At 32.2% G+C, this 140,862-nt stretch overlaps 18 protein-coding genes, 2 long non-coding RNA genes and 2 pseudogenes across 32 annotated transcripts; 11 read left to right on the forward strand and 11 right to left on the reverse strand.

Annotated features, from left to right (window-relative positions):
* Nucleotides 1-1,982: 1,982 nt before the first annotated feature.
* Nucleotides 1,983-3,952, reverse strand: LOC100777152 (pre-mRNA-splicing factor SPF27 homolog). The gene is made up of 5 exons (XM_003530895.5): nt 3,605-3,952; nt 3,236-3,495; nt 2,458-2,527; nt 2,239-2,372; nt 1,983-2,159 (listed from the first exon to the last, which is right to left on the reverse strand). The coding sequence occupies exons 1-5, from the start codon at nt 3,839-3,841 to the stop codon at nt 2,102-2,104; spliced, it is 759 nt and encodes a 252-aa protein (XP_003530943.2). The 5' UTR covers nt 3,842-3,952; the 3' UTR covers nt 1,983-2,101.
* A 2,133-nt stretch (nt 3,953-6,085) lies between these two features.
* On the reverse strand, nt 6,086-10,854 carry LOC100778748 (peroxisome biogenesis protein 3-2). Its single transcript, XM_003530898.4, has 7 exons — nt 10,462-10,854; nt 10,010-10,171; nt 9,661-9,857; nt 9,446-9,576; nt 7,891-8,018; nt 7,069-7,290; nt 6,086-6,653 (listed from the first exon to the last, which is right to left on the reverse strand). Exons 1-7 carry the CDS (start codon nt 10,473-10,475, stop codon nt 6,398-6,400), a joined length of 1,110 nt encoding a protein of 369 aa, XP_003530946.1. The 5' UTR covers nt 10,476-10,854; the 3' UTR covers nt 6,086-6,397.
* A 1,245-nt stretch (nt 10,855-12,099) lies between these two features.
* On the forward strand, nt 12,100-13,928 carry LOC100778205 (guanine nucleotide-binding protein subunit beta-like protein-like). Its single transcript, NM_001254526.2, has 2 exons — nt 12,100-13,064; nt 13,648-13,928. The coding sequence occupies exons 1-2, from the start codon at nt 12,189-12,191 to the stop codon at nt 13,747-13,749; spliced, it is 978 nt and encodes a 325-aa protein (NP_001241455.1). The 5' UTR covers nt 12,100-12,188; the 3' UTR covers nt 13,750-13,928.
* A 6,376-nt stretch (nt 13,929-20,304) lies between these two features.
* On the forward strand, nt 20,305-24,645 carry LOC100777672 (alpha-dioxygenase 2-like; annotated as a pseudogene).
* A 265-nt stretch (nt 24,646-24,910) lies between these two features.
* On the reverse strand, nt 24,911-26,963 carry LOC100794175 (trihelix transcription factor ASIL2). The gene has a single exon (XM_003532487.5). It carries the CDS (start codon nt 26,022-26,024, stop codon nt 25,047-25,049), a length of 978 nt encoding a protein of 325 aa, XP_003532535.1. The 5' UTR covers nt 26,025-26,963; the 3' UTR covers nt 24,911-25,046.
* A 774-nt stretch (nt 26,964-27,737) lies between these two features.
* Nucleotides 27,738-32,626, reverse strand: LOC100794702 (actin-interacting protein 1-2). Its single transcript, XM_003532488.5, has 6 exons — nt 32,123-32,626; nt 31,874-32,035; nt 31,315-31,501; nt 30,156-30,578; nt 28,714-29,121; nt 27,738-28,560 (listed from the first exon to the last, which is right to left on the reverse strand). Exons 1-6 carry the CDS (start codon nt 32,515-32,517, stop codon nt 28,303-28,305), a joined length of 1,833 nt encoding a protein of 610 aa, XP_003532536.1. The 5' UTR covers nt 32,518-32,626; the 3' UTR covers nt 27,738-28,302.
* Nucleotides 32,627-36,627: 4,001 nt separating this feature from the next.
* Nucleotides 36,628-38,089, reverse strand: LOC100779274 (protein MOTHER of FT and TFL1). Its single transcript, XM_041017948.1, is given in 5 exon segments — nt 36,628-37,238; nt 37,717-37,737; nt 37,740-37,756; nt 37,856-37,900; nt 37,902-38,089. Coding segments are annotated over 5 exon segments (492 nt in total). The 3' UTR covers nt 36,628-37,017.
* A 12,005-nt stretch (nt 38,090-50,094) lies between these two features.
* Nucleotides 50,095-52,827, forward strand: LOC100779809 (uncharacterized GPI-anchored protein At4g28100). Its single transcript, XM_014778705.3, has 2 exons — nt 50,095-51,003; nt 52,345-52,827. The coding sequence occupies exons 1-2, from the start codon at nt 50,347-50,349 to the stop codon at nt 52,669-52,671; spliced, it is 984 nt and encodes a 327-aa protein (XP_014634191.1). The 5' UTR covers nt 50,095-50,346; the 3' UTR covers nt 52,672-52,827.
* Nucleotides 52,828-53,723: 896 nt separating this feature from the next.
* LOC121175273 (uncharacterized) lies at nt 53,724-55,589 on the forward strand. The gene is made up of 2 exons (XR_005892518.1): nt 53,724-54,742; nt 55,208-55,589. It is a non-coding gene; the product is annotated as an uncharacterized lncRNA (long non-coding RNA).
* A 1,249-nt stretch (nt 55,590-56,838) lies between these two features.
* LOC100780345 (glutaredoxin domain-containing protein) lies at nt 56,839-57,965 on the reverse strand. The gene has a single exon (NM_001253014.2). The coding sequence runs from the start codon at nt 57,903-57,905 to the stop codon at nt 57,093-57,095; it is 813 nt and encodes a 270-aa protein (NP_001239943.1). The 5' UTR covers nt 57,906-57,965; the 3' UTR covers nt 56,839-57,092.
* Nucleotides 57,966-62,379: 4,414 nt separating this feature from the next.
* LOC100795230 (pentatricopeptide repeat-containing protein At4g02750-like) lies at nt 62,380-63,453 on the forward strand (annotated as a pseudogene).
* A 798-nt stretch (nt 63,454-64,251) lies between these two features.
* On the reverse strand, nt 64,252-68,991 carry LOC100795768 (mitogen-activated protein kinase 9). The gene is made up of 11 exons (XM_006584833.4): nt 68,432-68,991; nt 67,344-67,752; nt 67,138-67,265; nt 66,932-66,991; nt 66,667-66,816; nt 66,308-66,463; nt 66,085-66,222; nt 65,926-65,999; nt 65,448-65,552; nt 64,976-65,189; nt 64,252-64,705 (listed from the first exon to the last, which is right to left on the reverse strand). The coding sequence occupies exons 1-11, from the start codon at nt 68,690-68,692 to the stop codon at nt 64,631-64,633; spliced, it is 1,770 nt and encodes a 589-aa protein (XP_006584896.1). The 5' UTR covers nt 68,693-68,991; the 3' UTR covers nt 64,252-64,630.
* Nucleotides 68,992-75,531: 6,540 nt separating this feature from the next.
* On the forward strand, nt 75,532-78,474 carry AT-1SNBP (HMG I/Y like protein). The gene is made up of 3 exons (NM_001249331.1): nt 75,532-76,522; nt 77,728-77,799; nt 77,898-78,474. The coding sequence occupies exons 1-3, from the start codon at nt 75,596-75,598 to the stop codon at nt 78,138-78,140; spliced, it is 1,242 nt and encodes a 413-aa protein (NP_001236260.1). The 5' UTR covers nt 75,532-75,595; the 3' UTR covers nt 78,141-78,474.
* A 9,595-nt stretch (nt 78,475-88,069) lies between these two features.
* Nucleotides 88,070-96,624, forward strand: LOC100780884 (probable serine/threonine-protein kinase SIS8). 3 transcript variants are annotated; one of them, XM_006584834.4, is made up of 13 exons: nt 88,070-89,561; nt 90,463-90,900; nt 91,129-91,232; nt 91,554-92,797; nt 92,944-92,984; nt 93,215-93,283; nt 93,666-93,766; nt 94,325-94,403; nt 94,509-94,607; nt 94,704-94,772; nt 95,125-95,174; nt 95,485-95,661; nt 96,053-96,624. In XM_006584834.4, exons 1-13 carry the CDS (start codon nt 89,112-89,114, stop codon nt 96,183-96,185), a joined length of 3,054 nt encoding a protein of 1,017 aa, XP_006584897.1. In that variant the 5' UTR covers nt 88,070-89,111; the 3' UTR covers nt 96,186-96,624. The 3 variants fall into 3 exon arrangements, with proteins under 3 accessions (XP_006584897.1, XP_014634192.1, XP_006584898.1); XM_014778706.2 differs by having other exon boundaries at nt 89,425-89,561; nt 90,444-90,900; XM_006584835.3 differs by having other exon boundaries at nt 89,425-89,561; nt 90,500-90,900.
* Nucleotides 96,625-97,465: 841 nt separating this feature from the next.
* On the forward strand, nt 97,466-98,541 carry LOC100781416 (probable FKBP-type peptidyl-prolyl cis-trans isomerase 5, chloroplastic-like). The gene is made up of 3 exons (NM_001253264.2): nt 97,466-97,837; nt 97,936-97,980; nt 98,077-98,541. The coding sequence occupies exons 1-3, from the start codon at nt 97,470-97,472 to the stop codon at nt 98,435-98,437; spliced, it is 774 nt and encodes a 257-aa protein (NP_001240193.1). The 5' UTR covers nt 97,466-97,469; the 3' UTR covers nt 98,438-98,541.
* A 2,099-nt stretch (nt 98,542-100,640) lies between these two features.
* LOC100781967 (eukaryotic translation initiation factor 3 subunit C) lies at nt 100,641-104,527 on the forward strand. Of its 2 annotated transcripts, none has more exons than XM_003530904.5 (4): nt 100,641-100,826; nt 101,211-101,258; nt 101,360-103,156; nt 103,423-104,527. In XM_003530904.5, exons 2-4 carry the CDS (start codon nt 101,235-101,237, stop codon nt 104,380-104,382), a joined length of 2,781 nt encoding a protein of 926 aa, XP_003530952.1. In that variant the 5' UTR covers nt 100,641-100,826; nt 101,211-101,234; the 3' UTR covers nt 104,383-104,527. The 2 variants fall into 2 exon arrangements, with proteins under 2 accessions (XP_003530952.1, XP_025985308.1); XM_026129523.2 differs by lacking the exon at nt 100,641-100,826 and adding an exon at nt 100,842-101,085.
* A 1,757-nt stretch (nt 104,528-106,284) lies between these two features.
* Nucleotides 106,285-112,150, forward strand: LOC100782499 (uncharacterized). 3 transcript variants are annotated; one of them, XM_003530905.5, is made up of 10 exons: nt 106,285-106,513; nt 106,605-106,674; nt 106,757-106,824; nt 106,903-106,964; nt 109,570-109,651; nt 109,767-110,000; nt 110,956-111,084; nt 111,165-111,226; nt 111,363-111,476; nt 111,834-112,150. In XM_003530905.5, exons 1-10 carry the CDS (start codon nt 106,463-106,465, stop codon nt 111,835-111,837), a joined length of 876 nt encoding a protein of 291 aa, XP_003530953.1. In that variant the 5' UTR covers nt 106,285-106,462; the 3' UTR covers nt 111,838-112,150. The 3 variants fall into 3 exon arrangements, with proteins under 3 accessions (XP_003530953.1, XP_006584899.1, XP_006584900.1); XM_006584836.4 differs by having other exon boundaries at nt 106,306-106,513; nt 111,870-112,150; XM_006584837.4 differs by having other exon boundaries at nt 106,306-106,513; nt 111,876-112,150.
* A 724-nt stretch (nt 112,151-112,874) lies between these two features.
* Nucleotides 112,875-117,174, reverse strand: LOC100783041 (putative pentatricopeptide repeat-containing protein At1g12700, mitochondrial). 5 transcript variants are annotated; one of them, XM_041017950.1, is made up of 5 exons: nt 115,256-117,173; nt 114,794-115,057; nt 113,806-114,069; nt 113,575-113,649; nt 112,875-113,476 (listed from the first exon to the last, which is right to left on the reverse strand). In XM_041017950.1, exons 1-2 carry the CDS (start codon nt 116,890-116,892, stop codon nt 115,027-115,029), a joined length of 1,668 nt encoding a protein of 555 aa, XP_040873884.1. In that variant the 5' UTR covers nt 116,893-117,173; the 3' UTR covers nt 112,875-113,476; nt 113,575-113,649; nt 113,806-114,069; nt 114,794-115,026. The 5 variants fall into 5 exon arrangements, with proteins under 5 accessions (XP_040873884.1, XP_040873886.1, XP_040873885.1 ...); XM_041017952.1 differs by lacking the exon at nt 114,794-115,057; XM_041017951.1 differs by lacking the exon at nt 113,575-113,649 and having other exon boundaries at nt 114,938-115,057.
* Nucleotides 117,175-117,722: 548 nt separating this feature from the next.
* LOC102663362 (uncharacterized) lies at nt 117,723-119,023 on the forward strand. Of its 2 annotated transcripts, XR_005892519.1 has the most exons (3): nt 117,723-117,825; nt 117,915-118,393; nt 118,529-119,023. It is a non-coding gene; the product is annotated as an uncharacterized lncRNA (long non-coding RNA). The 2 variants fall into 2 exon arrangements; XR_415396.4 differs by lacking the exon at nt 117,723-117,825 and having other exon boundaries at nt 117,832-118,393.
* Nucleotides 119,024-119,136: 113 nt separating this feature from the next.
* On the reverse strand, nt 119,137-125,910 carry LOC100796823 (golgin candidate 2). The gene is made up of 10 exons (XM_006584839.4): nt 125,621-125,910; nt 124,339-125,433; nt 123,695-123,805; nt 123,486-123,545; nt 122,908-122,965; nt 122,266-122,318; nt 121,977-122,066; nt 120,554-120,679; nt 120,163-120,210; nt 119,137-120,080 (listed from the first exon to the last, which is right to left on the reverse strand). Exons 1-10 carry the CDS (start codon nt 125,672-125,674, stop codon nt 119,706-119,708), a joined length of 2,070 nt encoding a protein of 689 aa, XP_006584902.1. The 5' UTR covers nt 125,675-125,910; the 3' UTR covers nt 119,137-119,705.
* A 1,543-nt stretch (nt 125,911-127,453) lies between these two features.
* On the reverse strand, nt 127,454-130,606 carry LOC100784107 (ras-related protein RABA6b). Of its 2 annotated transcripts, none has more exons than XM_041017954.1 (2): nt 129,198-129,995; nt 127,454-128,134 (listed from the first exon to the last, which is right to left on the reverse strand). In XM_041017954.1, exons 1-2 carry the CDS (start codon nt 129,308-129,310, stop codon nt 127,696-127,698), a joined length of 552 nt encoding a protein of 183 aa, XP_040873888.1. In that variant the 5' UTR covers nt 129,311-129,995; the 3' UTR covers nt 127,454-127,695. The 2 variants fall into 2 exon arrangements, with proteins under 2 accessions (XP_040873888.1, XP_006584903.1); XM_006584840.4 differs by lacking the exon at nt 129,198-129,995 and adding an exon at nt 130,070-130,606 and having other exon boundaries at nt 127,459-128,134.
* Nucleotides 130,607-136,453: 5,847 nt separating this feature from the next.
* Nucleotides 136,454-137,699, reverse strand: LOC100783572 (calcium-binding allergen Ole e 8). Of its 2 annotated transcripts, none has more exons than XM_003530907.5 (2): nt 136,987-137,699; nt 136,454-136,835 (listed from the first exon to the last, which is right to left on the reverse strand). In XM_003530907.5, exon 1 carries the CDS (start codon nt 137,598-137,600, stop codon nt 137,058-137,060), a length of 543 nt encoding a protein of 180 aa, XP_003530955.1. In that variant the 5' UTR covers nt 137,601-137,699; the 3' UTR covers nt 136,454-136,835; nt 136,987-137,057. The 2 variants fall into 2 exon arrangements, with proteins under 2 accessions (XP_003530955.1, XP_014634193.1); XM_014778707.3 differs by having other exon boundaries at nt 136,454-136,877.
* Nucleotides 137,700-140,862: the final 3,163 nt, after the last annotated feature.

Here is a 140,862-nt window from a genome sequence, read left to right on the forward strand (position 1 = left end):
TAATTATCCAGAAATCATGTCATGGTTATATAAAAAATTAGTTACACAAATTGGTCCAAATTTAGTTCACACACCTTTAAACAGTTGTTTTTACTTTATTCTATAATTTATGGCTAAATTATAATTTTGGTTTTTTTATAATTTTAAATATGTGATTTCGGTCCCCTATTTTTAAATCAAAACACTTAGTTCTCTTGTTTTAGAAAATAAACAATTTTGGTTCTTCTATCATCCAAAATCAAACATTGACTTTAATGTAACATATTGATAATAAAACTTATGTAGGGAATTGACATGACACTTATGTGAAGAAAAAAAATGAAATGAAAAATAAAAAAGTGCCTTAAAATGAGTTGAACTCGTGAACATTTTTTTATACAAACAAGACAAAAAACCATTGACACATTTATTTTAGTTAGTTAACTACCTTAAAATTATTTTCTATGTACATTAGTAAAGAGTTATTATTTTTATTTTCAAATTATCAAAATTTATAATTAAAATATATTTAATATATAAACCTTTTTAATTTAATTTTATATCATTTTATATGCTTTTATTTGAATAGTTTACATATTTTTATTTTTATTTCTATTTTATCAATTTATAATTAAATTTCATAAATAAATATGCAAATTATTTTAATTTTTTAAATTAATTTAAATATACAAATTATTTTTGCTCTAATTATTAATGTAAAATTAAAAAATATTTATATATTGCATATTTTTTAATTTATAAATTTTGATAATTTGAAAAAAATGAATAACTCTTGTCTAATAATACATAGAAAAAATGTTAATATAATTAACTAACAAAACATATATCTTAATGATTTATTGTTTTGTCTAAAAATAAAAGATTATGAATTTAATTTCTATTAAGACACTTTTTTATTTTTTTACTTTATTTTTTCTTTTATCATATAAAAATCATGTCAATTACCAACATAAGTTCCATATTAGCATCAATATATTACATCACAAAGTCAACCTATGACTTTGGATGATAAAATGATGGAAGGACCACAATTGTTTATTTTTTAAAATAAGAAAATTAAATATCTTGATTTAAAAATAAGAAAACCAAAATTACAGATTTAAAATTATAAAGGGACCAACATTGTAATTTAGCCACAATTTTTTTATTTTGTAATTTTAAAACTTTTTATTTGTTATCCAATTTCATTATTAAAAAAACACTATACTTTGTCATTCAATTTCTTAATAAAAAATACTTTTTTTTTTATTTTGTTTCCTTTAATGATGTTATACTCAATCCTGGCTATGACACAACTCACACAAGCACTGAGCTACACTTTGTTGATATTTACTTTGACACGGTGAGAAACATATATCCAGAATGGGAAGCTTGGGAGTTAAAAGTTCGTGTGATCAGAATATGGTCAGTCCCAAGCTTCTCATGATCCATCAAATCCATCAAAACCAACTTCATTAGAATGGTACTAAGTTGATTAATTAATGAAACCTACACTATTTTTTCTATTTACGTGTTTTGTTAAAAAAAAAATGAGATGGCATGTGTACCCATATGGCCATATATAGTCTTAGAACTTCTTTTTCTTGCTTATATATATATTTGTTTTCGTTTGATTGGTTAAAGTTAAACAGTACTAAGAGATGATATTAGACAACAATTGCCTGAATGCCAAATATAAAATGCAGCAACTACACAAAAAGTTTTTTCACTTTTTGAAATTTCGTTTACAATGCCTCGAAAATGAATTCTAACCTAACGCAGTGTGGACTTGCTTCACCTACAGAACCATCCCATGTTGAATTGCCGATGGAATCAAGTTCGTATATCACCGAAACAAACAGGTATCTTGATCTGCTAATGCATTAGGGGGGGAAGATGGGAAAGTACTAATTTCAATAAGGATTGAATAACTAGATGCAGCCCCTCCCCTCTTTTTTGAACCGGTTTTCTCTATAAAAAAAACATCATATTTGTTCCGAGGGTGAGCAAATGGATAACTTTTTCATGATATTGTACTAAACATCTCAGGTACAATAGCAAATCTAGTTTTAAGCAGAACAAATTCATTACAGATACAAAACTAGATGAGAACATACGAATCTCATAATTCGGAATTTGCCAATTGGTCATTTTCTGTTACAGCTCCCAAGTTCCAGCCTCTGAAAAAAAAAAAACAAACTAACAACACCAAAACTAGAGGAAATCAGCCGAGAAAACCAAACTATGCGTAGTAGTCACCTTTCTGCTGCTTCTCTTTTCAGTTCATTTATGCGATTTTCAACTGAAGCACAGGCAGCACTGATGTCTATATTCTTCTGACAAAGCTCCTTCCATTGCATGGACAACGCATTAAGCTCATATGCAGTGTTTTGCTGACAATAGTTTTTAAGAAAAGGGTAAAAGGTCAGCAGAAATTTAACAGAGCAAAGGGAGAGAAGTGTGGTAAGTAATAATCACCTGATGATATTTCCTTTCACGGTTTACTTTTTCAATCTTTTCATTTTGTTCCTGAGCTAATTTCTGCATTCTAAAAATAGATAACACAATTATAACAAATGCCATATAGAACATGAATTATGCAGGCAAACAACATGTGTTATTAAGCTCAGCTGCTCAGGCACATCTTTTTGATTTATTATTTACAATGGTAAAATTAATGTGAATTGTGTGTGTTTAGGGACAACTGTAGAGTCAGACTACTAAATTTTAGATCAAATTAGCCCTCTAATTTATTTTTAAAATTCAATTTGATCGTAAAATTTTTTAAATTGATTCAATTTAATCATTCAGTTCAAATGGTAAGAATCAAACTTTGTGACGGTTCAAAACCATCACTAAGCATTTTAAAAAACTAGAGGACCAAATTGAATCGGTCTTAAAAATTAGAGACCAATTGAACATAAATAATAAATTAAAAGAGTAAAAAACTAATTTAACCTAAATTTTACAAGAAAGATTAAGATAGATTTTTTTGCTTAATCATGTATTAAATATTGATTAGTCAAGATTAACTCCCCAACCCTCGCTTGCATCCCCATATGTGTGCCCGTGTCAGCGTATAAATTGACACATAACAATCTAAAGAACTCACCGGTCCAAATTAAAGTTAATGAACAAAGATGATGATGATGATGACTCTTGCAGATCAAGTTGAACAAAGATGATGAAAGCATAAATTAATTGCCTAAAGGAACTTAGGGGGAAAACAAAATCTAAATTAATTGAATGAAGAAACCTTGACAAGTATACTTCCAATCTCTGGTTGTGCTGTTTCCAGGTATCGGGACCATATTTTAACATCAAGTCCAAATTTTCCATCCTGATGATCTGATATTGCAGCAGGCGTTGAGCTCTATGAAGAGCTTGCTTCCAAGCAGTTTCGTCGTTCCTTTTATTGGGCGGCGGCATTTCCAAATCGTAGCGCGATCTATCAAGAGCAACGGGAGGCCTTCCAGCTCTCACACGTTCGTACTCTCTGGCAATCATTGGGTAGTTCTGCAATTCACACACACTCAACTAGGGCAAGACAATAGCAACTAAAAAAGAAACATGAATTAGGTTAAATTGTAGAATAGACAGTGAGAATGAAAGTCATGAAAAGAACCTGGAAAATGGAGTTGGGAAGAGGAGGGAAATCATTGAGGAAATCGGTGGGCTTCTTGGTGCTGCGACGCATCTCATCCTCCACGAGACGGTCAACCTCCAGTTTGACTCTGGGGTCTGCGTAGTCGTCGTCGATATAAGGCAATGCGTCGATTATTTCCGCGTCGGAATCGCTAGACCTACCGTAAGACGCTGGGGCTTCCAGCATTAGAATTTCCCCGCTGCTTCCATCCGCCATGGTCAGAGACTGAAGCTTTTCCTCTACGCTTAAAGAGGAAGGTTAAAGAAAGACTGTGTTGGTGTTGTTGGGCTATTTTATGAAGCCCAAACCCCGTGTCATATTTTATGATTAAAAGTAATTATAAAGAAAACTCATATCTGATATCATATCATTGGGCTATTTCATGATTAATAGAAGCTTTTTTTTTCTTTTTGATAATTTTACTTTTTATAACCAAAAAAATATATCATATAATTAAAATAAATATATAGTCTTTTTCATAAAATTTAATGATTTTATTTGTAGAACATTAAATATATCTAAATATAATAAATCAACATAATTAAAATTCCCACTATAAAAAACATAATTAAAATTCAAGAATAATCATCTTTGCCTTAAAAAGTATATTTCAATACCTAATTAATATGTTCCAGATTAAAAAATATATCAAAATTACATTAAAATATGTTTAGTTTTGTGGAGAGAAGAAGAGATAAGCCAAAAGAATATATGAGAAGAGAAATAAGTATGAAATAAAATAAAAAAAATTAAGTAATTTGGTTTAAGAGAAATAAAGGATAACATAAAATAAGTATTTAAATTAAGGTGATTTAACGGGTATAAAAGAAATAGAAAAGATAATGAATATTTAATAAAAAAATATACTTTTATCATTTATTAAAGTTTTTCTACCCATCACAACTCACTTGGAGCCTCACGGATAAGTTTGATGAACAGTCCAAATTTCATCTCCAATGATTTTTTGTAAAGAAATATGCGCACCTCTTTCCAACCAAATCACTAAGATGTGCAAACTTCTGATCTCTTCCGCGCATCTCCTTCCACTCCTCACATATTTGACCCAACCAAATTGTCACTAAATGACTATTTTAATCTTTAATTTTGTATCTCATTGTTACATTAGTATCTAAAATTAAGAAAATTCAAATAAATTTCTGGATTTTTCTAGGATTTTATTTAAGTCATTAAAAATTAATGCATTTTTTCTCATTTTGATTCCTAAACTTATAATAATAATAATAATAATAATAATAATAATAATAATAATAATAATAATAATAATAATAATAATAATAATATTACCATTTAAGTCCTCAAATTTGGGACCAAAATGCAAAAAAGGTAATTTCATGAACTTAAATGAACCTCTACCAAACTTTAGAGACTTATTTGATGCTTTTTTTTTTTTTAATTTTAGGGACTACAATCACAATAAAATATAAATTTAGGGACTAAATTGGTCATTTGCTAAAAAAAATTTAATAAATTAAATAAATTTTATTGTCTTTTAGATTGTTTTGATGTAGAACAAATGTGAACCTAAATAATGATACAATAGGTCAATTTGAACTTAAATAATTTAAAAATTAATTGGAACCAAATATTCTCAAATAAAAAAAACAAATTTGGTATATTGTATATAATTTAAATTACTTTTACTAAAACGTTTATATACAAAAAGGGTGATAACCACTACACCATAGAACCAGGTATGTTATAAATTTTGTGATATATTTATATATTGAACTATTAAGTAGACAATAGACAAAATAAGTAAAGCATTACGTCAAAAGGCAAATAAATATTGTCAATTCTCATACTTGTTCTCATGTGACACTAACAGTTCAATGTCTCTTTTTTTTACCCTTGTTTTTTTTTTTTACAAAAGAGAACTTCATCACTTTTTGTTTCGATACATTGTTTATTACTAACCAAAAATAGATGTAAAAGTTAGGTCATGTTTGCTGTGCACTTTTTTTTAACATCTCGACTCACTAGTTATTGTCACGTTCTTACAAGACATTATTTATAACTTTAAATATATTCATTTCCACCCTTTAAATATATAATTATGATCAATTTTGGTTTCTTCATCAATTAATGCACCTAAATAACCATTTAATGGCCATTGTTAAAATCAATTTTATTATTAAAAATTGTAGAATAGAAAATGACTTAAATCAGGTTAAGTTTACTTTTACTCAACTTGATTCAATAAGATGCGTAAAAAAAAAAACTTAATTCAATAAGAATTAGTTACAGTGGTGTTGTTAAAACAAGATTGGTCAGTTTGATTTCCTTTGCATTTTCCCTCAAATATTACGATTGTCCATTTATCCTACTCCTCCCACTTTTAACTTCATCTATCTTCGTAATTAATTCATTCACTTTCAACCCCCAAATAATTATATGATGGTGACTATAGTTTGCATTGTTAGAACATTTGAAAAGCCAATCTGACAAGCACTGCACGAATAAAGTAAATAGATGAGATGAAAAAGTCATTTCCGTGTACAGCACTGATCATAAAGCAAACTATAGTCCTAAAAAAAACCCGGTTCCTCCAAATGCCACGTTTGAGCCAAAGGGGGAGCACTATGCATCACTAATCACTAATTACAACAAATGGGAAATGTCATATTGAAAAGATGAAAGCTAACAATTTAGCACCTATATCTCTTTTGAACCTCGTCTAATTTTTTGTACACTGCCCGATGCCTTTCATGCAATAAATGTAATCTCTTTGGTTTAAAACATAAATATTAATCACTATGCATGTGGCATATTTGCATAGAGGAGTGTGAAAAAAAGTTCAACCTCCTGTATATTTTTAATGATTTGGATGAACTGATTTTTTCTGGGTTCTTCAAGGAGCAAAGGACACATCTGTGCAACTTGAGGCAACACTCTGGCCAGAGGCAGGCCCCCGGCTACACTTCCTCCACTAAATTTAGTCCCCATGAGCTCCACCAGTGTATCCACCACTGCTTTCAGAGATATCTCTACAATGCTTCCAAATTCAGCACTGCAAAACAAAGGAAAAATAGTATGTTGTTAGTGCTCTTCTAATTTCAAATAAGGAATGCTATATATAGAAAAAATTTATACAAAATTGCTTCACAGAAACGCTTGTTTAATTGAATGGGACCAGGAATTACATTACATCAAATGGGGATCCTAACCATATAAAAGACTTTATGTGATTCATTAATGTAATATTGTAAGGTAGATCCTGTTTTTTTTTATATAAATTCAAGTAAAATTTCCTGTACACTTAAGATTTCCTTTCAAATATTTTTTCAGCAATTCAACTAGCACATCAGTCATCCCTCACATTACAGGCAAAGATTGTTCGTGGACACAGTAGTCACAAATCTATTGAGTTTCCAGGAAGATGTAATTAATCAATGCATCAAAAAGACAAAAAACAAAATATTTACCTTGATAATACTGCCCATGCTTCCATCATAAGTTGTTCAAATTCAGTCATGTCAAATGGCACTGGGTCATCACTACCATAGGTTGTGGAATATGGTCTAACATCTTCAGGTATCATATACTTTATCCAGGAATTTGGAGTCCCCATGCTCATGAAGGAGTTGAGTATCTGCATGATAGTTTCATGAAGTGTTGTGCTGTTGAAGAAAGTACTCAACTGCTTTCTGCACATCGAAATTATCTATAACCAATTTAAAACAAGTCTTGATCATTAATCTATAATATATCTATAGATTCAATAATGTCAATACTTCCAAGTTCCAACTCAATGATTAGCTCTAATGGTTGCCGGCCCTCTCTATTCACACATACAAATGAGATTAAGTGAGGCACAATTTTTGGTGAATTATTTGATTATATATTAACTGGTAACTTCTACACTAGGCTGCCTAAGGATTGCATTAATGTGTTAATGTTGCTAAGCTTTGATTTTCACCAAGTTTATTAATTATTCAGGTAGGTATTTAATAACAATGCAGATGGTTAAACTGAAAACTCCGGGTCTCAATTCAGAAACTTAATCAAGAACAGAATCAAAGCTTGAGAAGTTTTAAAACATAGACTTGGCTGCAGACAATTCGTATGTCTGTTGATAGAAAAATAAATTCCTATCCTACAGCCTCAACTACTCACAGTTAAGATTGTTCTATATCTTATAGAAAAAAGTTAAAAATTAATGTTTATATATCTGAGACAAGATTTTAAATAATTGATAGAATCAATTCACAAATTGTTGATCATCAAATTAATGAAAGAAACATCACCCTTTGAGAACTTCTTTTGTTGCTGCCTCCATATCAGAAATCAAGGCAGGCATACCATGCTGAGAGAGAAAATCAATATTATCTAGAAATTTCTTTTGGTCTTCCCTATCAACCACATCTCCACTTTCCTGTGTATACACAAACAGAGAAGAAAAGAAAATTACTCTCAGTTTCAATGAGGCATTCCATATGTCAATTTAGTGAAAAGTATGTATTTAAATAGAAGTTAAATTATGGCTCTTTTGCTGTGATTAAAAGTTTATCATAAAGACAATAAACACATTCCCCAAAGAATTTGACAGGAAAGATTTGAAATTCTGATTTACCCTAAGATTTGACCGATGTGTACTGTTGTTTCAATCAAATGAGCAAAAGCCTCAATTTTGACAACAGAATCTCTGTCCAAAAAATAAACAGAACCTAGTTCCAAATCCTCTCTTCCCCCTTTGTCCCAGAAATAAGTTCATCATTAAAATACAATCTTAAGGTAACAAAAGAAAACCTCATCACAAAAAGAAAATGAAAATAAACAACAATAGATAAGATCCTATGAGGCAGGGAAACTGGATTTGACATCAACACAAACACTTCGACACAACTATTGTAAAAAATATAGAAAACTATATATTTATATCAAATGAAGGTAAATGTAATTATACATGCAACATAACAAAAGATGTCAAATAATAATTAAAATTTGTATGTTCTTGTATATGCACATTCCTATGAATATGACAATGAGGCTCACAAAAGCACACCAAGAGTCCTTATTTTTTAATATTTTATACTACATTTTAAACTGACTTTTTTCAATGTTAAAAAAATATAAATATTTTTTTATAGTACTAGTGTACCTAAGGTAACCACCCATATGGAGGTGTTGGCTCAAGTATCCAAGCCATATGAAAGTGTCAGCTCAAGTGTCTGAACCAAAACATTATTTTAAGCAAACACTGAATGGAAAGTATCCAACATGTGTCCTATAAGTGTTGGGGGGGGAGGTGTCCATGCTAGAAACGTGCCTAACACTCCCACACCTCAAGTTATAGAAGTGTCTATGCTTCATATACTGTTCAATATATTCAGTAATAATTGGTTTCTATAGCTCTGCTGCCTAAACATTTTTTTAGTCACTGAACTGTGATTAATTCTAAGCACAAGTTCCACAAATAGTAAACAAAACATACTACCTGATACTCACAAAAGTGTCACTAAGCATGTTAACTCAATTTTGGATAAGAGAAACTGGTAATAATGTGTTGTGTCGTAAATTCTTTTCATTTCTCACTCATTCTCTTAGCAAACAGACAGACAGAAATCAATTCCATCACGACAAACCCCTCTGGAAATCCAAAATGCCCCAAGGTCAGGCCTTCTGTTGGATAACATCTAGATATTATCGGTGATGCCACAGATCCTTTAACCGATAATGATATGGGTTCCTTCATACTACTTATATGCCAAAAGAATCCAAACAACAGCCAACAGCAATCTTCAGAAAAAGCCATGAAACACATCATGTACAAAAAGAAACAAAAAAGGCAGTTGTTCTTACCACTGAATCAGAGATTCCGAGACTACGTGCTGTATCAATGTATAAATGCCTTCCTAGAATATTGACTTGAACTTTTGTATATAAGCTAAGCATTGTTGTAGCCCATACTGACAATGTCATTCTTGTAAAACCTATGGAAAAAGAAATTGCACAGGTTAATTAATTCCACAAAGATATAGGTATAATAAATGTGGAATCCAAGACCAGATTCATACTCAGAATTTTGAGTCTACTCCATAGATCTAGTTTCTCTGATTGAGTCAAGGTGTTTGGCTGACCCTTTCCTTGAATTAGCCTTTCAAGAAGGTGAGAAAGATCCAACTCTTCTGTGATCCGACAACTTAACTCGTGCATAGCATGCGGCAATGTTACATCAGACATCTTCTGAATATTCTCAAAGTGAGCTTGCATCCTAACATCATCAATTAAAAATAAGAAACATGCCATCAGCATTTCTTTACTATAAATAGGAGGTTAGAAATTCATGATCACAGAAAAACATATTTATCTATCTATCTAATCTATATAAAAAATGAAACACTTAAGGTAGGTATTTCACTCAACTGAGCCTTCATAAGGTCCTCAGTTTCCCTCTGAACTGCGAGTTCTCTTTCAAGTTCCTGAACCCCATGTCTCTGAGCACCGTAGAGCTTATACAAAAGATACCCACTTCCTAAAACACCAACAGTGACGAAAACCTTCCTCCTATGCCGCCTCCAAAAATCCCTAAAGCACAGAAATCAAAATTGTTAACAAACAAGCCCTCAAAATAATGCAGGAACGCATACAGGACAATAACGAAGATGCAACCAATTAAAGACAACATTTTGATCAACATTGAATAGCAAAAAAAAAAAAAACACCCATGCCACAAAATCGACCCAAGTTTACAAATTTCAGTCACAATAATCAAATTGTGCATCAAACATTAAGCAAGGAGCTAGAAATGTTGTTGAGGGAAAGGAATTGAAGAGACAGACCCAGATAAAGGATTGCATCAAAGTCAGATACTTTACCTCACAGAAAGCATTCTGAAGATACCAGGAAGAGCGAAAATCTGAGAGAATCTATGGCAAGGTCCAAAACTCAGGGTAGAGAGGGAGCAATGGAATTGAGAAAGTGATTAAGAAGCATGGGATTAGAATACAGAGGACAAAGAAGGATAAAAAAAAATGCAGAAAAGCAAGTGGGGTTGGGGCACAGATACTGAGAAAAAGAAAGGGTTGGAGGAAGTGACTTGGGCGCGGGTGCTAGGTAGCTAGCTCGGCCTCGAGCACTCAGAAATGAAATGAATGAATCAATGGAATAATAGGGTGTGGGTTTCTCCGAATTGGTGCCGGAAACAAATATCAAATGGGGTTAGTTTTAGTATTAGGGGAAAATATAAAAAGGAAACTAGAAGCAAAAGGTGAATAAAATGATTAGTCTGTGATATGATTATTTTTTCCACTTAGTCACACGTAATTTTCATCGTTTCTCCCCAAATATGATATGATATTGTTATTGATACAAGGAAAAAAATAATTGAACATGTTTTTTTAAGGTACATATAAAATATTCTTAAAAAAAGTACATACAAAATATGTTTTTATCTTCTAAACATATTTTTATTTGTATTTTAAATTGTGTATTGTACAAGATAAATACTTAATTTTGTGCAATTAAAATTATAACAAAAATATATTGTGATATATAGATTATATTTTAAATTTACAACAATAATTTAAATTATGATATAAAAATTAATTTTAACTACTTAAAAATTATGTAAAATAATATTAAAATTAAATTTAGAGATAAAATTATTTTATGGTTAGTCTCTCTTTCATTCGAGTCTGGATTTGTCCTGGTTACGATTTATTTAATTTAACATCTTTTAAAAAAAATTCAATGGTTCATAAGATTTAAAAAAGAAAGAAAAAAACTATCCATAGACAATGTTACACATCCATTGGGAATTTTTATTTCCACTCCCCTTCATTGCTAAAACACTCCCTCTTTATTTTTCCCTTCCTAACCCTCTATGGAGAATGCTTCTCCACCACTTTTGTCGACTGTGGCGTGAGCAAAGGTTTAGGGGAGACGAGATGACTATGCTCAACCATCAATCTTTCATGGCCTGATGGGCGGCTATGGGAAAAAAAGAGACTATAGAGCAGAAACTCAAAAATGATAACAAGATGACATAATATTTAAACTGATTTTTCAAAGAAAAAATTAATTTCAACTAATTACATATACTTAATACATTGTCAATGTAACCACAAATTATTATCATTATAATATAATACATATAAATATTTTCAATAAATCATGATAATAAACAAAGTTACCATAATTAAAAGACTGAATTGATTTGAAATTTAGAAGATATTTTTATCTTGTATCAATTTGAAACATTGTAAAGAATAAACACAAGAAAACCACAAAATTGGGCTTAATTTTTTGATCTCATTGTTGGACCCGTTGGAAGAAGTATCCGATTCATTACAAGATTGGGCCTGATAAACGACACAACTCTTGAGAGAGAAAAAATAAAGAAACAACTCATCTACATACTACTAGTTGTTTGTTACCCACCCGTCCCCAAAACCCTAATCGAGGTTCTCTCCTCCTCACTATATATTGCTTGTGTCGCTGGAGTCCATCGCTTAGAAACCAAAAGGCTCTCTCACGCAGTCGCAGTGAGTGAAAAGGAAAACCCTAATTGCGGTATTCTCAGTGCCTTCGAGAGAAAGAAAAAATGGCAGATAATCTTGTTCTCCGTGGCACCATGCGCGCCCACACCGACGTTGTGACGGCGATTGCCACTCCCATCGACAACTCCGACATGATCGTCACCGCCTCACGCGACAAATCCATCATCCTCTGGCATCTTACCAAGGAGGACAAGACTTACGGTGTCCCCCGCCGCCGCCTCACCGGCCATTCTCATTTTGTCCAGGACGTCGTCCTCTCTTCTGACGGCCAGTTTGCCCTATCCGGCTCCTGGGACGGCGAGCTCCGCCTCTGGGACCTTGCTGCTGGCACCTCCGCTCGCCGCTTTGTGGGCCACACCAAGGACGTGCTCTCCGTGGCCTTTTCCATTGACAACCGTCAGATCGTGTCTGCCTCTCGTGACCGCACGATCAAGCTGTGGAACACCCTGGGAGAGTGTAAGTACACAATCCAAGACGGCGATGCGCATTCTGATTGGGTAAGCTGCGTCCGTTTCAGCCCTAGCACCCTTCAGCCCACTATTGTTTCTGCCTCGTGGGACCGCACCGTTAAGGTTTGGAACCTGACAAACTGCAAGTTGAGGAACACGCTTGCTGGACACAATGGTTATGTGAACACTGTTGCTGTTTCCCCTGATGGCTCTCTGTGTGCCAGTGGTGGCAAAGATGGGGTTATTCTTCTGTGGGATTTGGCTGAGGGTAAGCGTCTTTACTCCCTCGATGCTGGTTCTATCATACATGCGCTCTGCTTCAGCCCCAACAGGTACTGGCTTTGCGCCGCCACTGAACAGAGCATCAAGATCTGGGATTTGGAGAGCAAGAGTATCGTTGAAGATTTGAAGGTTGACCTAAAGACTGAGGCTGATGCCACCACCGGTGGTGGTAACCCCAACAAGAAGAAGGTATATTTTGTTTTGTTCAATTGTTTTCATTTATCAATTAATTATTGATTGAAATTTCATTGACTCAAAATTTTTACAATTGCTAGGTTTTATAATTTATATGGCATTGTGAATTGTTCTCGTGGATTGAATTGAAGTTTCCTCACTATGAACTTACGGTTCTCTTGATTTTTTTTATGTGTATTTCATCTACATTTGCTTGCTCTTTCAATCTGTAGTAATCTGAAAATTATTTGATTTTTTGTCTAAGGATTTAGCCACTTGTTTAGGTCTTGTTGAATTATGAGTTGAATCTGGTTGAATGTTTGCTTTGTAGTTTAACAGAGTTATCTATGTGGCAAATCTTGTTTGAGACTTTGCTATTTTTGTTGCAAGTGGAGGAAGTATATGCAAAGAAAATGAAAATATTTTCCCCAATTTTTCACTTACATGAATCATTGTATCATTTTATTTGTATATTGGATATGTTTTGTCATCATTTTTAAAGGATTTACAATACTTTATATGATAAGATATGTTGATCGTTCTAGTGCTTGACTTTTGTGTTGTGTTTCTCTGCTATCACTTTATTTGTATATTGTAGGTTATCTACTGCACAAGTTTGAACTGGAGTTCGGATGGAAGCACTTTGTTTAGTGGCTATACCGATGGCGTGGTCAGAGTTTGGGGTATTGGTCGTTATTAGGTTAAGCTGTTTAGTGCTTTCAGATGCGAATCTGTTTTGAGTTTTGGGACAAGTTAGTTACTGCTTTACTGTAGAATTGATTTTTATGTTGAAGACCGTGGCATGAGGCCTTTTATTTATTTTTAAAACGTTCGTTTTGGTTATTACTTGTTACATGGATATCTTAACATCTTGGTTTTTCTCCGGTCACCAATATTATCTTTACTTCGGAATATCAGATAGTCTCGATTTAGAGAGTGGCTCAGTTGTTTATTCTGTTTCTCTTTTAAGGTTGACATGACAAATTTACCCTTAAATCAGGTTGTCATTCGTAACATGTTTTTCTTTCTTAACTTTTTAATTTTTTTTCCTATCAAGTATGCGTATTGACCTTCTTTCTCAATCTCTAATTTCAAGCAACGTTGTTAATAAAACTGAGATCAATCTTAAGTTAGTGTATCTGTAGCCTTCTGTTTCTCAAGATTATGGTTGTGCTTTACTGTTATTTCAGTGTCTATGGCTGTGCAGCGTGCTTATGTTTATTTTCTATAATTAGATTCATTATAGATTCCTTATGCTAATTAAGAAGCAAATCTCATCTTAATTTTTTTTAAAAGCACTTTTTAAGAATTTTAACAAACTAACAAAATACATGAATTTTGCTTTCGTTTCACTTAGAATTGCCAAGTTTAATGAAAGGGTTACCAATGATAGGTGCGTTTAGTGCATTAACTTGGTATTTGTTCTGGATTGTCGTTTTAAAAAAAGTGCCAAATACCCTCGTGTATTTGTGTCAACGTTGTAAGTTAGTTTTGTTGTTCATCCAATTAGTGTGTTGCGAACCACCGTTATTGTATTCAATGTTTTCTTAACAACAAAGTGATTTTGATTTGCACTGAATGTAATTTTCTGTAACAACAGATTTTCATACTGGTTTTAATGTGATTAAGGATCTTTGAACGTGTAGCCAAACTGAATCAATCCCGCCGGTGAAGATAGCTCGACACGATGAAGCCTAGTCATTCTACAGAAGAGGTATTAATAGATATCCGAATTGAGTAGAACCTCAACTTTACTTCCACCGGAAACAAATTCTACTTTGAATTTGAATCCATGCGGCCTCCTATTAATAACTATACCTCCCATTTAGCCTCATACTTTACGGGTTTTTTTTTTTTTTTTTATGTAAACGATAATATCTGTACAGATGAATCTGTACCTCCGTATGAGGCTTACGATTATCTATAGGATTTCTTTTTATTTTCAAAAATATAATTTATGAATTTATTTTTATTTTCAAAAATATTTTTATTTTACCAGTTTTTTTATATTTTTATTAGCTTAACATTCTAATTAACTGAGCTAATAAATCAATTATGCTATAAAATAATTAATGTTATTATATATAATACTAAAAATTTTAATGTAAATTTACATAATTAATTTTTATCTAATAATTAATTTGTTTACATATATAAATTGTACATAAAAATTATAGGTTTGATAAAAATTTACAAATGTAAAAATTTATCAAATTTATTTAATTATCAAGTGTTGTAATAAACATCTAAATACATAATTTAATTAAATATCATATTTATTTAATTTTCAATCGTTGTAATAAATATTTAAATACATTATTCAATTAAATATTAAATTTATTTAACTATTAATTATTGCAATAAACATCTAAATACAACATCCAAGTTAAATATCATTTGGTTTAATTATCAAATTTTGTAAATAAATTAAATGTATAAAAAAATTATAATTTTAAAAAAATCAAAACATATGAATTGCCAATACTAAAATCTATCAAGAAACTACTAAAAAAAACTTATTTATCGAATAGATAAATAAATTTTTTAACTAATAAAAAAACTAGAAACTAATTGAAATATTTTATGGAAGATGGCTTAATCTTAAAAATCCAAAGTTAGAAGCTTAAAATGATCTCAACCCTATTCAACTACTATGTGTGTCAGGTCAAGGGAAGGTCTTTGCTATAGAAGCTCAACCTCCCTTGATAACATTAAATTAAGAAATGTTGCTCTTATTATGAAATCTCATTTTATCGATTGATTTATGAGTGTTGCACTTAGGTATTTATTGTTCTTATCAAAATTCAAACACCATAACACGTCAGAATTGACGTGGTTGAGAATGGTTTCGAACTTCACATATTGGCTTGGAGAGGTACATTTGACAAGAGGGAAGACCTGTAAGATAAAAGACTCTGACGTTCCAATAAAAATATGAGTGAGAAAAAATAAGCAAATATATGTGTGAGTAAAGCTCGTATGAGCTAGAGAGAGGGAGACACACACTTGTTGCCATGTGATGAGTGTGTATTCAGATCATTGTTTGTGATCATGTGAAAGGATTCGATGAAACCTGTATTTATATTAGTTGAGTGTAATTGTTGGTCCTTGTCTATAGAGGCTGTTGTAACTTTATAAATAATTCTCGATGTGTAGATAATAATCGAAAGCTTATAGATAATGTTAGAAATAAATATTTGCTTATAGATAGAAGGTAGAAGATAAGATAATGTGTGACATTATAGATAATTTAATATTTGTCAATAGATAAAATATTTAAATACATTTTAATATTAATAGATTAGGGATAACTTGTTTATTGAAGAGCCTGACTGCTAAAGGTCAAACATATGTGCTCCTATAACATTACGATATCACATAGATTTTATGGATCTAAATAATACATTTATTTATTTATTTATTAGAAATCATATAAGAATATAAGAATGCAGACTTCATGCAAAGAAAGGGTCCAATAGCTGATAATGGGTATTTCCTTCACCGGTTGAAGTTTTTACGATCCTTTCTCTATAAAAAAAATCAATTAACTCGTTGACAAAACTTATACTTTATTTCTTAATTTTGTACAAAGCTATTTATTTTAGTCACTTTTACTTTATTTTATATTATTGTTTTGTCTGAAAATGGATTGAAGAAATAGCTATATAAACTTAAGTATTATATAAAATTAGGGATTAAAATTAATTATTGAAGTTTTCAAAATTTGAAACTAAATGGAAAGATTATAGTAGAGGTATTACCACACAAAAAAAAAGCTCATACTAGAACATTGACTTTATTTTTTATGTTATATTATTAATTATTAATATAAACATTGAGAAAATAGTATATATTACCGTGTCACTGCAAAGTAATAAAAGATTTTTATGAATGATTATTTTGTTCATTTTTACAACAAAAATTACTTAATATAATTTGTGATTAATAGATGATATAAAATTATTTTATACTATACAAAACAAGTGAAAGAATGCAAAAGAAATTAATAATAATAATGAATGATATAATAAAATAAAATGATGGGATATTTAGAAAAATTAAGGAGTAAAAAAATCATAACTAAAACGAATGTTCACACATTATCGTCAAGATAAAAGAATATCAGTATAATATCATAATTAATTACAATCCGGTTAGTTATGGATGTACCTCACTCTAATAACTTAGCAATGATACGTCATGCGCACCGTTACAAAAGTCATGTGCCATGTGCATATATCAGATAATGTCCTATGATGATATTTTTTCTGTTTTTGGTAATAACTGACTAACCATGAATACATATTTACTTTAACCCTTGCTCACTCCCTTCATCGTTGATAATACGTTAGAAATAATTATTTAGTCTACATGAATGTATCAAACACATCGCTTAATTTTAGCATGAGATGGGGATATATATAATATCAATTCTGATCACGTGACTATAACTGTGTGTTAGGATGCGTCAAAAGAAGTAAAAAAAGAAAGATAATTAAGTTGTTTAAGAATTTTATAAGATGGTTTTAAAATATTAAAACTATTTGTCTTTTAATGTTATTTGTTAATTATCTAAAAATACTAGATGATAACATATATAGGATTGTCATTCATTAGATTTGCTATTTACTATAAGAAAAATTGATATTGAAAAGTTTCATGAATTTATCACCCATTAGTTTAAAATTTTAAAAAAAATTACAAATCTAAAAATAAAATTAAAAAAATTAAGTCTGCTTTGCTAGTTTACTATTATATACTATGTTTTCATTTTCAAATAAAGCTTATTATTATTTTTAGTCTTCAGTGGTGTGTTAAATTATTTTTCATCAAATGTAAATATTTTAGGAAAATTATTAAAAATAATATGAGTGTCAACTAACCTGAAATTGTTTCAGTTTAATTAGAGATATTGGGTTCAAATTTTAAATAAGTAAATATATTAAATAATTGTAAAGAATTTTTTTTTATCTATAATAATCTCACTTAACTCAAATAAGATTAAATCCAATAAAAAATAAACATGGATCAATCAACCATCACTATAACATATTATGACTAAAATAATTAACTTTATAAAAGGAGTTGAAATGTAATTGTATAATAATCAACATTCAGGTGAAATACCTGACAATTAAGAGTATTTGAAGAAAAAAATATTACTTTCTTAATTTTCTAAGACGGTAAATATTTTAAAATAAACTGAAACGCTTGAAATGATAAATAACGTAATAGAAGGATTAATAAATTTTTGGTTAAATTCGGGATTTAGTGTCTAGATTTTTTACACTTATTTTTAAATTTAATGATATAATTTAGTCTTTAGATATGTAATCTTATATTAATATTTTTGAAAGACTACTGTAAACTATAGCAGGGCTAGCCTATTTTTACCCATGAGGATCGGGTTGGTTGACTGAGTCATTTACGTAAAGTCTTAGTTTAAATCTCATTGTCATTATTATATTAAAAAAAAGGCTAGCCTATTTCTATCAAAGTGACAAAAAACGTAAAAGAAAAATCCAAGAAAAATTTGTTGTCTTATCTTATTGTAATTGTAAAATTTTAGAAGTATGGCTATAACTGGTTTATATATTTAGATCGAGTTTCAATAATTACTTTATATGTTGATGGTACTACTATCATTTTATATAGATAATAACATGTAGACTTTTCCTCCCAATACCAAAAAAATAGGATAACATGTGGAGGAATTTTATGTCTAAGGTTTCGATTAAAGAGAGTATATTAAAAGCATTAAAAATTCTTAAAGTGACGAAATATAGATCAAATTAATATTAATATAAGAAATTATTTTTTCATTAAGTGTCGAACTATAAGTCAATTTTTTTACTTAAAGAAGTATGTACATTAGTTATTATGGTCTAAGGGTTGTTCAAATAAGTTTGAGTGAAAAATATTTATAGTATATTTAATTTTTCAATGATATAGACAATTTTTTGAAAAAAAATTCCTATTAGTTATATCAAAACATTTTTTCCTGCATCATTATTATGTGTAAATAAAATCTGTTTTAAACAGTAATAGAGCTGCAATTGCAAAGCGTGCTGATTAGACACGTCTTGCAGTTCAAAAATTTTAAAATTTCTTTGAGAATTTCAGTATCCCAAAGACCATTACACCTCCCACGGTCCCAGTATTTATTTCATTCAGTTAGGGAGTAAAATTTTCTTGACATTTATGTTCTTCATTCACAAAATTTAAATACGAACCGAACTTCTTATCTCCTTTTTTTTATGGAACTTCTTATCTCTTAAACTGTTAAACCAATAAATACTCACATTCAAAAAAGTTCAAGAGTATTGCACTTCAACATTTTAGACATTTCATTTATAGTCCTCATCAATCTACATACCTATTATATCCATCACTTCTCTTTATTATTTCCTTATTTCTAGGTGTAAATTAACATATATGGTGTTGCTGAAGAAATATTTTCCAAATTATAAATAAATTGAAATAACATTGAAATTAAAATTTAATGTTTATGTATTAACGGTGTAAAATAATTTTACACCATCATTCAATAATAAATTATTATTTAAATTATTTTAAAATAATTATCTCAAAAGTCAATAAACTTACCGCACATAATAAATTATAATTGGATAACTGAATAATAATAGATTATGATTGAATAATTGGATAAAGCCTTTTACACTATCATTATATAACATTTTTCATGTTGGAATTAATATTTGTGTGTACAGCATTGAGTGAAACCTGCCAACATGTATATATTTACTAGTAGAGTGTGAAGAGAAAGAAACAAGTCAAACAACACCATTGGTTCCCTCAGTCTATTGGGCGATGCTCATGTGAAACACTAGCTACTAGTAAATTAGACAATTAATAATTTGGTTTTGTTCAACTGTTCAAGGAATATGTGATCTTGTGGTTCCAAAGTATACCACAGTCTAGAAACATTATAGTGAAGTTAGTCTCTCCCTTTATTATAGTTGTATAACTTTAACTTAAAGACTTTTATATCTGGACAATTTTTAATTTTAATTTTAACACTAAGAAATTATTTGTTTAAATTTCTACACATCTACTTAACTCGTTTTAGTCTACATACATATATTTCTTAATCTGTTTTAGTTCTTAGAATTTTGATTGACAAGAACTAAATTGGATAAAAAAATAAATATGTAAAGATTAAAATGAGTAATTTTTAAGCACGGGGAATAAAACCTAAAGGTTATGTAGATATAGAAACTAAATGAAATGAGTAATTAAACCTATAACTTTTTTATTTTCCTCCAGCATTTCTAAGCATCCTGGATTACAGACGTTAGTTTGCTTCCCTTTCTGTGTTTCGGCCTTTCGGCCCTTCTAATCATCAAAAAAGAAGAAGAAAAAAAACATGAAAAATGTAATTTAGACATTTAGTGTAATACAGAAGTTACCATGAATTACAAACTGGGGATAACGATTGCTCAAGTATTAAAAAAAAATAAAATTCTAGAAAGTGTCAGTCATAGACGTACGAAAGGGATACCATTGAAGTATTGAATGAATTGAGAGAGGCAGGTTTACGTTAACATCATCACATATTTGTCCTCGTTATATATCTCGGGATGAGCTCGCAGCTCAATCATCCAAAGTGCGAAAACACATTCTTTTCACTGCATGAAAAAACAGTTACAATTAAAGCACTTAAAAGTGCTCGATCTCTAAGAAATTCAGACAAATAATACTAAGCTCCCCAAAGAAGTCATGGTGTTTTCTGTTTTCTCTGCACCCTATGTTCATCCCGAACTCCACCCTATTGTAGCCAAAATGACCCTTTTTGACACCATACTCTTCTATGTTAGTACTAGTAGCACCCCATACCCTTTTTTATATATATAGTATAAGTATGTACTACATGTTTCATGTTTGTGTCTTTTATGTGCCATAATTTATTTATGTAGGTGATACATTTTGTGGACAAGCTTGAGTTGTGGCAAAGGCTGCCAGTGTTGTTGGGGTTAGCATACTTGGGAATTAGAAGGCACTTGCATTATCGTTACAATTTGTTGCATGCTGGAGGAGTCAATGGCCACAAGTATGATACACAAGAGTATGCCTATACGACACCGGATGGTATGTGCAACCACCCTGCTGACCATTTGATCAGCAGTCAGGGGACGTCTTTTGGCCGGAACATGCCTCCGACGACCTTAGATTATGGGTTGGACTTGAAATTTTGTATGATTTGTAGATGTTCTTGTTCCTTTTAGTACCAACATCCAACTACTTTTTCTCATGTTAATAAAGGTAATTTGACTTGTATGTATGTCATTGTGTGCAGTTACTGGACCCTCACCCAACCGTGGTAGCCTCAAAGCTCCTAGAAAGAAAAAATTTCAAAGAGGCAGGGAAGCAATTCAACATGATAGCTTGCTCATGGATGCAGCTCATGATTCATGATTGGATTGACCATTTAGAGGATACTGAACAGGTGAGGAGTATTAGAGAGATTCTGACACAACAGAAAATGGCAGTTTTATAAAAATGATTGAAACTAAGTCGCAGAACCATGTGAAGAGCTATTGAGTCTACCTTGAATATTATAACCTAAGAGTTTGACCAAAATTAAACGTTAAGGAAAAAAATTAATCTTATCGTGTAATTTTGCCAATCAATTGAACCTCGGTTGTTTTTTTAGTTGGGATCTTAGCAAAGTCCCTAATGCATATTTCGTATACAATTCTTGGAACAGGTGGAAATTAGAGCTCCTGATGGTTATTCAAGTGGATGTCCTTTAAAATCTTTCATGTATTTCAAGACTAAGAAGTTCAAAACAGACGCTTCATGTATGAAGTTTGGCTTCCAAAACATCAGGACTCCTTGGTGGTAAGTAAGACCTTGACACGGAATCTTATATCTTCATTACCGATGAAGGATAAACTCATTAAATTTTGGAATGAAATCACCTTTTTTGATGATCCCACAAAGTGGACTTTTTTATTGATAGAAGAAATTATGCACAAACAGGACTTTTGTAAGAACATCTTCGGTTTAATGTATTGGTGTAGTCTACAATTTCACTCATCAACGGGTTTTTCTTTATTTACTTATTTGTCCTCCAAATTTCTCCAAATGTTGAACCTACATCATAAAGTGACTGATTGTAAAGGTTCTTTAGAATTTTTTAGAGCTTGATTTTTCTTTTTCTTTTGGGGTGCATGGATTAGGGATGGAAGTGTCATATATGGGAATAACGAGAAGGGCATGAAAAGAGCGAGGACGTTCAAAGATGGAAAGCTGAAGATCTCAGAAGATGGGCTTCTTGAGCATGATGAGAAAGGTATTCCTATATCTGGTGATGTTAGAAATTGCTGGGCTGGCTTTTCCCTTTTGCAGGCCTTGTTTGTCAAAGAGCACAATGCCCTATGTGATATGCTAAAAGTAAGACAACTTCCTACCATCTCTTGCATACCTTTTCTCCACTTACTGGATTGCATTAACCTGGCCTCGAAGGATAATGCATGGGATTTTTCTTTGCTTGTAGGTGCACTATCCTGATTTTGATGATGAGCAGCTCTATAGAATGCAAGATTGGTGACTTCAGCAATCATTGCAAAAGTTCACACAATTGATTGGACTGTAGAACTCCTAAAGACTGATACTCTTCTGGCAGGGATGAGAATAAACGGGTAAGTCTAAATAGATGTAATTTTGGAGATAAGCTACTTTATACAATAGCAGTTTTCTATGCAACTGTTGGAGAAACTTAATTATTTGTTTTTTTTTTCCTAACAGATGTGAATTTCTGGGGAAGAAATTTAAAGATTTATTTGGAAACATTTGTGGACCCTTACTTAGTGGATTAGTTGGTCTTAGGAAGCCAGGAGATCATGGAGTTCCCTAATCACTTACTGAAGAATTTGTCAGTGTTTACAGAATGCATTCACTGCTACCTGATGAAATTGTCCTTCGAGATATCAAGCCTACAAGAGGAGAATATAAATGCCCTCCAATACTTGAAAAGTATATTGCTCTCCCTCTCTCTCATTCTACTTTTAAAACTCAGATTTCAAATTTCATTTTAACTTTTTTATGGTTCTTTTGAGAGGGCACATCTAGATACACAGATAAATTGAACACTTATTCAATAAATTCTTATTAGAGAAAGCTTATTCATAAACTTACCTGTGAAACTTACTGAAATAAGTTACAAAGAGCATATAGAAGCTAAAAATAGCTTATTTCACTTAGTTTTTCCGCGATACTTATTGAAATTAACGAAAAGTTATAAAAAAAAGTTAAAAGCCACTTCCATATGTGGGAAATGAGGTCTTCAAAAACACCACTAAAGCCAATTTGTATGTTGGGAGTTACTTCCTTTTACCTGCAATCTCTTCCTGCATTTTCACTAAAAAACTTCCTGCTTTGGTGTATAGCAAACATGAAAACCCTTTTCGGAGTGTTTAGTTTTGTTATTTTTGAAATGAGAAGGGCTTCCATGTTTAACTGCCAAAATGCATTTCAGGGAACCTATGAAGGAACTGTTGGGAAAAGAAGGGGAAAGAAGGCTATCAAACTTAGGAATGGAGCAGATGCTAGTATCCATGGGTCATCAATCAAGTGGTGCAGTTGACTTGTGGAACTATCCAACATGGTTAGGGAACCTCATTGCCCATGATATTAATGGAGAAGATATACCTGATCCTGTTGACATGGCTACCATGGAAGGTAATCCCCTTCACACTTCTTTTAATACAGTGTCCTTTTCTAGCATTCATTTGTAATCTTGTATAACTAATTTGATCTAAAATGAAGAAAATGTTGCACCAGTTTATAGAGATAGGGAAAGGGGAGTTGCAAGGTATAATGAATTCAGAAGAAACTTACTAATGATCCCTATTAGCAAGTGGGAGGATTTAACAGATGATGAAGAGGTCATTGAAGCTCTTAGAGATGTATATGAAGATGATGCTGAAAAGCTGGACTTGATAGTGGGTCTCCATGCAGAGAAGAGGATAAGAGGCTTTGCTATCAGTGAGACTGCTTTCTTTATATTCTTAATCATGGCTTGGAGTTAAGTCCTGCACAGCACTATACTATGCAACAAATCACAAAGCCAAAATTGATCATTGTATTGAAGTATTGTGTATTTCTTTGTTAACTGTGATGTTTAGGAGGCTAGAAGCTGATCGTTTCTTCACAACGAATTTCAACTCCAAAACATACACAGATAAAGGGCTTGAATGGGTAAACAAAACAGAGACTTTGAAGGATGTGATTGACAGACACTTTCCTGAAATGACTAAAAACTGGATGAGGTCCTCAAGGGCATTCTGTGTTTGGGATTCAATGCCAGATCCCACAAACTACATACCTCTATATTTGAGATCAGCCCCATAATAAGAACGGGAAAACACCCCAATACTACCCTATAAGGCACCAATTGACATGCAAAAGCAGACAGTAAAATCCCACCTTGTAATGATGCTCTTGTGCATGTACAAATTGGTTGAGTTTATGATATACTAAGCAGAAACCCACCCAGTAATAATGCTCTTGTGCATGGAAAGATTGGTGGAGACTATGATTATCCTAAATAATGCAATAATTTCTTCTTCAAGTATGATTTAGTCACCTATTTGTCTGTTCCAATCTACTGTCAAATATAAGTCCTTTTTTTAACTGTCAATATATATATATATATATATATATATATATATATATATATATATATATAACCCAGTTAGTTAAGCAATTGTTAATGTTTCCATTTAGTGAGTTGAATAGAACACGCAGGGGAGAAAATTTGGACCTTACATCATCAGCGGATTATAAGAAAGAAGAAACATATTGGGTAGAAAAAATGAAGTCACAACAGCGTTAGATTTAAAAGAGCAAAGAAAGTACGAAGCTGATGAAGTAATAGATAATGATAAACGTTACATATTAAAGAGATTTAGCCAATTGTACATGGAAACTGATAGAAGTTGAAGTGCAGCTGGGCCAAAGGACCACTGAACCTCAACCAGAGGCTGATGGCACAGTCTTGGGCTTCTTCTTCCTGTTCTTTTCCGAAACGGCCTTGGCAAATGCCTCGACAATCCGCTGTTGCGATTCTAGAATCATCTCAGTGCGCTTCATTTCCATCTCCATCCGCATGGTCTCGATCTCCCTGGCCATCTCCATCTTCATCTGTTCCATTCTCACAAACCCATCTCCCAATACCTTAATCGCAGCCACCACTTCACCCACGGGGTCTCTCTCCCTCTTCTTCCCAAGATTAGGGTTAGGGTTTTGATTCAAATTGGGGCTGAATCTCTGATTCCCAACCTTCCCAAACACCTTGGAAGCAGATCCAGGATGCTGCTGCTGCGGCGCGCTCAACCCAGTGGGAATTCGAATCCTAAACCCACCGGCACCACCACCGGAACCTGGAAAGCCGTTCCTATAGAGCTTGTTCAAGCTTCTGGTGTGGCCGTTGTGGTTGATCTGGTGGTGGTAGAGATCTTGACCAGCATCATCGTCATCGTCATCGTTATCAGTATTATTATGATCGGAATCGTTGATATCGGGTTTAACAGGGGAGGGGCCTTTTTCCATGGAGTCCATGAGCTTGAAGTGGGCCCAGGAGGAGTTGAATCGGGAAACGGGGAGGGAGCGAGCGCGTTGGATCTCGGTGCGGTAGCGCTTGCGCAGCTTCTCCATTTTGTGGCGGCACTGGACAGGAGTTTTGGGAGGGGAGGCGTTGGGGCAGCGGCTAGAGACAGCGTCGGCGACCTCCTGCCAGTGGGTGGCCTTGAGGTTGCCGCGGCCGAGGGAGTACCACTTGTCGCGGTAGGCGTCGATGAGGGCGAGGGTTTCATCGGGGGACCAGCAGGGAGGGGGGAGGCGGCGAGTGGAGGAGGGTGGGGCGGGGAGGGGGACGAGGGAGAGGGGGACGGCGGAGGGGGGATCGGGAGGGGGAGGAGGAGGAGGGGGAGAGGAGGAGGCGTCGTCCATGGGGGAATGAGAATGAGAGCGAGAAAGAGGGTTCGGTGGTGGAAGTGGTGTTTGGTAACATAGTGGGTGGGGTGGTGGTGTGCGGCTGGCTGGTTTTGAGATGTGGACAGGATAGGACGAGGGAGGGCACCACCAATTTGGTGGGGGAAGTGGCTAACGTGCGCCGCGTTCACACCTGGACGCTGCTCATTGGCTGACCACTTACCATACCATTAGGTCTAAGGTAAGGTCCTTCACACATTACATTAGGTTAGTTGTAGTTATGGATTCCTGCTTTTCATCTTTCATTCACTCTAATTTACCTCAACTACTGTTTAGTTTTAATCAATTGAATCGTAAATAATATCTAGAGGGAGCACACCATTGATGCATCATTTTAAGTTTGGTGCTCACTAAAACCTCTCTCAAAAGTCAAAACCCACATTGGACTTGGGCCTCTCTCCTCACACTTTCATAACATTTGGGTAAGTTGAACGCTATTTTTTTTCTCACTTGTTGAAGGCTATTTGGTCCTTAAAGAAAATTAGTTAAGGGCTATTTTATAAATACCTTTGATAAAAACTATTCAGTTAATTTTGTTTAGTTATATAATATAACATTATTATCTAAAAGCTTTATTATATTTTAATATTATATATTATACATTAATGTGTCTCAAACGGGACAACGAATTTTGATTAAACTTTAATTGAAATTGACTAAGATGAATTCTTGTTGACTAAAGTTTGAGATCTCTTGATGGTTGTTGTATAAGGCATTACAAAGCAGGTCAATACTGATTTTATTAGAGTGACAACATATAATAAATGTTTATTTACCACAATGACTTTAGTTGTATTTGTAAGAGTTTGAGATATGCTTAATTCTTTACTGGGGAACCTAAGGCCTCCAAAAAGTAACATTACTTTGTTTTGCTATAGTGATAAGGTGACTTAACTTTGGTTAGGTATGATTTGTTGTTCACATGCGTTGTAAGAGTTATGTGTCTAGTCATTGACTTTTATCGACACATACAACTTGAGTTGAATTAGGCTCCCGCTCAAGATCGATCACTATACAAATTCAACTTTAAGTCCAATATGAAATAATTGCCCCCAACTCAAAGGTTGAGTGTATTGAGTTGCGGAATCAATCATGAGATCCTTACTTGAATGAATAAATAAAAAGTTAGATTATAATTTTAAAATTTTTAATTTATCAAATTCAGGACTTTGATTTCCGAATTTTTAATTGTAAGTTGTAACATTTTGTCCCTCAATTTTACAGATTAACGATTTTAATTAATCTGTCAGATTATTAACTAATAATGGTTATTAGTAAAATTATTAAGCTAATTATAAATTAATTATTTTGACCAAAGTTAATTATAAATTAACTAAAAACCATTAATTATTAAAAAAAATATTGGCAACTAAAGCTCAAAGATAAAGCAAATCTTGAGATAAATTTCAACATAAACCCAGATCAAAACCTAACTAATAACTAGATAGCAATCGAATCAACATTACAAATTCAAATATATCATAAATCCAAAATGAAAGAATAATAGTTTCCATGAATTCTTTCTGTTTTTAAAAATATTTTTAACTCTTTTTCTTGATTCGTGGCACTTACTCGTCATATATAAAGATAACTTATTTGTGAAAATGTATGTAGATCCCAGAGATCTTCCTTAATTCTTGAAAATTTTCTTTGTGAATCACATTGAATAAATTAAAAAACAACAAACACATAACTGCATTCGAACTACAAACAAACATTACAATCAATCTGGCCTCAAACAGGGGCAGCTGATTAAGTGTATCCTCTAAAGAGGTGGGGCTTTGGGTGGGGAGAACTCATTGTCTGTGTTCTCTAATCTATCAACACTTTTAACACAAAAACTCTCAATATCCATATTGATCCCCTGTAATGTACACAAGGTCCTTTTGACAATTGGCACAACTATTAAAAATCTTTGGTATCATAAATTGCTTTTAGATTCCAGAGCAAACCAAGACAAATAGTGATGTACACCGGTACCAACATAGTCTAGATATCAAAACTCACAAAAATCAGCTACTTATAAAAGGCAACAAGAAAATGGCCCCAACTTTATACCACCAATGTCAAGAGTGACCACCAAACGAGGCTTGAAATTTGCAATAGGATTGTGTATGACCAACTTATGGTGATAAGCACATCATCATCAGTCTTGACTTCTATAAGCCCTCTAAAGGAAGAAATTTGAAATCCAACAAATATTTCCCAAATTCACTTCCAAACTGACCTTGATCAGTCAAGGAGGGGTTATCCTCCAAACACGGATAAAAGCATCCTCACCTGAGCTAACCAAACTATATTCATCAGTAAATGCTAACCCATAAACCCCACCTAAATGAGCACCCTTTATGGTAATTCTACTAGATGCAGGCTGATCAACTTCATATATGATGACACATGTGTCGAGTGATCCTGTAGCAATCCTATGGCTATCAGGGGACCACGCTAGGCAGTTTATCCTAGCAGTATGGTACAACATGTTCTTCAGCTTCACCTGCAAAAGAGGGTGGTGTCAATGATTACACAGGTAATCACACAAATTTTTTCTTACTTTCAACCGCAAACACATCCAAAAGCACAATAAGCACATTAGAGAGAAATCATTAAACATAATACTGTGGCTATCAATGCTCATAGTTCTACTTACCTCTCGGGAGGCACGGTCCCACACTACAGCTTCTCGATTGACATCCCCTGATGCAAACATCGAAACGTCTGGGGAATAACGTATGACACTAATAGCACCCCTATGTTTCTCAAGGACTACCTCTTCTACAAGAGTATCACCAGAAACAGAATATATGTGCAATTTACCATCCTGTCCACCGATAATGGCTTCACTTCCATCAGGTGAGACAGCAGATGCTGTCACAATAAACCCAAGATTTATGGTTGACACAATTTTGGTACCACGCAACATGACAACTCCTGAATCAATTGAAACTAGAGCAAGTTCAGGAGAAAGAAGTGCAACACTCAAGTCCTTTGGTTGACTTCCTATATCAATGGCTTCAGTATCTCCACACTGATCCCTATGTAAAGAAACTCGCCTTATCTGGTTGACAAAAAAGAAAGGAAGTGGAAGGATAAGAGAAAGAAACCAACATTTCTCCATAGTATTCATTTACCGCAGAAGCCTTGGAATTTGCTAGCCCTCCCCCCACCCCCCCAAGTAAAAAAAAACTAATTTGCCCATATCTTTGCATAAAAAATCACTGAATGAAGATCTATGTCACAATTGCGGAATGGCTTTCTGACAACACTACAATATGCATGAGAATAAAGCATAAACAATTATTTCTTAAGTATCTTTCTAGGAACAATAGACAGCATAAAAGATGCTGATCAGTAGGCAAAATCAATCTTTCCAGGTAATACCAAGACAGATAAAGTAAGATCACAAGAATATTAATTGGCAAACTATAATATCTCCCAGTAAAGCAATTTTTAATGTTGCCATTTAGTGAGTTCAATAGATTTAGCCAATTGTATCATGGAAATTTCTATGAAACTGATAGGACACGAGGAGCAAGAACTGGTGTATAAGTATTGTTCATTCAAGAGCAGCTGGGCCAAAGCTCTTACAAAGGAACTCAACCAGAGCCTCAGGCTCCTTAGAGAAGCTATTCTACATAAACTAACGTGATTACCCAGGCATGCCTCTCACGCCCTCCTCTTCCTCCCTATATTTCAGCTACTTGGTCCTAACCAATTTGCAAAGTTAGCATAACTAATTCTCCTCCCTATTCCCTTTTGCTGCCTCCTGGAATAAACTTTCCAGATCTTAGGCTTGTTTGTGCTTGGGTCCAAATCCAACAATTGATCCAAGTCCTGTTCCACCTTATTTTCTAATCCAGCCCCATACCCAAGTGCCCTGTCAAAAACTTTACTGTCAATATACTTTATACTTTATATGGATAATACCACATGAAAATTTTATTTCATCACATAAAAAATATATTATTTAAATGCAAATGACAAGTATCACTGATTTTTTTTTTATCCAATAGAAGAGATGGAAATTGGGTAAACGTAGTGTAATGATTATCATTCTCATATAAGCCAAAGGAATATAAGCAAAACATTCACCTTATTATCAAATCCAGATGTAACAATCTCTTCTTCTACAGCTGCTAAGCATTTGATTTGAGAATTTTCCTTCCTGTGTAGTTTTCCACTATATCCAATCCCTTGAATCCACTTAACTATTAAGCCATCATAACTGCTAGACAATAGCACCCTAGGGTTACTTCTAAGAATAGTTAAGGAGGAAACATTTTTCATATGTCCAGAAAATGTTGTCGGGGCTTTATCAAGATCAGTTGCTAAAAATATAGATATTGTCCCACCAAGAGAAACAGTGACAAGATAATCATTCAACCATAGGCACCCCACTAGCATGTCTTCAACTCCACCAGAGCCAGCACAAGTCAATGTTTTCTTCACCTTTCCGTTATTGCCCTCAGTAATGTCCCATACTTTTGCAGACTTGTCGGCAGATACAGTCAGCACCTAAAGACACCATTACAACTGTAGATCAGATTGTCATTACTCAAAATGTGTGTTGCAGTCTTACAGTGAAAGGGAACAAAGAGACTTGCACAAAAGATACAAGTAAAAAAGCAATGGAGGAAAAAACTAATAATCAAGCAAATAGAGCAGTTTGTTTAACTACATACACAAAAGTTAACTAGAAGGAGATTTAACTATGCAAACTATATCTATCATGCCTAAGATATCTAGTAACCAAGCAATCAACACATGTATGACAACATCAAGAAGTAAAATTGCAAACACCTATTGCATATATATATATATCCTTCTAAACTAGATAGAAAATTTTCCTAAAATAAACTATAACCAAAAAGTTAAAACGTGCATGGAAAGCATCAGTTCCAGAGTAGCATCAGGAGAAAGTAAAATGTATGTCTGGCTACCAAAAGAAGTAAAACAAAAATTTACTTCATGTGTTTTACTTTACAGAATGTTTATTAATTTATTGGTAATATTAAAAGAAAAGAAAATGATCAATCATTATGTATTAGAGAGAAGAGGGAAGGAGAAATAGACAGGGGAGGTAAAGAAGTTATCTTGTTATTTGTGAGAGAATTGGGAGGTAATGCAGCCTTCTATCTTTGTAATTGGGGTTTACCCTTATTTCTTCTTAATATTTAATAAGATACCAGGTTAGGTTTCCATCACAGTACATCTGAGGATGAGAGTGTTTGCCATAAATACGTAAACTCACCTGCTTTCCATCAGGACTCCAGCTAACAGCATAAATACTACCAGTATGCCCACCTTCAGAAGACAGCTCACCAATCTTTTCTGCACTCTTTCCATCGAATATGACACCCTTCTTGTCAGAACTTACACTTATAAATTTACTGCCATCTGGAGAATATCTTACACAATTCACAAAATTTGAATGATCCCTGCACATAACCAAATTATCACGACGTCAGTTATCTACCAAGACTAGCGCAATACACACAAAGGGTCAACCAAAGGCAAGAACAAACCAAAACAGATGTACCATGAATCTCACAAAAAAAATATAAAAATCCTCAGAGACACTATTATTCAGGTCTTAAACGATCACAAATTCATAAGTTTATAGCAATACGCAACAGTTTGGATTCCATTCCACCTAAATATCCTCTAATGTAAAAGTGTACATGGCATACGTTTGAGAGAAATACTGTTGTCAGGTGTATAAAAAAGAAAGATGTTTTTCTTTCTGCCTCACAAATGCACATTTTGTAAAGTTGATTTTCTGACACTGATACGTAAGAGATTACACATACCTGTGAGATAGCTTAAATCTAAAGGGAGGTCCCTCATAAAAGTTAACCAGAAAATCCTCTCCACAAGTGACAACGCGAAAAGGCCTCGTGGGTTTATAGGCGCAACTCAAAACCCGGCGAGAGTGACCATCGAATTCACCAACATTAGTCCCCGAATCCCACCTTCATCAATATGATCAGAGAGTAACGAAAGAGATCTTAAAGTCAAAGGAAGTCAAAGAAAAGAATAGATGAGTTAGGAGAACTTACATAAAAGCGCGGACGAAGGACTTCCCTTTGCCTTCGCCGCAGGCAACGATTCTGAGACCATCGGGAGACCACTGAAGGTCGTCGATGCGAGCGGAGAGGACTCTGAACTCCTTCTTCAAAACGAAGTCGTTTCGCGTGCCCCAGATCCTGACGGTGCCGGAGGCGTCGGCGGAGGCCACCCACTCGCCGTTGGGGGAAAAGCGGGCCACGGTGGCGGGGTAGGCGTGGTCCCCGTAAACGGACACGTGGAGGGGGTTCTGGAGGTTCATCATGACCACCGATCTGCCGTTGGTGTAGACGACTGAGTTGGACTTGGCATCGCCGGAGATCAGAATCCCGCGGCCGCGCTCCGTCGTGGGCATGCAGGCGTAGGTCTCTAACAGCTCGTGACTCATCTTGCTGAATGCTCAGAGTGAGTGAGTGAGAGAGAAAAAGAGAGGTGCAGACTGCAGAGCACGATGGTAACCGACCAAGCTCTATTAGACAGCACAAGACACCACACTGGCTCGCACCTTTAACATCTTATGTTAATAATTACAGCAACTATTTTTTTTTTTTTTGTAATAAAACTTAAATTTTAAGATAATTTTTGTAATAGTTATTTTAAAAAAATATATTTAACTGTTAAAATTATTTTAACAATTAAATATTTAATTTTTTAATCACTTAAAAAATTTATAGTAAAAAACTATGAAAATTAGTGATTAATAAATTTAATTATATTGTCATTTTTCTAATTTGTAATTTGTATAATTTTGTTTGTTTAAAAAAAAATTTCTAGTCAATTAATCTATCATTTTTTACATAAAACTCTCAAATTCTATTTTTTTTCAATAAAATAAATCAATTAAAACATACTCCATTACATTGCTAATATTTTTTTTCAAGAATATATATATATCCTGCTAAAAGCTAATATTTATTTTCCATTACATTGCTTGTTCCACAAAAAAATTAGGGCAATTATCTTGCATCATTTTTCCTTTATCTTATTTTCTTAATACATGAGAGAGAATCTTCTTAAGCTTTGAGCTGGTTTTTTAATATATTTTTTCTTCCATAACTGAGAAAGAACACTACCAATAATTACCGTAAATAGATATCGCAGATCTATATAGGATAATCAAATAATATATTATACAAAAATATTTTGTATTAAATATCCAATGTAATACTACAATAAAATTATTAGCATAAACTTATTCTAAGGCTAGCTCAGTATTTATTTTTTTTGAGTTAATAAATGATATAATTTTTTGTAATGTAAAAAAAATTACATACATATATAATTATTTTCATGTATAAGTTTTCGTAAAAATGAATAAAACAAATAATTGTACGTCTGCACTTTTAATGTGAGGTAAAAACATATATAGACTTGTTTGTTTGACAAGGTTTAGCATGAAAATCTATTGCTCTCAGCATCCATCTATATCAATCTATATACATATATATAAACTTCAACTTGAAGTTGTTGAAATTATTTAAAATTTTATTTTAATAATCATTGATTTTATTTAATTATGTAATTTTTACTTTTAACATTGTTTAATCATCAGATTAAAACTTTAATTTTATAACAATCGTTAATATGATTTAATGTGATAAGAATTTAATGAAAATTTATTAATTTTTAAAAACAATAATTTACTATTATTATAATTATCTTCTTTTATATATTTATTTTATATTCTCAATTTGAACAACGGTTGATTTAACAGCTAACAATCCTAGACTCCCAATGTATTCACAAAAGTATAATATGATCATTTTGTCTGATGAACCTTGAAAGTCTACTCTACTTTATCAAATATATATTATACAGCTTATGCAAGTTGAAGAACCCTGGTGCATGTCAGAGTATACTTCAATCTAAACATTCTTTCTCTAATACATAATATAGTATAAAATAGCCTTTACATACTTTTTTTTGTTTTTTTAGTTTAATTAGAAGTTACTTTAAAGTTCAAATTTTAAGTTGGAAGTAAAAAATTTAAATTTAAAAGTTATTTATTATTTGAAAAATTTAAAATTACTTTTATGCTAACTCTTGAATAAGTTTTATTAAATTTTGGAATTAAAATATGTTGAGTCATTGTACACTCCAAATTCAAGGTAAATGAGTGTATGGTAGGGAAATATAGAAGAAGAAAAAATTAAAATAGAGATAACAGTGACAAAAACAATATAATCAATCTTATCACACTAGGAAAAAATTTAATAAATTTAATGATTATTGTAATAAAAAAATATAAGAAAAATAAAATTTTAAATCTTTTAGGTATCTAAAAGCTCTGTATGTACAAATGCTTGCAATTTAGTATCAAATGATATTGTCATCTTGCAAACATGACTGTTATGACATCAATTGTTGTCCTGATTGGTTAGAAAAATAATTGTTGTCAGATTTGTAGGTATAATTTTTTTTAGTGTCTCCAAGTTCTTCTTCAATTCAATTAATCTTGGTTTGAAAGAATCATGCACCTTCTGTTGTGACATCAAGTTCTTGTGATTAATATGTTACAGTTAATTAGAATAAGGTCTATCTTTTTTGCTACCATCTGTCTATTTTCATTATGATATGTTAGACTCTAAGGCTAAATTCATATATGAAAGTTTGACCAAATTCATTTGAAGAATGATTCTTTTATTTTATTTTTTAGTGACTGCTTGCATATGCACTTGCAATTAATGTTGTCATGCCTACTATTTTCAATATATATATCTGTATCAACTTGTTTTTGAAGTTTGTTTTAGCATGTTAAGGAATATAAAGAATTCATAGACATTTGATATATAATTTAACTATGTAAACCATTTTCAGCTCTACATCTAAAACATGACTAGTAGAACTACCATTAGTTATGAGTATCATTGAGAGAATCACCTAAACATATAAACAATATTAGTGATATAAATGAATTTAGTTATTTATAAATTATTTATACTAACTTGTTAAATATTTGACAAACTTATTTGTTTAATTACACAAACTAAATTAAGCTTATTTAAATGAATCAAAATCAAATTTTATAGGTTCTATATTAATTAATGACTCATGAATAATTTATTTACGCACGCACGCAGATGCACGTATACGTATACATGTATATGATAAAAAAATAAACTTAGATAAATATTATTATTTGCATGAAAATACTTATAGTACTTTTGATGAAGATTTAAAAAAAATATTTTTTAATTACAAATTTTTTGCCAATGGTTAAAGTTTAAAGAGGAAAAAAATATTAAAAGAAGATAAATCTTCTTTTTTGCAAGTAAATATAAGTATAAAAAATTATGAACAAAAGAATTACTAACAATAATAAGTTAAGTTAAATTACAAATAATTAAACTCATTTTTTCACAAGTCAAGAGCCTAAGCTTTAATTGACTGGCTTGACTCCACTTGTTTATACCTAAATTATATGAAAGATGGTTGTGTTTCCCTTTTAAAGTGATTTTGAGTGATAAGAAAAGAAAAATAAAAAGTAATAAATAAAATAAAATAGAAAAGCGCGCACATATATATATATATATATATATATATATATATATATATAATACTTGATGACTCTGATCTTTATCCTTTTATTTTATTTTTTATTTTTCTAATAAATAAATCTAAAAGATAAATATTTAGATTGAAAATATTAATTATATTATAGAACAATATATATTTGTAATAATTTTTACAATTCATTTTATTTTATTTCCATTGCATTAATAATTATTCAAATTTATCTCATACTTTGTCTCATTTTTTAATTTATTTTTTTCTTCAAAAAAATTATATAAAATATTTTCAAATATCATTTCTCGTCTAATCGATAATTCAGGTAAAGAATAGTTACTATGAAAAGTTTAATTTTCTTATTATTATTTTTCTTATGAGATTCAATCTTTCTAAATCATAATAAATATCCTTTATAAATACTTTTTAAAATTCAATTACTTTTTATGTTTCTTCGTATATTTATATTTATTAGTTTGTCTCTAGTTTTTCGCATTTTTATATCACTATGTCTTGAAACAGACTTGCACAATCCATGACAATAAATTTTTATTCTATATATAGATGTTTTTATTATCAAGAGATATTCATGTTTTCATTCATATTAATATATAAAGTAATATATAAAGTGATAACCTGATGAATAAAATTGCGCAAACACATCAACAATTAGGATAGATTAATTAACTTATGTATTTGAAAAATTGAAAGAGAGAGACACACACACACACACACATATATATATATATATATATATATATATATATATATATATATATATATATATATATAAGTTATCAAAGCCACTGAAGTGGTCTGCACCACTCAAACCTTAACCAACTATATAACTATACGCACACCATTTCCTCTCATTATTAATTACTCATTAGTCATATATATTTTATATAGTTTTGATATCTTACATATATTCCAATCATGTATATCTCAAAAGAGAGAATCACTTATAGCTATGATATAAGTGGGACTTGCACAACCCATAACAATACTTTTTCATTCTATATATAAATATAGATGTTTTTATTATATTAAGAGATATTTATCTTTTATTCATATTAATATATAAAGTGATAATTTGATGAATAAAATTACATAAAGACATTCATATACACAAGAACACCAACAATTAATGTAGATTAACTTTATATATTTGATAAACTGAAGGAGAGACTAAAATGGTTTGTCACTCAAACCCTAGCCAACCCTATATATAACTATACACACACCCTTTCCTCCTATTATTAATTACTCACTAGTGATATATATTATATTTTATATAGTTTTGATATCTTGCATATATTCCAACCATGCATATTTCAAAAGAGAGATTCGCTTATAGCTACGATATAGATATAGCTAGGATTCAACGCCTCTTGGCAGCGGGCTCTTTCTGAGAGTTGAAGTAGACGGTGGCCACTGGAAGGCCCAAGTCCAATTGTCGGACAAAATAGCGAGTATTGAAACTTGCGCGAGTTGGTGGCTGCTCCACAAGACCCAAAGGCACTTTCTGTTGAAACAATAGAAATATGTAACGATGTATTCCAATAGGTGGCCTTGGTCCCAGGTATGGAACAATCTCTTTTCCTGCATACAAGACAATTTACTTGATTAATTATTAGATTCCTTTGTTTTAACAGAAAAAAATTATAATTATTGAAAGTAGGAGAAATTAATCTAATATCCTGTAGACTATGCGTGAAGCTTATATTTTAGCTATGGCAGGAAAAAAAAGTGATATTTCTGAATATTTTTTTCTTTGGAGTAGAAGGAATGTTTCGTGTTTGACACATTTGTGATGAAATTCTGAAATGTGTTAACATGCAAGCCATGGGGGCACATGTGATGATCTCATTACAAGAGATTCCCTAGCTAATGCATGTTTCTGAAATCGAGGGTAGGATGGAGCTGTGATCTCAGTGCATGAGATGAAGTTTTATGACACTAGAAAATAAAAAAAGTAAAACTGGACCCACCAGTACTCATGCATGCAACATCATGAAACTTTTATAGAAGAAAATAAAAATATTATATATGAATTAGATCGAAAGATTTCTTTTACTACCACGAAATGGGTTTGTTCCTCAAGTATGTCAACTACGATCCTGGAAATTAAGTGGAAACAGAAAGATCATGAGTTAAAATATATGGATTTGGAAACTAAGAAAGAGAATTATCGGAATAACTAAAACAAATTGACTAACCAATGTATCCACTCACGCATACTTGGTTCACTGGGGCTAGGTGCTTATGGCCATGGATGGCTTAATGTCATAGCCATTTGTGACATGCTCCGACCCAAAGTAAACGAACATGTTGAAGGAAGGAATGAACATATCTACCACATCACCTATCACGCGACCAACCAATAGGGGATCCCCGGATGCAGCCATGACCGCGCACAAGAGAAAAATAGTACTCAGGAAAATAGAACGCATGCATAAGCAATAGAAATAAAGCTAGAGAGAGTTTGTGGGTCACAATATAGGGTTTATATAGTATGAAAAGAAAAACTGAAGGGTAAAATATCAGGGACCTCTATTTTGTAATTTTGTGGTCATGCATGGACCATCGCAAAATTAGTGACATGCAATGGATGACACGTTGGCGGAGTCACAACACCTTCTATTTCTTTGTGACAAATCGCGATTCTTGCACTAACTGCATTAGAAAATTAAACAGTAAATGACATTCTTGCACTAGATAAAGAAAAGGGTGTAATCAAGGTGGAAATGTGTGCTTGTGGAGTCCTCAAGGAGGATTAGTGGTAGAGAGTGCAGATTGCAATTTGGTAAAGTGATTGGATGTAAGCTTTGACAGAGAGATATTATCCTCAGGCCTCAACTTTTCCAAATAAAAGAACTATTATTTTACCTCCCAAAATATTATTATTTTAAGTGGATCAGTAATTATTGTCTATCATTCCATACATTTAAAAAAATTATATTCACACACAAAATATATAATTTATTTATTAAGAAAATAAAAGATAAAAAAATATTATTTTATATGCATATTATTGTTTTTCATTCCATATACTTCTAGACAAATTATATCCCCACAAAAAGATATATAATCCATATAAATAAGAAAGAGAAAAGATAAAATAAATGTTATTTTGTCTTAAGAATTATTATTTTAAGTGGATATTTATTGCCTTTCATTCAATGTATTTTTGGACGAATTATTGTTGACCAATTGACAAGTGCACCAATTCGCACAAGTAATATAATACGGTAAGACCGAGTATCGTATTCTCAGGAATTTGTTTCACCTAGACCATGTACATTCAGTATGTAAACATTTATAAGGATTAAAACAAGGCAAATGTTGAGTTCTGTACTATAAAATATATTTGAACATAAACAAAATATCTAAAGCTATAAAAAGTGAAAACTATCAAGTTAAGAGCGTTAGGGAGTGTCCTACTGAATTTCTCTTTATGTATAAAATGTATTTTTCTCTATTTAATGTTATCGTAGTGCTCTTACACTGAGAAATTACTCAAACCATGATTTCTCACATGAATGAGCCTAACTCTCTTTAGACTTTGTCCTTAATCCCTCAACAAACTTGTTCTAAAAGAGTTGCACTAAGTCTAGTGTAAAATGAACTAGATCACTGCACTTCATTCCTAGACATATAGATTTCTAGCTTGCTCTATCAAGTTTTAAGGTTTTAAAGCATTTTTCAATACTAAAAAGCCTAACTACACATACAAATGGACGATCAAGTCACAAGCATATAAAATAAGCATAGATAGAAGTAATGAACACAAAGAAATAATAGTAAATAGATAGTGAGAATATTACATCAAGATTGAACAGTAGTACTCTCCAACAAAGAGGCTTAGCCTTCCATTACAAGCAAAGCTTCAAAACTATAAGAAATAAACTATTTTTGGTGAAAGAAATTGGAAGAAGATGATGAAGGATGTCTCCTCCAGCCTCTAAACCTTAAATCTTTTTGTTTTCCTGAACTAAGCTCTTTTTGTTGCTCAAAACTCATCTCCTTTTTTAAACTTCGCCAACTTCAGTGTTTTAAAGGCTCTTGGACTCTTTAGCTTCCGAAAACTTGCTTAGCGAGCCATGTTAGTGAATTTTCGCTTAGCGAGAGTGGGTGCGCTGAACGCGAAAAGAGACAACATCCTCGTTGGGCGGGCTGACTGGGCGCGCAGATCTCTGACTTATCCTCTTCTAGGGTTTGTCATCCGCTAAGCGAGCTGGATGCCTCACTAAGCGGATGCATCTCGCTGAGTGGATCTACCTCAGTAAGCGAGTCATCAACTGCTTAAACTTTCTCTTTTTTGGCCTGAAACTGAGTTGGATTCAACATTAAGTCATAAAATGGAGTTTCTACTCTATAAAATCACACAGTAAAGAAAAATATGTACGACTCTTACAAAAAGAACCATAAATTGGAGGCACAGTACTATTTCCTTGCAAATACTCAATATCAAACTAACTTATGAATAACAACTAATAATTATACTAGCACAAAAAAATGTAAAATGGGTGATGTAATATTATATAAAGTATTATATTCTTTTATTGTATATTTAATACATTTAATCTTATGATTTTTTAAATACTTACTATTTTATACAATATACAATAGTAAATAATTTCATAATTATATAATATAAAAGTAAGACATCTCTTTAAAATAGGGATGCAATTCTTATTATGCAAACTTGTTTAGATTAACATAGTATGACATTGTTAATAGATAATTTTGTGTTTTAAACATTTGATCAAGATTCGATCTCAGGTTCATATGTATAAAGAAATATTTATGAGAGGAAGTCATTCCCTTAAATTGATTTTAATATCTCCAATAATTAATCAGTTTACTAATAGATACCTTAGTGGGCAAAAAAATTATGCATACACAGATGAATCAAATGATTTATTTTCAATAGTCCACCATATTCATTGTGAATTTATCCTATGGTTTTCTCACATACAAAGTTACTTATATACAACTAAAAATAAAAACTAAAAATTCATAAGGCACAACAATAGAGAACTTGCGGGAAGATGATCGTAACCTGGGTTTGGCTAATAGGGACCCAAATCAAAGTAATTAAGGCTGGGCCTATTATTTAAAGGCCCAAGAGGAGGGTTTAGTCCACAGACTAAAGGGGGAGGAAACATGAGAGTCTATTAATTGTTATAGCCAGAGAAATGATATACAAGGTAGAATATAGGAGGTATAATCTGAAAGAGGGTCTAATCTGAAGTTCATTTTTTGAAGGTTTACCTTAGGGCCTAGGGAATTATCTCTGGTTGGGAGCAATACTGCTCTTACGTTTTTGTACTCTTTTTTCTTTCTTTCTATTTCCATAGTTAAGAATTACTTGCAACAAGAACTTAAGTTAAGAAAATAAAAATTGAAAGCTTCTTTTTATTGAGACACACTTTTTTTTTTTGTCAGCATTGAGATACACCCTTAATAATTTCTAATATAATTTCCAACACATTTTTTTAAAAAAAATTATTTATTGATTTTTTTAACTAATAATTTTAGAGTTTTAGTTAACAAAATCTTAATTCAATTGTATTTTTCATCATATAGGTATTAATATGGATAGATACAAGACATAGCATGTCAGACTCTGACGGACCTAACCTACAATATTATTACTAAGTATAAATCTGGTCTATTTATATGTTACATAATTTTTTTTTAAACCTTAGCTTGATTTGACTTAAAGATTTGTTTACGTGATCTATTTTATAGTACCTATATACAAGCCAATAAACCTATAAGCTTAATTAGGACAACAAGTCTTAAAAAAATCAATGAAACTTATTCATTACATGTATTATTTTTATTATAATACTTATTATTAATATTAATAATTATATATATTAAATATAAATGTTATATATATTTATGTAATATAAATATTATGCATATTATTATATAAACATACTCACCTATAGGCTTAGTAAGCATCTTTTAGAGCCTAAAGGCTGATTTTTTTCATTAAAAAATATTTTTTTTTAAATTTAAGTCTAATCTATTTAATAAATAGATCAGATTAGACTTTTACAATCTAAACTATAATTTTTCAACAGAAAATTAATAATATCACATTTTGGTTTGAAGGTGGATACTTCTGGGAACTTTTTAAAAATTATTTGAATTAGATTTCTTTGTCCAAATTCTTTAGGAATAACTCGCAAACTAAAAGTAAAATACCATAACAATATGTTTTCTGATCTCTTTTATGTGGATGTGAAAAGAGTACCAATAAACTGCTGTTTCTATTCTACGAGGAAAATAAAAAGAAAAATCAAATGGCAAACACAACACATGAAAAATAATACCAATACAACCAATGTAGAGTCCATTCTAATGTAGTTGTTGTATGCAATTTGCATACGTTAATATTCTCTCACAAAACCATTCAAGACATGACAAAATAAGTGAGTCATCTTTATCTTTATGTCGAAAGGTTTTCTAATGTACCAAGGAGTCTATCTAATGATACTTTGTCGAGATCTATGATGCGTGTAAGTCCAAAAGAGCGAAAGTATCTGTAAAAGACACTCTGACGCTAAATAAAGATTCGGTTCATAACTGTTAATGATATCTAATGAATATTCAATAATGAATCAATTCTATTACCTAGAGATCCTTTTCTTTATATACTGACCTTATTGGACCTTAGGTCTATGGGCCTACATGTTTTGATTACTAGTTAGCTAATACATCCTTAATCTCGCTTTACTACTTAAGTGTTTCTAACAAAGTAATTATCTTTAAATGGATTTATTGACGATAACCATAGTTAAACAGTACTCATCACTTGTATATGTTGATGGTCGAAATATTATACAAAATATGTGGATATATGACTAAGAGGGTACTCAACTTTATAGAATATATTGCATCAAATCTCTTTTTCTCCTAACCGAATATTTCCCTTATATCATGTTTATAGATCATATTTTCATTTCATTGATGAATGATTACCGGGGTTTATGATTAGTCTCACAAACAAATTTATTATTGCAATCTTTTTTAAAAAAAAAACCATGCTTATGATTTCCCAAAAAGATGTTAAGCTAAAACGTAACTATAGTCGAGAATGAAAAGTCAGGGGATTACAATAGCATTCCACCACAGTAAAGGCAAAAAGCAATAAATAAATTTATAAATAAAAAGATAGACAAGTAGTGCAAATAGGAATGATTAAAAGACGCTAAATTGAAGCATCATTATTGCTAATTTGAAAATCAAGTGTGATTACACTACCACGGTAGCGAAAAAAGTTACTTGCATTCTATTCATCAACTGAATTAATACTTCTCTTTAAACACAAATTTGGTAGTTGACCCAAAAACCGGTTGTTGATCCTTTGATCAATATATTAAAATTTTGACACCCATTCACTTATCATAATTCATATTGCTGAAGAGTAGTCCATGGAGCACAATGGAATGATTATATGGGAGTTTGGATTGAGACAGCCCATTCATTCCTTTTTCACTCATCCCCTTTTAAGTTGCTCTCAAGATCTCTGTATTGGGGTTAAATTGTTCTGACAACCACAGTAATGCGGTAGGTTTGTTGGTTTTAGGAAAATTATTCAGGAACCATTTTTCAAACTTATTTGATGTCATTGGAAAGTAAGAAAAAGGAAAAGGGAAATACCATGAGAAACAATAACTCACTGCTATGCCTATGGCCTATCAAGTTTCTGGTACATTGCACTCTCTGTTCATCATATATTTTTTATTCTACAAAAATATATTTTCCCATGTTAAAGTTTCACATGATCATATCATTTGAAAATTTTGTGTCTATCTTTCTCTTCTTAAATATACACATTTTAATATAATCTCATCTATTTAATTTGTATAAAGAGCTATGAAGCACATATCTCAAACGGACACCGCACACAGACACATAAGCATCAAAAAATTATATTAGGTAGTATCATTATCATTTAAAAGAAAATTTCACAAGGTAAAAACTTTATCTTTTTAAAAAATAATCTAAAAACAAACTTGTTAATATATTCAATAAAGAGTCTCGTTTAAAAAAGTACCAAGATAAATCTTCATGATTGAAAAGATAAATAAAAAACTGTTAATCCTAATCTATGTAAGTTCTTTCTCTTCCTTCTTGATCATCATCATTAAAAAAACACAACTTTTAATTCTGGTTCATCAAGGGATAAATTAGCAACTTCAAGAATTTCATTTTCACCAAGTGATCCAAACTCATATCCTGCAATGTCTCACATTTTAATTTCTTCTTGATGATATCATGGAAAATTTCTTGAAAGAAGACAAAGATTATTATGAACAAATATTAGATCATCTGTTCAATGAAGTGTCATCTTGTTTCTTTTAATTGAATGAATGAAAAAATAAATACTCTAGTTTCTTTCACAACATGATGATGAACAAAGTTGCCCTAATAACTTAAGAGCAATCTTTTAAAGTGTTGGTGCATGAGCACCATAAACTAGCCACCAAGACTTTGCCTCCATTAGACCTCTATCCCTTATGGAGTTAATATCACCAAAGCCTTCTCTTCCACCAGAAAAGTTTACAAACTCTACATTCACTTGTCTTCTTTCATTATCATCATCAAAATATCTTTTGAAGCATTTCAATCTTTCACGAGTAAGTTCTCCATCTTGGTGTGGAGGAATTCTATTTGAATCTCCACTTAATCGTTCATGACTATAATAAAATAGAAGTACTCATCTCTACAATTAATCAATATAATAAAATAAAAAAATAAGAACACAATGACCAATTTAAAAAAAAACTATGAATGGTTAAATGTTATATTTAAAAACTATTATCAAAATAGGATATAAAATTAAAAATCAGAAAGTATTAAATGTAATAGTAGGTAAGAAGATAAAGAAAAAAAATATTAAACTAAAAATTATTACAAGCCTACGAAAGATGAAGAAAAAATTATAAAAATTGAAAAGTAAAGAAAAAATTTCAAAGATGTAAACCTTACAAAGTTACAATGCATCCAACCAGAACCATAACATAAGTCATAGGTTAGCAACCACAAACACAACAAACAACAAGTCTATTGAGCCAACAACCATAAATGCTACAAAGGTCATAAGTTGAATGAAGGGTGACAACAATAAACTCAAACTAGTAATGAATAGACATGAACGACGAAACTAATGAAAACGTACGTGAATAAAGGAGTGACATTACTGACGTGAAGAGAAAGCGTTTGTTATTCTAATTTGATTTAATCTAAATTTTAATATGTTATTATAATTTAAAATATAATATTTTATCTTTAAGATTAAAAAATAAATAGAAAACATAAATGACGTGAAGAGTAAGTGTTAAGAGGAAATAATAAAAAATTTAATCTATTATTATAATTTAAAATATAATATTTTATCTTTTAAGATTTAAAAAAAATATGATTTTAAAAAAAAAGATAAATGTATGTCCGTGTTCGTGTCGTCCGCATGTCGGAAACAGAGACACCGCTATTTGGGACCCTGTTGGTGCTTCACAGATAAAGAGAGATCGAAAGAGTCACGAACTAAAAAATTTACATGATATGGTCGTGTGAAAATTCAAGGATCAATTGCCCTTACTCTATATACTACTTTCTCCCGTATAGGTATGTTGCAAAAGTAGCAAATATGTCTAAAATTGCCACCAACTAGTAACTATACCACTTCAGCTGCTGGATTCATAAGCCAACAAAAAAGTTAATCTTTCATCAAACTTCTGCAGCGAAGACAGCAATTTTGCTACAAAGAATGGTATGAGTTTTCCAAGAGGGACACTCATATATATTCCTTTCTGTTTGGTGGTTCAGGCTTTCAGCCCAACATTAATTGTCGTGTTTCGCGCTATGGGTGGTATCTTTCATATTTTGGAACAAATTAGATAGATATTCAGAAAATATCTTCACATTACATGAATGCTTTTATCATATATATTCTTAATGTTACTTATCATCGTGGAGGAGCTGCAATCATTCAGAAAAGGTAAAACTGTGATCAAACTGTTTTGGACTTCAAACAAACTATGTAGTACATACCTTTAATCACTTGCGTTTGTATTGATCACGAAGTGTCAACAACCGGCCGACCCGAAAATATAAATGAACTTTTAAGATAAAAGAAAAGGTGACATATACTAGCACTAGTAATAACAACAGCAAAAAAGTTTCTTTTGTGCCGAATACGCAGTAAAGGGTTTCTTAATTTCACATGGCAAAACCTCTATCTGGTAATTGGTGAAATAAAAGTTTCATAATGAGAAAGAGAGCGAGGCCTTTTGCTTTGGCACCATGAGTCTCCTTAGCAGCTTTAGACTGCAAAGCGTGCGACAGGCAAATAGAATTAAATACAAAACAAAACAAAAATAATTTCACCGAGAAATAGTGGGGTTAGCATGCATGGAGAAGAATACTAAGGTTTTCGCAGCACACCTTATGACTTATGTTGCACAGATTCTATCTTATAAATGTTACATCATTGCGAAGTTGAATTCAGTAGCAACAGGCATCCCTTTGCAGTTTATATTGTTGAAAAATCCTTCTTCTTTCGTTATATTTTTTTCTTTTTTTTTTTTCCTTCAATTTTAGCACATCTAATTTGACATGTAACAAAAGAAGTGATATTAGATAGTCATATTGACATATAACATTTGTTTCTTTTGCTAAAATAAATATATGATAAATTGACAAGACAAACACATAAAAACAAAAACAAAACAAAATCTTCATGGAGATTATTTAGATTTTTATAAGATCAAAGGGAGAAACCAGTAGACCCAAGAAAAAACAAAAAGCTCAAGGCAATGCCCATAATGGATATAAGATAACAATCTAATGGCAACAGCTGGTTTTTCTTTCTGTCACTTTTTGGTTGTGCATATTATTATAGAGGGGAAAGGCACGTTTCTATTCATGAAAAAATGGCCAAACAGAGGTTTGAGCCACGGATCGAGAAAACAGTCAAAAACACTTTCTTCTTTTTAAAGTTACAGATGTTATATATTTTACAGGTTGTGTGGGTGGGGACACAATTATGCATCATCTCATGAGAAACCCAACAGCATAAAATATTTTTTAAGCCAGACGCACATTGTACTAAATTGGAATCTAAGAATCAATAGAACTATAGAAATGATTATTTACCTGCTTTGAAAACGGAGCCATTCAATCTAAGCCTTACGGTTTCACGGACATTGGAAATTCTCAGGATCTCATGCTTCAACTTCGTGATTTAAATTAGCTCGAACACAACTTTTAGTGAATAATTCTTACAGTATTCAGATTCATTTAAGGCGGGTAAATATATATAATTTACTAATGATTTGCTTAATATTAATCTGACTTTTCTAAAAATTTATCATATTACTAATTAAGTCTCATATTTAAATACCAAAACTCGCGAATATATATGATATCTACTTATTTAAAATTAATTAATAAAATCAAGTAATTATCATCATAAAAAAATACATAGTCGTGCATTGCACGGTGCAAAAATCTAGTTTCTATATAATTATGATTTGCCATTCTTCCATGGGTTTCCTTGACTTGGTTGATTAGGAAGGTTAACAACAATTTTTGTTTTACCATTTCAAGGGTTTAGGGAAAGGTGCTGCTTGCCACCAACTAGACAGAGGTTCGTGGATAAACATCCTTTGCAAAAAGTAAAATGAAGCTTAAAATATATAATACAAATTTAAGGAGCTTTTACTAAGTAAAATCTTTTTCCTATTTTTGAAAATCGTGTTTTTAAAAACTATATTTTCTAATAATTATAATTTTTAGAAGCATTATAAATATGTTTTCTGATAAATGTAATATTTTATGCGTTTAAAAGAATCCTTAAAATGTTATTAAGAGTATGGCTAAAACTTTCATGAATCTTGGATTTTCACTCTCACTTATAAAGATCTTTTATTAGGAACGGTAATTAAAAAATATTGTTGAGAATGTTATAGTGTCGTGAAAATGGTTTTAAAAATTCATACCAAATATGATGAGAATATGATATATTTTTAACTTTGGATACTCAAGAAACTTGTTTTTTAAAAAAATACTTAAGAAACTCAAAAAAATTATCTTGCTAAAATACATGAAGAAATCACAATAAGCTAAGTGTAATCATCACAAACATATCATATTTTAACTCATGTAAAACTTAAAATATACATTTTAAGATTTGAATGGTCTAATCTTTATTTTATGGTGCAGATTTACGACAGCGTGAATATGAATGCACCAAATCCAGTTCTATATAATGAGCAAATGACGGAAAAAAAGTGGTATGAGATGAAAATATCAAAAAACCCTTATTTTTTAATTTGTATACACTTCTTTTTTATCATGGATATTTATGTTATTTTATATACATATGTTTTTTGTTTTTTTCCTACCTTGTACACCACTAAACTAATCTTTCCTTTTATTTTCTTTCTTACCAATCAACTTACAAAATTAAGTCATTTTTTGTTTTTTCTTTTCTTTTCATTCTTTTCACTTTCTCTACTAAACCAAACAAATAATTTGAAAATTACCTTGAATTCGATACAATAAAATTCAAAAGGAGTATATGAAAATTCGCAACTGAAATTTCCTTGTTACATTTTCGATATGCATAAACATGCAAACAGGAGACAACCTTGACTCTTTTTTTTGTTTGTTTAAAGATATTGTTGGTCTTATTGACAAGAGTGGAGCACAATTTAGATTAAAAATAAAACTCAGCAATATAAAATACGTGTTGAGCACATGTGATGTGATATGCTACCACGGCCACAATTTTGTCCCAAGACATATCAGTGAGGAAAAAAAGAGAAAAGGCCTATTGCTCTGGCTTTTGAGTTGGGAACTGGTGGTGCCTAGGGTGAAAACAGGTCAAGGTAGGCCGGATTTTGGTGGGTTTAAATTTGTTCTATATCATTATTATCAAGTCTGAGCTTAATCAATAATTACTTGTTACAATTTTTTTATTTATTTAAGTCTCACATATTTAAAAGTTTGACTTATTGGAAAACTTGTTTACATTACCTTTTTCATAAAAGACATATAAACAAGTCAATACATCTAACTAGACTAATAAGTCTAAAAAAGCCAACAAACCTTATTTATTACGTACATTATTTTTATTATAAAACTTATTATTAATATTAACAATTGTATATTAAATATAAATATTATATATTATTATATAAATAGATTGGTTTACCAGGTTTAATATGTTTTTTTAAACATAAAGTCTGACCTTTTTATTTAAAAATATAAATCTAACATTTTTAATGAATAGATTAGGCCTTTGACGGATCAGGCCATAGATTTCCGATATATTTATTGATCTATTTTTACCTCTACTTGCCTCCCTTCATCAATATGAAGAGAAATTTTTATGGTTACCATGATAAATCTAAGGATTAACCAAATTATGTTTAATGAACATTTATAATGAAAAAATAAATCACATTAAAAATAAGTGGGTGATGAAGTTAAAAACTAGTATTTTTTTCGCTAGACTAATTATCCATCTCAAGAACATATAACTCCATCTCTTTTGTAAACTCTTTTCCAAATTTAAACTCAAATGTTAGAATAAAAATAGTTTTTGAGTTCTAATTTAAACTCAAGACTTATCCCTTAGGATTCTATTTTTGAAATAATTCCAAAGGAATACTTCATTAGTTCATCAGTAATCATCTAATCCCAGCAGCGAAAAGAAAATTATTTAACTTTGCCGTATATTATTTAACTTTGTCCCCTTCAATAATTTGTCACAAGGAAACACAAGTTGTTGTCAAGACTTGGAGAACAGAACACTGCTATCGACACATAATAAAATTCCAAAATTTGCCTCCAGCTCCTACATACTAACAAGAAATTAAATGGGTAGATCCGCAGATGGTAGTCAACCAGTCATGGCACATAATTCATCTCCATAATTAGGCGAAGGACTTTAAACAAAGATTAAGAAATACTTAGAATATTACAACAACTGCTGGCGGAAATAATTAAACCATGGGCAGTTCTGTGTTACTCTCTCCTTCAGACACAATGTCATGTATTACCTTCATATTTATGTTTATACATAATCATAGTAAAATACCGGAAAACAACAAATATGATACATTCTAAACTACCCTACCGAGTAAATATAGTTGTTTAAGTTTAATTACTAGTCTTCAATTTGAGTTGCTAGAGTTTATAGTAGTCTTACTCTTACCTCCGGTTGAATTACCTCGTGCATGCATATCGTCCACGTCCAATGAAAATGATAGATGTAGAAACTGACAAAGTAGAAAATTAGCAGAGTAAAAATTCTAAAAAGATGGAACACAATCAAGTTCATTTATCCCATGAATGAAGGTATTTATTTGCTAATCCCTGTACGAAACTTTATAGAGGTAAAATGAGCGTACTAAGTTACTCTTAGATTAGATCTAAATGAAATGAGGTAGCATTAGCATAGTGCCAAACTTAGCTGAACCCCACCAGGCCACCAGCCTTTATTTCTCTTTCCCTTTCCTGGCTTGTGAGTTCTGAGTTCTGACCCAACAGAGGCCAGGCCACCACGCCCATACCATCCCAATATTCTCTTCAGAAGAGAAACAAGACCACATCTATCCACATTCATACCCACCTTAATTTCCCCTTTTCCTTGGACTAAAGAGTGTATCTTAAAGTCACTATGACACTGACACTACTGCCTCCTCCAAAATCACCATTCTTGAAGACCCTTTTGTTCCTGTGCAGCACTAGTCTCCTCCTCCCTGATGCTGATGCGGTTCAGCCAATCATCCCAAACCCCTCCTCATCTTCAACAACAGGAACAATCCCTGCTTTCCCAGAACAAGCTGAAGCTGCAGGCTGCCCTCTCAACCTCTCAGATGACCACTATGAAGCCATAAAGAGTGCATGTGGCTCCAACAAACCTGATGATGATGACCTCCACCGTAGCAGATGCTGTCCTGTGCTCGCAGCGTGGCTCTATTCTGCATACTCAGCCACTGCTCTTAGTGCCTCACAGGGCCATACCACATCCTATGACATGCCCTTGTTGCCTGATGACTCAGAAACATGTGTGAGTGACTTGGGGAAGGCCTTGAAAGTTAGAGGAATCCAGCTTTTTCAGCCCAATGAGACTTGTGATGTGGTCTATTGCTACTGTGGCATTAGGCTTCACCCTTTGACATGTCCTGAGTCATTCTCAGTTACTCCAAGTGGAAGTCTTGTTGTCAATCAAAGTGTCAAAAGATTGGCGAGGGATTGCTCGAGTAGCAGCACCAATGTCAACAAGTTTCCCGGCCTGGGTGGATGCTCCAAGTGCTTGCATAGTCTCTATTCGGTAACTTTTTTATTTTCAGCATTCTTTCTTCATATTTTGTTTTGGTGCTCTCTTCTATTTAGCATTGTTTTTTTGGTATTTGATGGATATGGATCTTGTTCATTCCAATATGATCAAGCTGAGCGAGGCTTCATCTTGATTAAATCTTCAATCTTCATGCTTGGTGATTTGGAAAGTTATTTTTTGCCTTCCTTTACTTTGGGATACTGGTTAGTTACTGCTGATTTTTTGCTTGGCACTCTCCTTTACGCGCCTTTGGATTTGTGTAGCTCACGAACGTTAACAGAATAATTAGTGGCACCCTTCAGTAATTTGAAAATTAGTGAAATGAACTTCAGTCAAATGATTCGAATGTCCTCAAATCATGTGTGCCTATAATAGATTAAGCACGTGCAATGTCCCTATACTGTCTTCAACATAAATAGAAATTTTTAGATTCTTGGTGTTAAGCCATTTTTATCAGCACATAGCAGTAGTCCTACACTCCCACCTCCCTCTTTTGATAACTTTGGTTGTGACGTGTAATGTAAAACGAGATGTTGTTTACGAGAAGAGTTTTATTTCTTAAATTAAATTAAATGCATAAAACATTACAAACGATTTTAACGCTCTAACTTACAAGACGGTGTTCTTGTTCTTAGCCAGCCTTGGCCACATTAGTGATGGTTTAATTGTAGAGACTAGAGACATAGTTGTACTTTTAATCCATTAATTTTTGTCTGTCACGTGCTGCTACCTAGTAAATTGACTGCGAAGCAGTAAAACTGAGATCTGATTGTCCCTCTGATTCTTCTGAAGTATTCGCATATTGCCTGACACATTTCCTGCTTAACTTCTGTAGTTCTTGGCATTAGATGCTATAATATCTGTGGCCATATTGGGATTTATCGTTCCTGCTTCCGATTTGATTTAACAGTCTGCAAAAATGCTGTCTCTTGTGCCTATTTTTTCCGCGTATAAAAATCCATGCATTGTTTCAGAATCTTAAATTTATTTATTATTTAAAAAAATGTTGGACTTCATTCAAGATGTTCCAAATGTTGTTCGGGGTTGTTGCTTCACAAAAAATAAATTAATCATAACACGATGTCTCATTATTATAATTTGTACAACACCACCACCCATTTTCTAAGCCGAATAATTAGTTGGTTGATATTTCTCCTATGTGTAGTATTTTGGTAATAGAGATGGCATTGATGTGCAGCTTTGATCATTTTTCTATGAGTGAATGTTACACCAATCAAGACTGTAATATAACAAACCTCTTTTTGCCCAATGGTGTGGCATTTGTGTTAAATCTATACTCTAAATTTAATTGAAAGAGATATTGCTTCTATGCAGCTTAGAAAGAAGTCTTCAAATTCAAGCAAGTCAGAAGAAGATAGGACCAGCAAGATCCATAACAAAGACTGTGAACTCATGGGCTTAACATGGCTTCTGGCTAAGAATAGAACAGCTTACATTCACACAGTTTCGGGGGTTCTTCGAGCTTTGATGTTGAGCAGGGAAGGCTCTGACCCACAATCATGCACTCTAAACAGTGATGGAATGCCTCTTGCCGTTGATTCCTCTGAAATGTCAGATGAATCTTCAGCCACCAACCTACAAGCACCAATTTTCCTCTCTCTGTTATTTCTACATTATTATTTCAATGTATTATCCACCTAACTGCAAAAAAGATTGATCCCCATTCCCCAACATGGCATTTGTAAATTTGAATCTATGCTTTGGTGCTTAGGAGTGTAATTTTTTTATTTTCTTTCTTGGGTGTTAATTGAAATTGGTTTATTTTGATTGATAGAAAATTCATAATGGTTTTAATTATTTTGGTGGGCCTCCATTGCCATGTGCTAATAGCGACCAGTGCTCCGTTTAGGAGGGACAAAATTGGATTACATTGAGTCGTTGTGGTGACATTATTTATAGACAGTTGTATGTTTCACGGGCAATTTATCATTTAGGGAACGTTTACGTCTCCATCACAATCCTGATATCTCTGATTCAGTGTCTGAATTATATCAAGGATATCGATGTATCACGAGTTCAACATGGAGTTAATATGACATGGGAAACGGGCAGTAAAAGATAATATAATGATTTAGCATATATTTAAAATAATAACCGTATTTTTTTAGATAATTTTTTTCAAACATGTTATAGAAAATATTTTTTTAATTACAAAATATCATATTAATGATATTATATTTACTTTCTTTTTTATTTTAAAATTTAAAATGTTTGTATAACAAATTGTAAAAACTAAACCACATAAAGTAATATTTTTTCAGTTGATTCAGCAAAGCAGTGAATTTGGACATTTGGAATCCTATAAAACTCTATAATCCATGCTCTGGAAGATCGAGAAGGAATATTAGTATACATATTAAGTTACAATTAATTTTAAAAATACAAAATTTATTATTATTTGATATAAAATAATTAATATCATTACTTGATTTTTTATAATAATTTTTAATTTGAAATAAAAATAATAATTAATTGTAATTATAGAAACAAAGCGCCAATATACAAAGTAGTTCATAATTTTGATCAACTTTTATTAAATTAATTTACATATGTTGAATTGGTCAAGAAACAGTTGACGTGCTGATTCCAGATCTAATAATTTTTTTTTCTATGATGGTTAAAAAAAATTAACATTTTTATTCTTTCAAGAACGAAAAGATATTTTTTTATTTATTATTAAAAGATGAGTTTTAAATTGTTACTATCATCCTAAACATCTCATTTACCACCAAAGTAGTCTGGTTGGATGAGCATGAATGTGAATATTATAAATCTCCTTTTATCATGTTGAATTCTTACAAATATAAAAAATTAATTAAAAAAATCATCTTAAAATAAAAAATTCACTCTAAATAACCAAAGACCTTGATCAAGGTGATTAAAAAAAACTAAAATTTCAACCAAAAAAAAAAAAGATATTTTTTATCATTAGAAGACGAGTTTAAAATTGTTGTTATCATTTTAAAAAATCCCATTCTGAAGATTCCTTTGCGTATAGACGAAAAGGTTAGTGGTCGTTATGGTCCAGTTCTCCCTCAGGAACTCGTCCTGGAAATCCTGTCATGGCTTCCAGTGATCGTTCTGATGCGAAGTCTTGGAATTCGTTATTCTTGGATCCTTCTTTTGTGAAGCTGTTCTTGAGTCGCATCAGAACCATGTTCCATACACTGCTGCTCCATAGTTGATTATTGTGGCTCCCCATTCAAGTTGAATGGATTGGTCTGTTTGAGACCTATTTCTCATTAACAGGGAGACTGCGTCCTATTATGTAATTTATTCATTTGATTTGAGGATTGAAACACACAGATGTTTGTTACTGCCTGCTTGGTCGATCTAGGGGCTGCTTATGCCTCTGTCTTTCTCATTATCACCACGGAAATCATTATTTCTCTGTTTGGCAAATGAAGGAGTCTTGCTGAATGTTAATTGTGATCATGTTCAAATCTTTAATTCTCAACGTTCATATCACTTCCCATTGTGCATGTCTGAAAACAGCCATGTTTTGTTGCTGTCAACCAATGAAGATTTTTAAACTTATTACGTATAACCGGAGAGATGACTCTTGACAGAGTAGAGAATATTGTTGAGTGTTGACATTAGCTCTAAAAAAAGTTTGGTTGCAATCTACTGATTATGTTGAAAGCATAGTTTTCCTTATTGTAACTGAGCTCCTCCGCAATGATTGGCTTATCTGAATTTATGTGACTGTCAAGTAAGTGGTTTTGAAACCTTGTCATTTCATATATGGGTAATACGTATAGTGTGAATATTTTTTGTGGTTCTGTAAATGGACTAATTTGTTGGTTAATTGTTATAATGGTTGTATCAAAATCTTTGGATTGGATGAGGTTATTATAATTTTTCTGTTTTTTATAAATGACTATTTTGCTGGCTTTCTCAGTTGAAAGCCTTTTCTTTTCTACGCCTGACATTCTTGTATACTTTGAATTAGCACCGAAGGTAATTTATGTATTTGTTTACTGAGGGATTTGGATTTGGCTATACGGTTAGCAATAGCAATGCATGCGTTTATTCTTTTTGTGTTTCTGTTTTGGCTTTTACTGCATTTTCTGTTCTCGGTTGAAACCTTATTCTGATTCCTTTAACTCCTTCACTTTCTCTTGTAGAATCTTGTGTAAGGGGATTGTACCTGTCTGATTGGTTGTTCTTTTTGTAGTTGGCAATCTAGGTACACGTGTATGGATTTGCAAAACATTGCAGTGATGTTGAAACTTCAAAGAATGTCAAGGGAAATTCTACAGAAGTCTAAAGACACAGGGGTTCTATGGAAAATAGATTTAAGGCTCAGTCAACCAGAAAATTTCAAGACATTATATGTTGTGTTTTTTGTGGACTATTTCAAAAGTTTCAAATCCTGCATTGAGTAGTTTAGCTTTTCTCAAAGGGTATATATATCTGCATGAGATAAGATGGGTTAAACTAGATAGCGAGACAAAGGTGTTGTGCACATGAGATTGGGCCAAATGGTTTGATGTAGTACAAATTGTCTGCACATGCAAAAGAGGGAATGTTGGAATATTTTACGAAATGTTTTAATTTTTTGTGGTTTTCGCTTTTACTCTCTCTAGCCGCACTATGTGAAAAAATCCTTAAGAACAGTGTGTCTAACACACACGTCTCAGAGTCTGTCATTGGTTTGCTCTTGCCTCGACGATTCCGCCCTGATCAGCAACCATGACCAATATTTTGATGGAACCTTTATTATTATGGATTCATTTTTTATTTTGTCTTTCTGAGGCTTAGTGGCAATGATAGTTATTAGTTAAAAGACCAACTATGCTGGGAATCTCAATATGTTGAACGATTATGATGGCTAAAAGCTGTTTTACGAGAAAATCCAATTTTAAAGCTAGTTTTGTTTCTAAAAAAATCAATTTTGAACATTGAACTGGCTTTAATAAAACCTATTTCTAAATCAGCTTTTGCATTCAAAACAAGTTTGCAACTCGTATATGATTCAGAAATGTTTCTAAAACCAGTTTTGAAATCAAACTAGTTTTAAAACGGATTTCAAACTGGTTCACATAAAATCCTAACCACTTTTGTTGAAAAATATCGTTTGATTTGAATGTAGTTTAATTTTTTAAAAATCTAAACCATGCCCACCCCAACCATAATGGTTGGAGCAAAATCTTTGCATTGAATGATGTTATTTTATGTTTATGTTAATTATAAGCCAGGGCATGATTTTCCAAAGGGGAAATTGATCCTCTCCCGAATATTCAGTTATCTGCTTGGACGTGAGATTTTAGAAAGCTTTAAACATGATGCAGAAGAAGAAGAAAAACAGTTACGTAAGTTATGTTCAAAGCTTGGTTTTGCTATGTAGTAAACTAGTAATTAACCTATTGTTTATCTGAATTGTTGTTAAATCAAGTGATTTTGCAGCCTTGCCATTTCATGTGCGGACAGTACAGAGAGTATGAATATATTTTTTGGTGGTTCCTTAGTTGAATATATTTTGGGTGAATGATTCTATTGGTTATTGCTAATGGTTAGATTCATAAATTGGACCTGGAAATTAAGTTATACATGCGTTACCGAAGCTAAAGCAAACACGCACTTAAACATGTGCAATTCGTGCAGTTTAGCAAGTTATTCGATACACTTGTGTTGTTGTGAACAATGGGCTACACATTTTAACAAATACCTAGTTTCATTTTCCTTTTTACCCTCTAATCTCTATCATGAGTGAATGGCACATTTCACAATCAACACAGACTCATCCTGTGATTCTTTCAACAAATATTTAAGGTCTAGTTTGTCAATGTAACTTGACTGAGTGAGTCCAACAAATTCTAAGCTTTAATATTACGATAAATAAGTTATAGGCTATATGCTACAGCCTACACGCCACACAAGAGTGATGATACTAATGAAAATCCATTGATAAATACTAATGTGCGCAATTGCAGGCTCTGTAACAATGAAGGCTGATTTGAAAATGGTGAATCGGGATACAAGATCACCAAGAGAAGAGAGGAGGAATACAGGTTAATATGAACAGTGAAGAGAGTGATGACATGATTGTGAAAAAGTAATCAAGTACAAAGCGGGCACAAGACTAAGCCATTTTCGTTACAATGGGTACACTTAACCACAACCGTCCTCCCCTGTTCCTTAACAAGAGTCTTACAGCTCCCATTGCAGTTGAAGCAAGGCAAGAACCTCAAGTCCCCACAACCCACACAAACAGCCCCAACCTTCTTTCTAGGCAAGCCATCAAGCAAGTCTCCAAGGAGACCCTCTTCGGCGACCTTAAGCATTTCATCGGCGCCACCGATGTAGAGCCCCTTCACGAACACTCTCGGAGGCACCATCACCTGCTTCCCCTTCAATAGAGTCCTGAGCTCCTCTCTGAAGCCGCTGTGCATGGACACGTCACGCTCGCAGATCACCACCCCGAATCCCTCCAAGGCGGCGCGAACCGCGTTGCAGGCCTCGAAAGTCGTCCGCACGCCCCGCAACGACGTCGTATAGATCACCACGCGCTTCTCACCGTTGGGGGGGCATATTTTCTCGAACCGGTCCGCCAGAGTTGGGGTTAATAAGAGTTTGGAACCGGTTGGGGGAGTGAGGCGGTTTTCTTTGGGTTTGGGTAAAGGTAAAGGAGAGAAGCGGAAGCTGTCGGTGTCGAGGCCGGACATGAGCTCCCATGAGTTGATGACCTCTGGTTCGGAGGGGAAGAGAGATCCAAGGGTAAAGCGGGAAGGAGGCGTGGAAGGAGGGTCGAGGGTGAGGAGGCCGTAGGTGGTGGAGGTGAGGGACACGATGTGGTGGCCCAGTGCGGAGGAGCCAAGTTGGGTGCTGAAGTCTTCGTCTTGGTTCAGCAAATTCGAAGACACGCACCCCATGCCGAGAGATTTTTGAATTTTGGTGGAACTGAAACTGATGGAAAGGAAACCTCCTTCATTAGGTTACTAATAATTCTTTATTCTTTTTAGCATTTCATTTTGGGTGCTTTTCTTCAATTTGATTTGCTCCTTTGTCCGATTCAATTTTCAAACGCTGCAGGGCCCACCCAACTCGACCGCTAAAAAATTAATGACATGCCAAGGCAGCTTATTTAAACTCCCCATTCCCTCCAACGCTTCTCTCTCTCTCTCTTTATTCTTGTGATGTTGGGCCTCATATTGAATGAATACTGCGCTCCTGGTCTGGTACACACTACACACGCACCGGGAATTGCTTTGTGCACCCAGTCATTTTTCGAAATTCCTAAATTACCCCTCTGCTTATTTCTTCTTCACTTAACATTTCATCTTGTTTTTGGCTGCTTCTCTCGTGAGAGTTCAGTTCAAGATGGTACGTGATTTTTTATCAAGCTCATTGGTTATTGTGGTTCGCTGGCAAGTGCTGGTGGTTGGTGTGATTGTTAACCGTAGAAGAGGCGGAGGTACGTATGTTTTTTCTACAACTCCAAGTATGTGTGTTATACAGATTTGCAATCCTTATAAAACATATAGATTGGTAATCCATAAGTTATAATTTTTTTTAATTTTTTATGATAAAAAAATTATTGTTTTTTGTAATATAATTAGTTTTATTATTTAAAATGTTTTTAAATACGTATAGTTTGATAATTCATTTGTATGTTTTAGTTTTTATAGTATGAAAGTTATATTTATTTTTAAATAATTTAGACTTTTATTTTAAATTTATTTTTTAGTCCTTGTAATTTTATGAATTACAATTAACTACACGAATTTAGCAACACATTCATACGTAATTACAATTACCTTTAAATTAATTGCACGCCTCTTGCTCATTTTATGCATTGGGCTTCATTTGCATCACACTAACTTTTATCCCTAAGGTTCTTCCTATAACCGTGTCTAAAGTCCGATGCAATTATATGATTCTAACCATAATATGCACATTTAAACAATAATAACAATTGATGTCATAATTCAAATAACAGTTTGGTTTCATAAACTAACTAACAAACAAATTCACTGATAAATAAATTTAATTAAAAATATTGAATAAATTAGTATTTAATAATTCATAAATAAATATTTAATTATTTTTTAATACTTTTATATATTCATAAATCAATATAGAAATTGTTTTTAAATATTTATAGACTTTACAACACTAATTCTAGTAAACTTAAATATATGATAAAAATCTAAGTACAATTTTGTTTTTTTATTTCTAATAAATGAGTATTTCATTTTTTAACAAATTAGTATTTGAATACTTTAAATTTTTTATAAAAAAAAATGAACAAGTCTTGATTTTATACTTTCAAAGACTATTTATATAAATATTTATTACTATTAGTGTAATAATATTTATATCATTATATCAATAAAAATAAATTATTCATTTACAAATTTATATTTTCTTGTTAAACTAATTTCTACAATATATACTTACAAAAATTTGGAATTAATTATATTTAAAAATTTATAAATAACTATTTCAATATCAAATATAATTAAATTTCTTATATTTTTTTTTAAAAAATAGCAATTATACATTCATTTTTAAATTAAAAAATTATAAATTAATTATATGTTGAATTAATTAATTATTAAAAGTCAACTTCAAAAAACAAATATAATTAATTAAATAAATACAACAATATTTATTTATTAAATAAATATTGTAACAACAAAATAGTAATTTATTTCTAAATAATAATAATTTATTCAATTATTATTTTATTAATTAGTAAATTAAAAAATAATTATACAAATTGTTAATCCGTATGCATTATACAAATTTTGAATCTATATAATGACTACGCAATCTCATTAAAAATTATCGAGTGGAAAAGAGGAATTTACTGCAAAGGCGAATGCAATGACAATGACAGAGACTAGCATCAAGGTGCAATGGGAGGCAAGAACAAAGACGGTGCGGTGAGAAGAAGCAAAGAAGGAAGGGTAACAGCAATGCGTACAAAGAGGGAGACCTTTTTAAAATTTTAAATAAAGGATAATTTTATTACTTCACTTAAAATGTTAAGTGCACAAAAAATAATGCTGATGCACCTAGCAAAACTCCACCCAATGTCAGTAGGATTAATTTTCATATGTGACCCACTTCAAAATTGCCCGAACATTTATATTATAACGCATAGTCCCTATTTTGTAGCTAACTGAAAGATTGTTGTTTGTATTGCTTAATTGAATGATGTATTTTCATTATGCAATATGAAATTGACACTCACTAAGTAACGGGTGAATTCCTTTATATATATATATAGGATTAACTTCTTTCATTCATAATATGATACGAAATACAGTTTGATATATCATGATGTATATGAAGACTGGCATAGGAAATGGCAGTTGTGACAAGGGAGTGAGCTATCTTATTAACTTGTCTCCTAACAATCTTTACAAAAAAGTTTGGAAAAGATTTCTACCGTCATTAACAATAGCCCCCACCTCTGAAAAATCATTAGAGGACTCAAAAATTCTACCCACTAGACCTTTACAATCCACCTCAAAAATGCCATGGGTTATATCCCAAGCAATAGCCCACCGCAATGCTTGGAACAAAAACGGGTGAATTCCTTCTCTACAACTAATTTACCATATTCAGGTATTCTTAGAAACTATTTAAAATGGAGTTGTTTTCAAACATATTATTAAAGTGAGGTTGTTTTGTTTTTAAAAAAATATTGAACTAAATGTCCACATGTTATCTATATGGGACTCGCTAATGAATAGTGTGTTCAAAATATATCTATTGTACTAGCAAATCCTATGTGAACGCCACTTAGACTATGAAGACTTATGAATGTGTGTCACATGAACAACATGCACAAACTATTGGTGTTTTCAATTAATTTATATAAAAACAAAAATAACATTGAAATGATTTTAAATTTGTTTTATTTTTCTAAGTAGTTTATAAAAGTGTCTCAGATTGATCAACTAGCTCCTCCTCTACTGTTGCTATGTATTTGTGTAATTTTATGGAATAAAGCTTGATAAAACAAATTATATGCAGAATTTAATGTTATGCACTGTTAACAAAGAGTTACTACACACTTACAACCAATCCAAAAAATTTATTGATATGATTTTAAGTTGGTTATTGTAAAGGTAAAAAAAACAATCATATATGATGATTTATAATTAATAGTATAAAATTCATTTACGTTGTCAATGAATATTAATGAATAGACTATTTATTTTTATTTGAATATGGTCATATATATTTTTCTAAAACATCACAATAAATTTGGTGTAAGATTACATTTTTATGAATTTGGTACACATTGTATGGTCCAAATATAGCAATATGAAATGAAGGAAAATATAAGAATAATATGTGCCACAACATGCCATTAGGATCATCAAATATGTAAATTAATTAGTGTAAGGTTGTTTCAACTCAATGAGTAATCATGGATTCAAATATTAAATAACATTAATCTATTCCATCGTATATAACACTAATGTGCTACACATTTACTCATACATAAGCCAATACATTCCATCCAAATATAACACCAATGTGTTGTATACACAAACCTTGCAACCCTAAATAAAGGATATGTTTTTTAAATTAACTTATAAAGACCATTAAATCCTAAACCACGAATGATGCTGTATCCTAAAATCTATCATAAATTTCCTTGAAAACATAACATTCAAATAAGTCATCAATCCTAATCAATTTTAATTCCTAGTTATTTAAAATACAATCACTATTATAACCCATAAGTTCTTGTAGAGTTCTGCTTAAATAATAATAACTTTTATCAACGAAGTATGCAAAAACATGAATGGTTAGATCGAGATACTATTATTATTTTTTAAAAAGAAATGGCTAGAGATACTAGTAAAAACATCAAATTTGCATCTTCTCCCATAAATAATTATTTGCGGGTAAATAATTACGGAAACAAAACCCAAACCCGTTTCAGCGAGAAAAAAAATTAAGTTGTTAAAGTATCTATTATGGGAATAAGCTGTTATATGATCCTATTAAGCGTGCTACCTACAGACATGGAAGAAGCTGGCTCCTAGTCGTAGTAGGTGTAGGTGGGTGTGCATCAAGAAAATACTAGTATAAATAATAGTATTACGTAAAAACGTTGCGCGGGAAGTTTAACCTGAGACGGTTACATAGCAGCAACTTTCAAGTTCAACGACCAACCAATTATCCAAAACCCCATTTCAAAGGCCCACACATTGTGAAACGCACCAAAGCTATCTCTACCCACATGCGCAATGGCCACTGCGACTTGGCTCTCCGTGTCTTCGAAGCCATCCCGCTTCGAAACTCTGTCTCTTACAACGCCATGATATCTGGGTACTTGAGGAACACAAAGCTCTCCCTTGCAAGGGACCTGTTTGACAAAATGCCCCACAACTTACTGGGTATGTCAGGAACGGCAGATTCCGTGATGCCCGCGTGTTGTTTGATTCAATGCCTGAAAATGATGCTGTTTCCTGGAATGCCATGTTGTCTGGGTATGTCTGGAGTGGGCATGTTGACGAGGCAAGGGATGTTTTTGATAGGATGCCTCACAAGTCACAAGAATTCCGGCCATCTCCTGGAATGGGTTACTTGCAGCATATGTTCAGAGTGGGAGACTCAAGGAGGCTCGTCGCTTATTTGAGTCCAAATCAGACTGGGAATTGTTTGATGGGTGGGTATGTGAAGACAAACATGTTAGGTGATGCCAAGCAGCTTTTTGACCAGATGCCTGTCAGGGATGTAATCTCCTGGAACACCATGATTTCAGGTTATGAACAGGATCGAGATTTGTCACAGGCTAGGAGGTGGTTTGAGGAATCTCCAGTGAGGGATGTTTTCACGTGAACAGCGATGGTGTATGCATATGTGCAGGATGGAATGTTGGATGAAGTGAGGAGAGTTTTTTATGAAATGCCATAGAAAAGAGAGATGTCGTACAATGTAATGATTCCTGGTTATGCACAATACAAGAGAATGGACATGGCAAGGGAGTTGTTTGAGGCAATGCCTTTTCCGAATATAGGTTCGTGGAATATCATGATAAGTGGCTATTGTCAGAACGGTGATGTAGCACAAGCTAGGAACTTGTTTGATATGATGCCTCGGCGTGATTCTGTATCTTGGGCAGCTATCATTGCTGGTTATGCTCAGAATGGTCTCTATGAAGAAGCTATGAACAGGTTTGTGGAGATGAAACGAGATGGAGAAAGTTTAAATAGATCTACCTTTTGTTGTGCTTTGAGCGCATGTGCTGATATATCTGCTTTGGAGTTAGGGAAACAAGTTCATGGACAGGTGGTGAAGACGGGGTATGAGAAAGGCTGTTTAGTGGGAAATGTATTGTAAATGTGGCTGCATAGATGAAGCCACATTAAATATTCAGGTGCAATAAATATATATTATAAATTAAAAAAAATAATTTGCAAAACATTTTAAAAAAAATTAAAATGTTGTAATCCAGTTTTATTTTTAAATAAAAATAAAAATGTTTTACAAATTAATGATTTATGTAAGATTTAAACCTATGCCGTTTACGTTATTAACACAATGTTCTAATCAATTGAGTTAATAGATCAATTATGTTATAAAATAATTAATGTCGTTATATATAACACTAAAATTTTTAATGTATATTTAATACACATGTAAATTTACCTAATAAGTTTTGGTGACAATTAATTTTATTCTAATATATTTAATGCACCAAAATTTATTATGTAAATTTACATGTGCATTAAATATACATTATAAATTTTAGTGTTATATATAACTACATTAATTATTTTATAACATAATTTGCCTATTAACTCAATTGGTTTGAGTGTTATTAATAATTTGAAAGTCACATGTTTGAATCTTACATGTATCATTAATTTTAAATAAATTTGTAAAACATTTTTTAATTTTTTTTCAAAATAAATCCTTATGTTAATCAGTAAATTTGTCATGGACAATTTTAGACAAACGAAAAAAAAAACACGGGGTGCAGAAGTAATTTACCTGATGCACAAAGCAATGCCCCTTGCTACTTGACATATTAGCCCAATAAAGTGCAATAGGCCTAAATAATTATGTTGATCATCTTTAACCCACTCTGACTCTCGTTTACATTGACAAATAACTCGTTTTTATTGAAAATTGGTGAGAAATTTTGCTCTATGAAATAACTTAATTGTAATTAAAAAGGCCATAAAGTCTCAACAACTCCATCTTTCTTGAGCATCAACGGATTTGATCCTCTAGAGTTACTCAGAGAACTGCATGAATCCCAATCATTCAATTTATTGCATAACATAATAAATTAATATCTTAAAATCAAATTTAATAAACTTTAACGGTTGAACCTACAACTGCACAACCTGCAGTTTCTTAGCGGAACGTATGGCGTTGTATCCGAGGCCTCCAACGACAGGGGAAGAGCATGTTTTGCTAACATTCTCTCCCTTTTCAGTTTCATAACAAAATATGATGAGTAGTATACATTGCATTTCCGTACACAAAATAAATAATTACAAGAGTAATACAAGATGGCATTTCATGACTAAATGAGTCCTAAAGTAAGCTTCTAGCACTAACAACGAGGAGGATTTGCACGCAGTGCTTCAAACCACCACCACCACCAAAGTTGTAATCAAGCACGGAGGGCCGCAATCTCACCTGTCACTCCATCCACTGCCTCATCATTTGCCTCCGTAATTGGCTCTTGCTAAAGCAAAAAACATAAACGTGACATGAATATTAAGAACACATATTGGATATTGTCATTATTTCAAAACCTCCAGCTAAGGAAAAATTATTAAATGGTCTTAGACCATGTGGTTCCGACCTTTTTTATGTGGCATTATTAACACTATTTTATTAATTGAAAATTGTGATTGCATGGGTTACTATATATTGGTCGGGATCACATGATCTTGACCATATAATAATTTCTCTCAGCTAATAGCCATGCACTTGAAAAGATAGAGTTAGCTACCTCTGGATCTTTTTTTTGTTTCACAACTACACACTTGGAAGCACTAATACTGGCACTCTTCAACAAGCTACGTGCACTGTAGTTTTGTTTGGAGGTTCCATTTTGAGCACCTGTCTCATCAGAACCTGGAGGACTCTGCTGAAGATTTGATCCACTCGGCTTTTCAGAATCATTGTTTTGTTTACTTTCATCCTTGGGAGCACAAACTCGCTCTCTGCAAAAAAGTGAAATTGCATTCGTAAAATGCGTATGACTCACACTACCATAGAAAGGTTAACAGGCTTGTCTGCCAAATTCATCTTTGAATAGACATTAATAATCTGGATGGATGTTTAAAATCCAAATAATAGCAAACTATAAAACAAATTAAATCTCCAAGAGAAAAAGACTAGGGCTGTTTAATGTGCAAGTTGGCAATCCAATATTAGAACAATTTCATCAAGTTTGAACCAAATGTTTAACCAACACTTGCCTAGGTAAGGAGGCATGCTGTCTCTGCAATGGTGGAGTGCTTCGTTCACCTTTGCCATAATGCTCCTCAAGATGTGCAAACTGTCGCTTGAACCGATCGACCCCACTACGCAAAAAGATAATATAGAATTACCAACTAATTACCAAAATGTGTAAAACTTTTAAAATTTCAAAGAACTACACTTTCCATGCTAGAGTTCTTAGATGATATGCGGAATACAAAAAAGAAAATTAGCCATCGGGAATTTTGTATTGAGACAAAAATTTAACTCTATAAGGAATAGCATCAACAAAATTTATATTCATAAGGAATTAAGATTTTAAAAGTATGACAAGTTAAATAAGCATGCCTGTGTTTTGCTAAGAGAGGTTCTAGTTCTGTATGGATATTTGCCAAAAAAAAAATCAACATAGTCTCAGGGCCACAGCAATAAATGCAAGCAGGGGTTCCCGTTAACAGTTATAAAATTAGGTATTACCTTGGATACATGAAGCTAGTTTGATCTCCACCACGAAGATATTCCTGGAGCATTTGGGGATGATACTCCAAAATCTGTTCGATTGAAATATTTAAATAATTCTTACCACAGGAATGACAATAAATTGAAGAAGGAATGACAAATGTACTATAATCATACCTCTCGATAAATCAACTCTCTTACATCATCTTTGGTCAATTTCCTTCTCTCAAATTCAAACTCAAGTTTTGAAATGGGTTGAGTGGATGGTTCGCGGTCCATGTTCGCCAAGCCAGTGAAGTAAGGATCAGATAATGCCTGATATCACAAACATGACAGAAATAATGAAATATACTCTTAGGTAATTATCAATGAAATTATATATAGGTGATAGGAGATCAACCTCTTCAGCTGATGGACGGTCTTTAGGATCAAATGCAAGTAGGCTTTCCAGCAAACGAAGAGCCAATGGATCTGCATTTGGAAATTTTTGGGAGAACGGAATTGGTTGTTTTTTTCTCATGCTATTAAGATACCTTTTAGCCTTTTCATTTCGAATCTGTAAAATTAAGATACAGAATTTATATACTAGAGGATGTGGTATAGATAACAATAAACCATAAGGTGTATCTTGAAAACATAACACAGGAAGAATTTTTAAAAAAAGGAACATTGGAAATTTAGAATTACTCCAATTAAACCATGTCACAAGCCTGCGCAATTGATTTCAGAAAACTTCAAATTAGATTTTGATATACTGACCCTTGCAGTGGACTCAGGAGGAGGTGTGCCAAGCAAATCAGTCATGAGATCCAATTGGTGCACAACATTTTTCCCAGGAAACAATGGCTTCCCAGTGAGCATTTCTGCAAATATGCATCCAATGCTCCAAATATCAATTGCTGGAGTGTACTGCAAAAAGGAAATAAATTTAAAATTACATGCATATTTCAATACACCAAGTATGTTCAATTGCTTAAATTATATTCAACCCAAGAAAAGATGTTAAAAAAAAGAAGAAACTTACTTTTGAGAAAAAAGAACCACATAATTCAGGTGCACGATACCACCGAGTTGCAACATAATCCTTATTCATAGTAGATAAAATAAGTCAGCAACAGGTTTAGGGAGAAACCTAGATGGCTATTTGCAATTTCCCACTCAAAAGCTTAAAAGTCAGAACATAATTGATAAATGTAACAGTTCAACATGGTCACACAATGGTGCACTCACAGTCCAGAATATAGCTGATGGAGCATCATTAAATGAAACTCGAGCAAGCCCAAAATCACATATTTTTAGTTTGCAATCAGCGTTAGCAAGAATATTTTTTGGCTTCAAATCACGATGAAACACGTTTGCTGCAAGAAAAATGATACACTAGTTTAATATCTCTATCTAAAAAAGTCAAGGACCTGGTTATAATAAGGATGCAATACCTGTATGTATATATTTCAGGCCCCTAAGAAGTTGGTACAAGAAAAATTGATGGTGCTCAGGAGTAAGATCATCATTTGCCTTGATTACTTGATGGAGGTCAGATTCCATCAACTCAAACACAACATATATATCCTTGAACTCTCTCCGCGAAGGAGGAAGCATAATATGCTTAATTTCCACAATATCAGGATGTCTAAGCAACCGCAAGAGCTTAATTTCTCTAAGGATCCGTGTGGCATCCGATACATGCTCAAAAACATCATTAATTTTCTTGATTGCAACCTTTTCACCTGTGTGAGTATCAATAGCAGAACCCACGACACCATAACTTCCTTTTCCAACAACCTCTTGGATCTGATATTGACTTGCCTCCCCGTACTCGGTAAAAAACTCTGTCTCTTGTGCACCCTGCTTGATCACCAGAAACCATTAGAAAAATAATTAGAAGACTATAACTTAATTGGATCTCTTCTTTTGACCTACTACAATCTCTATTCAGCATAAAATCCATCAAGAAAGAAAACAAAATGTATCAAATTTGCATAAACTGGCAATGACATTAAATTTGGTACTTTATCTCACAACATGCCATATGTCATATGAGAACACACACAATAGAGCTTTTTTTTTTTGGTTTGTCACAGGTTTCCTCCTTCAAAGGCAATGACATTATGAGACATTAAATATGGACACCTCTGCCTAAATTCAAACCTTGATTCCTAACGATATGAAGGAGGATTAATCAACCTTTGTTAGTAGAAACCAACAAGTTAGTACTTTAAGAAAAGTGCCTAGGAAAGGAATTAATCAAAATCATGCCAGACTACGCCTCATCTCCTTTGCATCAGGTAATTGCTGAATGCTTTGGCGTCTTGTCTTAGAGAGAGAGAAGGATACAACCAAATGGACCCAGTAAACGATAAAATAATCAAACAAAAAAGATAAGGATGTGGGTGTGGAAAAAAACGAAACTTGAGCAGTAGCCAATAAGCGAAAGGATAAAAGAAAAGATAGTGGAGGCAGATCGCATTAAAAAGCAAAGCGGAGATGGGGCGATGAGAAGAAAAAGAAAAAGAAAAAGAAGAACCTTTTTGTGATGATCCATGGAAGAGGGTCTGAAGGGGATTGGTGTGGGAACTTTGATGGGCTTCAAGGTAGAGAAATCGAAATCGGAAACGGGGTCAAGAGTGTTGGGAATTGAAGCCAATTGCGCGCGCAAATCTCTCACTAAAACGCGGCTATTATTGGCATTGACATTGTTGTGGTTGTGATCGTCAGAAGCAGGAGAAGAAGCGCGTCGTTTAAACAAGCGTCGAATCCCTTGCACGAGTGTTCCTCCACCACCCATGTAGATAGCTAGATCATAGATTTACTGCTTCACTCTTTCTTTGCCTTTGACTCAATCCAGCACTGCATAATCATAATCATATTATATGCATTCCTCTCATCCTTTTCTATTAACTATTAACTATTAACTATTAACTATTATTTTTTGTCTTTTTTCTATCTATCACATTCACACCCGAATGGCCAAATATAATGGGCGGATAGAGAGAGAGATCGCAGCTTTTGCTTTAGACAGAGATCAAATTGCATGTTAAGGTGCTAACTGTCTGTAATAATCGTTACTTGGTTTTGAGTACAAGGTTCAATGAGCTGTCAGTGACCATGGATTTCGAACACAAATTGCTCATCTTTTTTAATCACGATTCATGGATAATTTTTTGCCATTTTGGTAAGTAGACTCACTTTTTCTTTTTACCAAAAGTAAGTAGGCTGATTGCAAAATTAATAAAAATATACAATAATGTCAAATGTTATATATTTTAGTAAAGAAATTGTTTTTAATTTCTTAATTATTATCTTAAAGACAAATAATTAACAAAGCCAAATTCTAATACTTTGCAATATTTTTACATTCATTTTTAAGGGTAAGATATTTTTTATGTATTTATTTTTAAATAAATAGTCAATTTTTTAAAAATATAACATTAATCATGTTTATTGATAAATGATAAAAACTCTATTATATGTCTTAAAAAGAATTTAATTATAATGCAATAACAATGTTAATTTTTTATAATTCCATCCGATTACAATTATTTTTTAAGTTCAATTACAAATTAAAATATAGATGGCTTTGTTGGCTTTTCTAGAGTTTGCTTTAAAATTCGTAACTTGAATTAATTTTTATAACTACTTGATAGTATAAAAAAATTACACTAAAACATAAAAAAATAAACTATCATTAAAATATACTTAATCTTTAAATTTGACAAAGAATTCCTTCGCAAGTTTATGTTCGTCAGCAATAGCATTCCATAAATTCTCTTTTTGAAAATTATTAGTTTTTTTCTCTGTCTGTTTTATTACTAAAAATTATGCCATTGCTATATTATTTTCAATTATTCACTTATTTATTTTCTTTAAATAGTGAGGATAATATGAATTTTTTAAAACAATAAATCTGGAAATTATAGTCAAACACACAATAAAACTTAAATAGGAAAAAGAAAATAAGCCGTACATTGCGTGGGCTGTTTGTCAATATATATTTTAAAATTTAATGTAACATGATTGACAGGTAGTGTCAGCTATAAAAATCTTAAATATATAATCTTGCAGCCCTGCGCTGTGTTAGCCTGAAATTCCTTTGCCATAAGCGGACTACAATTATTGAGCGCATTTCTAAAACATCCAATCGGATTTTGAAACGTATCGCTATCGCATTTGCTACGTGAGAAAGATGTATGTCATCTGAAACTCAAAAGTCATAATGATTTTTTTTTTACACAAGTCATCGTGATAATTAATCCATCAAATATTCAAATTACCGGAATATTAGTAACTTATAATAATTCATATATTTTATTTAATTAATTGAGGTCAACTCTTTTATTATTAGATTGGTTTGGTATATAAATTTTGAATTTTTTAAGAAATTCAAATCGTCTTTTATTTTAATTTTGGGTATAAATTAGCTCTAAAGTTAGTTATATTGAAAAATTAATTTATTAAATTAAAGTGTTCAATAAAATAAAATGTTAAAATAGTGTAAAATGAAAAGAAAATCATAATTTGTTTTAAAAGAGTAACAAAGAAAATAAATAAATATGTCAAACATAAAAGTGAAAGAAAATACAAAAAGTTAAAAATTAGAATTTTAAAAAATGCTATTTCAAGTAGTGTTTTAAAATTAAGATTATGTTTGACACGATATTTCAAGTAGCTTCTAACTTTTTTTATTAGTTGAAAAATTCATTTGACTATTTGGCAAATAAGTTTTTTTAGTATCTTCTCTGTAATTCAAATATTTTTTTGAAATGTTAACTTCTAACTTTTTTATATTTTCTTTCACTGTTATCCTTAATATATTTATTGATTGTCTTGTTATCTTTTTTAAAAAAAATTGTGGTATTATTAGTTTTTACCATTTTACACTTTTTCAACTACTTGAACATCTAATTTTATCGATCACTCTTAATTTAATAAATTGTTTTTTTAGCTTTTAACTATCAATTAGTTTTTTTTGTTAATTTTATTGAACAGCCTAACTTTTAGTTTTAAAACTTATGGTTTTTAACTTTTAGATTATGTTTAACAAGACATTTCAGTTAGTGTTTAACTTTTTTACTAGCTAAAAAATTCATTTGTTTATTTGATAAACAAACTTCTTTTAGTAATTTATCGGTGAAATCTAATATTTTTTGAAACTCTACTTGAATGAGTGTTTTTTAAAGCTCTGAGTTATAGCTTATAGCTTTTTTTATATTTTTTTCACTTTTATCCTTAATATATTTATTCATTTTCCTTATTACCTTTTTAGAATAAATCATGGTTTTATTTTTTATTTGTCATTTTATATTTTTCAGTTATTTCAACGATTACGATTAGTTTATTAAACATGTATAATTTGATAAGCCAATGTCATTTTACTACCAACTAAAACTGATGTCATTTTACAAGATCAATGAAACATTACATATTTTTTCATTAAATATACTTAGTTGAGTAATTTTTGGTAATTAATTAAAGACATAAATGATATATTAGGAAAATAAATAATGTCTTTTATGAATTTTAAAATATTAATTACATTTTTAATATATATTTCAAAACCTTAAATGTTATATAATATGAAATAGAGAGAGTATTTTTTATTTAAATTTATAATGATGATAGTATAGTGATAATAATAATAAAGTGAAGATAACAATGATAAGGAGATACAAAAGTTTACAACAAGTCAAAGACAAAAAAAACTTGATATTTATATTTTAACTGTGAAATTTTTACTCTGGTAATATTTGATCATTTCTATGGGTGGGTTTTGAACAAAAGATGTAAAAAGTAATTTAATTAATTAATTCAATTTGTGGGAAAAAATTATGTAGAAATTAGAATTTAAGAGGTTAAAAGAAAATCAATGAATAAACTAACTATATTTATTTTTTAAAATATAAAAAAATGGTTTACTAGAAACGTAGAAGACAAAAATCATTCATATGCTGAGTTAGAGATTGCCTCTCATCTGGGAGAAGTCACACTTATGCACAGACAGGCACTCAGTCGGGTTTCTAGATAGAATGGGTCTATCAATAAGCATCCACGTTAAGTCCTTAGCGTAAGACACTTTTTTAGAATTACTTCTTGCACCCTATTTTATTTTATACACCCCACAAAGACTCGAACGAACAAACATATCCCTCAACCGGCACTCCTGTCTCTACCAAGCAAACTCTAACTCTCAATCCTTCATAAACACCGCACCCCACCTAACACAATCATCCCATGCAAACACCACCACTACAAGTCTACAACCACCCAAACAACATTACTGTGACCCACAATCCTCCATATTGCACCAAACCCACCATTTCGACCCAAAAATGCTTTGTTTGATGAATTTTTTTTGACAAAACCTTAGTTGGGTGAAGAGTGGAAGACTGGTGTGTGTAATTATGTCATTGCTATGAAAAGTGGTGTTCAAAAGAGTATAGGTAATCTAAAAACTTATTCCAAAATAGGAATTTCATATTCTGAAATGCCTATTTTTAATAAAAAATTTCATATTTTAGAATAGATATTTCATATAGTTTTTTTTACTACCTATACACTTCATAGAATACCTATTAAAAAAAGGGTAATATAAGAGTTTTGAAACATTTAAGGTGCAAGAAACAAATAGGGGGGAGAAAGTTACAAGGTGAGCAAATTACCATCTTCAGCCCAAGTTGTTCTCACATCCCAAATTTCTTTTTTTTTTTTACAACAATTTCTTTAAGAAAACATGAATTGATTGTGTATAAGATACATGGTGATAACCTTTTTTTTTGTTGTGTATTGCCAAGTTTACCTTCAACTTCTACTTATAATACAACGAAAATAAGTTTTTATTGTGTATTATACATAGATACATAATGAAAAAATATTTTTATTATATATTTAGGTTTTTTTATATTTTTTATTAAAATTTTAATATTTTTAATTAGTTGATTAATTTTAAATAAAATGATAATTAACATAGTTGTTTTTTACACTTATTTTTTATTTTTAAAAAGTCAAGTTAAGTTAGGATAAGTAACCATGCTTGTATGAAATAAATTTAACGTAACATGAAACAATACAAATACTGAAAATGAAATATTATAAAATATGTGAACATACTCGTATAAAAGAAGTCAACATAATATGGAACAACATTTTTTTTTACCAGTAACATGAAACAATATGGAATAGAAAGTAGTGAAGAGTAAACATAAAAAAAATACAAAATAAAATCCAAAATGTCAATAATGATTCTTCCTCGTTAAAATTGAATTTTAAATAAACCAATCACATTAGTAAGTGTCCATCATTTTGAAAGATTAAGATCCCGAAACAATAAATATTTTTGTGATTGTCGTGTTTTTTAGTTATTATATGTTGTAAATTTCTCTTTAGTATATAGGTGGATAGTGTCGGTACCCTTCTTCCTCTTCGTTAATAAAAGTCTATATTTAATGTTAAAAAATATATACATGCTGCAAATGCAAATGGTTTAATCCTTTTTTTGTGACTTAAACTCATATGTTCTTTCCCTAAACTGCTGGACATATTCAGTATTCATAATCTCTTACCGTGCTAATGAGAAGACAAAAATATAGAAAAATATTAATTTCAAATTCTACTTCTAAGAAGTGATATTACAACTAAACATAAATCATATTTTTCTTTACAATTAAAAAACTATATATAAAATTACATTAGTTTTATATTGAATGATTTTGCACTCTTGCTAATAATTCAACTAACACAAGTTTTTTCTCAAAGGAGATACACACCACATAAATTACAACTCATCAGTGTTGTTTATGTCTTCCTAGAAGTTATGTATGTGATATATTCCTTCTTAAAAAAAAATCATTAGTCAACTATCAAGCAATACTTATTAAAGAATTAACAATGTTCTTGACGTTTCTTCTTGTGACGAGATTATCCAATCCGACAACTATAATTGATAAGAAGATTATAATAAATTGAAGTTTGGTGGAATCAGTTCCGTACTCTGTCTGGCGGGACCATTGGGAGTAACATAAGAGCAGTTATTGACAAATACTGAAATTCCAACGAATGAACCACCGCTAGGTGCTAGTTTTTCAAAAGCGCGGGAGAAAATTGTGTTTGTTTGAAATTTGAAATTTGTTTTTTTGCTGAACTAAAAAATTGAATATTTCAGTGATGTTCCTTTGCCTCCTCTTACTTCATTAATTACTAATAATGGACTGATGATGCATCATTTTTTGAATCAATTTTGTGTTTTATTTTATCTGCAACACCGCGATTTAGAGAAGAGGGGAAAATCTATTCTTTAAATTAATATTCTCGCGTATTATTATAAAAACATGAAAAAAATACAATATAGACTTCATTAAATTATTTATTTATTATTATTATTGCTACTAATTGAAAGAGAAGTACTCCACACCTCTATGAGTACGCACTTTTGAAAATAAAAAAGTGAATAAAAAATAATTAAAGAAAATAGTGACAACTGTTATATTTTAAAAAATCACAAAAAAATAAAAATAAATAAAGTCAATTATATATTAAAGAATAATTTAAAAATAAAAAGTAAATGCATAAAAAAATAATTATTTTTATTAATAATTGTAGGTTATTTTGTCATAATTTAGGGATATATGATGTATGGATTTGATAAATTGATATATTAATAAATATTATGTCAAAATTCATTTGTCCAAACTCATTTTAAGAAACTCATTTTAAGATAATAATCTTGTTTTGTCTAACTGGAATTGAATTTTTTTTTTTATTAGATTGAGATCAAATTTGCATAGTAGATTATTCAATGTCAAATGTAACATAGTTAAAGTCATAAGTTAGATGTAGGATTCCTAAAATATATTTGTAAATAGTAGTAAATTATATCTTAGTCCGAGTAAGATTAACTCATCTCTACATCAAATCAAATTAATACTGTTATAAGGAGGTTTTAGCTTCATGTTTAAAAATTCATCAAATCCTAGATCCCAATAAATACAATAATGACATTAAGATTTTCAAAAACCTCTTGATAGTTTGCAATATAATCATGTTGGCAAAAGCTTGAATAGTTTTGAGTGATGATTTTTATAAGTAAATTTGATAACATAATTTATTAAAAATTTATAGAATAATATTTTATATTACTACTACTTTTAATTAAACTCAATAAAAAAATAATTAAAAAGATCTAACTCAATTTGTTAAATAAGATGAGTGAGATTGAATTCCTATGAATAAAAAGATTCAATAAAATATCAATCACACATATAATCTTAAATATATTGAATATGATTTTAAAAAAATACCTTTTTAGTGTATTTTACATAAACGATATGTCAAAATATAATTTTGTGAGATTATCATTGCATATTTATTATAAATTCATTAGGTACATTTATATTTACTTACAATTACAATATTGGAGCATATATAATAAATGAAAGCAAAGCGGCAGCATGAGGCAATTTAAGTAGGAAGAGAGTTTAGTTAACAGCAAGTGGCAAATGGCATGCATATCCGCAACGGAGGCAGAGATTGAGCGTATGATATGAGAGAGAAGACGGAACAAAATCAAGGGCGGAGAATGCCCCATGGCTGACATCATGTCGGTTAACACTTTATTCAGACAACACTATACTCATTAATCAAAATCAAATGACCTAACCACTCTCTCTTTTTCCCAATTTTCGAATCTCTCTCCTCCATGGACCCAACTTCGATCCCTCCCCCTCCGGCCACCACCGTCCCCTTCACTGTCGAACCCAGCAATCACGTGACCCCCGCCGACAACACCAACACCAACCACCCTCCTTACGATGAGATGATATACACAGCAATCGGGGCTCTGAAGGAGAAAGATGGTTCGAGCAAGCGAGCCATAGGAAAGTACATGGAACAAGTGTACAAGGACCTTCCACCCACCCACTCTGCTTTGTTGACTCACCATCTCAACCGATTGAAATCCGCTGGTCTTCTCATCCTCGTCAAAAAATCCTACAAGCTCCCCGGATCTGATCCTCTTCCCGTGCTCCAGGCCCAAAAGCCCCGCGGTCGCCCCCCAAAGCTCAAATCCCAGCCCAACACTGAGCTCACATGGCCTGCGCTAGCCCTCAACGACAACCCTGCTCTTCAATCCGCAAAAAGAGGCCCGGGTCGTCCCAAAAAGATTGCAGGACCCGTAGGTGTGAGCCCGGGCCCGATGGTGCCGGGCAGAAGGGGTCGTCCACCTGGGACCGGGAGATCTAAGCTGCCCAAGAGGCCTGGCCGTCCTCCCAAGCCCAAATCCGTGTCGGCGATCTCCAGTGGGCTCAAACGACGTCCGGGCCGCCCACCCAAAGCCGAATCCAACGTAAACGTCATCCCCTTCGCAGCCCCTGTTGCTCCCGGCCTGCCCACAGTGCAGCCCATCGTTCCTACTGCTTCCGTGCCCAATGGATCTCCCAGGCCCAGAGGAAGGCCCAAAAAGATTGTTGCCGGTGCGGGGGCTCCGGCGCTCTCTTCCGTTGGTGGTGCACCACGTGGCCGCGGACGGCCCCGTGGGGTCTTGCCGTTGGTGAGGCCGGGCCGCCCTCAGAAGCTCGCCGTTGGAAGGCCCAAGAATCCTGCAAGAAGGCCCGTGGGCCGCCCCAAGGTGATACTTTTTCTGCTTTAATTAATTAATTAATTAATTAATACCATCCTTCGAAGTTCTAACCTTTTATTTATAATTCTATCTGTTTTTCTTATGCTTCCAAGACAAGCTTCGTTGTATTTACGCTAGCTAGCTTCGGAAGTATATTTATAGTACTGCTTTATTTTGGGAAGTTAAACACTTTGGACTACGAACTAGATTGAATGTCTCTCGCTGACTTTTTGAAATGATTCTTTCGTAAACAATTACTCCCGCTAATGAAAATGTTGATTGTATATTTGTATTAGTGTCTAATTTTGCAACAAGTATTCTGGAATATATATATATATATATATATATATATATATATATATATATATATATATATATATATATACTGCTTAAGCAAGCCGAGAGGGAAAAATAATTTGTATTGTTTTGGATTTTGCACCGTTCTTGCCTCACCAATGGGCAATGGACTTATGGACCATTTGAATAACATTTTTTTTATTTGCTTAATTCCTATACGATAATTTTTCTTGTCTGTTTTAGGAAGTGTCTTTAAGATATGCGTGTCCGAAAAAGATAAAAAAGTACATAAACAGGCGAAAGAGTATCAGATGTGGGCATGTTTGTCTTATAACGCGCCTCTTCTAAACTTGTCCTTGTGTTCAATTATACTAATCTTATAACGTGCCTCTTCTAAATTTTGCTGCCACTAGAATCATATGTCTTTGAAGAGAAACTTTGAAGCTTTTTTTACTTCCATCGAAATTGTGTGTCAAAATTGATTTTATTTTATTTTTGAAACAATTTAATTATTCTAGAAAAGTTTTAAAATATTACTATTCCAAATATAATTATATCAATCAATTCTTTCAACAGTAATTTTACTAATATACAAGTCAAATAACCCTTTGTGGGATGAATATATAACATCACAATATCATTCTTCTCTCTTATTTACTATGTTTGGGGGAGGTGGACTTTGTATTGGGGATTAAAGTACATGAAAATATCTTTATGGTAATATCTTCTGAAAGGTTGTGAATTTTATAGGAGTATTTGATTTGAGAGATGACTATGTAGGATGAATATAACATTTGTGACTTTTAAATATATTTTGTTTTCAGTATGCTTAGAAATTATTTGTGTTATGAATTTAAATTACCGTTGTTGAAAATGTTCTCATTTGCATATTGCGGTGCTTTTTTATTGTGAAATAGGGATCGACAGCTGCTGCAATCACAGCACATAAGGCTGCTAATGATGATCTAAGAAGGAAGCTTGAACACTTCGTGAGTTGAAAAATGGTCTTCCATTCAAATGTTTATCATATTTCATAATTCATGAATCATAGGTATTATATTTCATGCCTCCATTGTTTAATTTACAGCAATCAAAAGTGAAGGAGTCTCTTGGCACGCTTAAGCCTTATTTTAACCATGAAAGTCCAGTCACTGCAATTGCGGCAATTCAAGAGTTGGAAGTACTGTCAACTTTGGACCTTAAAGCACCATTGAGGGATGAGACCCATCAACAGCCACAGCCACAGCCACAGGTGTATGAACAGCAATATCCCCAGCCACAGCCACTGCTGCAGCAATTTTTTCAACCACATACATCAGCCCCAAGCTAGGCCTGAACTTGATGAAGGACAACTTGTACAAGTGTTTTTAACAAGACACAAGAGATAAAAGATCTGTAAAGCGGTTAGGAAGTAGTGGTACTGATTTTTCTGAGGGTGAAGTGACTCTGTCTATTTTAGTTTGTTGTTGTGCAACATTTAGTTTGACCCCTGAAGTAATTAGCGGGTACTGTTGATTCTGTTGTTATTTATTTGACTTTTACAGTTTACTTTAGTCACATTAATGTGTATGTTTGGTTCAGCCTCCTTTGTTGTTTTATATTTTTAATGGTTACTGCTTGCTATTTCTCATTTCCCATTAATCATTATTGAGTGGTTGTGTGAACTCTATTTCGTTATTTTGGGTGGTCGCCCCTTAATACCGTTGAATAGGCTTTAGCATTCAAGATTAAATGATCCATTACAAAGATTTTTTTTTTATTATTGTTATTAGTTTTTCCTTTACTTCTGTATAGTATTTCCAACAATTATGTGGTTTCAGCTATTAAAGTTGGTTTGAGGGGTAAATGAGTAGATTATATACAAACTATATGAGGAGTTTGAAAGGTTTTCGTTAAAAGATATTAGCAGATACGTCAACTCCAAAAACTTAGGAGACTTGTTTTTGAGGGTATATTGCTTCCTGTTTCTATACCCTGGTTTGTTTCTTCTTTGTTTGTGAGCTCCGAGAAGTTTTCATATAATGGTTTTTCAAATCATGAATCGAGAGGTTTCATTTTTAAGTTTAACAATTATTATCTTATCTTAAAATATATGGGTGTAACTTAGGAGTGCCGGAGTGCGTTTGCAAACAGTCAAACACCATTTCAAGTGTATTTTAAGATATTGAAAACACCTTCTGTTAAGTGATTTTATGGGCAATTAAGATGGACATAAATTCCAATTTTATTGGTCGTATTACAGTGGCTACACGTTGTCCATCTTGGCACACGACTCACCTTATAACTTGGTTACAGGCCTTTTGGCACGCACTTTATTCATTATTATTTTTCTCATATATGTAGTCTGGAGATGCCTATTAAACCTCAGCCTTGAGCTCCAACTAAAAGAAGGAAGTGCAGCCTGCAGCTCGTTTTCGCGCCAACCCATATACGATTATGATACACACTTGTTAGTCAACGACGACTGCCAGACTAGCGTAGGAAATAATATAAGCCGTTAAAACAAGATGACAAATTGTCTTTGATTTATTCTTCTTTTTGGTTTAAAGTAAAGAAACTAGAAGAAAAAAACAATGCATTGTTATCTGTTTTTTGAATTAAAGAGAGAAAGAAAAAAATATCACTTTTGTTTCTAAAAATTGATTCTTCTCTTTTTTAATCAAACATAAAAAATTGCATTGCTATTTGTTTTATTTTTCCCCTTCTTATTCAAGCATTATAGTCGAGTTATAGTCCTAATCTCCGTGAAGAAAGATGGTTTTGAAAATTGGTTTTTATTACAAAACTGCCGTAAGATTATATAATTAGTCTATAATAGCGAGCCTTAAGATTATACTGAGATTCGCAACATTCTAGCTACCTGTAAACAATTGCTTCATCACTCTCAAAAACATCATGGGTTTTTTTTACTAGAAGACAAATAAATCATGTTGTACATTCCCTTATAAGAATATTACATTTTTTATGTTAGTCATTATGTTTTCAATTATATTCCAACCATTATTGAATCACTCATTATCAATAAAATGATGAGTCTCTTTCTTAAAAAAAAAAAAAACAAAAAAAGTCAGTGCCAGTGAGCCTATCAACACTAACACTAGGTAGGTAGGAAGAGAGTCACTCCAATGTTGGAGGGATTTGGGTTGGTTTATTAAACACCTTTTTATATATATATATATATATATATATATATATATATATATATATATATATATATATATATATATAAGCAGGAAAATTCAAACTCATAATTTTACTGATCATTTCAATTCTTATGTTTCTACTCCAATTATCAAATTACGACTTTCAAGTTTATCCATTGAAATGTATCGGACAAGATCTATCATGTTATTTTATATAACTAAAGTTTATAATAAATATATTTTTCATATATAAATTATATTTTACATTTATAATAAATAAGTTATATTGTAATATAAGGTTACTGTTGATAGTCTTTTTTAAAAATATTATTGAAAATTAATTTTAAAAGAAAGAAATAGTAGACTGAAAGAGATAACCGATTAAGAAAATCAGTAAATAGATAAAGATGGGTACAAATAATGAGATTATTGTTTAGGAACTTTTTATGCAATTAAGTAATATTTCTAAAAGCAATAAAAATTTGAAAAATTAAAAATACTCATTCAAATTTATAATATAAGAATAGAATGTAAAAACAATTATTTCTAACTTTTTTTTGTGTTTTTTCTAATATTAAAAAAACTGATTTTGAAGATAATATTCAAACAAACTCATAGTCATGTCTTTTTTTTTTTGTCACTTACTTGCCGAAAAGAAAAAAAATAAAATCACAGTAATGTGAGAATTTGAATACAGCAGAGAAAGGAAGAGCAGGCACATGTGATTGAATTAGAATAGTTGATGACATTAATGAAACGGTTGAGTTAAGGAGAAGCAACGCCGCCCATGCAGACATAATGGACGGCACTATCTTGTGTTGTGTTGTGCTGTGGATCTTCACCATTCCATTTATTTTGCTAATTCCCGCCCTTTTTGTATTTATTATCATATCATTGCTCTGCCTTTTGCCTTAATATTCTTATCTCTGACTCTTTTTTTAATAAATTTTATATTTGTAATATGCACTATGCAAGCTGTGAGTCTCGTGACATCCCTCGTGGTCTTGTAAAGAAATCCAAATCCAGTAGATTTCTGATTTATTATGTCAATAATCCATAATGGTATATTGGGAATTTATATACTTTCATGTAATGTGATCTCAGATTTTCATAATAATTATGTTTTTATATTTAATTGTTACTATTTTAAGCCATTTAATTAAAGTATTTAACGAGTCTTTTAGATTATTAAAAAATTGTAATATAACTTTAATAAGTGAATTATTGGTCTACTTCGGTGTAGTGAGAATTTTAGTAAAGTTAATAAATAAGCAATCTTAGTTATGGTCTCCACTATATTAATAGAGGTAGACATAAATTAATATCTGTTATATATATTTTTCTTATAGGCTTAATCTGATTTACATAAAATTATGATTTAACCTACAAGTCTGTTAAGAATTTATTTTGTGATAATTTAACATCAAAATAATAATAAAAAAATCACAAATTTTATCATTAAAAATTATTCAATTTCCACTTCACAAAAATTATGCAAACTATGGGAGAAGAATAAGTAACGAAATGACCACAATTATTTATAACCTATAGATTGAGAGGGAAGATAAATAAAGATTTAATTTTTGTGTTTGCTTTTTAAGGTTTATGATAAATAATGATTTGTGTCTGGTGTAAATGTTTCTATCTAAAAAAAATTGAGCCTTTAACTTGCTCTTTCTCAACACTTAATAGACATAGATATATTTTGTTGTCATAATAAAAATATAGATATACATAACACTTTAATCTCATCAATCCTAGCAAACTTTACTACTTATTTTTGGCCTTGTTGTTTGGAACACATATAGACAATAAGAGTGCCATCAAATAAAAAAAAAATTGAGTGAAAAACATGTAAGAGAAAAGTAAATGATTAAACTAAGTTGTGACACACATAACAAAATAATGTTGATATTACAAAAATATATATTAATTGACTCCTTGAAGTATCAACATTACAATTTATATTTCAGTTTTTATATATTATAAACAGACTGTTAAATGATGTATAAAAAATTTGTCTCAAGAAAGATTTTATTTTATTACTTAATATGATTGTTTATATAGGACATGACCCTTGAAAAATAATTAAGATTTATGCTTACAAACTTTTTGAGGGATGTCACTTTATTAATCGCATTAGGAAAGATCCTCCAACAAGACAAGGTTATAGATACCTACAAGGACTCTAATGTTCAAGTCTAATTGGAGAGAATATAAAGATACATATACTTGAGCTACCTCTCAATGTATATTTCTTAATGGGAGAAAAATATATCTCATTAAGATATGACTTAAGTGACCTTTATGAAGATTAACTTTATTTAGGTAATAACTTAAAAAAAATCGTATCATTGATTATTATAGATGAAATTTCATTCAACAATAAATAATGAGATTTGAGAATATGAGTCGTCCAAGACTCAATATGTAACATAATCCCAAAAGCTATGAGTATTTAAATGCAAAATGACTTTAGTAAGCAGTTGGATCAGCCAACAAGATTTTTCTTTAAATTTGTATAATGTTAAAATATGCAATTTTTTGAACTATGTGTTCAGGGTGTGTTTCCGTAAATAATTTAATTAATTATTTAATAGACTCTTATTATATAATAACTTTTATAACAACATTTCAAATGCAATAATGCAATTTAGATTCTTAACTCTCTTTTAGTGAGTTGTTATCGCATAAGATTTAACAATATTCACTCATTTTTACTTTGATGTTAGAATTTATTTAACTTATTTTAGTGTGATAGTGTGTCACATTTGACCTTTTCATTCATACAATAACTCCATCTTAGCATCAAACAAAAAAAAAGAAGAGAAAAACTTCATTATTTTTTTAATGCTTAATCAACCTTGACTGTACTTAAGTAACTTCTATAAGAACTCGGTAAAAACCCACTTGCTCCGATGATATTTTCAAATTGCTTAACTTTAAAAATTGACATAAATAACTGCTTTAGAGTTGCTCTAATAAATTTAACTATAAAACTTATTAAAATAATTATGTTTATTACATACTTCATTACATGACAAAGAAAATAGTATAAAACAAATATTAGAGTTACAGAATAATTTTTTATCACGTGTAATATTTGATTAACACTAGATATTATAAATAAAATAATATAAAATTTATTAAAATATCATTTTTAATATCAATTATCTTATTATACATTACTATTACTGTTACTATATTATTTAATATCCCTGTTTCTTAAATAATATAAAATTTGCTAAAATATATATTTTAATACTAAAACAATCAAAATATATGACATATGATACAGTTGTTATTGTCAATGTTGTTATTAACAGGTAGTACTTGAGAAATTAAAAAGAGATAAACGTGAAACTATATGTATGTTTTTTAAATACTTGTACCTAAAACAAAAATTTATTTGAAGATTTTTTGAATGACAAAAAATTAAGTTTTTCCTTTGTCCTCGTGATTAATTTGTATCGTTTCAAACGTAAAATAAAAATATTTATCCTATTTAGTACCATAAATTTTAATAAATTAAACTGATCCATGGATTATTTTTATGAATCTAGATAAACTCTTTTGAATACTTTCTTATTATAATTATATTTGAATTTTATTTTTTAAGTTGTTAATAAAACCTGTTAATGAGAAAACTTCCAAGAAAAAAATATATGACCAAATGTGCCTTCGAATATTGTTTGAATTTGCTTAAAGTTCGGCACACGTGACCAAATTTGACTTTTCAAGAATTTTAAAATAATTAAATTTATTTGGATTCATTTATATTGGAAGAGGTGTTTTCTCCACGTCATATCCATTTTATACATGAATTAAACTATATATATATATATATATATATATATATATATATATATATATATATATATATATATATATATTCTGATATAAGGTAAGGTAGAGGATGAGAAGTTCCCTAATATCCCTGTTAACCGGGGCACTGCGAGAAGGACAAAGGATCGAAAAGGAAAAGTCTCACTTTCACTCTCATCTCATTCATTTGTGTTATGTATTCGCTTTTCCAACTCACCTTGATTTCGATACCTAATCGGGATCCCGAAATTATTTTTAGCTAGACAAAATATAATCAAATATTTGTTCAAATCAAATTAAATAATTGAATATAATTAATTAATATATTTAAGTTAAAGTTGAATAATTTAGATATTATTTAAGTTTGATTCTTGATGAGAATAATTCTTGACTAAATTTAATTTATTGGTTGAATTCTGGATTAATCATAATTATTTTTAATTAATGGATAGGGGTTAAGACAAAAAATATATTTTCTTAGATGAAAAATAGTATAAACTCTATTAAAAGAGTATTAAAAAAATAAATATAATAAAAACTAAAAAGATAATGTCAATAAAATTAGTACCATTTTGTTTTCAATTTTTTACATTCATCTTTTTAAAATATTTTTCTAATGAAATAACACTTATTTGTTAAGGGAACAAAAAAAAAAAAATTCAATATAGTAAAAAATATCATTTAGTGGGAGTGGGAGCAAATGCTCCCATTACTTTGTACCTAGATCCGTCCGCCGTTAAACCCACAAACAATTAGTTATCAACATTTTGTAAACCAGTTTTAATTGATTCATTTGCGTTAAATATTTAGAACGAAATATCTGTTGATTATAGTAATTTTATTTGGATAAAACAAAACTTTCGTATCCTATATTATATAAAAGAAAAACCTTCAAGATTTCAGTGAACCAGAAATACAAAACGCTTCATGTCCTGTTCCTTTAAGTATATATAGTAGCATTTTTATTTTATTTTTATAGAAGTATATATAATAGAGTTTTGAAATGAGAAAAGAGAACAAGTAAGACAATATTTTGGAATATAACATTTTAAAAAAGTTCGAAGAGAAGAATTAGAAGCAATTAATGTAGATAATTTAGATATGTTTTTAAAAATCATTAACACCGTACTAAGCATATTTCTTTTATTTGCGTTACGGATATTATTTTTCTTAAAAAAAAACTTTTATGTAGAAGTAGGCTTGTAAGTGTATTTACTCTTACTTTTAGTGAATTAATAACTACATGTAGTTTAAAAACATTACATTGGTGAATTCGAAAAAAATGGTGCATACGGAAAAAATTGTATTAAAAAACACTATAATTTCAATCCTTGATTTAATAATTGATGAATGTTATTTAATATTTTATTAACTAAATGCACGTTTTCCATATATAATACTGAAACTCTGGTAAAAACAAAATGGTTAAGCGTTGCTAATTCGTGTTAATTGTTAAGTAAAACATGTAATCAATTAGTGTGGCAATTTTTTTCTTTCAAAATTCCTTATTTTTTATTTTTTAAATTATTATATTTTTTTTTCTAACTATCATATTGGTATTGGTACGAAGTAATTTTACTTTTCAAATTATTGTTTAATTAGGAATATTATTACACATTTAATATTCATAATGTTAAATTTGTAAAAAAAAGCATAGCATGTAACAATATTGCAATAATAATTTTATTCATGAGTTTCTTAAAAATATTTGTTAAGAATATAAATATTTAATATAATAAAATTTGTTTATAAATATAAACACCCATTAACATTTCTGATAAGGCATTGCCCTTCATGAGCTACGACTTTGGGGTATGCATCACAAAAACTTGTGGCCAATATAATCAGTGGTCAACAATAAAGCAGCAATAAATGTTGTATAACAAAGTAGAAGTAGAAGCTTACGTCTGCTTTATGCCTTTTTTCTTCCTACTCTTTAAAATGTATTGTAAAAAATAATTAAATGAGTTTTTTTATTTACAGGAATCAATTATAATACTCACACACATTTATTAAATAGGTTTATTTATTCATTAGTGATTATAATTACACATTTTATAATTTAGTTTCTATACTTAAAACTCTTCAATTTTTATGAATAAATAAAACTCATCCATTTTAGTGCTTATCACTATACATACAACTTTTAATCCCTTTAAGTCATTATAATATTATCTTTATCATTTTTAATCCTTACAATATAAATTCATAGGAACTATAAGAGATTTATATATAAGTAAAATGATCAACTTTTACATTTGATAAAATAAGGTTATAAGCCAGTGTACTTGATAATACTTTTGGAGAATTGTTTATAAATTTTTTTGACTAACTTGTAAGTTACTTTGATAAAAATTAATCTTATTTGACACAAATTTATTTTAGAAACATTTTCACTTATTTTTATATGTTAGTTGAAGTAACTTATGACAATAAGCTAATTTATAAGTTATTATCTTTTTTTTCTCTCTTTTTCAAATTTATTCTCACTAATTTATTAAAATTACCTTTTTTATTCAATTTTTAAAAAACCTTTTACCAAGTTTGGCATTATTACATGCTTACGATGGTTATCTCAGTCAATTGACATCATTACATCATTTGTTAAAGTTAATTTTTTTTTGAATCATATTAATTTTATAATTATTTGGTTGACTTGTATCTAATTATTAAGAAAAATTTAAATATTAAAATTTTGATTTTAAACAATATAAGCTTATTTAATTATTCTTTTAAATTTTTTATTATTTAAGATTGTATTTGTTTATTAAAAAATGATTTTAAACATTATGAGTAAAATCATTAAATCTTTATCATTCTTTTATAATATAAAATATTAAAAAAATATTGTCCTACTCTTTAAAAAGTTATTAGAAATATTAAATATACTCTTCTACATAATTTGATATATATCAACTACTTTATTAATCAATCTTATCAAACACTTTCTAATTAACCAACTTGTAAGTTTTAAACTCTTAACTTATAAACTTTTAATTAACTTGGTTAGCTTATTTACCAGTTTTATCAAACATATCATTGAAAACTTACAAATTAACTTATTAAATTAAAAGTGATTAATAAAATTAATAGATAAATATAAATTTTTATAAAAAAATATATAATTAATTATTTGATTAAAATAGATAAAAAAAGATCTCAAGTAAATTAATAAGGATAAAAATAAAAAGAAAAAAAACTAGTATCTTTCTTTCTAATAAATTAAAACAATTTTATCCAGGGCTAGAATGGGAGACCAGTCAACTTCAGTTGATAGAACTATATATTTTAGCAGAGATAAGATATATTTTCACGAGGAACAATTTTAATTAAATAAAGTGAGTATTTAATGCAATCATATTTAAAATTTCTGTTTAAATTAGGTTAAATTATTATTTGATCCCTATATTTTTATGATTTATACCTTTTTATTTTCTATAGTTTGCCAATAATTTTTTTAGTCATATAGTTTATATTTTAATTCTCTTTTAGTTCTTGAAGTTTAAAAATGATTTTTTTAATTCTTATATTTTTTTTAATTTTAATTCTCTTTTACTCTCTATAATTTGAAAGTGATTTTTTTAGTCCCAATAATTTATATTTTAATTATCTTTTAGTCCTTATTAAAAAAATATATAAAAATAATTAGTTACAAATTAGTTATAAATTATTAACTATTTTTTATTATAAATTATCTTGCTATAAATTAGTTACGAATTACTGGTTAATATTTTTATAATTAATTGTAATTGACAATATAAGATGTTAAAGATTAAAAAGAATTAAAATATAAAATATAAGAATTAAAAAGACTAATTTTAAAATATAGAGAGTAAAAGAGAATTTAGATACAAAAGATTAAAAAAATCACTTTCAAACAATATGGATTAAAATATAAACGATTTTTAAGATAAACGATGAGGATTAAAAAAAAATCAATTTTAAACTATAAAAACAAAACAAAAAATACTAATCCGGAAATTATAGAATCATGAGTAATTAAACCTTTAAATTATAACAAACTCTGTTCAGTTCATCTTCTTATCTTCCTATCTGGTAGTTATGAAACAATTTGTAATTCCACCATATATAATGGAAATAGACAAATAAAAGGAAAATGATATCCTGCAAAAGTGTTAATGGTGGCTAATAGCTAAAGCTTAAATAGACAAATAGTACGAAGTCTAGTCGACTCTCCACCATATATTATCGACAATGCTGTCATGCAATTTTGAAACCTATCATTTTTTGTAGCAATAGCAGTGTATAGCACACATATTTTGTTGAAAAAGGAAAAAGAAAAGGGTAATAATAATGGGTGCCGTTATCCGCGAGCAGTATTGAACTGAATTGAATAGAATAGGAGCATTAAAAGGTGGAGCAGAGTGCGGGCTACTCAAGTCAAGTGGTAGAGATGAGATGAGGCTGCACATGAATGAAATGAAAGTGAGTTTTTTTTGCCACTTCAATTTCAAAGCCCTTTGCTTTGCATATCACTAAGGACAAATATTGGGTTTGCTTGAAATAGCAAAAGTTGGAGACTCAAAGCAACCATATTATTTTTTTCCAACTTGTTCATTCTATATGCCATTTCTGAGCAGTTCACCACAAGCACCAGCACCACTTCTATTTGGAACTTCTCAAAACACACACAAGCAAAACATAACATTGAGATAAGGATTGAGGAGGGAGGAGGAGGAAGAAGAAAGAGAAATCAAGTTGGTTGTCTTCCAACTCCCACCACCTTTTAATTTTTTCTCTGGGAATGTGAAGTAGTAGTACTTGTGACCCTCTCTCTTCTCAAGTGGGTCATGCTTTGTGGCCCCTACCTTCTCCCACTTGCTCCTAGTCTCTGTTGTCTTAGCCTCTGCCCTTTCTTTATTGTTGTCTTCACAACTCTCTTGTCTCTTCCATTTTTGTGCTCTTATTCCTTCCACAAACAGAAACAAAGATCCATTCTTTCTCCATATGGGGGCTCAGTGATTTTGGTTTCCCTGCTTCCTAAAGGTGGTGAATGGTATCAAACATCTGTTTGTGTTTCTTTTTGGAATATTTCAGTCTTGTCTGCTGAATAGGAAACTGCTCCAGTTCAATTCTAGCATCTGGATCGCCTTCATTAGGAAACGTGCAAAGCCTGTTGCTTGGAACTGTTATTTGGATTTGATTGTCTTGGTTTCTTGGCTTAGGAGCTGTTTGCCAAAAAAGGGGTTCTTTGAATAGTTTTCTAGATACCAAAGGCCATGCTTTTGATACCGAGAGAGGTTCATGCTTGGTCAAAGAACAAAATGGAGAGGTTTCCACTTCTTTAGCATTCAGTACTCTAGAGAATAGATATGAAGAACATTCTTAAGAAGCTTCATATCATGTCCAATCAATCAGAAGATGCCCAAGGGGCTACTTCATCAAAGAGCAACAAGTCCAGTAGTGATGGTTCATCTTCATCCACTGCCCCAAAGAAGCTTTCCAATTGGTTGCATTCAGTTTCTAATAGGCAGAGTCCCAGTCCTCCATCTCCCAACCTGGCTAGAGGAGAAATAATGGACCCGTCTGATTCAGTGAGCAGTGGTGGTTTGGATGTTGTGTCTGATTCAGCGAGGCGTGATTCGGAGTCTAGCACGTCGAGGGATCCTGAAGTGGAGGAGGAGTATCAGATACAACTGGCTTTGGAGCTGAGTGCAAAAGAGGATCCCGAGGCTGTACAGATTGAAGCTGTTAAGCAGATCAGTTTGGGATCCTGTGACCCTGATAATACGCCAGCTGAAGTTGTGGCCTACCGTTACTGGGTAAGTCACTTTGTTAGTCCATTGACTTAAAGGTTGAAGTCACATTCTTGTTGTCATACTTATGAGGGTGCCACCAGAACAAAAGTATCATCGATTACAAATAGAGATATACAAGGTTTGAGGCATTCTGATGCAGAGATGGTGTTTCATTTTCATAACTTGAATCATGGGATCGTAGTCTAATGAGTGTAAAGCATTTGACCCCACTCATGTAGTTTTTTTCTTTAAACTTTCTTATCTGTGTGAAATGACAGCAAATCATGATTGTTAGTAGAATTTTGCGTTATCAAATGAGAAATGCTAGCAACACATTCTTTTGAAAACTATTTACTATTGACTGAAATATATTAGAAATTACAAAAAAATTGTGGGTTTCACTTCTTATTTGACGAATCTGATTTATGACTTTGTGGTTTTGAAAAAAATTTAACCAATAATTAGTCCGCTTGAAGGAGTGTTTTAAAGAGTGTGTTGTTAACATTCCTCTTATTCAATATATCAATAGTATTCTGAACAGTGCTGTTAGGCTGGAACTTCCACTATCACTCAGCATATTTGTGCTTAGAAGTTGAGGTTTTATAATGGCTAATTGGCTACGACTTTGGTCATATCATATATCATATAAATTGAAAAAAGATGCTGAAGTTGCAGCTGAGATGCATTAAGTACTTGCATTTTGGACATATATGACATGCTTGCAGGACATTAAACGATTTATAATTATAAAAATTGCTTGACATCTTGGTATGAGATTTGGGAAACTAACTTCAGAGTTAGTGATGCTGAATGGATTAGGATGTTGATGCATGAAATCTAACTTTGAGTTACTTAACTGTAATATGTCCTTCTTTATATTCCTTTCTGACTTATCTCATATCGTAGATTTATCCATGCTTCACAGAATTACAATGCTCTTGGTTATGATGACAAAATCTCAGATGGTTTCTATGATCTGTATGGGATCTTGACCGAGGCAACCTCTGCAAGAATGCCTTCTCTTGTAGATCTGCAAGGAACACCGACCTCAGATGATGTCACATGGGAAGCAGTCTTGGTCAATAGGGCTGCTGATTCAAATTTGTTGAAACTTGAACAAGAAGCCATGGAGATGGCCGTCAATTCAAGAAAAGATTTTGAAGTAGTTTTAGATAGTGATTTGGTACACAAGCTTGCAATAGTAGTGGCTGAATATATGGGTGGATCAGTTGAAGATCACGAAAGTATGTTAAGAGCATGGAGGAGTCTTAGTTACAGTCTAAAAGCAACCCTCGGTAGCATGGTTTTGCCACTTGGTTCACTGACCATTGGATTGGCTCGGCATCGTGCATTGTTATTCAAGGTATTTTTCCCTACATTCTCTTTTCTGGTTTACATTTCAATGAAGAATGGTCTGGTTGATGTAAGCCTCAAGTAACATTAATTATGGTTAGATTTAAATCAAAACAGAATAACATTATATTAAGAGAATGAGTAGTTGGGGCCACTATGCTATGAGATTTTTCTCATACTCTTTTAAAAACTTCCATGATTCATGTAATAAAATTATATTGCTCTGTATTAAATGTAGGTTTTAGCTGACACTTTGGGCATCCCGTGTCGATTGGTGAAAGGACTGCAGTATATGGGTTCCAACGATGTGGCAATGAACTTTGTCAAGATTGAGGATGGAAGGTGAGTTCTGTTAAAGTTGTATTTTGGTGGTATAGGCAAGTGCGCAGAATTTTGTTTATATATAGTTCTCTGAGGTAAAACTGTGTACAGACTTGAAGCTGTGTTATATTGTTCCAGACTTGAAGATGTGTTACATTACTAGTATCTTTTGTTTTGGTAGACTTTCCTGTTATAGCACTTTGTTCATTTTTTCAATTAATCATTTAATATTGCCTATAGCTGAATGTTCTCTCATTCTTTTTGTAAGTTTCTTAAGTAGGAGTTGCAAAGCCTTGTTATTATGTATCTGGAAGTTGTGATTGATGACGATATGAATTTCAGGGAGTACATTGTTGACCTAATGGCAGCTCCTGGAACACTTATTCCATCTGATGCTACTGGATCACACATTGAGTGTGACGATTCTTCCTTTGTAGCCAGTCCTTCATCAAGAGAGCTTGATTCTCATGTAGCATCGTTCAGCAGTGGGGTTGGAAGTTCATCTGAAGAAGCTTCTGACTCTGGTACTCTGGATAAAGATAATAAATCAAAGTATTTTGGCTATGCAAGGAAAGAATCCAATGTAAGCGGGGCTGCTACGGGCAAGGAAGAATTGAAGAGACCATCAAATGAATCCAATAATACCCCCTATGAGGAGAAGATCATACTGCAAGAATCCCCTATCAGATCTAATTATCCATATATGCATGGAAGATCTCCTTCTTGGACTGAAGGGATCAGTTCCCCTGCCGTGCGTAGAATGAAAGTCAAAGATGTTTCCCAATATATGATTGATGCTGCTAAGGAGAACCCTAACTTGGCTCAAAAACTTCATGATATTTTGCTTGAAAGTGGTGTTGTTGCACCTCCAAACTTATTTTCTGAAATTTATCATGGGCAGTTAAGTACCCCAACCGAGGCCAATTTTCCAACTGAACAAAAAGATGAAAATAAACAAGGAAGTGTGCAGCAAGAAACTAAGACTGATGACAATCTAGTTCCTGCTCGATTTTTGCCTCCTTTGCCTCACCACCGAGTTCACCGCAAAGTAACTCCTAGCAGTAGCAGTCAGCTGGAGCATTCTAAGCCTGTTGAGGGCTTAGGAATTGGCCTTCCTCTTGATTCAGGGGAAGCTGCTGGACAGCACATATCATCACAGGTAGAAGCAACTCAGGTAAAGTATGGGAAAAATATGCCAGTTGCGGCAGCTGCAGCTGCAGCTGCTGCTGTTGTTGCATCTTCTATGGTAGTTGCTGTAACAAAGTCGAACGCTGACTCGAATCTTGAGATTCCTGTAGCAGCAGCTGCTACTGCTACTGCTGCAGCTGTTGTAGCAACCACTGCTGCTGTAAGTAAGCAGTATGAGCAGGGAAGTTGGAGTGGTGGTGATACAGAGGGTGCTGGTTGTGAGCCGAAGTGTAGTGGTGATGGAGAGCATAATGCTTTAGGAGAAAACACAGAAGGCGAGAGAAAATCTGATCGATCAGTAAGTAATGACAGCACAAAGTCTGATTCAGCGCTAGATGATGTTGCTGAGTATGATATTCCGTGGGATGAAATTGCGGTGGGAGAGCGTATTGGACTTGGTATTAACTGTACATTGTTCTATGTTGTTTGTTACTCATACATTTTTCTGTTTGACAGTGCTACTGTGTATAGGAGCACTTTTTTTTTGTCTGGTGTTCCATAGAAAAACTCAATTGCAACTATGTAGCTTGTATTTGGCATGCAGGATCATATGGGGAAGTTTACCGTGGTGAATGGCATGGAACTGTGAGTATATCTTCATGAATCTAATCAATTGTATCATTTATCATACTACATATATTTTTCATCTTTCTTTTAATATTCATTTATCGTACTGATTTATAATTTTGCTATACCATATTGACTACCTCTCATTTATGTTGTCACTTGTCAATATATATATGCTTGGTTTCCTATTACATTGTAGGCTATATATTTTTAATATTTACCACATGTTCCCTGTCTTTGCTTTATAGGAAGTTGCTGTAAAAAAGCTTCTATATCAAGATATCTCTGGTGAATTACTTGAAGAATTCAAAAGTGAGGTACAGGCCACCTCTACTTCCCTACATTTTTCTTCTTGTTTCTATTTCTACTTATTTATGATCCCATTTGATTAATGATTCCATTAAGAGCAAAGATTATAGCTAGGTCTGGTCAAGTGATAAGATCAATAGAGGCTTTCGTATCTTAGCGAGATAAATGGATCAAATGGAAGATAGTTTGATTTCATCATTTCTATTAATATTTCTAATTTTTGGATCAAGATTTACCAATTCAAAATATTATCAGAAGTAGTTTTGGTTCAATTCTGCAGACATTGTGTAATATTGGTTGTTTCTGTTGTCCCACCATCTCATTTACACATCTATATGGTTCACTGTTCTACAATGAAAGTGCTTATTTAATTTATATAAATTGCATTAGGTCCAAATAATGAAAAGACTGAGGCATCCAAATGTTGTTCTCTTCATGGGAGCTGTAACTCGACCTCCAAATCTTTCAATTGTTTCTGAATTTCTTCCTAGGTAACTGGAATTTCTTCATTTCCTGTGCTTAATATGAGACTGCTGTGGGTTTGCAATTTTTTTGATAGTTGATATTTGCTTGCACTATCAGCGTAATTAATGAAATGGACAAATAGTACTATTCTATACTACAAAAAGAATAATGCTACATCTTCCAAAAATGTTTTCTGGATTGCTTTAGCAAATGATGTGGCATATGCCTTGAGAAGGAGAAAATGCTTATTGGATGTTAGAAACCACTAGGATTTTTTTTGGGTAAAATAGCTTTTGAACCTCTCTTTTCTATCTTAATAATTCCTTTATTATATATACAAAAATTGCAGGACTCTTATCTTAAATGCCTTTAGTGTATAATTTTCATAAAAAAGTAATTGTGATTGTGCTCCATAGCATGTTCTAACATATGAATGCTGTGAACTGAAAATATAGGCATGTATTTGCAAATGTACAATTTACATGTTACTCTGATTAAAACCCAACTTATACTGATGTTTATTTGATTAATGTCTTTTTGGAGTTTGATTCTTTGAATACTGAAATGTAGATAATCTTTTGCAGAGGGAGTTTGTATAGATTAATTCACCGACCTAACAATCAATTAGATGAGCGAAGGAGGTTGCAGATGGCCCTTGATGCTGTAGGGATTTTGTTGTCTTTAATTGCAATGCAGCTTCATTCAGCAAATTATTGCTATTATGACCAGTGGTTCTCATGATATAACCTGTCTCCTTTGACTATTCAGGCTCGAGGAATGAACTATCTGCACAACTGCACTCCAGTGATAGTGCATCGTGATTTGAAGTCCCCAAATCTTCTTGTTGACAAAAACTGGGTAGTAAAGGTGCTAAATGAATCTTGTGATTAATGTTCCTCGATAGCGTTGAGAGTGCTATTTGTTGATAGATTATAACTTACTTTTTTTTCTTCTGGTGAATAGGTATGTGATTTTGGCTTATCACGAATGAAGCATAGTACATTCCTTTCTTCCAGATCAACGGCAGGAACAGTAAGCTATCATAATTTTTGTTTCCTTAGCTGTTGTAAAATCTGTTCCTTTTATTTAAATAAAATTATGCTAATACATATACGTTTGTTCACACACAAATTCAGACACTTTGTATATCTTTTAACTAATAGCTACTTTTGAATGGCCACAGATTTTCTTCCCTATAAATTTTGAAATTACTTTCTGTTACCTTTTGGTTCTGTGGTTTTGAAAGCTCCTAATTTGGGCATTGTGTATGACATCCATTTCTTGCATTATCATTCTGTTATCTGCATTTATGAAAGACAGCCTAGAACTCATTGGAATTGGATATACTAGAACATACTTCAGTTATATGTATAATATGTTTCAGGCTGAGTGGATGGCTCCAGAAGTGTTGAGAAATGAACTTTCAGATGAAAAGTAAGTTTTGTTATTCTTGGTATTTGCTATTTTGCTTGAGGGACAGGAAGGTGTGGTTTCCCTTGTTGTTAACCCCGTTTTGTTCTCTGTAATTAAGTTTTTTCTTTTATCAACCAAAAAAGCTTGGTTACTAGTTGAATCCTCTTGAATCTATAGTTTTAGGGAAAACAAAACAAGGATTTTTCTTTTCATATGTAATAAATATTGTTCAATAACTGGCTTCCTTATCTCAACCTATCTTCTCATTGGCTCTACCACTTTTTAAAACCCAATTGGCTTTTATGATAATAAGTTGGGATTCATTTTCTAGGTGTGACGTTTTTAGCTATGGGGTCATACTATGGGAGCTCTCTACTTTGCAGCAACCCTGGGGAGGAATGAATCCGATGCAAGTAGTGGGTGCTGTTGGTTTCCAACATCGCCGCCTTGACATTCCAGATAATGTAGACCCTGCCATTGCAGATATTATCAGACAATGCTGGCAGACGTGAGTGTGACTTTAATCCTTTTTTCTCCTTCCATTCTGAACTGTGACTCAAATATGTTATAGTATTCTATTGAATTGAGCCAGAAAGAATAGTGCCATATTGTTGCCACAGTCTGATAAATTGTTCTTCTCATTCTGTTTATTCTGTCTGATGTTCTACAATTGTTAGGTGATTTTTTCAGTAAGTTTATATGGTGGAACAGTAGGAGATATAATATGATCATATGTTTTCGTTCATATAGATGCATAACATGAATGCCATCTTTTAAAGGGTATATACATGTTTTTATGGTTGTGGATGAGTTTGCAAAAATGTCTTTCTTAGTTATTGCATGTGATTTCTTTCTATAATAAGATGTATGACTCAGTATGCTACTTTTCTGCATTATAGTGATCCAAAGTTGAGGCCCACGTTTACTGAAATCATGGCTGCTTTAAAGCCATTGCAGAAGCCAATTACTGCTTCTCAAGTGCATAGACTAAGTGTTCAGTCATCACGAGTTGCTGAAGACCCCGCAGGATAGGAGACAATTATACAACTAACATTTTGTTTTCATTTTACTGCTAAAAATGTGAGGGCAAGTTGTAGAGTATTTACCATTTGGGATTGACAAAAGTGATTGATTCCGCTAACTTACATTCTCATTCAAGGTTTTCACTCCTCTAGTTCCTTCTCTTTCTTTTGTTTTTGTCCATTTCCTGGTCTCTTCTGTAATCCACAGTGCAGTCATTGTGCTGATAAAAAAAAAAACAGTGCAGTCATTGTCCAGGTTGTACCATTTGTTTGTACAAAATTCTTTGGAAAATGTTGTAATCAGTGTCTAAATTTTGTTGTCCATATATATAGTTATGGAAGTTGCAGCTGTAACTTGAGCAGAAGAAAGTATTAACGATAATTGAAAATTGTTTGCTGCTGTAATTAGTGACCATGTAAATTGGGTAAATGTACTAAATTTTCTGCGAGCGTTGCAATTCTCTCTCGGACTTGCATACTGTTACAGGAAAAATGTTATTTTATTTTCAGCTGTTTGGGGAACATTCTAGACCTGATCATTTTAGATGAAATAATGAACTTCTAGATATTGTGCAACAGCATAGATGTTGTATGTAGTTGGTCTCACTTTGCCCTTTCCCTATGCAAAAATCTTCAAAAGTTTATTTTTGTATTAAATTCACATGAAAGTTCCTTTTAAAATCCAATAACTGTTAGATTTAGAACTGCACTCTATGCAGTTTAATCATAAACTGTAGGGGATCCAATTTCATAAAATATTAGGCGACTTATTAGCATGTTCCTGAAGCCTATGCTTGAAAAAGTAGGAAAATTATATTTGCAAGGGCAAAGTATTGTCCGTTAAACTTGATATTATTCTTTTAATTTGCTGAAGAGCATGTTAAGAATAAGTATCTAAAATTAACTTTATATGAAAAGAAAAATATAGATGGATTATGAGTGGAATTCCAACCACTTGCCATGATGTAGGCATACTTGGTTAAAACTTTCCATTTGTAATGCATTATTCGGTGACAAGAACCTTTTCCTTTTTTTTACACTTTCCGACAAAGTAAGAAAAAAAAAGAAAGAAATGTGTCCTATCTATTTCTACTAGAAATTAAAGCAAGAAATCAAGTCGCATCATTTATACGTAACATAACAGCTAAGGTTTTTTAGTTGATATTCTCAACTGTGACATGCGCAACTAAAGGCTAAGATGGAACCACTACATGGTAAGGGATAAGGTGGGGACAGGCCCCTAACTGGATCTTTTTACCTTTTGTATCTAAACCAACCTTCTTTCATCCTGAACATGGCTACATTCTTTGGTTCCCCTCCAATTTTCTCCCTCCCCCTCACTAGAACTCACCACATTTCTTCATCATCACAAACTCCACCACCAACTCCTCCTCCACAATCTCAGCCTCCAACTTCGTCTCCACAGCAGCTAAGAACAACAAATTTGAATGATGAATCAATGCAAGTGTGCACTGAAGCTAAGCAACAGAAGCCCATCAAACCATCCACTAAGGTTGAATCCACAGATTGGATAGCCACTTCCTTGACCAGAAGGTTTGGGATAGGAGCTGGTCTTGCATGGGTTGGCTTTCTTGCATTTGGTGTCATCTCAGAACAAATCAAGACTCGCCTTGAGGTGTCTCAGCAAGAGGCAAATACAAGGTCCGTGTTCCAAGTATCTGTACAAATATGTGTCTTTTTTTTTTTTTTTTTTTAATTTGTTTCACTGAAGTCTTTGATGACCTTCTTGTCTTGCATAGGAACGTTGAGAAGGTGGAAGAGGTGGTGCTTCCTAATGGCATAAGGTTCATTATCTTTCACACTCTATTATAACCTATGATAATTTTATGCAGTTATTATATGCCTCATTTTGTGATGCACAACATATGCTGAACTAACAGGTACTATGAGTTGAAAGTTGGTGGTGGCGCATCGCCAAGGCCAGGAGATTTGGTTGTGATTGACATCACGGGAAAAATTGAAAGCAGTGGAGAAGTGTTTGTGAACACATTTGAGGGGGACAAGAAACCATTGGCTCTAGTGATGGGGTCAAGGCCATATAGTAAAGGAGTGTGTGAAGGTATAGAATATGTACTTAAAACTATGAAGGCTGGAGGCAAGAGGAAGGTAATAGTCCCTCCTCAATTGGGGTTTGGAGAGAATGGTGCTGACTTTGACTCAGGCACTGGTGTGCAAATTCCTCCACTTGCTACACTTGAATACATTCTAGAGGTTGAAAAAGTCTCCATTGCACCTGCTTAATCCAATCATGCAGGGTGCTTAGCTTGTATCATCTAATATAATATTTATCCATTTAATTCTTTTCTATGGGATTCAAAGGTAATAATATACATTTAAGCCATCAATACTTTTGCTTTGGCTTTGTTTAACTTCTATTTTCAAATTAGGTACCTACAATAACACGTGCAGTCCTCAACTTTATACATTTTAGTTTTCTGATTACTTGACTGAGACACTCCAAATTTCGTCATATCTTATTATATTCAAATTGTAACACATTTATGACTTATTCATTCAGATAATATTAACATTAATTTGCAAGTGTGAAAGAAGTCAATTAATGGCAGCTGTAATGAAGAATAAAAAGAAATAATTTTCCTTTATCATTAACGAGACAAGCTAGAAAAATGGGAAATCTCAGCCTGATCTCTCATTTATTTTTTCTTGTTTTTTTTCTTCACATAAATCAGGTAATCTTGTTTCAGATAGATTAATTATTATCAGCACATGATAAAATTACCAACTAGCTAGCATTTAACAAGTTTTTAAAGCTCTAACTGGCACTTGTCGTAATTTTTAAAACAATCGATTCTTCGTTAAAAAAATCGATTATCAAACTTTATGTTAATTGTCTTCAATGTAAAAAATGATTGATAATAATTATGAAAAAATAATTATTTTAGGTGAAAAATGTATTAATGTAGAAAATCCTGCCAGTTGAGCAAGAAAATAAAATGACCGTGGGATTCAAATTTTTTTCCTTCTCTCTTTATTTTTGCAATATCAAACAATATAAATCTTTTGATATGCTTCTTGTAACGATATGTTGATTTATTGACGACTTTCATACTATGAAATTTCACACAATGATATTTCACTCAACTCTTCGTTAACTTTTCGTAGATAGTCATTTCTGAAACCTTGATAATTTGTTTCAGCTATTTTTAGGATCGATAACTATCTTCACAAACTAACATAAGATCTTTAGAGTGTTTTGTTCTCACTCACGTTTTTTCGAAAAACTTTCTAGAAGACCACCTATCCCACAACTACTATAAGTTAAGCATGGTTAATTGTGAAGTTCTTAAGTGATAGACTACCAAAAAATAAATGCATCTTATGCGTATAGGTAGTATCAATTAATTTATTTAAGTCATCCTCAAATGTATAATTTCATATCTGCATAGCCTCTGGATCTCTCTCTTTCTGGTGTGATTCGTTTGGGGTGTTGCATGTCCATCAATTCTCATCCCAATACAGCATGATTCGAGGATGAACCGGACAAAAGTTGATGGACATGTAATATCTCGAGTGAATCACACCGAAATGAGAGTAATCTAGAGACTATGTAGGTATGAGATAGTACATTTGAGAATAACTTAAAAGAATTAATTAGTATTACCTATATCAACATGATGCATCTATTTTTCAATAGTTTATCACTTAAAAATTTCACAGTTAAGCGTGTTTGGCTTGAATAATTATGAGATGAGTGACATTTTGGAAAGTTTCCTAGAAAGCGTGTGAGTGAGGAAAATACACGCTGAAAAGTCTTATGTTGGTTTGTGGGGACAATCATTGATCTTGAAAAGCCGTCGAAGTAGATTGTCGAGGTTCAGGAAGGGTTACTTACAGAGGGTTTTGACATGTATGATATGTAACACAGTGCCGTATTATACCAAAAAGAGAGGAATTTAGAGATTGTACAGGTATGAGATTATACAATTAAGGTATGAGAAAAGATTAATATCATGTGAAACATTGTAATGTGTGAATCGCCAAAAAATTGACAATTATAAATGTTACATGTTACCCTCCCTATTTCTCCTCTTTTCCTTAATTTCTACCAAACATAACATTAAACTTTCCTCTACTTTTTTCATTGTTTATTTTTACTTAAATGAAGAAAAAGGAAATAGAAAAGAATAAAATAATAATTTTTTAGAAAAACAAATAAGAAATAAAATAATTTTATTACGGGACTAAAAAAAACTCTCCCTCTGAATTCTTCATTTTTTCACTTAAAGAATTAAATAAATAATTTCATAACATTAAAACATAAAAATAGTAAATCATTTTGCGATTAAAAAAATGAAATAAAAGGTTATATTTTAGGGACTAAAATTATCTTTTAAAATTTATATAATTTATTTATTTTTCTCATTTTTTTTTTCACTTTTTCAAATAAATAGAGTTTATTTATTTTTTTTTCTTTTCGATCTTTTTATTTCGTCTTCTTTCCTGTACGTGTCTTCTCCTTATTCTCTTTCTCTAGGGCCCTAACCCTATTTCCTTGCACAACACAACACTGAACTCAGGCTCAGGTGGTTAATTCCAAGTCTCCATCACGTTTCTGTTTCAGTTATTCTCTTCGTTCGCGACGCGGATCACTTTATCTGTTTCTGAATAGGTCGGTATCCTTTGCAGTCATGTCACGTGTTTCGTTTTCTCTGTTCGGTTTTTATATATATTTTTTTGTTTGGTTTCCTACCGTGTCATTGCACCCGATTTCTCCCATTCGTTTTTCTGATAATCGCTTTTGTTTTGGTTGAGACTTTGTTTGCTTTTAATTCACAATTTAAATGTTGAATATCAAGTCATGCGATGGTTGTTGAATAACTGCTCTGCTTCTTGTTCTTTTCTCTTCCACATATTGAGAACAAACATCGGTAGGATAAGTTTTTTTTTGTTGAGATGATTATTGTTGGTGAATAAATAGATTTTTATCTATTTTTATGCTTTCGTGTTACAGAAGTATGATGCAACTACAATTTGATATTATGTTCATTTGCAGGTTCCCGACGTATTTTGACAGAGGATGGCTTCAAGATTCTGGACCCAGGTTTTGAACACATTCTTAATTACATTTTGATTATTTGCTGCATTGGATTGAAGAAATTATGTGATATCAAAGCATTTTTTTATTTATTTGCTAACTGGCAGGGTGGAAGTGATTCCGAGGAGGAGGAGAGTGATTATGATGAGGAGGTTGATACCACAGTGGGTGAAGCTTCTGGTCAAGCAGTGACAAGCAGGTACCTGCAGGATAATGCAAGTGACAGTGATGACTCTGATGGCCAAAAGCGCGTTGTGAGGTCTGCAAAAGATAAGCGTTTTGAGGAGATGGCTTCCACTGTCGACCAGATGAAGAATGCCATGAAGATCAATGATTGGGTGAGCTTGCAAGAGAGTTTTGACAAGATTAACAAACAGCTTGAGAAGGTCATGCGTGTCACTGAGTCTGAAAGGGTCCCCAATCTTTACATCAAGGCTCTCGTGATGTTGGAAGATTTCTTGGCTCAGGCTTTGGCTAATAAGGATGCCAAGAAGAAAATGAGCAGTAGCAATGCTAAAGCCTTGAACTCAATGAAGCAGAAGCTGAAGAAGAATAATAAGCAGTATGAGGACTTGATTAATAAGTGCAGGGAGAACCCTGAGAGCGAGGAGGAAAAAGAAGAAGAGGAGAGCGATGAAGAGTATGACAGTGATGGTGAGATTATTGATCCGGATCAGCTTCAAAAACCCGAAGCAAAATCTGATTCGGAAGCCTCTCAATATGAAGATGAAAAGCCAGATGCTGGTGAAGGTCCTTGGGACCAAAAGCTTAGCAAGAAGGACAGGCTTTTGGATAGACAGTTCATGAAAAACCCTAGTGAGATCACGTGGGATGCGGTTAACAAGAAGTTTAAAGAGGTTGTGGCTGCCAGGGGAAGAAAGGGAACTGGTAGGTTTGAACAGGTTGAGCAGCTCACCTTCTTAACAAAAGTTGCTAAGACACCTGCACAGAAGCTGGAAATTCTGTTCAGTGTGGTTTCTGCTCAGTTTGATGTTAATCCGGGCCTCAATGGGCATATGCCCATCAATGTATGGAAAAAATGTGTACAGAACATGCTGATCATTCTTGATATTTTGGTGCAGTACCCAAACATAATGGTTGATGATTCCGTGGAACCGGATGAGAATGAAACTCAGAAAGGTGCTGAACATAATGGAACAATTCGGGTTTGGGGTAACTTAGTTGCTTTTTTAGAAAGAATTGATGTCGAGTTTTTCAAGAGCCTGCAGTGCATAGATCCTCATACGCGTGACTATGTTGAGAGACTTAGGGATGAGCCCACGTTTCTGGTTCTTGCCCAGAATGTCCAGGAATATCTTGAAAGAGTTGGAAATTTCAAAGCCGCTTCTAAGGTTGCCTTGAGGAGGGTTGAGCTCATTTACTACAAACCCCAAGAGGTTTATGATGCCATGAGAAAATTGACTGAATTGACAGAAGATGGAGATAATGGAGGGGAGGCAAGTGAGAAGGAATTTGAGGAATCAAGGATTCCTACTGCATTTGTAGTTACCCCAGAGGTTGTTACACGGAAACCCACCTTCCCTGAGAATAGCAGGACCCTAATGGATATATTGGTATCTATGATATACAAATATGGAGATGAGCGAACTAAAGCACGTGCAATGCTCTGTGATATATATCATCATGCTCTTCTTGATGAGTTTTCAATAGCCCGTGATCTGCTTCTTATGAGCCATTTGCAAGACAGTGTTCAGCATATGGACATTTCAACGCAGATACTTTTTAACAGGGCCATGTCACAGTTAGGTTTATGTGCTTTTCGGGTTGGACTGATTTCTGAAGCACATGGCTGTCTGTCTGAACTCTACTCTGGTGGAAGGGTGAAGGAGTTGCTGGCACAAGGCGTTTCACAAAGTCGTTATCATGAGAAGACTCCTGAACAGGTTCTGATCCCCCCCTTTCATTTTTCGAATGATTGATGCTGATACTCAGCTCCTCAGGAGAAAGGACTGATCTGGCTTTTTGTTTTTTTCTGTTAGTTCTGCAATTACCAAGTTGCTTCCAATAGATGCTAGCTTTTCTCTGTCTTTTAATAGTTATCTGTGATTGGATGACAATATTGTCAATGCATTTTAGTTAAATTCTTTGTTTTAGAATTGTATGAATTACATTTTAACATTGCTTTTAACTCTTTTCAATTCTCTTTCAGGAAAGGTTGGAAAGAAGACGACAGATGCCGTATCATATGCACATCAATCTAGAGCTCCTAGAGGCAGTACATCTCGTATCTGCTATGCTGCTGGAAGTGCCCAATATGGCAGCCAATGTTCATGATGCCAAACGGAAGGTCATTAGTAAGACTTTCCGTCGCTTGCTTGAGGTAAGTGAGAAACAAACATTTACTGGTCCACCGGAAAATGTCAGAGATCATGTTATGGCTGCCACAAGGATTCTTCGCAAGGGAGACTTCCAGAAGGCTTTTGACATTATTGTGTCTCTTGATGTATGGAAATTTGTGAGAAATCGAGACACGGTACTTGAAATGCTAAAGGACAAAATCAAGGAGGAGGCATTGAGGACATACCTCTTTACCTTTTCTTCATCTTATGAATCGTTGAGCCTGGATCAGCTCACAAAATTTTTTGATCTCTCTGTTTCGCGCACTCATAGCATTGTCAGTAGGATGATGATCAATGAGGAGCTTCATGCAAGCTGGGACCAGCCAACTGGGTGCATTCTTTTCCAAGATGTCGAACACTCCAGGCTGCAGGCATTGGTATTCCAATTGACAGAGAAATTATCTGTCCTTGCAGAGAGTAATGAAAAAGCAACAGAGGCCAGGGTAGGTGGTGGTGGATTGGATCTGCCTCTAAGGCGGAGAGATGGCCAGGACTATGCTGCCGCCGCTGCTGCCGGCAGTGGAACAGCCTCTACAGGTGGTAGGTGGCAAGACCTGTCCCCTTCTCAGCCAAGGCAAGGCAGTGGGCGTGCAGGGTATGGTGGAAGACCAATGACATTAGGCCAAGCAGCTGGGAGTGGCTATTCAAGGGGACGAGGAAGAGGTTCGTATGGAGGTTCAGGGAGGACTTCTCAAAGGGGTTCAGCATTGAGGGGACCCCAGGGCGATGGACCTGCTCGCATGGTTAGCCTTAAGGGAGTTCGTGCTTGAATAAGTTTAATAATAATTATCTTCAGTATACCTCAGTTTTGATAATTTGGCTATAACCGCACTATAGCATTCTGATTTTCATTTTTGTAGCCTTTTATTTTCTTATGGATTTTATCTAAATTTATGCGTATTTGTTTATTCGTTACATTGGAGCTTGCTTTCACCTGGCTTTATTTTGATTGAATTGTTCCCTTGAGTGATGCAGATTTGCCTTGCTCATTTACGTGAGAAATTAATGTCTTTCGCACAAACGTATATTTTCAAGCGAGCTAAGGTGATATGTTTCTGCAACACCCGATTTCTTCATTTCCAGAGCAAAATCTTGCAATCCAGTCGTGCAAAGTGCACATGTGAATGTGATGATTCGTGTTGGACAGAAGGAAGAAAAACTAGTTGTTCTTTTGTGTTTATTACATTTTGTTCATTTTTTTTTTGTGATAAATAATGACGGCTTCTACGGTAGACCACTTTTATAAGTGGTCCACCTAGAACAAATAATAGTGGCTCTTGGATTAATTTAAGGTGCAGAGTCATATTATACACCCTCCATACTAAAAGCTTTACCGTTCTTACTCTTCCTCCTTCTCTGGCAGACCCTTTTCCGTTTCTGGCTGCTCTTCCACTGCCTCCAAAGGCTCCGTCCAGATGCACCCACCATCGTCCCAAATGCTGCAGGAAGTGCTCCTCCCCCAAAATCAGATCCAAACTTGTTTGAGATAAAACATAATAACAAATCAGGTCCACAAAAACAATCTTGGAACTCATATGGAGCCATACTCACAAATCAAAATCAAGATTCAAACCCACAAAATCAAGATTCAACCCAAATCAAAATTGTTAGATAGTGGAATCAAAAATTGCAAAACGAAGACATCATTGTCCTGAAAAAATACAGTTAAAAGATTACAGTAAAAATAACTGATTTACGATTTAGCACAAAAAAAATTGATTTCTTTTTCAATCACTCCTTGGACATCATAGGGAGTTCTACGATAGCCTCGACATCGTCGGGCTTTGGTTGTCGCGTTGGCTAGAGAGAATGACGAGGTCAACGATGTTAGGAAGTGAGGAGGTGCCGAAGATGAGGAAGAAGACCTAAGGGAGAAGGAATTTTGTGTGAAATGTGCACCATACTAACAAAAGAACGAGATTAATCCAATGGCTGTTAAATGTGATTCATCAGAGACCACTTGTCTTTCTGGTCCACGCTAGACATTGACTTAAATAATATAAATAAATCTTCCATAATTTTCTAATTACCTAATTTATTTATCCACCTTATTAATATTAATCTTAAATATTAATTTTAAACAAAAATAGTAAATTTTGGGCTCATTTGTTACAACTTATTTTATAAAAAGTAATTATTTTGAATGATTTATTTTCTAAAATAATTATTATATAAAAAGAATTGGCAATCAAATATGAATATATTTATATATTAATCCCTCTGCATGAAAAAGAAAATAATTGTTGTGGTTGTGGATGACGCATTAATATTTGTAACAACTAACAAGTCGCCAGCCTCATGGTTGTGGTACCCATAGCCATACATTCTAATTGGGTGGATTGAATTGAAATGTGCATTCAATGTTAAAAAGTAGTACACAACAAAGATCAAAGCATCTGTTTCATTTCACATTTGAGAATTAATTTTTATATATTTAGTTCTATGTTAGAAAATATTATAGAATTAATTTTGAGTTCAAAATCAAATTTATGTTAAAACAAAATTAAATAATTTTTATGTTAAATCCAAAATTTTAGATTAACTTTTAATTTTGACTTGATTTTATTTCAAACATAAATCACTTTTCCTTAAAATAAATTTTACAAAAATAAAATTTATTCAAAATTAATTTAATAAATATCAAACACACACAAAGCATGACACTTCCTTCCTCCGATTTTCCATATACCTATTAAACAAAACGCGATTGGTGGTATTATACACATACGCTGATAAGTACGCACACGACACAAGTCTTTGAATTTTAAACTCCTCATCCTTTTCTTTCTTCTGTTTTATTATTGCAAGAGTTAAGAACTCGACTCAAGAAGACAGCAAAAGTACTGAGCCATGGGTACCGTCATCGAGTCCCATTTCTTAGCCTTCACTGCCCTTGTCACTGTAATAATTCCCAATTCTCAATTATCTTCGCTCTTTCTCTCTTCAAACACACGCCTGCTTTGTTTTGCTTATTTTTTGTTTTATTTTCCAGATTGCCTATCAGTTTCTGTTTTTCGTCGTCACTGCGCTCCTCAAATTCGACAAAGTCACTGATTTTGCTGGTATCATTATCCTTTACTTCACTTTTAAATACAATTTTCTATTCTCTTCTGTTAACAAATCAAAACAAATTTGTATTTGAAGGAAGTACGAATTTCATCATAATTGCTGCATTGACCCTGGTCATCAAAGCCTCCTGGTATTTTCGACAGGTAACTTACGTTTCCTTTTCTTTATTTCGAATTAACAGACAGACTAAAACAAATGATGAATTAAATCACTCTTTTCAGATAATCCTCACTTTGTTTGTTGGGACATGGGGACTTCGCCTCTGCCTTTTCCTCCTATTCAGGTATCATGATGGCACCGTGGTATTAGGTTTATAGATAGATTATATAACTTCTTTTACAAGTATGTGCTTTATTCCATGTTTCACATACCATACCATTTCATCTTCAACTTTTAGTGGAGTTGCTTGCTTCATATGCTTTAATTCAACAGATTATTTTCTCTTTTCTTTTTAATTAAATTGCTTATCTACAACATAACAATTCTAACGAGACTTTGGGATGCTAATTCATTGTTCATAGAGCAGTGATTTTCCGGTATTGTCCTTTCTGAAATTTTCTATGCATGATAATACTTTTTGTCCTATTATTACTACTACTACAATTTAAATTTCCATATTTTAATATCTATGTTTTATATAAAATATTTAATTCATTAGTGAATCAAATGCACCGAATTTTCAATATTTTGTAAGTAAGATTATTAAAAGCATAAAATAAGGAAGATAGTTAAAAACTTATATAAATTTGATTTTATTAAAAATGTAGTTTTCCATAATAAATATGTGTGTTGATTTAGGATGATTCTTTTGAGAGAAAAAAAATCCTACTTTATAGTTTAAAAATTATATTTTTAGTTAAATTAGAAAACTTGTTCATAAAAATAATAAGTATAATTTTTATTTACAATAGTTATAAAGAAATTGAAGGCTTATCTGTCTATTTGTCCATTATTTTTAATATAAAAAAATTTATAATTTCCATTTTGAGTTCATTATTACTATTTTACTTATAAATTAATTGATAATTAAATTTAAAAATAAGTATAATTATTACTTACATAAATGTAAAATATATAGTAAAAAAACTATGTATTTTTGTTTTTATTAAAATTGCAGTTCTATTTAACAATTAAAATTTTACTTATCAATTGAAATTTATATTTTCTATTTTCAGTTCATGCTTACTTTTGATTTAATTGATAAGTAAATTTAAAAAATAAGTACAATTATTACAGAAATAAATGGAAAAATATAGTTATAAAATTTATTTATTTTCTGTTTTAAATAAAATTATAATTTTATTTAATAAATATATATATATATATATATATATATATATATATATATATATATATATATATATATATATATATATATATATATATATATATATATATATATATATATATATATAATGTGTTGGTTTGAGATTATTCTTTGGCCAAAAAAGTATTCTCTATTTATAGTTTACAACATGTATTTTAAGTTAAATTAAGTGATTTACTAATAAAATTAATAAGTATAATTTTTATTTTCAATCATTTATTTAGAAATTTAAGACTTATCTGTTTATTTACACATTATTTTTAGTTTAACGGAAAATCTATGTTTTCTATTTCCAGTTCTTTCTTGATTACTATGCTTATTTTTTTTTAGTTGATATGTAAATTTAATAAGAGTACAATTATAAAAAGCATAAATGAAAAAAATAAAGTTAAAAAAACTTATGTATTTTTTAATTAAAATTGTAGTTTTATTGTTTTCTCTGGTTTGATCAGTAGGTACTCAGTGGAGTACAATTTTTGTTATTCCTTTGTCAAAAAAAATAAAAATGTAAGCTTTGGTATGATATAAGAATTATTATTGTTGTGTGTTGTTGTATTAGAATACATGAAATGCTCATTTATAATGAGAGAGGTTTATAAAATAAGGAAATTAAATAAAGAGTAATAAAAAAAATAATTTCGTACTAAACTGATATAATTAAAACATATCAAATCATATATTTTATAATGACATTAATGAATCTAACCAAGCATATTGATCGAGAATATGATCTCATATCTCATCACCCTTTCTTCTTTTTTATTTTATGCGAATTAGTTTAGTTGAATATATCTCTGTTCTATAATTAAAGATAGAATACAAAAGATATGACCAAACCAGACAAAACAATACATGCGTAACAATAGACATAAAAAGCAATAACTCCAGGAATTAGGATATATACGTAAAAGCAAACCTTCCAAGGCAACCCCCTCTAAACAATAGTTACACAATCAAAAGAGTATATCTTATATCATATTATCTATCCTATATATCTTATTAAATGATAGCAAATACCCAGGCATCGCCGGGTGTAGAAACTAGTTCTTTACAATAACCAAGTCTCAAATTTTAGATTAAACAGAAGTCTTGAATTTCAGTATGGGGAATCCAACTGCGTTAACAACTTTCTGGAGGGAAAACTTTGCTCCTCTGGTCTGAGCAAAATTAGTCATATATCTAATGTTGTATTCAGATATCACTGTCCTGGACAAAAAATAATTTACTTTTTCTTTACAGAAAATATTCCCTAGTATTGTTGATGTTTATTTTTATAAAATTCCCTTTCAATAGAATGCTTTTTACATTGTATACTGCATTGTTGAGCATGTTCCTAACATATTGGTTCAGTGACTATTTTGTGGTTAAACAAAGTATCATAGCCAGGCACCATAGATTGTTAAGAAAGTTATTTATTTATTTTTCGGTTAAACATGTCAGTTCTTCCCAATTTTTCATGCTCAATGTATATTGTCTTCAACAATGGGATGCAGCTTAATGTGATGACTATTAGTTAACAAAGTGCCTTTCTGAATGTCTTATGGTTGATCTGATTTATCAGAATTTTGCAGTGGGGAGAGGACCGGCGCTTCGATGAAATGCGTAGTAATTTGGGTAGACTGGCCATATTTTGGATATTTCAGGTTTCTTAGATTTTTATCATTTTTGTTTTAAGATTTATCTTGCTGATCTTGGTTTTTTCTGGAAATCATCTCTTTTGATGTCTTGTAGTAGAGGATTTACTTCAATTTTTTGCAGGCTGTCTGGGTGTGGGTTGTGAGTTTACCTGTTACGTTGGTTAATGCAAGCGACAGAAATCCCTTCCTACAGGTTGTTGATATAGTAGGGTGGATTTTGTGGGCTGTGGGTTTTATTGTGGAAGGTACAGCAGATCAACAAAAGCTGCATTTCAAAAGATCTTCAGAAAATAGAGGGAAGTGGTGTAATGTTGGACTATGGAAATATTCTCGTCATCCTAACTATTTTGGTGAAGTAAGTGCTATTATTGCCTTCAAATGAAAATATTTTGGTATTGCAGGATGTATATGGAGGAGCTTGTAAGTTTAGTCGGATTTACGGCTCTTTTTAGCTTATTTCAACAAGTTTGGTTGTGAAGCTTCTTATAAGTTTTTCTTTTTCAACTCATTGAGTAAGATTCACGGTCAAGCTTATGATATAAAATAAGTTCTCATTTGATAAACTTATTGTTTGCCCTAACACACCAATGGTGCAGCAGCAGCAATTAGGGTATGCCTAGGATAAGTTTATCTTCGGTCTTATCCGACTCGAAATTTTGACATTGTCATTTATCTGAAGCCGAACCCAAGCCGATAAATATGTAATAACATCATGTCAACTTGATTTATTAATGTAGCACATCAATTAGGGTATGCCTAGAATAAAAGAAGTATAAAAATTAAATTAAGATATATTTTATAATATATATTTCAAAATAATTAATAAAGAATATACAGTAGAATATAATATTATGTTAGAGAAGATATTACTATTAAATAACTAAAAATTATTATTAATACACTTGTTAAATTTATATATATATATATATATATATATATATATATATATATATATATATATATATAAAAGAATATAGAACACCAGAAGGGTTGGAACGACCCAAAATATAACCCAATCTCATTCTCAAATCGGGATCAGGTCCTGTTTTGGCTGTCCTTCAAAAATCTTATCCCAAACATTGCATTTAAAAGCTATTGTTATCATTGACTTGGTATAATGTATAGTTATTTCCGCTAAAATGTTCATATGGTTGCAGAGATATGCCAGAATAAGCTATTTAGTTACATTCCTGCCTCTTTTATAGGATAAACAAAAGTGGTTTTTGGTTGGTCTAATAGGGGTTTCAATGTTCTAATATTATTTATTCTTTTATTCGAAAACTAATGTAAGTCAGGAATGCTTAATTTAGATATTGCTTTGGTGGGGAATTTTTGTGGCATCTACACCTGTACTGAAGGGTGCTGAATGGCTGGTGATCATTGGACCAATCTTTCTCACATTATTGCTTCTTTTTGTCAGTGGCATTCCACTTCTTGAGGTTTGCTTCTTACCTCTGATTTGATCAAAATTTTGCTTATAATTTTGTGGTTTTTCTGATGATGAATTGTATGGAGACAGGACTCAGCGGATAAGAAGTTTGGCAATGTAGATGGATATAGGATATACAAAAAGAGAACCAGGTTAATTTACCTCCTCAATCTCATATTTCTTTTCAGTGTCTCGTTAAGTCGAAATGTCTCTTCTTCACCTAGTGAGATGAGTCTATTATTGTTGTTTTATCATTAAGGAGAAATGACTAAGCCCAATCATTTGCAGCCCTTTAATCCCGTTGCCACGATCAATCTATGGGAACTTGCCCGCATGGTTCAAAACAACTTTTCTCTTCGAGTTTCCATTCTACAGTCGTAATCTACCACAAGAAGAGAACCGGTGAGAAGCGATTTTAATTCCACTTGCATAATTATTTGTACAATACCATTTTGTATTTCATGAACATGAGTACTTTAATTTACCATAACCCCACAATTATGTTGAGAACCTAGCAAATTACAATCATGTCGCAAGCTTCTGCTCCAAAAAGAATCTTAAAAATAAGTCATCCAGCTTTATTGCTTAGTACTTTCCTAGTCCCCCTTATTTTTTCTTTTTGGGTTAAATTATAAACGAGATTCAGAGCCTTGCGTGTTTATATCATCAAGGTGTGTGACTAATAAAATATCGAATTGTTTAGGATGGTCAAATTTTGTTGTCTCTGGAAATGCTTTAAAATTCCTTATTGCATTGTAGGTGAAATCGTATTAAATTGTATACTATCTGCTCAAGGTGCAGAGCAAGCAGTGGAAAAAGCAGCGATGCTCTGAAAATTGGCTAGCACTTGGTTCTTTGAATTTGTTTGATTCCTTTCTTACGTCAGACTGAAGTTGCAGCTGCCGTGGTTAGGGATGTAGTTTTGTAATGCTATTGCAGCTTTCCTTCTAAATTTAATCTTTCTAATTTGCTTGTTCTCTCTTAGATATGTATAATAAATTTACGTACTATATATGCTGTTTGCAAGTATTATGGCTTGTGCACGTAACTAATAGATTTCTTCTATTCAACTCTCATTATGGACCTGCAGCATGCCAACATATTGTATTTAGCAAAATTTATTTTTGAATACAATGTAGTTATAAACTAACAGAACGCTTCTGTCTGGTCAATGTGATGAGAAGACAGTCATCTGTCATTGGGCGTCCAAGGGTGTGTTTGATTGCGTTTTTTTATAATTATTTTGTAAAATAATTGTTAAGAAATGTTTTTGAGAATAAAAAAATAACTAATCTGATAAAATGATTTAGGAAACATGTTTCAAAAAAGAAAAGAGCGTTTCATGGTAGAAGATTAAGCAAACTTGCAAAGTGACTCTTATAATTTAAGTTATTATTATAAACCCAAAATATAACTTATATATTTAAAGATATTTATTTAATACATTTTAATTCTATAAAAACAATTTTATTTATCCTGTACAGTACACAAACTATAGTATTAGTTTTTTTAAAAAAAATTAAAATAAAACAATAACATAATATAATATTATTTTCTTCTACCAACAAGTCCTAGTCTTCAACTTTATTCCCTTAAACAAGTTTCCAGATTAAGTTTTGTGGATAAAAGATTGGGAATGAGGACCCCACTAAAGGTGACTTATCAAGTTTTCTGATGAATACTTTATACTAATATATGTTAGATAAAAAAAAATATTATTTCCTTCCCGTTACATGGCAAGTTAGGAGAGAAATACTTTTACATGTGGAATCCAACAAAAAAAAAAAACACTTGTTACTCTTCTCAAACAAATAGAAAAATTAATATTTCCATCGTATTTTTTCTATTTTCTTTCTACCTATTTACACTTAAAACAATCGATGGATTAGTGATAGGACTATCCTCCATCTGATCTACTCTCTTAATTGGAGCTTCTTCTATTGTTATTGACACATGCCTATATATCTATACTGCATGCATCGTGACACCAACACTTGGATATACATAACAAGCACATTAAGACCGAGGTAAAAAAAAATTTATATATATATATAGGGGTTCATAGATGGCCCTTGATGGAATTTGGAAAATCTATCGTCTCCCCTTCCCTTGTTCTCAAACTAGTTGCCACCCTATCGTAGATATTCTTGATTTCTCAAATATAGGTAGTAGGAACTTCTTCCTTATTTAGCACTTTTTGCAATACCTCTCTTGGCACTCTATTGTACCTTTTCCAAATCAATGAATACCATAAGTAGTCCTTTTTTATTCCACCGATATTGCTCCATCAATCATTGTGACAAGCATATTAAAACAACGATTTCTTCTCACATGTATCTGGCAAATTCCACAAGGCTATGCACTGATTCTTCACAATCTCCAAGGACCAGAAATAAAGTAATCTGATGCATGAAGTACAAGATTGTCAAAAATACTGGTAATAAGAAACTCATAAACCCAAGAACAAAACAGCCACTCTTTATAGTAATTCCACTTCTACCTAGTTTTTACTTGGTCATGGGAGTTCTCCAGAGAATACAAAAATTACCAGGATTTAGCTCACAATAAAGTAAGCCTACAAGCAGGTAGCACAGAACATGTATCACAAACAATTCTAATTCCCAGGCTTCAATTATTGCAAATGAAATAAACAATAAACATGCAATGAGAGGCTCAAGATTCATTGCTTAATCAAATAATGTGGCAGAAAACAGGCAAATACAACACTTACTGGCTTATAGGAAAGGAAAAATGCAGGGTAGGAAAGGTCAAGCAGACTAAAAGCCAGCACTGGCAGGGAAGAAAAGAGCAGTGTAGACCGCTGTTAACACCAACCAACTGTATTGCATAGAAATATTGAAAATCTGCATTCTTCTAGCACAAATTGATTGCTACAGCATTCACAGTCTGGACTACCACATACAAATCTTGACTTGCACTTCTTGCTGTATGCAATTGGATGAGTCACAGATTCCCTCACTGTTCATGCACCAACCTGCCAGGATTTGTCATTGTTGAAAGGGTTACCATTTAAATGATAAAATCCCAGGAAAAAAAAATTCACAACCAGTCAGATTGCAGAAAGACATGAGCAAAGAATTAATGCATGAGCAATTAAAAGAGAAGCAGCATAGAGTTTAAAATGCGGAGTGGGAATACACTAAAAAGGAACATAGTTATCAATCTCGGATAGCAGTGTGTAGCAGCTGACACCAAAAACAATATAGCAGTATAGCAAACTGTTATTTTGAATATTTTTATACAATTTATATAATTCATACTAAATACATGTTTTTTTGGTAAGGATACTAAATACATATGAATACTTGAAAAACAAAAGAACTTAAAAATCTTGACAACTTCATAATTAACAGTAAAAAGTTACAGGTCTTAGCTCTTGAGCAAATGTACAAGTACATAGTAACAAAGGGTACTATGTCTAACCAAGGAGAGAGATAAAAGGAGTGAATCAGTTTTGTGTCTTTGAGAGATAGACAACAACAAAAAAAAAGACCTGAGAGACTATACACAGAGAATGTAGACTAGTCAAACAAAGAGAATAAGAGAAAATAGAAAGAAGGAAAAACAAACTCAGTAGAAAACACAGAAAACAGAGATTGATGAGAATAAGAGAACAATGAGAAAAATATTACAAGAAAAAACTGAGTGAGAACAAGAGAGAAGTAAAAGAAGCTGGTAGATGGGTGGCAGAGAGTCACCAAAGGGTCACACAATGGTCGTTGGAGGGTCGGACAGGATTAGTGTAGTATTCACAAGGTAGGAGAGGAGATGAGTGAGACATGATAGTTATGAACTTTGAAAGGGTTTTCCTCAAGCTGAAACCCTATTTTACCCAAAATTACCTCCATAAAATGGCCCTCTAATGCTAATATTGGAGGCCATTCTCAGGATTTTGGGAAGCTTTGGCAGTGCATATAGCAGCCAGGGGCCACTACCCTGCTATAGCACCGCTTTTGACAACCCTGCAAAGGAAGCAGGGAAAAAGTCATGCAAGATTATACAAAATCAACCAGTGACAATGACACAGTACATGCAAGCATAAATACATAAACACACAATTTTATATAGTTATTTTATCCAATTTCTCTGACACAAGAAAAACGCATTTATAGAGTGGAAGATAATAGAAGTATATCTAACATGGAACTAAATTATCAGACCTTGCTTCATCGTTTACAAGACCTCTTTCAATCATTTCCAGACGAAGTTTCTCTGCCTTATCAGTCTCATTTCTTTCTTGGAGAGCACCAATAATTGTTTCAAAAGTGACAGCATCAGGGGGGCAATCATTGTCATCCATTTTTGAAAGCAAGGTCATAGCTTCATCAAAAGAGCAGTCTTTACAAAGGGCATTGATCATAATGGTATACGTTCGGACATTTGGACAACAGCCATGTATCAAAAGATGTTGAAGAGCTTCTTCTGCAATCTTTAATTTTTCACCTTTGCAGAAATTTTCTACAATCACATCATACATGTAAAAATCAGGCCAAATTCCTTGGACAATTTGTCGAAATAATGAGATTGCCTTCTCATAAGGTTTGCTTTTGCAAAAAGCATCTAAAAAAATGTTGTAAGTGACTATATCAGGGGATTGGCCCCTATCACACATTTCATCAACAAGCTCCTGCACACATGACATTCTCCCCAATTTGCATAAGCCATCAATAAGAGAATTATAAGTAGCAAGATTAGGGACTAAATTTTTACAACGTATCTCTTTAAAGAGAACCATGGCTTCATCTACCATGTCAATCTTGCAATAACCATTAATCAAGACATTATAATTCAAGACATCAGGTTCCAAGCCTCTTTTGACCATCCTGTTGAATAGTTCTCTTGCCTCACTAACATTATTGCTTAAACAAAACCCTTCCATCAAGGCATTGTAAGTAACAATGTCAGGCTTCTCGCCTCTTTTCATCATCACAGCGAACACGCCTTGAGCTTCCACAATCCTTCCTTCTTTACACAACGCATCAACCAATATGTTAAAGGTATAATCATCTGGGTTGATGTTCCCCCGCACCATCATAGTTAGCAATCGAGTTGCTTCTCGCCATTGACCGACACTACAACAGCCATGGATGAGAGAATTGTAGGCGACAACATCAACCAAAATCCCCCTTGAAGTGACCAGAGAAAACAAACGGAGGGCATCGGCTATAAGTCTATCTTTGCACAGCCCATCAATGACTGTGCTATAGGTAATGAGATTAGGCCGAACCAAATCCTCTTCCATCTTTTGCAGCAATTGAAGGGCATCTCTAGTTTGTCCATTTTTACACAGGCCATTGATCAAAGAGCCATATGAGAACTCATCCAAAGGATACCCTTTTGCCATAAGGTCGAGGCGAAAGGCCATAGCTTTAGAGACCATACCATTGATGCAGAAACCGTTGATGAGAGTGTTGAAAGTGACCATGTTGGGCTGAAACCCCATCTTGAGAATGGTTCCCAGAAGAGAGAAGGCGAAAGAGAGGTGAGCCTGGTGGCAGTAGCAATTGATCAAGATGGTGAGAGTGGCGATGGAAGGGGTGATTCCCTTTGAGTGAAGTTGGGAGAAGAGGGAAATGGCGGTGGGGTAATGACCCATCCTTACAATGGCTCCCAGAAGCTTGTCGAATACGAAAATGGGTGGGGGAGGGTGCTTTCGGAGCATGCGATTGAAGGAAAGAAGGGTATCGTCTACAGTGTGAAATTTAGGGGGATGCAAATGACCAAAGAACCTCACATGTTGAGAAAAAAAGAGTATGTGAATGCTGCGAGGGAGGACATACCTACTTCCATTCAGCATCTTCTCTCTCACTCTCTCACCAATACCAATGCCTGATTTCTTCTTCTTCTTCTTCAACTCAGCAACCCTCCGCCGCTGCAGAACCCTGCAACATGCCGCTACAACAACGATACTCCCAACTCCTAATTCCTAACCCACTTTATTTTTCTTTTTCTTTTTTTTATTATTATTACGAATCACAGTATTTGTTATATATACATATATTATCTCCTTTCTTTTTACTTCTTTCTCCAAAAAAAATTGACTCGAAAAAATACGGCTCTCTTCTTTTTCACCTCTTTATTATCAATCATAAATTTATACAACATCAACATATTAATAAGCAAAGGAAGAAATACAATCTTACTCTTTCACTTGATTTAAAATCGAATCTCTCTGTATTTTATAATAATTATGATAATAAGCAATTAAATGTAAAGAGAATTACAATTTTACCCTTTCACCCATTTTTAAATATAATATCTTAATATTTTTGTGTATGGTAAATTGGGAAGAAAATCACTAGAATTGTTATAGTGATAAAAGATCAAAATAGATAGATAAAGATTTAGATTTGATTACATTGTCATTATTGTATATAAAATAATAATTAACAATAATTTTATTCCCTATACACGTGATCAAATATTCATCTCCTGATTATTTATATAAAAACAATATTTATTAAAAAAAGTTAATTCATTAAATAAATTTTAATATTTCAACATATTAGTCTTTCACTTTCAACTAGAAAATATCTTGATTCACAAAAAATAATCTAAATATTTATTGTGTGTTTAAAATTTCTTTAAATTAAACTGACATTTTAATTAACTTTGACCTCTAAATCACATGTTATTTTTGTATGTTTTGATTCTTTCTCAACTTATTATCTTTTACGACGAATTCTACGGTTTGTCTTAGCCGTCAGATTTGAGTAATTTTATATCAATGGTCAGTATTTATTATTATTTTTTCCTTTTTCTTTTTCTCTTTTTTCCCCTCCCTTTCCAGACTTACCCCTCGTTTGTTTTTTTTCTCAGTCCCTTCTTCCCCCTTTCAGATCTGAGTTGCCTCCATCTCTCCATCTGCGTTGATCCACCATTTCATCAACGGTCCGACGAGGAAATACTCCGACATTAAGTCGCAGTGCGCTCATGGCAGTACCCATAGTTGCTGTGAAGTACGTCTCAGAAGTCAAACCACACGAACGGTGATGCGGAGGACCGGTGATTCTGACGTCAGCGTTCTCATCGGATTTGTAGGTGACCATCGATGGCGTCGTTGGAATCCAGAAGGATCTTCTCCGCCATTGACACCAGTTGGAAAATGATCGCTCCACGTGACCATCGCCTCGCCGTCTCAGACAGGCTACCAGATCCAAATCGTGTTGCGGCGTCTCAAAGCACTCTCACTTCTCCGATTCTCGAGAACGTGTCTCACGGCCAGCTTCAAACTCGATCGTCTGTGCCTTTTGATTTCGCAATGACAGTGACTCGCGGTTTTTTTCTATGTTGATTTGGTATTGTAAATTTCTCAGATCTATTTTTTGAATCTGGCATCATAAATTTCTATTGTTGACTTTTATACAAATTTCTCATATCTGAAATAAAATTGATTATCTTCATAGTTTTATCATTGGATTTTTTGTTCTCAGTTTGTTGTTTACTTGAAAGCCATTGATGGCCATGGAGAAGCAATGGGTCTATCAGTGGCAAAGAGTGGAGATGACGGAGGAGCAGTGGATCGCGGTGGTGGCAGACAGTGGTGGTGCACGGAGGTGTCGGATATGGATAGAAGAAAAAAGGAAAGGAGAAAAAACTCCGACGGCGGCCAACTGGTTGTTTGCGGTGGAGACGATGAGAGATGAAGGAAAGAAAAGGGGCAAAAAAGGAAAAAAAGAAAAAAAAATGAGCCATCGGATGGAAACTAGAAAAAAAAACTAATGGTCTAGGTTACTTTCGCAAAGTGGGCCACCGTAGAATTCTTCATCTTTTACACATTACTCACTTAAAATGAATCTTCTAATGTATACCGTGGGAATGGCCGCGTATCTATTTACTTTGAGCAAGAATAGCCCACTTTGATTGAGTTCTGATTTCATCAACTTACTTCACTTTAGACAAAGACCAATGTTAATGGAGTTTATTAATACATGGTACTAAATCGACGTAATATCCCATGAATATAAATTGAATAAACTCCAAGGTTAGACTATGAGATAGACCTAATATGCAATGTTATCTAGTATGAGGTTTCAATGCATTACACAAATGAATAAATATTTATTAATAATTGTATACAACAACAAAAAAAAACGAATTCTCTTTCTTTTTCTACAATATTCAAGAGACAATAATTTTGAAACTGCATGGGGCATCTTTGGGGTTATGAATGCTGTTCAAGTCACTCACTGATTAAAGGCTTATTCTGTGTTTACATCTGTTGCTATACTGTACATACAAAATACTTATTGCTACTTAAACTTGCAATCCCTGCGAGGCTACGAAAACTTCTCATTAGATCAGCATTCAAAACTCAATCCCAAATAAGCCATTTTGTCAAATACAAAATGGCAGGACATTGCTCCTCTTTAGTGGAGTCTCTCCTTGTCCAATGAAGTTTCACAACGTCAAAGAAATGTAAAATTCATTGATATAGAAAGCCATGCAGTCCTGTATTTTACTGGTCATAGTCTGGTACTGGCATTCCTGCATGTCCACTGCAGGTGCATGATATGATATACTCTGGCGTAACACAAAACATATCCAATGTATTGAGGGCCTCCTAAAAACTGCGGGGAATGACATAAGTGAAGACACATCGCAACACAATCATACTCCACCAGTGTTATTAATGTTCTCCAGTGAGATCTGGGCACCAGATCTACCCTCATTTGATGGGCTAGAATGTGATAAAAGAATATAAAACACCCAGAAATGAAGGCAAACAAGATATATCAAAGCCCACAATTTTGCCGTTGAGTTCCTTTTCAGAAAAAGTGCTCCAGTCACAAAAATATAATCAAGTTGTTGAAGCAATGATCCAAGCTGTATCTTGCCAGAATGAATTCTGGCTTTTAGCATAGGCTTCAACTTTGAATTGGAGAGCTCCCACAATCCTGATTCTAAGTCACTTGATGAAGAGGCAGGATTCATGTTTGCTGCACCTGATGCTGACATGTTCTCATCCAGCAACCTTGAGACAGCCTGCCAAGTTGATTATGAAAATTGAAAATCAAGTATATCACAATTTCAAGAATTAGTGTCGTAGGCTCAGTAGAAAGCATACCTCAATTCTGAATACAAGACTTGCCTTCTCAGAAGAGAGTGACTCAACCTGTTGACAAGCAGAATAATTTATTTGAAAGTTGAATAGGTAGGGGGCCAGAAACACACAAACAAGTCAAGTCCCAATGCTGTATTTGAATGAATTTTTGAAACATTTTCTGTTGGACTTCTTAAACTCTGATGGATTCCGAAAACTGCAACCAGTTAATTTGTTGGTCATTTGGGTTTGACTGCACATGATGACATGGACAATTTTAAACAATCTACTAATCTGTTCAGTCAGTCACCTGTTGGACTGACTGATCAGACAGACAGGTCCAGTCTGAATTTAAAACAGTGATCCATGAGCATTCACACACAATTACAACCAAATGGATGTATGAAACACGCACCTTTGCTTGTTTCTGTATTAAATGGTCAGTCATTTGTTGAAGCCTTCGCTTGAGCTCAACTTCCACTTCTGTTGGCTCTTCTATCTCCTTCCTTGTCATTTCAATATCAGCTTCTAGCTTCCTTGCCTTTGATGTAAAAATGCATCAAATAATTTCACAAAGCAAAAGGAAATCATATTAACTTCACATGCACAAAGCAAAAATTAATGAATACATTTAAATCTGTAGTAATGCAAATATCAATGATGCCGGTATAAAGAATGTTTTTTGAGTTTAATGGTGATACACTGACAGTGTAAAACAGTTTTACACTGTCATCCAATTACAAATTGCCATTAGTATGGCATACAAGATAATTTTTGCAAAAGTCAACAAACATACCATGCATGATGATTTGCAATTTGATTAGTGTGAAAAATTATTTTACACTCTCAGTATATAGTCTTTTTTCTCTTTTTTTTTAATTTTAATTTATGACACAATACAACAATAAAATCTTATTCCACCTGGTGAGATCGGAAACATGGATATTAAAAACCAAAGCTTCAGGAAAATAGCATGACATTTTTATATTTTAATTATTTCTAATTTAAACGGAAATTGAGTTAAAAACTTACAATATATTTTTTTAAAAAAATCAATTGAAGGGGTTCCTTAAAAGTAGGAAATGTGTCCAAGAGTTGAGCATTTGTAATGGATTTAAATAAAACGATTTCTGCTCACTTCCAGTTATAGCTAAGTAAAACATTTTAGTTTTAACAAAAGTAAAAAAAAAAAAAAGGACACAAAATGGGGGAAATAGTATTAATGCTACAGTTTCCAATCAACCTCAAACTTGGTTACTAAAGTAATGCCTTTCAACAAGGTTTATCAGTGAAGGAAAAAGGAAGAACCAAGTTCAAAAAAAGATTATTGTGCCGAATTTTTCAGGAAGTTATCTACTACTTTTACTCTTGAAAATTGTCGGGTTCTCTCTTACCCAACCTTTGCTAGCCAAATAACAAAAGGAAGAAGTCAGACATCTTGTATTTTTCAACCAGACTTTACTGTTCAAGATCCTGTAACTAGAACTAAGGGACTACTGGACCATCACCATCAGATAACAGGGCACATAGTTGGGTAAATTTTAAAAGCAAGAAAAAGGAGGCAGATAATGAAAAAATTCGAAGACTTTGAACATCATTAAGAAACTGAAATATACAAGTGTAATTTAATTAGGAGACTTGTTTTGATCCTTCCAGCAATTGCTTTCTAAAATATAAGTGGAAAACAAGGAAAAATACTAAAAGATGCAAATTTCAAGATAGAACATTCTAGGCAAAGTACTAAATCATGAAATACATTGCATCTGAAATGTCATAGCTCTTCAAGGAAAAAGATGCAAATATAGATCCCTTCATAAGTTCAAAGTTTAAATCCTTACCTTTTCCTGCAACTGTGCAACTTTATTATTAATTAAAGAGTGCTCTGCCTCGTGGATTTCCCGTTCCAACTCAACGCTTTTTGAAACTAGCTACAACATTAGGATAGATAAACAGATTTTAAGAATATCCATCTAAAAGACAGTGAGCATAGAAGTTTAAAAGGGGAATACAAGACCCAACAAAATACAATACCAAAGACCTTCCTCTTAAAGTCCCAAGCACGGAATACTAAACAAAAGAAACCAAAGTATCAATGAACCAGTTTCAGCAAAAAATTATATAACTTACTTGATTTTGTGAAGCTCCAGTTTGACGAGGATTCTTCATTCGCCTTCTGAGTTCTACAAAACATTAAAGGATCAATCTATTAACAGATTAGCTCATTTCAACATAAGTTCAGCTACTCCAGCACACTAAATAAGCCAATTTGCAAAATTAATGATAAGCATAGGTATCATCAGCCAGGAACTGCAGAAAGACAGTAATACTACATATTCTTTGTCAGAGATATTTTCGGGCAAGAGACATGGTTCCAAAAATCCCTATAGCAGCTTAGCACGAATTTGCTTCAACTTCAAAACTAAAATGTATCCTTTGGTCGCATACTAACCATCTATTCATAATATCTTCAAAACTTGAATATTCGCCAGTCTCTTGCTTAATTGAATATGCCCAAATTCATCATTAATCCACCATGTATATGATGTTGAATAAAATTAAACATTATCCTTGTCCGACTATACTACACTTTTTCCATTTTTGTTAAAAATGCAGACTAACCTTTAAGGTTAATAAATATCCATACTAAAACGAGACAGGTATGAGGTATAAACCTAGGTAGTTAACAAGTCCCACGAAAAGACACTATAATCGGTTCGAATGAAATAATGTATCAAACAATTTGTCAATAACTTTGCAAAGGTGCAGTACCTTCGTGAAACAACTCTTTCGAACTGATTTGCTGTCTGAGTTCTGATACTTGCTTAACCTGATAAAAAAAATGTATTTAAGTTAACACACCATAATTTAATATTCTTTCCCAGATATGAGGATGACCCAAGGATGAAGGAAGCATGGGAATTGAAGCAAAACATGCTGTTTGGTTTATTCAATTTCAATATACAGAAGTTATTCTAATCCTTCTGAAAGCTACATTTGCAATCAGAACATCTTTAGGGAATTGATTGGTCCATTCAGTTTAGTTTTTCAGTTTTCAGTTCCAGCAATATTTTGGAGATTTTTCTAGACACCATCGGAGTCAGTAACAGGGATAAGGTCTTGAGACAGATGGCCCTTATCAGCTTCATGAGACTGTCAGATTGGTCATATTAAATTATTAATTATCTTATTAATTTTGTCATCGCTACTTTTAGGAAATCAAGAGAGAGGTAGCAGCAACTATATTTTTCTATTCAATAATTATTAATAGATATTAGCTACCACATACAAAATTCACATTCTATGGACCATGTGAAGTGGAGGGAAGTCACCTAAGAATCTAAATATACCTCAACTTCAAGGCTCCACTGCACAGCTGCAAGGGATCTTGCAAGATCAGCATTGACAGTCTGCAATCAATCCGGACATTTATCAACAAGTTTTTCTAGATATATTTGTGGAACAAAAACATTATAAATTATTTACAGAAAGGTGTAGTAAGTTATACTATCATATATTTGGTATAAACAAATGGCTTGAATAAGTTAAATCAACATACCTCCAGTTTAGCTAAACGTGCAAGAACTTCCATTCTAGTATTATTATGTTTCTGCTTTTCTAACTCAACAGCTTCCATTGTTTCCATCATAGTGCTCTGAAGCTGTGAAGCCTGGAGCAAGGAACAATGAGGATTAGGTAAATAACCAATAGATCATAAGCATTAAGTTCCATCCAGAGCTGTTCATCTATCCAACAGTTAACTTAAAACAATTTCAGCCTCATTGCAAGAAATTCCTATATTATGGTAGCTTTTGTAGACTTGTTAGAACAGGATAAATAAAACATAAACTATGGTTTCTATTTTATGTTTAGTGCATTTTAAAAACAAAAAAGAACAGGACATTAGATTAAAAATAATGGTGCATTTTGATTCCACTAAGAGGGGGAAACCAAGAGGAGAAAAACGGAACATAACCATTTCATTTTGTTATGTATGCAAGCCAAATACTACCTATGGAATTTGACATTTTAATTTTTCCACCAAATCACCAACAACATCAAGCAGGAAAAAAATCCAGATATTTGTCCGACGCTACCCTATCCTACAGTAGACACCATGTTGAGCATAACCAGTATACAACAAAAGTGAAAAAAAAAAAAAAGCAAAGATAATGATCAGTTCTTAAATTGTCATATTGTCACCTCTTGTGCTTGTTGTTTAGCTCGCTCCTCAAGTATTTTCTCTAGACTTTCCTTCTCCCCCTCTAATTTGGCCACTATATTCTCCCGCTCCTTGATAGCATTTATTGCTTTAGCTGCTACTTTCTCAGCCAGAATCCTTTCCCTCCTCTTTCTCCTTTCCTCCCTCTCATGTTCACTTTCAGAATCAGATGTTGAACCAGAATCTGTATCTGAATCAGAAATTCCATCACTAGCCACAGGAGAACCCCTTTTCAAATCATCAGATATTGAATTAAGTTCATGCCTCCCTTGTATCATGCTTCTCGATTGATTACCATCAACATCTTCCACAATCTTAGCTTCTTGGTCCTCATCCACCCCCCATGCTAGTAATGTTTCTGCAGCCAAAGTTTTGTCGTCTTCCTGCAACAATTCTGGTGGAGAAATGTCCCTATAATTAAAACGGTGCTGATTTTCTTCATTTCTCTTTTCCTCAACCACAAGCTTCTCAGAACTGTCCTTGTCAGCATACTCCAGTCCTTTACCCCATTTACCATCGGTCTCCGATTCAACAGCAAAATTCCTCCCCGTCGAAGTCGAAGAGGTAGATTCCTTCCCATCATCACTGGCTTTTCTACTCAATTTAACTTCTTTGACAGAGTCCGACTTCTGCAAGGACCTCAGACCACTGTTACCAGTTCTTGGATTCCTTTTTACATCTGTCGCCAATGACCCTGAAGACAAACCCTTCTGCTTCCTACTACTGCTTCTGCCCAAACCACGCGGTGCAGGTAACCCATTACCGTGATTGCCCCCAGAAGCAGAAGCTATAGACTGAGTAGGTGATGGTGCACTTAGGAGTTCAGTCCAATCATCATCTGTTAGGGTAGGGCCAGATTTGGGAGATAGTTTGGGTGCACTTGCTGTAGCTTTAAGCCCATCAAAATTGGGATCACTGCGCAATTTTCCACGATACTCATTGCTCTCTAATGGCTTCTTCTTCAATTGATCCTTCAGAGACACACCGCTCCCTGATTTGAAGGGAGCATCAATGCTCGGTTCCTCCAACCGAAAATCCTCGTTCTTGCGAAGCGATTCAGCCGCTTGCTGATCGATCTGAACCATCCGTTACGCAATTGCGATGGAAAAACAAATTAATACGAGAAGAACTAAAATAATTTGAAGCATGCTATAAATTTAAATTTAAATTACAACTCCTAAGGTTAGGGATTTAGAGAATGCAATAATAATTAATCAAAAAAAGGGAAAAGAAAATGCGAAGCATTGTTATATTTGGACTTGCCTGGTGGAGAATGTTCTCTGCGGCTTTAAGTTTGGAGGAGATCCAATTCGACATGGTTTCAGAGGACGAGATGTGAGCGGCAATTGGCGCGTGTATAGCGAAACGAAGCGTTTCGAGGAAGTTATGCGCGTGCAGAAGAGGATAATGATTTTCTGAGAGAGAGATCCATCATGATGACGAAGAAGAGCGCCATGAAAGCTGTGATGTAAGGAAGAAGAGTGAAAGTTAGAGTGACATGCGGGTGATGGAACTTGTTTTGTTGGGCCAATAAATGTTGACTGAATAACACTGCTTCAGTTTCGGTCCCAATCGACGTTACCCCGTGATTTTGCCCTCACAACTACCTAACGGGCTTCAATGCTACTAGGTCTTTTGAGCCCAGGAAGAGGAAGGTCTGAGGTCCAATACTACAAGCCCGTGGGCTTCATTTTATTGGTCTTCCATTACTAGATTAAAAAGACTAAAATCCCTCGTTCTCCAGTCTCTCTCTCCGGAAAAAATTACAAGTTATGGCCATAACTTTTGAAATATTCACAAAAAGTATCTTATTGCTTGTTTTGAATAAACTATATTCACTGTTTAATTGGATAATTTACATCTCTCTTGTACGTCCTTAAAATAATTGAATGATTTTGGTTAATTCAACAATAATCACTTCTTAGGTTAGAGTTTCATCAGTTGGGACATCTTACCAAAATCCATGTCTATTACTTTGGCGCTGACAAGCGCTGGTTTCTTTTGTGTTGGAGCTGTCATCTTCAATCTATTCACTATTTTTGGTTCAATTTCTAGTTTGGAGGTGATGATGCCTTCTTGTTCATCATTTGTGTTCCTTAATTATTCAATATTTTTTATTTGCTACCGTTATTTATCATACAATATTGGATCCATTTTCTTTGAGTTTTAACTGTTTCTCATGGAAGGTGTAATTGCTTGTAGACTTAAAAGTATTAACAGGAAGAAAGTGATTACAAATCCAAACTCTTATGTCTGTGACTATTGAGGAACAATGTAATTCTAGTAGTTCAATTTTCATATACTCCTTTTTCTTTTTAAAGAAAACAGTTTAATAATATTTCTACTTTAAAATTAATAAAGGGTCACACAAGTTTTATATAAATTTAGAAGGTTCCTTTCTAATAAACTAGTATGTTACCTCATCTACTTATATGAAAACATTAGTCTTTACGTTATTACTCAGTCAAAATAAAAAGTCTTTACGTTATTGCAAGGACTTGTAAATATAGCAATAATAAATTGGTATTCCGTAAATTTATTTATGTATTTTATGACTATTATATTGAAAAAGCAGGTGAATGATTTCATTTCACTTCTCACAAGTATGTTTTCCTTGGGGAAAAGAAACTAAATATATATTAATCATTAAATACTTAAGATGACAGAAAGAAATTGACCTCGAAAAAAATCTTTTAACGTCGTTTAAACTTGTTTCTATATACAATAATAAGTAGATAAATTGATTTCCGTCACCATAATTCCACAAGACAAATATGTTAGTATGTTAGTAATTTTGTAACACACTCTTCTAAACATATTATCTACTAATATTAGTTAATATAGAAATTATAAATTTTAGTGAGTCTTGATTCATATTTAATATTTCGATTTTTCTTTAATAAATTTTAATCAATAACAAAGTATAAGTTGAAAAATATATTGTTAACTCTTCTTGTTCCATAATTATAGTTCTATTAATATACTAGTACGAACTATTTTTTTTATTTCTAGTAATTGAAGGGTTTTACTAGCCTTTTTTATTTTTACCTTAAAATGATGCGACCCTCTACAAATTGAAGAGTCCATGTGTAATCGGGGAAGCACAAAGGCAAAATTCGATTCTGGATTTCCTTCTTTTTTTTAATTGCGCGTAAGTGCGCTATTGATTTGTCTAGAAACACATTTTTACTATAAAAGTGTTTGTTTTACTACCTTTTTACTATAATTTTGTGTATATATAATCATTACTTGGAAGGCCAATAAGAAGAAGAAGAAAATTGTAAAGGGGAAGTGGAGAAAATAGGAAGAATGAATTTTACTCCCAAAAATCCAAAACTTCATCTTGAACAGCAAGTACTAGATTGTTTAGTTGCAGTGACTTCATCAGCTATATGGATCTCCTTCCCATTCAAAAGATTAATCGGTTTCTCGTCCATTTTAGCTGCCAAATTTTTCTGGCTTGTCATGTCATAAATCCTTGTGATCATTTGTAAGAAAACTTCCTCAACGTTGAGATTCTTCAAAGCAGAGGTTTCCATGAAGCATAATCCTTCTGTTTCCGCAAACCCTTTTCCTTCTTCTTTGTCAACTTCTCTTGATTGACCATCCAGATCACATTTGTTTCCCACCAGAACAACCACCATGTCCTCGCCTCCAAACTCCCTCAGCTCCAGTAGCCATTTGCTCACATTCTCATAACTTGATCTCCTGCTTATGTCATACACTAGCATTGCCCCTAAGGCTCCTCTATAGTATGAACTTGTGATTGCTCTAAACCTGCAACAAAATTATATCTATGGTTTTTAGACTGAATTAAATATATCAAAACTTGAAATTAAACTCTTTAGTGGGGACACAACATTCTTTGGTAAAATTCAACCAAATTATGAGTTTAATGAGTTTTAAAATAATTATTTTAAAAACCAACAAACTTATCCTCATGAATTTTGATTGAATTACATTACATATACAAATGACATGTTATTGTATCACATTCACATGTGCACTTTCCGCCACTAGATGCCCATGCAAGATTTTGCCCTGTAAATGAAGAAATTGGGTGTTTCCAGAACTGTCACATGAGTTTATCATATATCACCTTAGCTTACGTAAGAATATACTAGTTTTTGAAAGGCATTGATAGCTCTGCACACGTAAATAAGGCAAATCTATATCTCCTTGGAGTGCCTAACAAAAAAAATTTATAATTAGAAAGAAGAAATTGTTTGATTATGTGATTGGCCACCGAAATCTTCACCACCTCGCGTTCATTTCAACACCCGACTCATTGATTGCCAATTTACCTTTCTCTCAATCACTTTCATGTTTCTTTCTCTAACACAAGTTGAACAAGCCCACGTCCTGGACCCGCCTCGCCTAATAGTTACGCTATTTAGATTGAATTGCATGATGAATCAAATGAAAAAAAAAAAAAACTTGGTTTCTACACTTACCCAACCCTATAGAGTGACCCATACTTTTTTAACTCATTTTTCATTCACATCATTAAAATCAATTAATGGAATACAGTGACATGTGTTCATTATTCAACTCCGCTACATAATAGATCTGGCTTCCTTCAGCTAGGGTGTGTAGGGGACTTTCTACTTATTTTTCTCATGCTGAAAAAAGTGCAAGGAAATAAAGAAAACAATAAAGAAGAAAGAAAAAAAAAAGGAAATTGTACACATGTAACCCAAAGGCAAAAATAGTAAGTACTAATTACTATCCTTTTTATGGGATGGGAAATAAAAGCACTTCTCGGGAGAGAATAAAACGAAAGTTACATGCACCCACGGAAAAGGAGGAAATTACGGCGAGGTTCCAATAAAGCAGCTACCTTGGAGGGAGGATACGTTTTGGATTTTTGAATGATACAAATGCAGTATTCGTTTTCGTGAACAAGTTTCTGTATTCACAAATCCAAATCCAAGCATGGAATTCATTAATCATGATAATCTTAGTGTCTTCAGGGTCCCACTGAATGAATTCTAGTAATACTTTTCTAATTTCATTCCCCCACGTAATTAAACCAGTACTCAATTGGCATTTGGCAGCCGTGACTTTGTTTTTTAATTATCAAATCTATGAGATCATCACTGATGAACATTGCACTTTAAAGAATGCTAAAATATTTTTCCTCCCTCCCTATTTGTTTTTCTTTATTTTGGCCAATAAACAAGAGCAACCACAGGAACTATTCTTTTTTTTTTTTTTTATGAACATAGCAGAACTATTCTTGCTTAGCTAACAAAACTATAGCTAAAAGTGGGACAACATGTTTGTGCAGATTAGATAAGGGATCAAATGAGCTGAATTCATATTAAAATCTTATAGATTAAGCAAACCACTGGACACCCACTCAGAAATTGAAACCCCAGTTTGAAAAGCAAGTCCTATATATGGTGGTATGATCTACCATGGAATTGAATTCTGATCTGCAAACTCAATAGAATATTCTATAAATTAACCTTATTCTGAGCTAATGAATCTAGCGCAAACAAAATGAGTATCATCAAAACATTAAAAATAAAATAAATAACAACGATCAGAGACTAACAATGCCAAGGAATAACTGAACAAGCAATAGAAAAGGAATAAATAAATAAATAAAAACTTGAATGCGATGATCAATTATAGAGACAACAAAGAGTCATTCATTGAAAGTGGTGAAAACAAAAAGAGAGGAATAAGGAGTTACCAAATACCAACCTTTCTTGGCCAGCAGTGTCCCATATTTGAGCTTTGATGAGTTTGTCTCCAACCTTGATGTTCCGGTAAGCAAATTCAACTCCAATGGTGGGTTTGGAATCCAACCGGAATTCATCTTTTGCAAACCTTGAGAGCAGATTTGATTTCCCAACTCCGGAGTCTCCGATCAAAACAGCTTTGAAGAGATAATCACACTCTTCATCAAATGCATCAGCCATAATATCACCCTTATCTATTGATCTCTACCTTCACCTCTAAAGCCTTTATTTTTCTACTAATACCCGGACAGAAGAAATTCAAAGGGAACAAGACTAATGAGGAGAAGAAAAAACTTAACGATAAAGAAAATGTTGATCATGAGCTATTCGGGCAAGGAAGAGAGTCAAAATAGGGTGTAAGGTCATGATCATATTTATAGGGTTAGAAATTATATTAAGATTGTAAAACAAAGGGGACACTACACTACACAATTCTATGGAATTGTTTTTGGAGGGTGTTGAGTATTTACATGTGAAACCATTGAAAAAAGACATTATGAGTAATAATCCTTTATGTTGTCCTCCAGACCTGTGGATGTCATTAATCTAGTGGAAAAGCCAACCATGGTTTGCCTCCAACTTCAAAGAAGGTCCAATGGTGTTGTTCCACCTGTCCCCATCAAATTTTTCAATGAGAAAGTTGGCATTTTCATGCTTATGTGGCCTTTCAGGATTGGCAAACACTATTTTGTGCACATCACTCAACAGATTGGTTATCGAATGACGTTGTTTAGATCATAATCATCTTAAGGTAGTTTAAAATTGCACAGGGTAATGATTCCTAATTATATATCTCCTCTTCGGAAAATATAGTTTTACAAGTGATGATCGTAGATGTTTGTGGTTAGGTAACGTTGTAATGATCAAATTAAAAAGGGATTGGAAAAAAGAAAGAAAGATCTAGCTTTGTACACAGTTAATTACTGAAGAGCAAGACGGACCCAACTATATGCACACAGGGCCAGCAGCCCCCCCAGAACATAAAGTCCTTTTAATATAATCAATTTTTATTAACATTTTTTATATAAATTAAAATATTTTATTCATATATATAAATATATTAAAGTTCAGTTTAATTTCTATAAAAAAATTATTTATTTTAAAATTAGATTAGATGATATCCAAGTGAAACTCAACTTCATTTAAATATAATTTATGATAATTTTTAATTGTCATAAATTATTAAAAAAAGTATGAGAATATAATTTCTGAAATAAAAATATCCACAAATTACATGAAAAAAAAAATCAGATTCAAAAACCCCAAATCCCTAGAATCAATCCAGATCAAGAATCTCATAACAAACCCAAATCAATCCACATCCAATTAAAAAAACTCCCCCACCACTGTAAACAATATAAGAAAGATGCGAATTGAAAGAGTTTGTTGCAGCAAAAAAAATGAATCATAGAATCTGCAACACCAAAACCCATTCTTTCACACAATGAAGTACAATAAATCATCCTTCTCCGCCGTCGCCTTCACTCTCTTCAATGCCACCCTCTTAACCCCTCTTCAGTATCACCATCGCATACCCTCTTAATCCGCTATTCTATTTCACAATGAAAGCTGCAACCTGGATGTTGTCATTGATTCATTCAAAAATGTACCTCTGTGTCTGTGGTCAATGGAACCCGGTTTGTGTCTAAATATGATGAATTGAGGCAATTAATTTATGAGTTCTGTACGTGTGGGCAGTAGTTTTTGGGTTATGGTGATAACAAGGGAATTATGATTTTTATGTGATCAGCGCTGCTGTATAGACTTATTGAGGGGCTTTTATTTGTTGTAATATCAGGACACTTATTTGTTATGTTAGGCTTCTTTGAGTAATTATCACACATTCATTAAAAATTTGAATCTTGATTTTGAGATAAAACATGACATTTAAGTTTTTTTTACGTGAATGCTTATGATTTATTGGTGTAAATCTCTTAAATATTTATTCCTCTTAATTCTTCCACCAACAATTGATATCAATGGTTTGATTTGGTGATCGATTTGAACAAGATGATGGCCAACAATGAAATCTTAATCTTGGAGATCTATTGTATCAAAAATCTTTTTGTTGATGGGCTCAAGCGGTGTATCTCGGGGGTGAGTGACAATGCAAGAACCTAAAACATGTGGACTCTAATAACTATATTCATAACTTTAAGATTTTAGGTTAAAGTATGATGTTAAATTAATGACTGTGATTATTCATGATTTTTTGATATAAATATCCCATGTTTACTCTCCTCAATTTCCCAACATGATGCTGCCTTGGGCTGGCCTTGATGTGGGTGTTCATAACAGATTCGATTCCGCCTGGACTCACCCTCGGAGACTCGCAGGTTTGCGCCACCGTGGTCGGTGCCGGAACGGCGTCGTAGTGGAGAACCAACGACGCGTTCGAATCGCCATCTGGGTCGGGTTCCTCTTGCGAAATATTGAAGGGTAGTGATTGGGTGTTGATTCCATTCCATTTCATCTTGGGGCGGAGCATACTAGTGCTATTGGGAGATCCATTGCTTTAAGTGGACAGACAATTCACATGTAGTCTATGATTTCCGAGAATTTTAATTTTACGAGAATTAAAAGGAGATAAATAATTTTACAAGAGAATAAAATTAAATTTTGATAATTTATAAAGATAAAAAATATTTCATTCTTTTATATGTTACTCAGTTTCACTTTTAGAGTATAGAAGCAAATTAATCCAAACAAACAACATTTAAAAAGATAGTAGCATCAAACTAAGTGACTAACTTCTTCAATTATGTTTTCATTGTAACTACAGACATAAAATGGAAAGGGTTTTTCAATATCTTTTAGAATTTACAATAGTCTTTTTTTATAATATTCTAAGAATAGCCAAATAGTTACAATACAGCAAAATCAAAGGTAGTGATTTAGTATTTTTTATAGACAGGTACTTTATCTTATAATAAACGGTCTTATTGTTTTAATTTTTGGTGTTTTTAATTTTGAAATGATTTGTTATATTTTTATTTTAATAAAAACACACACACAGTTTATTTATGTTAAAATAAAATTTGACTCATCAAAATTTTATCACGTGAAAAAATTTCTCCCCCTATCATATTTTTGGGTTTTATTTCTGTTGAAGTATTATTAGGTTTGATTTTCCGTAAACCAAACTCAACTTATAGATCTCTCTATTTTGGTTTTCAAACTTTAGGATACTCCTCCTAGGCTTATTAGATTAACTGAAAAGATCGTCACACGCACACTTCTCGAACTTCAGGACACAAAACTCAATAACTGAAAGTTCACACTTGCTTCTATCTAGCATGCCTACACACGCGCCCACACTTACATCTATCTTCCCTCTAATTTAGTCTTCCTAAGAACTTATTACTTTTAGATCTTAACATTTTTTAGTATTTTTTTTTAATAAATTATGATAATTATATTATTTTTAGGTATGTAATTCAAGTAAATAATGTGTTTATTATTTAATTAAAGATAAAATATAATTTTCATCTTCATAAAATAAAAATATTCAAATTTCATTTTTATAAAAAAAATTAATACATTATTTATCCTCATAAAATTAAAATGTATCAAATTTTAGTTTGGGATTTAGTTGAAATAAATCTAAACATATATGAGAATTTTAAGAGTTAAAAATCATTACAAATTATGTAAAAAAAATTAAAATTATGATAATTTTTAACCCTAAAAATTCAATTGTCACACAATTCAATATCAAGCTTGTTCAAGTTGACTTTTTTTTTTCGCCTTAATTTTAAGAATGCATCTTGTCCCTATTTATGGACTGCTTAGGCCAGTCACTTTGCCACCTCTACCAACAAGCTCCCAATTGTCCTTCCCTTGGTTCTAAATCACTCCAAGTCTTTATATTTTAAGTTCCAAAGCTAAATCATCTGGTGACAAACCACCTTGAAATCAAAAAACACACAAAGAACACTCAAAAGTCCTAAGTGAACAAATTAATAAAAATAAGACTAAAATTAATCCTAACTAAAATAGCTATAGGAAACAGAGCGTGATCTGGAGGGTTTTTTTTTTCGGTGAATTGATCTGGAGAGATGGTCCCAAGCATGTTTAACCCTTTTTTTCCTTTTTATATCAAAACTACTTATACTTTTTTTATTTTCTATTCATGTTTCAAAGGATTTATATTCTCAATATTCTTCTTACATTATTTTAACGGCTTATAAGGAGCTGGGCCACAGAGTAAGCAAGCGGAGTGTGGATCGGCTCATTATCCAGAAAATGACTTCTTAAGTTTGGGTTCGTTTGATAGGTGTTTAAATTGAGGGTATTGCTTGGCGCACTTTTATTTTACTGGTACACCTAGCATAACACATGTAATGATCAAGAATTGAACATGTGACTTTTAAATTATTAACATAATGTTTTAACCAATTAAACTAATAGGTCAATTATATTATAAAATAATTAATGTCGCTATATATAATACTAAATTTTTTAATGTATATTTAATGCACATATAAATATACATAATAAAATTTGTGACAATTAATTTTGATCTAATAATTAATTTGTTCACATATATGAATTATAAATGAAACCTATGATTTTTATTATATATATATATATATATATATATATATATATATATTATTAGATCAAAATTAATTGTAATAAGATCAAAAAATACATTAATAGATTTATATTAATAATATATTTTTTTACATATACAAATTTTTATTAAATCTGTGAATTTTATTTATAATTTATATATATAAATTAATTAATTATTAGATCAAAATTAATTGTTATAAAATTTACATGTGTATTAAATATAAATTAGAAATTTTAATATTATATATAATGATATTAATTATTTTATAATATAATTAACTTATTAGTTTAATTAATTAGAAAGTCAGGTTGATAACGTGAAAATCACATATTTAATTTCTATTTAGACAGTTAATTTTAAATTAACTAATCCATATATGACATGCTGATCCCTAATTGATATCATTGGATTTGGGGGTAACATGAGTAGTAATTATTTGGACTATTTTGAGGAATCAGACCTGTCATTCAAGAAAAAAAAAAAAAAGGAAGTAGTTTTCTGTTTTCTGCTTAATTATATTTATGACTGAGAATCCGAGAGAAAGTCGGAAATAGATTAAAAACGAAATATTTTATATTATCATTTATTGAGTTGTTCATTTATAACTATTAATAAAAATAATTACCTCATTTAATATACATATTTATTATTCATAATTTATCTTTTAATTACTTGTAAAAATCACTCACAATCACAGGTAATTATTGTCTAATAGTTTTTTAATATCTCATTATAATTATATCTAACTAAAAAAACAAGAAAGACAAGACATAAGGCATGGAGTGCCTATTTTTCAACTAATATATCATAAAAGGGTTTCTACTTTTTATAACAATTATGATTATGATAATTAATATTTTATTTTATGAGTTTAATTATGCCCGTGTATAGTACAGTGCACCCACATATAATTCTTCTTTTGACACTTTTCCTTTATATATGCAGTCATGTAGTTAAGAATAGGATTAATTGACATCCAAATTACAACTAAATTTTATTCTATTACTTTTGAGTCCAACTTTAAATTAATTAAGACTTTTTTTTCTAATAAATGAGAAGGTTAAGATAAAAAAAATCATTCTATTATTTTATCTCTATGCCCAACTTTTGAAAACGATCACAGTTCTCTTTCAGCAAGTTCTTTCCATTATTTGGAGCCGTATATTCACGGTGATTAATAGTGTTGTTGATTCGTTCTCTATAGTCTTTTAGGTTTAATCCCCTCCTTCTACTTCGCTGCCCTTGTTGGCTAATGCGTCCTGCCGTATTTTGATAGCTACATTCAATTTTAGCACCTCCTCCCCTTGGGTAGGCAGTTCAACAAGTTTAAAATAATGTTCATTGCATATGCCGTATTTTGACTTCAACAAGTAACTTTCATCCACATAATTCAGTCCAAAAAATAAATGTTCATCCACAGAATCTTTCCTTTTGAAAAAAGAATAAAGACAGTTGACCCTCCCACATGTCTACTTACGGAAACCCGTAATTAAGGAAAAAAAGAGCTGCCTACATCTGCCCACGAATACTTTATGCTGTAAAAATAACTATTATATAAAAAAATTATTCTTTGAAATGCATTAACTAAAAGTACAGTATAAATACATGTTTAGATTAAAAATAGAAGAGTTGAAAAATACTTTTATTCTAGAAACAACATTTTATTTGTTATTATACATTTTGCAAAAGATACTTTTTCAAATTTTAATCCAAACCTAACCAACAAAAGTTCCCTTTTTAAAAATAATAAAAAAAGTGATCGTAAGATAATCCCAAACTGAAACATATTCCTTCAACCACGTTGTCTGATATTAAATGTCCTCTGACACATCTTTTTTTTCCATCCACTAGGATGTACCAGTACGGCCATTGAATTGCGCTGCTCGCAATTTCCATGGCCCTGTCAGTATCACCATTTTCCGTTTCTTCTTGTGTTTGTGACACTCTACGTACAGATATTTTCGATTATACAAATAGTACCAGTATCCAATTAAAATTTCATATATCAATTAACGGCGTGATCATTGAACAAGAATAAATCATCACGGCGTGATTCCGAATGCCAGAATTTCTTCTTCAAAGCCGACCATTGAACACGCATAAATCGTCACGGCGTGATTCCGTCAATATAGCCACCAATTAAGCACGACTTGCAACAAATAAACAGAGCAAATTTTGAATTCACGATTGACTGAAACGGCAAGCATAGGAATAGTTTTCATTCGATTTCTAAATATATATAAATATATATATATAAAAAGAGGAAACGAGGAGAAAAGAAATAGCGGATCATAACAGACCTAGATTTATTAGTCAAGAGATTGTGCAGCGAAAGTGCCTAGCCTATCTATAAAATTCAAATCCAAAGGGCCTAATCTGTTTTTTCTTCAGCATTGCTAGCATTTTCGCGATTGTTGCTCATCATCCGCTTGAACTCGGGGAAGTTGACGTTGCCGTCGCCGTCGGAATCCACGGATTTGATCATGTTGTGGCATTCCTCCACGGAGCACTTCATTCCGAGGCGGTTCAGCACCTGGCAGAGCTCCGTGGCGGATATGAGGCCGTTCTTGTCCTGATCGTACAGGTTGAAGGCATCGTGGAGCTCGGTGTCGCCGCCGTCCGCGGTGTCGGAGCGGCAGAAGGCGGCGAACTCCGAGAGGTTAATGAAGCCGTCGTGATCGGTGTCAAGGTCTTCCATGACACGCTGGAGCTCCTCCGGCGGGACGCCGGATCCGAGGGAGCGGAGGACGTTGTCCAACTCCGAGACGGAGATCTTGCCGTCGCCGTTGGCGTCGAAGCGGCTGAAGACTCGCTTCAGCTCCTCCGAGTCTTGCAGGTACACGGAGGATTTGGTAGTCGCGTTAGGGTTGGGAGCAGCGTCGCCGTTCCCCGCTTCGATTGGATTCGTGGCCATTGCTATCGCTTTCAACAGAAGGAAGAACTTAGTTTGTGTTGATTGGTGAAAGAGAGAAGGAAATCAAAATTCGAGAGGTGAATGGAGCGGTACCATTTTGGGCCATTATATGCACTCCCTTGGTTTCGATTAATATCCGCGTGCAAAGTGGACCCACTCTTGTAGTTGACGGAAAAGCTTTAAGTTTTTTAAATAAAAATTTAAACATTTATTTTAAAATATTTTTTTTAGTGACGGATATTTTTAGGACTTCCCTAAAGTGTGTTTAGGGACGTAAGATAATAAGATAAAAATATTTTTTAATAATGATTAAAAATAAAAACATTGAACAAGACGCATTATTTTTTTAGTAAAACATATTTATTACTTTTTTTTACTTAAGCACTATGTATTAACGGACATATAGAAGTTAATTTTTATTTCACAATATTAATATTAGTAAGTGTACAACGACCGACAAGGAATTCAATTTAGTTTTGATTGCTTCCAACGGGGGATTGCCATGCAATTCAAAGGGAAAAGAGAGTGGAATGCACCTCAAAACAAAAACAATAAACATAAGTGGTCTGCCTGCACACATACATTCGCTCTTCTCCACCCCACACCCAATCATATTCCGCAAATTTACACTAATTTCCAATACCCTGTTGAAGTAAGAAAATACATCTAATGCTTTCCTTAAAAAAAGATCGTAAAACACACAACGTTTTTTTTTCAACTCCAAAATATTCTTTTGATCTTTTGGATTAATTATGAAATTAATCATCAATATGAAACTTAATCACATTTAACAAAATTTATCCCTCCTCAATAGTCAATAGTATATCCTTCGGAAATTGAACTCAATTTTCCCACAAATCTTCATATGTGTTAATTAAGTTACACTGATTAGACCAACTACTTATTTAATACCTATAGAAGAAAAAGTAAAAATATTAAACATATAATTGAATCTTTATACATGTTAGAAAATTTTAATTAAGTCTCTATACTAAAAAAAAAAACTTATTAAATTAATTCGTATATGTAAAATTGATCTTTCCCCCGTGTATTTGTCCAGGGCTAACTTACTAAGGTAATTTTCTTTTAAATTTATTTATTTGATTATGTTTGATGAAACTAATTGAAAAATTATATGGAAATTAAAAAGCTAATTTATTAAATTTGTAAGTGTTTAAAATAAAACTGTAAAATGACATAAAATTAATAAAATTATTATTTATTTTTAAAAAAGATAGTTATAAAATATGATAAATATATTAAGGATGATAAGAAAAGAAAATATAAAATGTTGGAGAATATCAATTTTACTATTTTTATCCAAATCTCACCACTTTTTTTTATTAACGTTTACAACTTTGAATATTCACTAAAAAAATCTATAAAATATTTTACATAATATTTTAATTTAATTTTTACAACGATTTTTTTATTATGTCAAAATAGAATATATAATACCTCCTGTTTTTTCTTTTACTTAAAAAAAGAACATGTCTCAAATCCAACCTAATGAATTTTCTTAATGAAAGCATAAAATACTGATTATTTAATTTTAGGAAATTCTCTTTTATTTTCTTTGTTTCAAATCTCAAAACTCAAATATAAAAACTACAAAGTTTTTAACTTAAAAAATAAATTTTAAATTAAAATTATAAAAGTACGAAAAACTTAAACTCAAACTTGATTTTTTTAACTTTTATTTCAAATTAACTTTTTAAATCTAAAAAATAATAATACACTGTTTAAGAGCACAACTTATTATATTATTTATTTCTTAATAATACGTGGCTTCATAGTTATTAAATAATATTTTCATTATTTTTATTTATAATTTTTTAATAATAAAAATGTGCCTCGTAAACATGAAAATAAAGTGTTGTGATACAATGCTGTTAGAGTTATTTCGGAAGTTATTTTGTTTTGTTTTTATTATTTTATTTTATTTTTAAAATCTCCAAATGTATCATTTAATAGGAGGAATTGTTTAAAGAAAGTAAAATCAAACGAGTTATAAATCTAAAAGACAATAATTATTATTTTTATATAATTTTATTTACTCAAAATGTTAATTAGTGTTCTTAAAATATTTTCTGATAGTTTTAAATAAAAAAATTACTTAAAAGTTTTATGATAAATATATTTTTAATTAAACAATTGCATTTTTAATTTTTAAACAAGTACTTGTAAGATTTATTAGTTATTACTATGTCTCTTTTAATTATTAGCATATTTAAACTAGTCATTGTGGAACACTAACTCTTACTTTGTCTTCATTATGATAGATTGTTTTCTTTTTTGTGTGATTTGGTAGACATGGTCGTTTTCTCACCTCTTTTATTTTAGATAATATGTGTGGCATTATCTTTATATAATCGTGACTACAAGAGTTAAACTTGTAATCTTTTATAAATTACTCAAAATTTTCATGACTATTTGGGGCTGGATAGAAAAAGTACCATCCGGGATAAATGGTCTGCGGCAATAAACTGATTTTGTATAGTAACATATGTGCTTATTTATAAAATATTAATGAAATGATATAATCCATTTGCGGGATTTTTTTGTAATGAAATTATGGAGTAATGAAAAGGTTTTTAGAGAAGGATTTTAGTCACTTTAATGATTTTCCTTCTTGTAAAGGTTAGTTTTTTGCTATCGACTAAAACACACTTGGGCTACTTTGGCTATTAAAAAAAATGTAGGTTATATTTCGCAATGTATTCAATTAATTTTTAATTTTTTTATTAGTTAAAAACTTATTTGATTATTTCCGTAAACAATTTTTTTAATAGTTTTTAGTATTTTTGAAATGTACTTGGAATAGTATGCTTAAAATAGTTAGTTTCTAGTTTTTTATATTTTTTATTTTTATCATTAATATATTAATTCATTTTCTTTATTATTTTTTAAAATAAATCATGATTTTATCATTTTTTATCATTTCATATTTTCTAATTATTTTATTAGTTAGTTTTATCAAATACTTATAATTTAATAAATTAATTTTTTAGCTTTGACCTTTCTATCAAATAATTTTTCATCTCCCAATCAACTTTACCAAAATAATCATAATAAATAATATTAATTTTAACGAAAAAATTGTATAGTGTGATTTGGCATAAATTTATATCTACATTCTAAAACAAATTTTACTTTACCAACCAAATGAAATATATAATGTTTTCTTACTTCATTTTTAAAATTTCATAATCAAATATAAATCATTTTTATTAAAATGTGTGTGTGTGTGTGTGTGTGTGTG

The sequence above is a fragment of the Glycine max genome, chromosome 8 (genome assembly GCF_000004515.6).
Source record: "Glycine max cultivar Williams 82 chromosome 8, Glycine_max_v4.0, whole genome shotgun sequence".
Taxonomy (NCBI): domain Eukaryota; kingdom Viridiplantae; phylum Streptophyta; class Magnoliopsida; order Fabales; family Fabaceae; genus Glycine; species Glycine max.

Excerpts from the sequence above, each read along its gene's own strand:
- LOC100777152 (XM_003530895.5), bottom strand. The coding sequence starts at position 3,841 with ATGGCGGATGGAAGCAGCGGGGAAATTCTAATGCTGGAAGCCCCAGCG. Across the intron at positions 2,528-3,235 it reads TTGGAAGTATACTTGTCAAG|AATGCAGAAATTAGCTCAGG; the intron begins GTTTCTTCATTC and ends ATCTATTTTTAG. Across the intron at positions 2,373-2,457 it reads GTGAAAGGAAATATCATCAG|CAAAACACTGCATATGAGCT; the intron begins GTGATTATTACT and ends AACTATTGTCAG.
- LOC100778748 (XM_003530898.4), bottom strand. Across the intron at positions 9,577-9,660 it reads GAGTAGACTCAAAATTCTGA|GTTTTACAAGAATGACATTG; the intron begins GTATGAATCTGG and ends CTTTTTCCATAG. Across the intron at positions 7,291-7,890 it reads ACAAAAGAAGTTCTCAAAGG|AAAGCAGTTGAGTACTTTCT; the intron begins GTGATGTTTCTT and ends TTCGATGTGCAG.
- LOC100778205 (NM_001254526.2), top strand. The coding sequence starts at position 12,189 with ATGGCAGATAATCTTGTTCTCCGTGGCACCATGCGCGCCCACACCGAC. Across the intron at positions 13,065-13,647 it reads GTAACCCCAACAAGAAGAAG|GTTATCTACTGCACAAGTTT; the intron begins GTATATTTTGTT and ends TGTATATTGTAG.
- LOC100794175 (XM_003532487.5), bottom strand. The coding sequence starts at position 26,024 with ATGGACGACGCCTCCTCCTCTCCCCCTCCTCCTCCTCCCCCTCCCGAT.
- LOC100794702 (XM_003532488.5), bottom strand. The coding sequence starts at position 32,517 with ATGAGTCACGAGCTGTTAGAGACCTACGCCTGCATGCCCACGACGGAG. Across the intron at positions 32,036-32,122 it reads TCCTTCGTCCGCGCTTTTAT|GTGGGATTCGGGGACTAATG; the intron begins GTAAGTTCTCCT and ends ATATTGATGAAG. Across the intron at positions 30,579-31,314 it reads GGAGTCCTGATGGAAAGCAG|GTGCTGACTGTATCTGCCGA; the intron begins GTGAGTTTACGT and ends TGGTGTCTTTAG.
- LOC100779809 (XM_014778705.3), top strand. The coding sequence starts at position 50,347 with ATGACACTGACACTACTGCCTCCTCCAAAATCACCATTCTTGAAGACC. Across the intron at positions 51,004-52,344 it reads GCTTGCATAGTCTCTATTCG|CTTAGAAAGAAGTCTTCAAA; the intron begins GTAACTTTTTTA and ends GCTTCTATGCAG.
- LOC100780345 (NM_001253014.2), bottom strand. The coding sequence starts at position 57,905 with ATGGGGTGCGTGTCTTCGAATTTGCTGAACCAAGACGAAGACTTCAGC.
- LOC100795768 (XM_006584833.4), bottom strand. The coding sequence starts at position 68,692 with ATGGGTGGTGGAGGAACACTCGTGCAAGGGATTCGACGCTTGTTTAAA. Across the intron at positions 66,992-67,137 it reads CATCAGCTATATTCTGGACT|GATTATGTTGCAACTCGGTG; the intron begins GTGAGTGCACCA and ends ACTATGAATAAG. Across the intron at positions 66,000-66,084 it reads GAGAGTTGATTTATCGAGAG|ATTTTGGAGTATCATCCCCA; the intron begins GTATGATTATAG and ends TCAATCGAACAG.
- AT-1SNBP (NM_001249331.1), top strand. The coding sequence starts at position 75,596 with ATGGACCCAACTTCGATCCCTCCCCCTCCGGCCACCACCGTCCCCTTC. Across the intron at positions 76,523-77,727 it reads GGCCCGTGGGCCGCCCCAAG|GGATCGACAGCTGCTGCAAT; the intron begins GTGATACTTTTT and ends ATTGTGAAATAG. Across the intron at positions 77,800-77,897 it reads GAAGGAAGCTTGAACACTTC|CAATCAAAAGTGAAGGAGTC; the intron begins GTGAGTTGAAAA and ends TTTAATTTACAG.
- LOC100780884 (XM_006584834.4), top strand. The coding sequence starts at position 89,112 with ATGAAGAACATTCTTAAGAAGCTTCATATCATGTCCAATCAATCAGAA. Across the intron at positions 90,901-91,128 it reads ATCGTGCATTGTTATTCAAG|GTTTTAGCTGACACTTTGGG; the intron begins GTATTTTTCCCT and ends TATTAAATGTAG. Across the intron at positions 95,662-96,052 it reads ATCAGACAATGCTGGCAGAC|TGATCCAAAGTTGAGGCCCA; the intron begins GTGAGTGTGACT and ends TCTGCATTATAG.
- LOC100781416 (NM_001253264.2), top strand. The coding sequence starts at position 97,470 with ATGGCTACATTCTTTGGTTCCCCTCCAATTTTCTCCCTCCCCCTCACT. Across the intron at positions 97,838-97,935 it reads CAGCAAGAGGCAAATACAAG|GAACGTTGAGAAGGTGGAAG; the intron begins GTCCGTGTTCCA and ends TGTCTTGCATAG. Across the intron at positions 97,981-98,076 it reads GTGCTTCCTAATGGCATAAG|GTACTATGAGTTGAAAGTTG; the intron begins GTTCATTATCTT and ends CTGAACTAACAG.
- LOC100781967 (XM_003530904.5), top strand. The coding sequence starts at position 101,235 with ATGGCTTCAAGATTCTGGACCCAG. Across the intron at positions 101,259-101,359 it reads CTTCAAGATTCTGGACCCAG|GGTGGAAGTGATTCCGAGGA; the intron begins GTTTTGAACACA and ends GCTAACTGGCAG. Across the intron at positions 103,157-103,422 it reads ATGAGAAGACTCCTGAACAG|GAAAGGTTGGAAAGAAGACG; the intron begins GTTCTGATCCCC and ends ATTCTCTTTCAG.
- LOC100782499 (XM_006584836.4), top strand. The coding sequence starts at position 106,463 with ATGGGTACCGTCATCGAGTCCCATTTCTTAGCCTTCACTGCCCTTGTC. Across the intron at positions 106,514-106,604 it reads CCTTCACTGCCCTTGTCACT|ATTGCCTATCAGTTTCTGTT; the intron begins GTAATAATTCCC and ends TTTATTTTCCAG. Across the intron at positions 111,227-111,362 it reads ATATACAAAAAGAGAACCAG|CCCTTTAATCCCGTTGCCAC; the intron begins GTTAATTTACCT and ends AATCATTTGCAG.
- LOC100783041 (XM_041017951.1), bottom strand. The coding sequence starts at position 116,892 with ATGCTGAATGGAAGTAGGTATGTCCTCCCTCGCAGCATTCACATACTC. Across the intron at positions 115,058-115,255 it reads CTTGTAAACGATGAAGCAAG|GGTTGTCAAAAGCGGTGCTA; the intron begins GTCTGATAATTT and ends CTTCCTTTGCAG.
- LOC100796823 (XM_006584839.4), bottom strand. The coding sequence starts at position 125,674 with ATGTCGAATTGGATCTCCTCCAAACTTAAAGCCGCAGAGAACATTCTC. Across the intron at positions 122,319-122,907 it reads GAAAGAGTTGTTTCACGAAG|AACTCAGAAGGCGAATGAAG; the intron begins GTACTGCACCTT and ends AATGTTTTGTAG. Across the intron at positions 122,067-122,265 it reads CTGGAGCTTCACAAAATCAA|CTAGTTTCAAAAAGCGTTGA; the intron begins GTAAGTTATATA and ends CTAATGTTGTAG.
- LOC100784107 (XM_006584840.4), bottom strand. The coding sequence starts at position 130,287 with ATGGCTGATGCATTTGATGAAGAGTGTGATTATCTCTTCAAAGCTGTT. Across the intron at positions 128,135-130,069 it reads GACACTGCTGGCCAAGAAAG|GTTTAGAGCAATCACAAGTT; the intron begins GTTGGTATTTGG and ends ATTTTGTTGCAG.
- LOC100783572 (XM_003530907.5), bottom strand. The coding sequence starts at position 137,600 with ATGGCCACGAATCCAATCGAAGCGGGGAACGGCGACGCTGCTCCCAAC.